The sequence below is a fragment of the Cibotium barometz genome, chromosome 15 (genome assembly GCF_041138505.1).
Source record: "Cibotium barometz isolate CiBa-2024 chromosome 15, ASM4113850v1, whole genome shotgun sequence".
Taxonomy (NCBI): Eukaryota; Viridiplantae; Streptophyta; class Polypodiopsida; order Cyatheales; family Cibotiaceae; genus Cibotium; species Cibotium barometz.
Window position 1 is genome coordinate 840,265 of NC_141060.1, and position 144,179 is coordinate 984,443.

At 43.2% G+C, this 144,179-nt stretch overlaps 2 protein-coding genes across 3 annotated transcripts; one reads left to right on the plus strand and one right to left on the minus strand.

Annotated features, from left to right (window-relative positions):
- The first annotated feature begins 13,101 nt into the window (after window positions 1-13,101).
- Window positions 13,102-92,053, plus strand: LOC147630829 (bifunctional 3-dehydroquinate dehydratase/shikimate dehydrogenase, chloroplastic-like). 2 transcript variants are annotated; one of them, XM_086809211.1, is made up of 10 exons: window positions 13,102-13,756; window positions 46,787-46,892; window positions 47,006-47,224; window positions 78,694-79,040; window positions 79,142-79,205; window positions 90,639-90,747; window positions 90,826-90,975; window positions 91,093-91,241; window positions 91,330-91,492; window positions 91,610-92,053. In XM_086809211.1, the coding sequence occupies exons 1-10, from the start codon at window positions 13,551-13,553 to the stop codon at window positions 91,651-91,653; spliced, it is 1,557 nt and encodes a 518-aa protein (XP_086665337.1). In that variant the 5' UTR covers window positions 13,102-13,550; the 3' UTR covers window positions 91,654-92,053. The 2 variants fall into 2 exon arrangements, with proteins under 2 accessions (XP_086665337.1, XP_086665338.1); XM_086809212.1 differs by having other exon boundaries at window positions 13,103-13,756; window positions 90,835-90,975.
- A 21,589-nt stretch (window positions 92,054-113,642) lies between these two features.
- Window positions 113,643-117,672, minus strand: ETG1 (E2F target protein 1 (ETG1)). The gene is made up of 14 exons (XM_086809210.1): window positions 117,426-117,672; window positions 117,192-117,260; window positions 116,757-116,801; window positions 116,555-116,662; window positions 116,308-116,445; window positions 116,006-116,059; window positions 115,744-115,848; window positions 115,482-115,655; window positions 115,185-115,397; window positions 114,879-115,090; window positions 114,638-114,773; window positions 114,336-114,560; window positions 114,179-114,246; window positions 113,643-114,069 (listed from the first exon to the last, which is right to left on the minus strand). Exons 1-14 carry the CDS (start codon window positions 117,579-117,581, stop codon window positions 113,949-113,951), a joined length of 1,824 nt encoding a protein of 607 aa, XP_086665336.1. The 5' UTR covers window positions 117,582-117,672; the 3' UTR covers window positions 113,643-113,948.
- Between the last annotated feature and the right edge of the window lie 26,507 nt (window positions 117,673-144,179).

Below are 144,179 nucleotides of genomic sequence, written 5' to 3' on the forward strand. Positions count from 1 at the left end.
GCCTTGATGGAAAGGCCACCCCCTTCTCTTCTTTACAATTCAGCCCTTCTTAATCCTAGAAAGTTTAATTAAAAGATTGATTAAACTCTTTTCATTGTTTACTCTCCTGAATTTTTAAAAATGGAATAGATTAGAGATATTAGAATTCAAATTGGATTAGTTCAAGTTATAAATTGAATGTTAAAATTGAGAAATGGTCAGCCATACAAAGAAGGTTATGGTAAAATTTTCTTAAACTTTGTGGAACTATTATCATTAGGTTATTCTAAAAGAGTAATTCCCTCCGTTTGTGTATTCTAAAAGATTTATTTTTATTTCAAAAGTGTTATTCTTATTAAAATTGAATTTATGCATAGGAAGGATGCATAAAAGATTTATTTTTATTTCAAAAGTGTTATTCTAATTAAAATTAAATTTATGCATAGGAATGATGCATAAAAGATTTATTTTTATTTCAAAAGTGTTATTCTCAATAAAATTGAATTTATACATAGGAAGATGCATAAAAGATTTATTTTTATTTCAAAAGTGTTATTCTCATTAAAATTGAATTTATGCACAGGAAGATGCATAAAGGATTTAATTTTATTTCAAAAGTGTTATTTTTCTTAAATTTGAATTATGCATAACTAGATGCGTAGAGAATCTTTATATCAAAAATTAGATTTCTCTTAAATTCTATGTTTAAATTCTATGAATAGATGTGATGAGATAAGGTGTGAATTAGATAGATGTGAATGAATGGATGGATGGATATGACGTGAATTAGATAGATGTGAATGAATGGATGGATGGGTGTGATGTGAATAGAGGTGATGAGATGAGAGGTAAATAGATATGATGTGAATTAGATAGATGGGAATGAATGGATGGATGGATGTGATGTGAATAGAAGTGATGAGAATATGAGGTGAATAGATGTGATGAGATAAGATGTGAATCAGATAGATGATGATTGGATGGATGGATGTGATGTGAATTAGATAGATGCGAATGGATGGATGGATGTGATGCGAATAGAGGTGATGAGAATGAGAGGTGAATAGATGTGATGAGATGTCATGTGAATCAGATAGATGGGAATGAATGGATAAATGGATGTGATGTAAATAGAAGTGATGAGAATAGAAGTGATGGGAATGAATGGATAAATGGATGTGATGTGAATAGAAGTGATGAGAATATGAGGTGAATAGATGTGATGAGAATATGAGGTGAATAGATGTGATGAGATAAGATGTGAATCAGATAGATGATTGGATAGATGTGATGTGAATAGAAGGGATGAGAATATGAGGTGAATAGATGTGATGAGATAAGATGTGAATCAGATAGATGATGATTGGATGGATGGATGTGATGTGAATTAGATAGATGCAAATGGATGGATGGATGTGATGTGAATAGAGGTGTTGAGATGTGATGTGAATTAGATAGATGCGAATGGATGGATGGATGTGATGTGAATAGAGGTGATGAGATGTGAGGTGAATAGGTGTGAGATGTTATGTGAATCAGATAGATGGGAAATGAATGAATAGATGGATGTGATGTGAATAGAGATGATGAAAATGTGAGGTGAATAGATGTGATGAGATAAGATGTGAATTAGATAGATGATGATTGGATGGATAGATGTGATGTGAATTAGATAGATGCGAATGGATGGATGGATGCGAATGGATGGATGGATGTGATGTTAATAGATGTGAATAGATGTAATGAGATAAGATGTGAATCAGATAGATGATGAATGAATAGATGAGATGTGTTGTCATGTGAATCAGAATGTAAATGAGTGTGGGATGTGAGTGAATGTATGTGATGATAATGAATGTGAATGTGTATGTGAGGAATGGATGTGAATGAGTATGTGAAAGAATGAATAAGGATATGTATGATGAATGATATGGGATGTGAGTGAATGTATGTGATGATAATGAATGTGAATGTGTATGTGAGGAATGGATGTGAATGAGTATGTGAAAGAATGGATAAGGATGTGTATGAGAAGAATGGATGTGAATGTGTATGTAAAGAATGGATATAGATGTGTATGTGAAAGAATGTGATGTGATGTTAAGAGATGAGATGTGACATGAATATATGTGGATGTGAAGTGATAGATATGAATGTATGGATAGATGCGAGTAGTCGTACAAATGATTAGATGGATGTGGATGAATGAGATGAGATGTGTATGAATGAGATATGATGTGGATAGAAGTGATGTGATATAATGGTGATGAGAATGAATGTGATGGATATGATGGGATGTGGATGAATGAGATGAGATGTGTATGAATGAGATATGATGTGGATAGAAGTGATGTGATATAATGGTGATGAGAATGAACGTGATGGATATGAATGAAAGTGAATGTGATGGGATGTGAATTGGGATAGATGTGAATGAATGAGATGTGAGGTTAGATGAATGAGATGTGAGGTTAGAAATCTTGCATAGCAAGGTCGGCCGAGGTCTTGACCAGCCTCGGTTCGATTAAAATGGTGAGCTTCCGGTACGCTGGATGAGGGACCAAGAGCTGACGATACCCACACGTGCGTCGTGGAAGATATTGGAACAAGGAGTAAGTTGTTTTCTGAATTCGGACATGGATCTGGTTGATTGACCTTGAACGGATGAGTCCATGGCTCTTTTATATGGATCCGTTGGTTGATCTTGCTGATCTTCAATGGAGATTTCATTTTTGATATGTGAATATATTGTCGGTTACTATGAGCTATGAAAAGGCCCCTGAGTGGTCAGGTGGTGAGCATTCTTGTTGCCAATGATGCCATAGTAGGTACACCGATGAAGGAATGATTGGAAATAAGGATTCAACCGGAGATTTTGAGGATTATGATCAATGACACAATGGTTTCATTAAAAGATTATTTTTTAAAGATAGCTGATTTTGTGAAAAAGGCAATTTCATATTAGTGGGTGTGTAAGTGGTGTGACTAGTTTTAAGTTGCATGAATATCCGGCTAGGGGACCTAGGAACTCTTTTCCCTGGTACCTGAGACAAAACCTAACCAAATTCTTAATTGGATCCTATCACTACAGTGGTTGGGCGGTTGGCTAACCCGTAGGCTGGACTGATGGATTCCTAAATTGAGACTCAATTTTGTTATGGTACGATAGATGAAGTAAATCCCGGACAAAAATTGTTCTATGGAAAAGAATCAACGACTGTGCCTCTCAATGAGGAAAAAAGCGTTGGTCTCTATGATCCAAGTACAATCTTTTCCCTAATCTGACTATGGGACTTACGGGTTCGGTCAGATTAGTTCAGTTAGTTAAGGCTTTTGACTATGTTAGAGAAAAGTTATCTTGGAGGAATCGCACGTGCTTTCTGAGCAAGGGAAGTTTTTTTCGGGTCAGTTTTGGAAGAACCGATGGATTAGTCTCTTGTCCGGATATCCGTGGGCGAGGCCCCGAGTGTGGGACCCTGGCCCGTGCAAGAAGTGCTACTTCTGCTCTGCTGCTGCTAGCAGTCCTGAATTCGTTGCGCGGTGGGGACAAGGATCTTACAAACTGGTATCAGAGCGATTTGGCTAATGAGGATCAACTGAGAAGCCAAAAATGTCAAAAATTTATGAAGAAGCAGTAAAATGTTGTAATTGTGTGATAAAATTCATACAAATTGTTATTCAGAGTGAAATTCATAAATTAGTAATTGGGTCTTCAGATAGAAATACTGCAATTGCATGGAATCCCTGACTTGCTTGAGGCTTAGACATGATGGTATTTACCTTATAATTCCAAGGATCGTGACTACCCGTATATACCGAGGGTATAACTGCAGCTCTTGCAGTAGTAAATCTAAGACTTGAAATTATAAGCATAAATACTATCCAGATGATGAATTCGAATGTGGTTGATATGATTTTTAAATTCTGGTTGAGAACTGATGAGTTGATTTAGATTCTAATTGAAAAATGATGATTCTTAAATTTTGGTTGAAATGTGATAAGCTGAGCAAAACCACAATGAGGATGAATAGGACGAGTCCCTGGTGATGATATTCATAACTGGAATGACGTTAATGACTTTAGCAAATCACTATGAGATTAGTGGATTGTGCTGACAAATTGCTGCTGTTAACACTTGACCCAGTAGATCAAGTTAAGGGATGTCAAATTAAAAATCTGTATAATTGAAAATTCCCATGGAGGACTAGTCAGATAGAAAGTTCGATCTAATGGACCATTATTGTGATAAGGATTTGAATGTTATAATCTGAGTGAATTGTTATCTAATGATGAGCTCTATATAAGGGATCTTTATCCCAGGATTCTGTTGGGTTCACCAGACTATAAGGAATCCCAGAAACAGTTGGATCTTAAGGAAAAGAGTTATCCTCTAGTTTTGCAAGATGAGGGCATCTCACGTTCTTTAAGTAGGGTAGGATGTAAGATTCCTCCCTCCAGCTTTTGAGGTGTACAGGTGCAAGAACCTCCCCTTTTGATCTTACAATTATTCCCCTCTCTGAAATAAAAGAAAGATCCAGTTTTACCTTGTTTTGATCTAGAGAGAGAAAATGTCTAGAGGGAGGTAATTCAAAATTGAGATATTTTTGAATATAAAAATCCTCCTAGTGTTTAAAATATTTTCCCTGAAACAAAAATTCAAAAAGAACTTTCCAATGAGCAATTGGAATTAATTGAAAATAGGTAAAAAAGGACCTTATCCTGAGGGTCCAGATTTTCTAAAAATTTTGGATTAAGGTTCCTATGGACCAATAAGATTAATCCAAATGTAGGGAGGAGATAAATTGAAGAATAAAAGAAAATCTCCCAAAAATGAGTAAATACTCACATAAGATGAAGAGTTGACTAAGGACAAGTTAAAAAAGAAGAGATATTTAGAGGAAATGATGCATTTTTGACACCTCAGTGTGGGAAATTCCCCTCATGAAGGAGGTGCCTATTTCACATGTGTGGATGAGTTTTAAACTCACAAATAATGAGATATTTTCATCTCTCCTCTCTCTTGTTTCAACTAGATCCAAAAAGTAAGCTAAATTGACCTAAAAATGGTCAAAAAGTAACCAAACTAATCTAGAAAATTCTAGAATCAGTTTGCTTCGTTAGAGGCTCACTTTTTCCTATAAATAGAAGCCTCCCCCTTTGTAAAAGCTTAATAGTATTTATGCACTGTTACTCTACTCCTCTCCAGAGCCAAAAACATTGAATTCACTTAATAATTCAATTATTTTTTACTAAATTCTCTCCAAGTGAAATTGGTGGCCACTCTTGCTGCTGCAAACAAAAGTAGAACCCTCAATCCCTCAAGCCAAAGGAAAGCTTACAAGCTCCATGTAAGCTTAATTCTTACTTATTGTGAATTTTAAATCTATAATTTTCTCAAATTTTATGCTTTGTAAATGTTGAATTAAAATCTGATGTTATGCCTTGATGGAAAGGCCACCCTCTTTTCTTCTTTACAATTCGGCCCTTCTTAATCCTAGAAAATTTAATTAAAAGATTGATTAAACTCTTTTCATTGTTTACTCTCCTGATTTTTTAAAAATAGAATAGATTAGAGATATTAGAATTCAAATTGGATTAGTTCAAGTTATAAATTGAATGTTAAAATTGAGAAATGGTCAGCCATACAAAGGATGTTATGGTAAAATTTTCTTAAATTTTATGGAACTAAAGTTTATCGTTAGGTTATTCTAAAAGAGTAATTCCCTCCGTTTGTGCATTCTAAAAGATTTATTTTTATTTCAAAAGTGTTATTCTCCATTAAAATTGAATTTATGCATAGGAAGGATGCATAAAAGATTTATTTTTATTTCAAAAGTGTTATTCTCATTAAAATTGAATTTATGCATAGGAAGGATGCATAAAAGATTTATTTTTATTTTAAAAGTGTTATTCTCATTAAAATTGAATTTATGCATAGGAAGATGCATAAAAGATTTATTTTTATTTCAAAAGTGTTATTCTCATTAAAATTGAATTTATGCACAGGAAGATGCATAAAGGATTTAATTTAACTTCAAAAGTGTTATTTTCCTTAAATTTGAATTATGCATAAATAGATGCATAAAGAATCTTTATATCAAAAATTAGATTTCTCTTAAATTCTATGTTTAAATTCTATGAATAGATGTGATGAGATAAGGTGTGAATTAGATAGATGTGAATGAATGGATGGATGGATATGATGTGAATTAGATAGATGTGAATGAATGGATGGATAGGTGTGATGTGAATAGAGGTGATGAGATGAGAGGTAAATAGATATGATGTGAATTAGATAGATGGGAATGAATGGATGGATGGATGTGATGTGAATAGAAGTGATGAGAATATGAGGTGAATAGATGTGATGAGATAAGATGTGAATCAGATAGATGATGATTGGATGGATGGATGTGATGTGAATTAGATAGATGCGAATGGATGGATGGATGTGATGTGAATAGAGGTGATGAGAAATAGATGTGGTGAGATGTGATGTGAATCAGATAGATGGGAATGAATGGATGGATGGATGTGATGTGAATAGAAGTGATGAGAATATAAGGTGAATAGATGTGATGAGATAAGATGTGAATCAGATAGATGATTGGATAGATGTAATGTGAATAGAAGTGATGAGAATATGAGGTGAATAGATGTGATGAGATAAATCTGATGAGATAAGATGTGAATCAGATAGATGATGATTGGATGGATGGATGTGATGTGAATTAGATAGATGCGAATGGATGGATGGATATGATGTAAATTAGATAGATGCGAATGGATGGATGGATGTGATGTGACTAGAGGTGATGAGATGTGAGGTGAATAGATGTGAGATGTTATGTGAATCAGATAGATGGGAATGAATGAATGGATGGATGTGATGTGAATAGAGATGATGAGAATGTGAGGTGAATAGATGTGATGAGATAAGATGTGAATTAGATAGATGATGATTGGATGGATAGATGTGACGTGAATTAGATAAATGCGAATGGATGGATGGATGTGATGTGAATAGAGGTGAATAGATGTGATGAGATAAGATGTGAATCAGATAGATGATGAATGAATAGATGAGATGTGATGTCATGTGAATCAGAATGTAAATGAATGATATGGGATATGAGTGAATGTATGTGATGATAATGAATGTGAATGTGTATGTGAGGAAGGATGTGAATGGGTATGTGAAAGAATGGATAAGGATATGTATGAGAAGAATGGATGTGAATGTGTATGTGAGGAATGGATGTGAATGAGTATGTGAAAGAATGGATAAGGATGTGTATGAGAAGAATGGATGTGAATGTGTATGTAAAGAATGGATATGTGAAGAATGGATATAGATGTGTATGTGAAAGAATGTGATGTGATGTAAAGAGATGAGATGTGACATGAATATATGTGGATGTGAAGTGATAGATATGAATGTATGGATAGATGCGAGTAGTCGTACATGAGAACGATTAAATGGATGTGGATGAATGAGATGAGATGTGTATGAATGAGATATGATGTGGATAGAATGTGATATAATGGTGATTGATGAGAATGAATGTGATGGATATGAATGAAAGTGAATGTGATGGATATGAATGAATGTGATGAGATGTGAATCGGGATAGATGTGATGGATATAAATGAATGTGATGTGATGGGATATGAATGAATGTGGTGGGATGTGAATGAATGTGATGGGATGTGAATCGGGATAGATATGAATGAATGAGACATGAGGTAAAATGAATGAGATGTGATGTGAGTGAATGTGATATGGTCTGAATGGATGAGATGTGATGAGATGTGGATATGGGTAGATGCGAGTGGATGAGATCTGATGAGATGTGGATATGGGTAGATGCGAGTGGATGAGATCTGATGAGATGAGTAGATGCGAGTGGATGAGATCTGATGAGGATAAATTGAGGAAAGATGTGATGAGATGAAAATGATGTGATTGGATGAGAATAGGAATACTTATGAAATGGTTGTGGAATTAATTAATGTGGTTTGATGTGGAGCAATGTGGAAAGACGAGAGTTCGTTATAGAAACTGTATTTTTGAACTGTTTTTAAATGACTATTTTATGTCAAGAATTCTGGAGAAGCATTTTGACCGTCTTGTGAATGAGGTCGTTGGAGACCTAATCTGATAAAGTTGCAACAGTAGAAGCTAACGGAGAGTCATTAGAGGACGTCTCGCGTAGCAAGGTCGAGGTCTTGACCAGCCTCGGTTCAATTAAAATGGTGAGCTTCCGGTACGGTGGATGAGGGACCAAGGAAGCGGCCTATGAGTAAAGCGCTAGGTCACTTATGAAGGATCCTAGAGGGTGCTGACCATATGGTGCTCGGGCTCTGGGTCGCCAACGATACCCACGTGCGTCGTGGAAGATATTGGAACAAGGAGTAAGAGTTGGTTTTTGTATTCGGGCATGGATCTGGTTGATTGACCTTGTTGGTCCTCAACGGATGAGTCCATAGCTCTTTTATATGGATCCGTTGGTTGTCTTGCTGATCTTCAAACGGAGATTCCATTTTTGATATGTGAATATATTGCCGGTTACTATGAGCTATGAACTATCAAAAAGGCCCCTGAGTGGTCAGGTGGTGAGCATTCTGGTTGCCAATGATGCCATAGGTACACCGATGAAGGAATGATTGAAAATAAGGATTCAACTGGAGATTTTGAGGATTATGATGAGTGACATAATGGTTTCATTAAAAGATTATTTTTTAACGATAGCTGATTCTGTGAAAAAGGCAATTTTATATTGGGTGTGTAAGTGATGTGACTAGTTTTAAGTTGCATGAATATCCGGCTAGGGGGCCTGGAAACTTTTTTCCCTAGAACCCGAGACAAAAACTAACCAAATTCTTAATTGGATCCCATCACTACAGTGGTTTGGCGGTTGGCTAACCCACAGGACTGTAGGCTGGACTGATATAGAGCTATTGTAGCTAATCCAGCCATTGCAGTAGCTTGCCTGGAGTAGCTTGGGCTCGGCGGGGGGCTGTCAACTATGGAGCCTTAGAGACTCGACCTATACAATTGCCTATACTTTATCAAGACACATGATGCCAGCCAGTCAACAGGTCAAGTGCTGGATATTGAAGGATAGGTACACATAGTCCATCTCAGTGTCGACCTGGTCTGAGAAGCCCTCCACCTCCCTAGAATAACCCTATGTGTGGCTCACCAACACCCCATGATTGACTCACGGCACTTTCAGGGGCAACACCACCAAGGATGGAGTGGAGTGGGGAAATATTACTCAGGAGGAGCTCATGATGCTAGCCAGGGCACTTTCATTTCTACTAACAACATAGTGAACTAACTGCTCTTTAGCAAGTAAGTCTCTCGACATTGGCCAGAGTCCACCAGGGACAACTGGGCCAAATATTTGCATAAAGAGCTGCATGCCCCCAAGGAAAGCTTGCAAGCTGTCACCCTCGGTCCGGTGTAATATAATAGCTTATGCTTGACCTTATGAGATGAGGAATATTCTTTATAAGGGAGTGGACTGTGTGACCATTGACTTGCTTCATAAGGTGCTCCCCCAGATGTGACAACTGGGTCAGGTGGTGGCCATACTCCTCGAAATGTCCTCCTCGTTGGGCGCTTCTTCTTGAGGGTGGGGTGCTTGTGTGGACCTCCAGGGAGGAGTTAAAAGTTTCGGCCATGGGGTGATGGATGAGGGACATAAAGGGAAAGCTCAAGAATTTTTTTTGTAAGATTTTGGGTAGGATGAAAACTAAAAGTGAGGAAATGTGAGGGGTGGGCCCATATTTATAGTTTTTAGAAGGACCCGACCATGGGCGTGGCATTTCCAAGAAATGGGCAACACTTTTGAATGGTATGGGCTACGAGGTTGGAACGGGCGTGGCTTCTTTTGGTGCGAGCATGCCCCATCTATTTGGAATAGTCGTGCCAGTTGAGGTTGAGGTTGAAAGAGGCATGGCATTTGGAGAGCTGAGGATGGAACGGCCATGGCAACACTAAAAGAGAATGGTACGGCCATGTCATTTTAAGTGGAGGTTGGGAAGGCCGTGAGGCCGTGGTAACAATGAGGTTACAATGGTACATGCATGGTAAATTTTGTACGCTCGTGGCAATGCTGAAGTTCTGAATGGTATGGCTGTAGTGGCAAAGCCAGAGGAGAATGGTACGCTCGTGGGGCAAGTTTTTTTTTAAGGCACCCTGCAAACAGGTTTTATACCCATGGGCTACTATGTAGCCAGCACCCCATTGTAGGTTTTGTACTGACTTTGTACCCAATTCGCCAAATGGAGGAGATAGTTCCAATTGGGTAATGGTGAGGGTGGTATTTCCTTGGGGATTTTAGAGGCCTGTGAGAATGGAGAGGTTAAGGGTAGCTTGGGAGTACTCCAAGGTAGCCTAATAATAATGGGTGGGGGAGTAGCCGACGTTAAGGGTATATCATTTGTATGGACCGTGGGCTATGGTTGGGGGGGCAAGGGGTCGTCGCGTGAAGCTTTTGCTTCCCTTTCTCTTGTTGAGTATGCATGGCGGAGGGTAGGGGGGGTCAGCAAAACGGTGGTGATTTTTTTGAGAGTTGGGCTGCTGTCAAGTGGTGTAGTGGAGAGGATGTGAGAGACAGTGGTGTATCTGGAGTGGGGAGAAGCCTCTTTTTAAGCGGTTTAGATCTGTGGATTGGAGGGTGGAAGGAAGGTGGTGAGTGGAGGAGTAACTTCTTGGCATAAGGGACCAGCGGCGGCGGGTATGGGTTCTTCGTCCGTCATCATGAGGACTATAACTTGGCCTGAGGTCAGCTATAGGGTAGCCATCCTTGCATCCTAGTCTATGTTACACTGGTTGTGTCCCATCCAACCTCTTCCGAGAAGAATCTCTTCACGCATGGTTCTTGCAGGCAGCACATAAAACTTCCCTTCCAAGGGATTATTTCCAATGTGGAAAAAATGTGTGATTGTGCCTAAATAGTCAACTTCTTGAGATGCCACTATTGTGACCATGGCAGGAGTCTCTTTCAATGGGGGTTGCCCGAGGGAAAGCCATGTCTCATAAGACATTAAGTTGTAATTAGTCCCTCTATCTACAAGAGCTAATTTTTGGGTGAAGCTCATCCGAGTGGTCATTACTAACCATAACGAAGCAGGTTTCACCTGCCAATCTTGTTCTTCGAGGTCTACAACTTGAGCCATGTTGACCACTATATTTTTTTGCCTAAATTTGGCATACCTCGCTTTAACCTCTTGTTGGGCTACTTGTTTTGTTTTCATGGTCGTGTTTTCTTTGTTTTTTGTCATGAATGGCCTTGAGGGTGGTTTCAGTCCAGTGGGCCATAGTAGCGTTCTAATTTGCTACCATTGAAATATCCCGCCATTTCAAGATTGTCGAGTGTCTCTATGCGCACAGCGCCTTGCAGGGTTATCTCAGTGACTAGGAAAGGTCCTACGCCTCTGAGCTTGAGTTTCTTTTTATGTGTTTTTGTGTTGAAGAGGAGGACCATGTTGCCCTTGTTCATTTACTTGTCCTTCAACTGGTCATCGAACAATTGTTTACGCCTCAATTTTTCTACAATCATGCTATATACAACTAGTGGACGTGTTTCGTTAAGCTTTTCAAGCTCGAATAGGCGACATCCTAGGAGATTCCCTGTGAGTTTTTCTTGTATAGAAATTCGTACACTTGGGACCAAGAACTCCATTGGCATAACCACTTTAGTACCATAGTTCAAACTGAAGGGTGTCGCATTGGTAGCAGCCTTGTAGCAAGTTTGATAGGCCCAAAGTGCTTTCAGCAACTTTTGTTCCCAATCGTTGCGGCGGCTGGCCTCAACAGTTTTGGTGAAAATAGCACATGAAACTTTGTTGGTGCTTTCTGGTGGCCATTAACTTGGGGGTAATATGGAAAAGATTTTATATGAGTTACAAGGAATTCTTGTAAGAGGAATTGAATTACCTCATTAATAAAGTGCATTCCATTGTCACTCACAATTTCAAGGTGGCATTCGAAGCTTGTGATTACTGACTCGTATAGGAATTTTGCAGTAGAGTGCGCATCAGCTTTATGGGTAGACCCATTTCGTGTAACAGTCCATGGCCGCGATAATATATCGGGCTTGAGTGTATCTAGTCGTCGGGACTAATGGGCCCAATGAAATCAATTCCTCACTTTTCGAATGGTTGCAAGGACACTAAGGTTCACGAGCATGTTGTCCTTAAAGCGAGGAATTGTTGCTCGTTGGCATTCATCGCACCACTTGATGTGTTATGCTATATCAGCCATTAAGGTGGGCCACCATAACCCGGCTGTGAGCACTTTGTGTGTAGTAATGTCTATCTCGAAGTGCCCCCCAGAGTGAGCCTGTTCTAAAAAGAAGACATATTCATCTTCATAGACATAGTGTCTGATAATCTTGTCTTTTCGTTGCCTGTAGAGTTGGCCTATAATGAGTTGGTAAGGGGTCACCTATTTAATGAGGTGTCATGCATAATCCTTGTTGAGTAGAAAGTGTGCTACCTCCTCACCCCATTCAAGAATTAAACATAATTAGAATAGGGCGACATCTGGTAAATCATCATCAACTCTTGCAAGTGGCTCGCCGTTGGGGATTCTTGGACATATGGTCTGCCAAGACATGCTGTGAGCCCTTCCACAATGTGATAGTGAAGTCAAACTCAAGCAGATCAGCAAACCATCTGGTGATTCTTCTTGTTGTGTACATGACTTGTTTACCAAATATAGAAGAGCTTGATGGTCTACGAAGTGTTTATGCACTGTGGAGTTTACTATGTCGTCGTATTCCGGAGTTCTTCATTTTGAGGGTATAATGATCTGCAGATTGAGATGCACTTTTTTTCTGGTGGGTTCTGTAAGGTAATGCTCGATGACTTGCGGATTCAGTGAATTTAAAAAGTTTGTTGACCATCTATTGACTGATATGAGCTTGAATTTAATAGGCAAGTATGAACGTGAATAGGCAAGTATGAATATATATGATGCAACCATGACAATGTTGGAGGTGTGCCCCGTGGGCCTATAAAAAGTAACGGGATGTGAACGTATGAATGGTTGTTGAAGAACCAAGGCGCACACGAGGAAGGATCACACCAGATACAACCACCACTCCAAACGTGCTGTGCGTGTTTTATAAAGAAATGACGCGCGTTGGAAAATGGAAAGCGGCGCAAAAGCGTACATTTTTGTGGAGCTTGGAGCTACGTCTTTGTTATTCCCATGAAATGTCGTGTCCATGTAGTTTGACCAAGCAATATGTCTGCTCAATTCTGAAGCGTCAAGCCAGCCAACCCAACGCCCCCTTTTCTTTAAAAATAAAGAAACATTTCTGCGACACACGCTGCCAGCTAGACGCCACTAGGCCATGGGTATTACGCAGTAGCCATCTGGATGATCGCAGAACTTTCTTCACAAATCACAAATATATTCAATTTTAGGTTATAATTTCGCTTCTGTGATTTTCTGCTCACACCAGCCTGTGGTGGATGCTTCGACTGTTTCTGGCCCCCCTTCCCCCTTTTCCCTTCTTTTCCATCCCACCCCATCGGAGCATTGCTTGGCCATGGTTGTCGGAGAGAATGGTTGCTACCTCTGCGCTCCCCTCGTGGCCAATAGCGTGCCCGAGATGCTGCATCAAATGCGCCTCGCCCACTCCCAAGGAGCGGACATCGTTGAGCTTCGTGTGGACCACATCACCGGCTTCAACCCTCCCACAGACCTTCCCTTGCTTCTTAACGGAAGGCCCCTGCCTGCCATCGTCACGTACAGGTATCATATATATATATGTATAAAGATAGAATGCTTATTTTTCTAGAAAAGTAATCCATGCTTGGACCATACATCATACATACACACATGTACTTGTGCATATAGGCATCTATCTTTCTCGACATTTAAGTCTAAAAGAGAGGACATCATTTTTATCATTTTTTTCCTCCACAACTAACTGCAAGAAAGAAGATATCAGCCCAACAGTGAGGGCTTGTGACTTGGGGAGGAAAAACCAAACCTTGTGACTGCAGCAGGACCCACTCAGGGAGAAAAAATGAAAAAGAGAGGAGACATGCCTTTTGTCTATTGTCTGTCACAATTTATGCTAGGCTGTGTCCCACTTGTGTTGAAGCTCTTTGTTTGTGTATCTAGATGAGAAGGGAGTTTGCTGGGGATCCGGGGGAGTGAGAGGACTGCCTTACAGGCCAGTCACTAGCTGCTTGCCCATTGATAGGCAACCTGGGTACTGAACAAGTGTGAAAAGCTACAAAACTCAGATATCGAGGCTTGATTCAATGCCTCTCTTGTTGCTTCGCACCATGTTGGCTGCTGACTTCGTATCCCTTGTTGTGCTTGCTTGATTAGAATTATATTAAGAATCTACTTAGAGTAAGTAAGCACTCTTTCCCCCTCTTTAACAGAGCTCGTGGAGGGGCACCTTGGAGACGGGTAGTTAATTGATGGCATGTGCAAGAATGAAGTTATGGAAAGGAACTAGAGGAGGGTTGAGATCGAGCAAAGGGCGAAAGCATTAGGCAGTGCACTGAGACAGCCAATAGTGTGAGCAGAATGGGCAAATGGGAAATCAGCGGGGAGGGTTATATATGAAGTGAACTGGCAGAAGGGAGTGGGATGCCTGGCACAATGCAAGCAGCAGGGGCTCATGGGGGAGGCTCATGCTGGGCAGGGCATGGAAGGTGGGAAGTAGACACATGGGAAGCAAATTAGCATCAGGGGGTTGGATGTGTTAGAAGTCATCTCCTGTCTATACATATACACCAGGGCCTCTGTTGTGGGTGTGCCTGCCCTTATTAGGTGTTTTCTCATTTTTCCCCACTCTCCGTATTTTTCCCATTTTTTTTTTGTGGCTTGGGAGGCAGCCCTGAGGGGGCAAGATGTCCTTGTCTATAGCCGACTGCAGCTGTATGCATTAGTCTATCTGCTGGTGGAGGTGGCTGATTGTGTATGACAGGTCGTGGACCTCACAGCTGCTGGCCGATAGTGCTCAGCTGGCCGACTGGTGCTCTTGCTGGTCGTGGAGTTCTACAAGTCCTGTCGGCTGCCCATGAGCAGGCCGACTGCATGCTTGGGGCCATATAAAATGGCCCCACAGCCCCTTGCCAGTGTTGTATCATTCCGGGATTCTTCTTGTGTATATAGAGCAGAGTTACACGCCTCTATCTCTCTCTCTCTCTCTCTCTCTCTCTCATGTTGTTATTTTCTGCATTGCGTTTTGCTCGTGTTCCCAGATCTGGTCATCATCTCCGTTGGGTATTCTGACATGGTATCAGAGCCTAGGCTCTAGATAGTTCTTGGGATTTGTGTGAGCAAGAGGGGGACTGTTTTGTTGCTGATTGGTGGACTGTTCGGGACTGTTTGGGAAGAGGAGAAGCAAGAGGACGGCAGGCTGATTTGCTGGACAGCCACTTGCAGGTGTTAGTTCTTCTTTGTTCCCACCCACCGACCCTTTTTCAGAGTACATCCCCGCAATGGCAGATCTGTTAGAGATGGCCGAGAGGCATGTGAAGATCCCGACACTCCCCATGCTCCCGGTGGACCGTCAATTGGACGAGAATAACTACGGCATATGGAAGGTTATGATGGAATCTGTTTTGGAGTCTTACGACCTTGCTGATTTCGTCGTTGTTGGGGTTCCACAGTCGGAAGTAGAGGAAGGGGAGTTACCGTCGATCCGAAGGGAACGGGGGCACAGGTGGCACAGATGTGGGATCGTGTCAACGCCAGGGTCCGCCCTGCAAAGTCGTTGACGATGCAGGAGCATATTAACAAGCTACAGGCTTCAGGAGGAAGTTCTTCAGGCTGGGAAGGAGATATGGTCAAAGGACATGGCCATAACGTTGCTGTCGCATTTGCCCTCTCAGTACTTAGCATTTTACTAGTCTTTGATTACCAGTGGCAGGCTGAGCACCATCACGTGGGAGGAGCTTGTGCCCATGGTCTTGGACCAGGAGGAACGATTCACGAACGCTCCTCAGGGTGGAGGTTCGGAGGCCTTAACTAGCCAACGGTCGAAAGGTCGTAACACGGGCAAAGGGAAGGCTTCATCGGAGAAGTCTTCTGAGAAGAAGCCCGTTACTGACCGCGATAAACTAAAGGCAAAGAGGACTTGTAACGATTGTGACGAGAAAGGCCACTATTGGAGGCAGTGTCCCAAGCAGAAGACCGAGAAGGGTGAAGATTCCTCAGTAGCAATCATGAAGACTCCGGCTTTTGTGCACCTGGAGGTGATGGACACCAATGTTTCATTTTCTTCAGGCAGGGAGGAGGTTGGAGGATTCTCCGCAACGGATACTCAGGAGTGGATTCTAGACAGTGGTGCTTCCAGGCACATGACTCCTCGTCGTTCAAATTTACAGGATCTCTGTAGGTATTCTGGTCACATTCTTACTGGGGATACATCCACTATCCCTGGGCAGGATGGAGATAGCTTCCGATGGCAGACGGGAAAAGCATTCCTCCCAGGTGTTGTATGTTCCGTCACTTGGTTTTCATATGTTGTCAGTGCATCAGGTTTGCAAGACTGGCGTACGGGTGGAGTTTGATGAGCATTTTGTTGCTCTCCGGGACAAAGCAATAGGCCAGGTGGTTTGGGAAGGCGGAGTGGAGAATGGAGTTTACAAGCTTTCAGCACTCTCTCTCCCAGGTTCTCAAGTTTGTGATGAGTGGCAGTCTGGTAATGGCCACTTAAGTGTGGATACATTGGAGGTGCAGGCTTTCCAGGACCAGATGGTGGATAGCTTGCCAGTTGATGGTAGCAGTTGGCAGGAACTTTCCAGTACTGATGTTGGTGTTTCTTGTGCTAGTCAGTCAGAGGAAACTGAACATGTAACTTATGCTCTGATGTCTCGTAGTATTCGGGACAAAGAAACTCTTGTAGATGAGGACGTTCTTTCCACGGGGACCTCTCAGAAAGCCAGGCAGGTGGCAGTTGATTACTTGCAGAAGAAGGTGCATACTCCAGGCTTTGTGGTTCCGGATTCAGAGGGGGTGGTGGATAGGTTTCAGAAGGCCTTGGGTGGTCTTCAGCAGGTTTCTAGGACTAGGCTTTGCACTGTAACAGGTGTTGATCCTTGTGAGCAATGTGATGCCTCTTTGACTCAGAAGCTGAATGGTTCATTGATCTGGTTGATGGACACTAGATTAGACGGGAGCTTCCTGATGAGGCAGTTGAGCTCATGGTTGCAGATGGCTCTTTGGGAGGTAGGATTGCGTATCCTGTGGTTTCTGCGGCATGCGAAGAATCATGGACTCTTTTACACAGGAGGGGGATTGATGGATGGAGTCTGATTCCACGGTTGGAGTGCCTCAGTTTGGGGAGGAGATCCGGACACGAGGAGATCTACTTCAGGCCCAGGAGCAGTTTTACGGAGCAGTAAGAGGCAGTCATCTTTTGCCTTGTCGTTGACAGAGGTAGAGTACCGGGCTGCTTGTGATGCTGCTTGTGAGGTGGTGAGGTTGCAGAGGTTGCATTGCAGGATTGGGCTTCCACTGGAGGAACCCATGGTCATCCAGAGGCACTTTGTTCGTGAACAGATCGTTGCTGATGACATCTTGCTAGAGTTCTGTTCGACGGAGGATAGTACGGTGGACCTCTTCACGAAGTCGCTATCTCAGGATTTGCTCAGGCAGCACCCCAGCTCCTTGTGGTTGGTTTCACAGCCAAGAGCTGAGAGGGGGTATTAGAAGTCATCTCGTGTCTATACATATACACTAGGGCCTCTGTTGTGGGTGTGCTCGCCCTTATTAGGTGTTTTCTCATTTTTCCCCACTCTCCGTATTTTTCCCCATATTTTTTCCATTTTTTTTGTGGCTTGGGAGGCAGCCCTGAGGTGGCAAGATGTCCTTGTTTGTAGCCGACTGCAGCTGTATGCATTAGTCTATTTGTTGGAGGTGGCCGACTGTGTATGACAGGTCGTGGACCTCACAGCTGCTGCTGGCCGACAGTGCTCAGCTGGCCGACTGGTGCTCCTGCTGGTCGTGGAGTTCTACAAGTCCTGTCGGCTGCCCATGAGCAGGCCGACTGCATGCTTGGGGCCATATAAAATGGCCCCACAGTCCCTTGCCAGTATTGTATCATTCCGGGATTCTTCTTGTGTATATAGAGTAGAGTTACACGCCTCTATCTCTCTCTCTTTCTTGTGCTGTTATTTTCTGCATTGCGTTTTGCTCTTGTGTTCCCATATCTGGTCATCATCTCTGCTGCGTATTCTGACAGGATGTGTGGCAGAATGTTAGCACAAGGAGTGGGTGGGCAATGGGCAGGGCATGGAAGAGGGAAAACAGCAAGGCAGCATGTGACACACAGTCTTTACAAAAGCTTTCTTACAATATTGAGCTTTCTTCTCTTGTTATTGGGCAGAGTGTGCTCAAGGAGTGATTGGGCTATTTCTTGAGGATCCTCTATACCTATGCTTTTGCCTATACCTATACGAGCAAGAAGCTTACCCCTAAATCCAAAACCAAAAACATCAAAGACAAGGGATTTTTTAATCAGAACTATTTGTGCCATAGAGGCTACACAAAGTACCTTAGAGAGGGCTTTCAAAAAGAAGAGAGTGAAGGCAGATTGAGGGATGTAGTCCCTGTGGATAATGGCGATACCTCGTAATCGTTCTCGGTTCGAGACTCGAATGCTGCAAACAAACGAACAAACAAACAAACAACAAGGGGGTGCAAGCCTGACTCACCTCCCAACCATGACAGCTGTGGGCAAGCCCACAATCTTGGCTGTCCCCACCGGGCCACGAGCTGAGCTAACTAGGTTGACGTACCGACCAATCTCCTCTTCGTGACGTCCCATACCGCCACGAAGCTGCTCTCGCAGCCCTCGAGATTGCTGCCGGCCTCGGCTGCATAAAGCAAGTGCACGTCTGCACTAGATCCAGGCTCCAAGACTATAGAGCTCTCACAAACTCGCAAGACTCTCAATAACTAACCTTGGCCACCCTTTTATAGGCTCTTGGCCGGTCATCGGGCATCCACACTTGGACGCCCGCCCGTCCATACTTGGGTGCCCGTCCGTTAGTATATCCCTAACTCAGCTCGTCAATCAACTTGCCTAGTTCCATGCTTCCCCAAGCCTCGAAACTAGTCTTGCGTGCGTGTAGCACACGGTAGATACACACTGTGCACATGACATACTCCCCTTCCTCTAAGAGCTCACTCCTGAGCTCACTAAAAAGCCAGGGTAATCTCTCTGAAGAGTAGTCAATGTCTCCCATGTAGCGTCCTCCTCAACAGGATCCTTCCACTTGATCTTGTATTCCGTGATAAGCGTATTACGTAATCTTCGTTCACGGAATCCAAGAATCTTTTCAGGTTCGTGCGGAACAAATGTCATGTCTTCGACATCTATGATTTCTTGAGGAGTAACTAACTGATCTGTTCCACCAAGTACTTCCTTAAGTCTACTGACATGAAATACAGGATGAACTTTCACATGAGAAGGCAAATCCAATTCATAAGCAACTGAACCAATCCGTCGTGTAACACGAAATGGTCCACAGTATCTAGGGGATAATTTCGGAGATCGACCTGTCCGTAAAGTCTTTCGGAATCTTTCGGAACTTGCAAATACACCATCATTCCTTCAGAGAACTCTCTGGGTGAACGATGTCTATTAGAATAAAACCTGTCTCGGTCTTGAGCACTTCTAATAGATTCCTTTGCAACTTGTAACATTTTCTGCATATCTTGCAAAAAATTACGTGCTGCATCATGCTGAAGTCTTGAGAATCCTACTGTACCAGGTGATCTAGGTTGAAAACCATACATAAGCATGAAAGGACTAAACCTTGAACTCGTATGCTTAGTACTGTTATATGCAAATTCTAACATAGGAAGATAATCCTCCCATGAACTCTGTCTTTTGGATACATATGCTCGAAGCATATCCTCCAAAATGTGATTCACTCTTTCAGTCTGGCCATCAGATTGAGGATGATCTCAGGAACTCAAATTCAAAGTTGTTTTCAACTTCTCAAAAACAAGTTTCCAAAAATCACTCGTAAACTTAGAGTCCCTATCACTGACTATGTCCTGCGGGGTAACCTGTACAGTCTAAACAATTGTAATAATCTTCCGGGTCGGTAAAAATCGAGCCATTTTTGTCAAGCGATCTACCACAACCCAAATAGAATCGTGGCCTTGATGTGTTCTTGGCAATCTGGTAATAAAATCCATGGAAATACTTTCCCATTTATTACCTAGGATTTGCAAAGGATGCAACAACCCAGCCTGTCTAAAGCATTTAGCTTTATTTGCCTGACAAATTTGACACTTGAGAACATAATCTTCTACATACCCTTTCATCTTTGGCCAATAAAAAGTGTGTTTTACTAATGATAACGTCCTGTGTACCCCAGGGTGTCCAGCAGAAGGGGCGTTGTGACACTCCTTAAGAATCTTGGACCTAATGTCCGGGATCTGTGGTACACAAATTTTGTCATTACGGAATAGTAAACCATTCCGAATCATCCACTGGCCTCCTGCAGCCTGAATGGTAGACTGCTCAGTCATTGAGTCTTGGTCAATCAATGAGCTCCCATCCTGGATCTTCTGCCAAAATGGACCAAAATAACTATCAGTCCTGCAAAGCCCTCTCAATGACTGAAATAAGTCAGTAGAAATCTCGGTGAACGACAAAGTATTCACCTCTCGAATTCGACTAAGCGCATCTGCAATACTAATCATGGACCCTTTCCGATAACGGATCTCAAAATCAAAATCTTGCATTAACTCTGTCCAACGAGCTTTCCTTCCTCTCAAATCATCCGCATCACACACATACTTGATTGACTGATGATCAGTCAATACCACAAACTTGGAGCCATATAAATAATGTCTCCAAACCTTGAGAGCATGAATCACAGCATAAAGCTCTTTCTCAAGGGTTGGCCAACGAGATTGAGTTTCGTCTAGCGTTTTACTTTCAAAAGCAACCGGTCTACCATCTTGAAATAGAGCAGCCCCGATAGCATAGTCACTGGCATCAGTTTCAAGAACATAAGGCCGACTAGGATCAAGTAATGCTAAGATAGGTGCTTCCTTGACTTTATCTTTCAAAAGTCTGAAGGCCATATCCAAATCGTTATTCCAAGTGATAGGCTGATTTGACTTACGTCCACGACCTTTCAATAAGTCGGTCATCGGTAGTGTGAGCTGAGAGTACTCTCGTACAGATTTCCGAAGAAAAACAACAAAACCGAGAAAAGAACGAAGTTGTTCACTGTTCGCGGTATAGGCCAGTCCAGAACCTTCTGAACTCGGTCATTAATGCTCAATCCATCTCTAGTGATCTTGTGTCTCAAGTAAATGATGTCGGTCATAAAGAACTCACATTTACTTAACTTAGCATATAGTTGATTCTGTCTTAAAATAGATAAGACAATCGTGAGGTGTCTGACATGATCCTTAAGAGTACGACTATATATCAAAATATCATCTAGGAACACCACCACAAACTTCCCCAAATGTTCACGAAAAAGATCATTCATCATTTGCTGGAAAGTGGCTGGAGCATCAGTTAACCCAAAAGGTAATACGAGAAACTCGTAATGGCCATACCTAGTCCGAAAGGCGGTTCTTTCGACATGCCTTTCATGAATATGTATCTGGTGATAGCTAGTACGTAAATCTATCTTCGTGAAATATTTCGCTCCTGCTAACCGGTCAATCAGGTCATCTGATCTAGGGAGAGGATAACGGTTCTTAATGGTCAGCTTGTTCAATCTCTTGTAATCTATACACATTCTCCAAGTATTGTCCTTCTTTCTCCTAAGCAACACAGGTGCACCTCAAGGTGATTTAATCGACGGATCTGTCCGATCCTCAAATAATCTTCAAGTTGTTTAGCCAACTCATCTTCCTCAGCTTGGCTCATTCTGTAAGGTGGAATACTGACAGGATGAGCACGTGGGATCAAGTCAATACGATGATCTACTGCCCGTTCAGGTGGTAAACCCGATGGCAGTTCCTTAGGAAATACGTCTTGAAATGAATCAAGTATCTTCTGTAATTCTTTGCTTTCAAACATACTTAATTCATTTACATCCAAAGAAGGGATGAGAAAGGAAGAAAGTGGAATCAATACACAATGGAAAGCGGTATACAAAGAAGAATCCAGTATATTTCCAAAACCAATTGTATTTACAAGAGGTCCTTGAGAGGGATGAATACAATCACCTAAAATACTATACTTGGTGTCCCTATGCTGAAAAGAAAAAATATGACTAGACCAATCTATCTGGACGTGAAGAGTCTTAAACCACTCAATCCCTAATAACAAGTCTACATTTTCCAGATGCATTACATAGCATTCCAGAGTATCTTTGTAGTACTGAATCTGGATTGGAAGCATCTCCACCTTTCGATCCCATACTTGCCTTCCCGCAGGTAAGCGTACCTCATAGGTATGATCGCTGGGTGTCGTATCAAGACTCAATTTCTGCACAAGTTTGTAGTTAACAAAGTTGTGTGAGCTGCCAGGGTCTAGAAGAATGTGAATCTTATGGCCATTCACATCTCTATAAACTTGGAGAAGATCATGCAAGCCAAATACTTTAGAATTGAACAGACAATCAGAACAAGTACTAGGGCGAGAAAGTACAGTAATTGACGTACCTGTCAAAGACAACTGGTTAGCTGCCTTTGGCTTGGGTCTTGCTTTTGTCTTGGTACCCTTTTGCTTTGGCACTCGTTACGCATGTGTTCTTTTTCTTCGCAGATAAAACAACGTCCTTCCTTCTTGAGCTTTAAAGCCCTAAGGAGTCGTTTCTTCTTCGCTGGTGTCGAATTGGAATTCTTCGAAGGTTGGTCTGAAGACTTTCTTTCTGTCGTGTTAGCCATAGGTGCGGAGAACTTTCTTTTATGCTTGTTCCCCTGCTCGGTAACGGGTTTCGACTTGGAAGAGACCATTGTATCATCATAGATACGAGCTGAATGAATGGCCTCGTCCAATGTTTTACATTTGTTATTTTTAACCTGTAATCGGTATGAGTCTGGTAAACCAGCTACGAAAAACCCCAAAAGAGTAGTGGGATCCATCTTTGTAGCTTTCATCTGCAAGTCACGAAACTTCTGGAGGTAGACCTCATAAGTGAGGTGCTGCGAGGTCCCTACACAACTGCGGATAGAAAGCTGTGGGTCTTTTCTGTATCCTGAGTTTCGTGAGTTTAGCAATCCACTTTTATGACTTCAAACTTTAAGAGATTTAGAGAGAGAGAGAGAGAGAAGCTGTACACCGTATGGGGTCCCGAATTACCCACTGAAGGGCCCTCTATTCGGTTACCGGAATAGTATTTGCTTTATTACTTTGAAGAGAATGACTTTGGACTGATGATAAGCCAAACGCAAGATCTTGGAGGACCAAGAGTCGGGCTGAATTGTACACGGGTGTAGAAGCACCAATACTGACCGATCTTGAGCCTATGCACTCTTCCCAATGGAATGAGGGAAGGTTGCAAATCTGAGGCTGAGGTATGAGCTGATTGGGACTGTTTCTAGGCTGTGAATGAATGCTGAGTTTTACCTTCACCAAAGTGGCTGAAGCAAAACGATGAGTTGTATGCGGGCTGAATGCTGTTAGATACTGAAAGCGCAAGGCTGATGATGAACAAATGCTGGCCGGCTACTGTGTATGCTGAAAACGCAAGGCTGATGGAGCTCTGTGCTGCGTTTTGCTGATGCATGGCTGAAAACTGCTAAGCGATGATGCTCTAGGGCTGAGGACTGCAACGCTTGGGCTTTGATTGCTGAATTATGATATGATGGAATGAATGGTGCAAAGCAAGCCTATTTATGCTAATCTGAGGGCTGGTCGGTTGGCACTTAATGCTGGCCGACTGTAGCATATATTGCTACACAACTTGTTTATCATGGATAATGATATATTAAATGCTGTAAAATATAAGAAAAATGCCAAAAAAATGCTAGTAAATATCCTAAAAATACTAGATGCTATTTCAAGGCTTCTGCAATGGTCTATATGCAATGGATGAATGATATGCAATATGTAGAGTGCTTTCTAATGCAAACCCTAAGGTTTCTATTGAGTCTACATGCATGAATGATACTTTCCAAGTGGGTTAAGAGACTTAACTGACTGACTGACTGACTCACTATGACTGAGGAATGACTTACGTAGCTCGTGCCTGACATGTCTTGGACTGAGGATTACAATGAGGTCACGACGTACGACAATTATCATTCTTTAGGGTACTAATATTGTACAATGTTACACTGATGATGATGACTTATCTTGTCACCATCGACTACAGTGCAGAGTGCATGTGACATTTCCTCCTGCTTAGCTTGGCGGCAGGTGCATGGCTTCCAAGTAGTCCGCCAACAACTGGGGGTACTTTTGAAAGAACTCCACGTCTAGCCAAACGACTTCGTGGGTACCTCGATCTCGGCACTTCGTATAGAACTGACGTATTCGTCGACCGGAACCATGCTTCCAACGATAAAGAAGGATCTGCTAAGGCTCAATGACTTCTGCTTCGTCTACCACGTTTGGCTGGTGTTTATCTGAAACGTCAAACACTTCTGGTCCAACACATGGGTTTAGCCAAGAAACATGGAAAACATCATGCATTGTCCAACTGTTAGGCAACTTTAACTTTATAGAGACATCACTAATCTTTCTACTATTGGAAAAGATCCAAAACTATGGAAAGAAAGCTTGGGACAATGTTTGTCCACTTGTTTCAATCTCTGTTTCATGATGTGCAGATAGACCCAATCCCCTTCCTTGAAGTGGACATCTCGTCTAGACTTATTTGGCTGTCTGCTACTATAAGCTTCCTAGGCTTTGGTCAAGCGGTCTTTAACTGACTCAATGATTTCGGAAAATGCTTCCGTCATTTTGTTAGCCTCAAGAGATGTTGACACCAATCTTGTCAAAAGAGAAGAGAAATGACGACCAAAGGCTGCTTTATACAGAGTCCGTTTGACACTGGATGAATGAGTATCGTTCAAGATGGCCTAAACCAATGGAAGATAATGTTCCCATTTGGACTGCTAGTCACGACAGTATGACTAGAGAACATCAAAGGGCAACTAGTTATAGATCTCTGTTTGGCCGTCTGTCTGTGGATGGAATGCACTCTCGACAACTGTAGCTTGGTTTCAAAGTTTTGGAATAATGCCCTCCAAAAATGCGAGGTAAACTTGGAATCTCTGTTTGAGGTAATGGTGTTGGGCAAACCACAAATGGGGTACAAATGCTTGAGAAAAAGACAGGCTAGGTCCTTAGTTGTGGTCGTATGTTTACATGAGATGAGCATGCAGAACTTACTGAAGCAATTCACAATGGTAAACACTGAGTGTTATGGGATCCAGTGGATGCTGGTAGAGGCCCTACAAAGTCCATAGAAATGTTAGGGATAGAGAAAGGTTCAAGTAACCCAACCTTCTTTGTATGTGGAACCTTAACTTTTTGACAAATCCTACAGGCTTGAACATGTGAATATACATCACGCCTCATTTTTGGCCAATAAAAGGACTGTTCTAATTTCTCGAAGGTACTGTTGATACCTTTATGTCCTCCAACTAAGGAGTGTCATGGGCATCATGGAGAAGAGCTACTCGCTTTTCCCGAATGACACAGAGGCGGTTCTTGAAGAACAACCAACCGTTCTGCACTGAATAATGGCCAGACTCAGAAGTGAGGGCCAAATTGTATTGAGTACCAAACTCACGGGAGTCGACATACTGGTCTTTCATGCTATCTAAGTCCTTTCCCGTGATTTCAAGAATGGTAGACTCTTGCACTGCGTGGATGTTGGCCTTTCGACTAAGAGTATCAACTGGGTTATGCTTACCAGGGATGTACTCCAAATTGTTGGAAGGGCTGACTCCATCTGGCTTGCCAATTACTCCACTGGGCACTTGGCATGGTTTGAAGCCACTTAAGTGCTTGGTGGTCTGTTTTGACTGAGAAAACCTGTCCATAAAGGAAAGGTTTCCAATGTTTGAGCATTGTGATCACACCCAAAAGCTCTTTGTCATAAGCCGAATAATTCTTTTCAGCAATATCCAACATTTGACTGTAGTAGGCCACGGGTCTATTGTCCTACTGGCAAACTGCACCTATGGCTACATTACTGGCATCGGTAATGACCTCAAAAGGTTCATCCCAAGATGCTAACTTCAAAATAGGCGCTTCTGAAGCAGCTTTTTGGAGTGCACGGAATGCATTAAGCGCCTTGCCTGTGACTGTGTCTTTTTGTTTACGAGTCTTCACCCCCTTAGGCAAGTCGGTGAGAGGTGTGCAAGATTGGAAAACTGGTGAACATGGGTGCCGTAGTCTTGACAAATACCTACGAAAAAATGAATCTCTTGGGCGGCTTGAGGGATGTCCCAATCCAAGATCTCTTAAACCTTTGAGAGGTCCAATCAATTATCGAATCCCATCGGAACCAATGATATAGTCTAAGTAGGAGGCTAGAGTTGTGCCTCGTTGGCTGCTCCGTACTTCACAGGAAAGCAAACTTGCAGCTCCACTTCGTAGCAAGACACGGGCTGGTTCACGTAATGCAAGAGAACACGCAGATGTTGCTTGCATGAGTACACTTTGTGATGTAGATGAGCCAGATTCATTTGAAGAGGCTCATGAAGATGAGCATTGGATGCAAGCCATGCAAAATGAGGTGGATTCTATCCATAAAAACAACACTTGGGATTTGGTAGACTTGTCTGCTGGCAAGAAGCCCATTGGCAGAAAGTGGGTTTACAAATTAAAAAGAAAGTCTGATGGTACCATTGACAAGTACAAGGCTAGGCTAGTAGCCAAAGGATACGCCCAACAAAAAGGCATTGACTATGATGAGACTTTCGCACCCACTTCTTGTATGGCCACAGTTAGATGTGTTGTTGCATTGGCTGCCCATCATGGATGGAAAGTACATCAATTGGACATAAAATCAGCTTTTCTCAATGGGGATTTGCAGGAAGAAGTGTATGTAAATCAGCCCATAGGTTTTGTGTTGCATGGTCAGTAAAACAAAGTATGCAAGCTTGGGAAAGCGCTTTATGGTCTCAAACAAGCTCCTTGAGCTTGGTATGAGAAGATCCATAATTATTTGACCACGCAAGCATTTTGCAATAGTCCAACAGAGAGCATTCTCTATGTGAAAGAGGATCATGGTACTTTGATTATGCTCATTCTTTATGTGGATGACATGTTGCTAACTGGGAATGGCATGGATAAAATTTCAGCATTCAAAGCTGAATTGCATTCGTCATTTGAGATGACAGATTTGGGATTGTTGCATTATTATTTGGGCATACAATTTGTGCAGACAGATGTTGGGATTTATGTACACCAATCGAAGTACATTCAAAAGTTGTTGCACAAATTCGGATTTCAAGATTGTAAGCCCATCTTTGCTCCGATGGAGCCAGGGCTGAAATTGAGCATGTATGATGTTGGAGAGCCTTTTGATATGAGTGTTTACAGCCAAGCAGTGGGCTGCCTCATATATTTATGCAACACACGCCTAGAGTTTTAGTTTGGGGTTTCCAAGTGTAGCAAATTTATGCACAGCCCAGGTACCAAGCATTGGCAAGTAGTGAAGCGTATATTCCACTATCTTCAAGGCTCCCTGGATCTTGTGTTGGTATATCCCGTGGCGCAGCTTGCAGTTACATGCTTACAGTGATTCAGACTGGGCTGGTGACTATGATACATGGCAATCCACCAGTAGGAATTGTTTCTTTTTGGGGCATTCATGCATATCATGGCTTAGCAAAAAGCAACCTACTGTTGCCACATCTACTTGTGAGGTTGAGTACAAGGCAGCCTTTACATCCACAGTAGATTGTGTATGGCTGAGGAGATTGATGACTGATCTTTGTGAGTGTTAGCAGACACCCACCACCATACTCATTGACAGTCAGAGTGCTATAGCCGTGGCAGGAAACCCAATGTTTCATGCACGCACTAAGCACATAGAGATTCATTATCGCTATGTTAGAGGATTCATGCAGGGAGATCACATTATCTTACTGCTCTACAGAGGACAATGTTGTAGATTTGTTCACGAAGGCGTTGTCTCGAGAGAAGTTTGAAGCTTTTCGCAAAGCTTTAGGCTTACTCTCCTACAGAGAGTGATTTGCTATGGACCTTGTATAGGTTTACATTGCCACTATAGGGGGGTTTAGCATATATGCTATGAGTAGTGCCACTTGTGAACATGGACTAACCAAGGACACTTTTCTCCCTTTGGGTTTTTTCCCCTTGGATATTAGGTGTGAAAGGACACCACACTTATTTGTATTATGATATTGTGGAGTCAACTCTCTAGATCCACTCATCTTGTATTCATGCACTTGGAGTAGCTATCACTATCTCTCTCACTCTCTTGAGAGCTTGTTGCTGTGTACATCTCTGTCTGTGTGTGTGTTCTCTGAAACCCTAATCACCCAACAATTATTGGTGCTTCTACAGCCGTGTAGTACAGTTCAACTCGACTCTTGGTCCTCCGAGATCTTGCGTATGGCTTATCGTCAGTCCAAAGTCATTCTCTTCAAAGTAATAGAGCAAATACTATTCCGGTAACGAGATAGGGGGCCCTTTAGTGGGTAATTCGGGACACCATACGGTGTACAGTCTCTCTCTCTCTCTCTCTCTCTCTCTCTCTCTCTCTCTCTCTCTCTCCTTTATATACAGGATGAGGGAGATGCCCACGGAGAGATTATCCCGCCGAGCTTTTGAGACATCCAGACAGCTGGCCGAGGCTGGACACACTGGATCTTGGTATGCACAGATACTACAGTGGTTCTCACATCATGGGATAGACATTGAGCGGTTGCCACCTTTTCAGTATGATCAGTCTGCTCCACGGGGTTACCTCTCTCTCAATGAGAGGAACAGAGTGATGAGACAGGACATATGGCAGCACTACATACAGGAGACATGGACAGCACTAGAGAGCCCTGTGCTGTATTACAGAGACCACTTTATGAGCATCTCAGGGGATGGGTTTATACATCGACCGCGGTACATGGATGTATACATGCCACACAGCTCTTGCGTTGCTATTGGACAGCTACGAGTCTCATCACATCAGCTAGAGATAGAGGCTGGGAGAGCAGCACGGGTTCCCAGAGCTGAGCGGATATGCAGATTGTGCCACGAGGAGGTGGAGACTGAGGATCACTTTGTATGTAGATGTAGAGCCCACCAGGGGGTCAGAGATAGATATGCAGGATTGTTTGAGGAGCACTCTTCACTACATCAGTTGATGGAGGCCTCGGACCAGCGGTAGCATGGCAGACTACTACTAGAGCTTCATAGTTCGAGAGAGAGACTCCTCCAGACACCCGCTCCCACTAGGGGTGGGAGTCCCAGCTCACAGATTTCTTCCAGAGAGCTATGCCAGTGCCAGCTGATGTACCACGTGGGGTGACTGCACAGAGAGCAGAGGAATTGAGAGCCAGGAGGAGACCTAGACAGACTGGACATAGAGCACCCCGACTCCGTCACCGAGAGATAGCAACTATCCGAATGAGACACCAGATGGAGACACAGGAGAGGCTAGCTCGCTTTCATTCAGACTCAAGGTACATGTTCACGCCATTCACAGCCTCAGCATCGGCGATGTATGATATCTTATATCCCTCTTATGGCATTGGATGGAGTTAGACATAGATCTGCATAGCATGCTTGTACTACCCCTTCAGCATATAGAGATGCATCTTGCCTTAGCACTCCATCCACATCCCCACCCCCCCATATATTGTTTGTATATGGGCTCCACCGATCCATGATGATTCACAGTTGTATCTAGACACATGCACACTTTTTCTTTTCTTTCTTTTCTTCCGATGACCGGAAGAACACAGTTGTATTATTTTTTGTCTCATAGGCCGACTTTGGCCTCTCGTAGACGTTAATATATCTTTCTTTCTTTCTTTCTTTCTCTCTCTCTCTCTCTAAATCTCTTAAAGTTTGAAGTCATAAGAGTGGATTGCTAAACTCAAGAAACTGAGGATACAGAAGGTTGTATGAGACCTGTGTGACAGGATCCTTAATTACGAATACTTCCGCTGCATGGTACATTGGTATCAGATTCAGCTGTCCACACACACCGCATTCTAGCGTGGGGGCATCCTTGGATGGTCAGATTGCGTTCCGGCACGACCACCGACTTCAGCATCATGTTTAAAGAGGAGAGTATATACATCAGCCAAAAGACGTTTCCCTTGAAGGAGACCTTGCTCTTCCACTTACCGCAGATACCATAGCTCTACTCAGAGCTCAGAACCAGCTTCTGATGGAGCGTTTTCAACTTTGGGAGGCAACAACAGGACAACCTCCGCCTCCAGCAATCCTCGACTACATGTCCCTCTTCTTTCAGATGGAACAACAAAGAAGAGAAGACGAGGTTCGACGGAGAGAAGAAAAAGCTGAAGCTAAAGCAAGAAAGCAATAAGAAAAAGCAGATAGACGGGACTATGAGAAAGCCCAACGCAAGATCGAAGAAGACCGGCGTCAGGCTGAACTCGCCGCTCGGGAGCACCAACGAGAGCTCGATCGAGAACGTATGTTACTCGAGCACCAAAGGGAAAAGGAGGCCATACATCTGAGGTATCAGCACCTCTCTTCAGTTTTTCTAGCCATAGGTGCCACCAGTCAGCAGCTCGCGACATCGACTATCGTCATTCAAACTCAACCAAATTTTAGTAAGTATGATGGTAAGTGTGATCATTTAGCAGTTAATCAATTCATTCATCAATTCACTGCTTATTTTTCTTTAGCTAGGATTACAAATCCTCAGGATAGAGTCCACTTAGCGGCTCCCCACCTTACAGGTGAGGCAGTCACTTGGTGGCAACATTGGTCTAGTCTTCATACAAACCAGGCCACAAGTGTCCCAGCTTTTCACTGGGATATGTTTGCCCATGACCTAAAGACCAGATTTCTCCCTCCCCAATAGATGACCAGCCTGGCAGATGAGTTCTATGGACTCAGATAGAACGGTTCACCTGTGCTTCCATTTTCCGGCAATGTTATAACTTTAGCACAACAGTTAGGGTTATCTGAGCAGGCCAAGATGGATCAATTCATTTGTGGATTAGATCATAATATCCGGCTCATAGTGCATAACTTCGAACCCAGTACCTATGACCGGGCTTTGACTCTGATTCAAAATGAAGAAATGAAGATGAACAGAGACAAGCCTAAGCAGTCGTCACACAGTCTAGTACCAAACCCAACAGCAGCAATCTGCTGTGCGTCCAGGGAAAGGTAATGCATCTTCTAAAAATGCTAAGAAGGACGACAGTAATAGCTCTAGTTCAGGGGGTAAGAAGGATAAGGAATCCAAGCCCAAGAAAACCATTGAGGAAAAGGCTAAAGAAGGCATTACTGGAGGTTATCTTCCTCAAGAGGAGCAAAGGAAATACCAGTCAAAAAACAGATGCTTTGTTTGTCATACCATCGGCCATGGTAAGAAGGATTGCCACAAATGGCAAGTGGAGCAAGCCTCCAAACTATGCATCCTATGCCATCCGTGGTATTTGATGCTAAGCAGGTGTCACGTGCATCCCGCACTTGGATGCCACGTAGACATTTCTGTACAGACTGTGCAGGACCTGGGATGGTGAACTGGTCCCATGTGAGCCCAGTCCGGGACGAGTCAGCCAGGGATCCATCTCAGTCGTCCGAGGTCAGGTGTGCATTGTCCTGCACATGAGTCCAAGGTCAGGTGTGCATTGTCCTGCACATGAAGCAGTGCCAGTCCACGCTGTGAGTCTCCCTCTGGAATGATGTCAGATGTGCTGTGTATCTGGTTTGCAACTGGATGCCAGGCCTCTGTAGGCATGTAGGTTTGCATGTAGAGATGGGGCCAGCCCATAGGGCTACCCCAGTGCAAGGATTTGCATTTTGCATTCTTAGTCTGGGCATGGGGGAGGTGTAGAACCACCCCCAAGGGGCCAGGAGGGCCCAAGATTTGCCCACCAGCCAAGGCATGGGCTGGAGGGGCTGTCGGCCAGCTGTACTACTGCTGGACAGGTAGCCGACCAGGTTTAGTACCCTACCCACCCAGTCGGCCAGGTGTAGGGAGCTGTCCCACACCTCTGCGCAGCATGCCCAGCAGCCAGGATGCTGCCCCAGAAGCATGCGCAGGCTGGACAGCAGGGTGGCATAGTATTTAACATAGTGTGAAAACACTTTAATAATAAAATTCAGTCGTGGAGCTCCCTGAAGCCAGCCGACTGGATGATATGAGAAGTATAAAAACCCAGCCCATAATTCATTGTAGTCATCTCATAATTCACCAAGTGCATCAAGCATTCAAGGGCCAGGACAGCCAAGAGTTTGCTAAAGCAAAGGGGTGAAGGACTGAAGGTCAAGGGCAGGTTTTCCAGCCAAGAAAAGGTCAAGTACTTTGTATTTGTTCTCAGATTTACATCATTCTAATAAAGCAAATACACCATCCGTGGTGGGGGCCCTACAGAGGGTAATTGGGACCCAATACTGTGTCCTCTCCATCTCCCCCTTCTCTCTCTATTTTCTGCACATCGTCTTTCAGTTTGTGCGTTAATTCCGTCGCGAAAAGAGTGCTGATTTCTGAGTTTTGAAGTACCGATCCTTCTCCGAAGCTTCCGCATATTACAGTGGTATCAGAGCTCACTTCAAGGACAAAGATTCAGCAAAGAAAACCAGAAAATTTTTTCGCTCGTGTGGTTGGTTTTTAGACGCCGGTGGACTACCCCTTTCGGAGTGACTCCTGTCCCTCGAAGGACGGTTGGTTTTTAGCCTCCGGAAGCCTCCGGAAGTCTCCCACACAGATAGTGGATGGTCAGATTGCGTTCCGGAAAGGAACTGCATTTTCCCGCTATGGCGAACTTCGGCGACGAGAGAGAACCAGAACCATGGGACCAGAGTGCACCAGGCAGCCCAGCTAGGGCACCCGGCTTGAGTGTACAAGACATGTTCCAGCAGATGATGCGAGCAATCGCAGACCAGACAACCAAGTTGGATGAGCAGAAGGCGCGGATTTTGGCTCTGGAGGAGCGTTCTCGCTCTCCAGCGTCGCGTTTTCCATCTCCTCCTCCCTCTCCTTCCGTATCCCAGATACCAGATCCTCGTTCACAGGGACCCTCTCGCAGGGTCACAGCCGCAGCCAAGCTCCTTGCTTGAGATGCAGATGCGCGCATTGGAGATTCGACAGCGCGAAGACGACGCCATGCGACGAGTGGAACACGAGCGTTACCTCAGAGCTTTGGACGCCAGATTGACACCGGCGGCGCCCTCGAATCATTTTCCCGAGAAAATGAATTTCAGTAAGTATAATGGTAAACTCGATCCCACTACTCTGTATTCATGGTTACATCAATTTGAAGCTTACTTTGCCGCAGTTAGGAAATCAGATATTGACAAAGTGATCTTAGCCAGTTAGTACTTGGAAGGTGAGGCCATTCCTTGGTGGACTCAATGGGCTCATGCCCACACCAGATCAGGTATGGCAGCTTATGGGTGGGACGAGTTCGTCCGTGACCTTAAGCAGCGGTTTTTACCGCCCCACTACCTTGAGCGACTCGAAGACGAGTTCAGGGGAGCGCGTCAGAACGCGCAACCAGTCCTTCAGTTTGCCAATAGAATTTCGACCTTGTGTCTACAATTAGGCTTATCTGATACGGACAAGAAAGGGCAGTTTTTGTATGGCCTGGACACGCACATCCAATGGGAGGTGCGTATGTTTAGACCAGCCACCTTTGAGGACGCACTCTCGCTTGCGCAGAGTGCAGAAATGAAACACAATGGTGGCAAGCCCAAGACTTCCCAGCCGGCTTCTCCCAAGGCTAACGCCTCGGGGGGCAAAAGCCAGAACCAGACGGGGTCTTCCCCAGGACAGAGCCCGGGAGCCTCTGGCTCCAAGAACTTGAACAATGCGTCTAAGCTTACTCCAGACCAAAAAGCGGAGGCAGGCAAGACAGGTGGCAAGTTGAGTGCTGAAGAGCTTTCTCAGTACAGGAAGGAGGGTAGATGTTACTTTTGTCACACAAAAGGACATACTTCTCGGGATTGTCCGAAGAAACCTCCAAAGGCCGCCGCCGCCTCCACAGCTTCCGTGGTGAGCACAGCTCCCACACAGACCCCAGCGGCTACCCCTAGTTCTTCAACCCCCGGTGCTTCAGTTGGAGCAATTATTAGCCGGGAGCTCGAAGATAAGCAGAAGGGCGCCCATGACCAGGAGTATGAGCGCAACGAATTGCTCAAGTCCTTTGGCTACATAGGTGGCCAGAGAGTCGTTGTCTTGTTTGACAGCGGCAGTACGGAGGATGTGATCACGGAAGAGGCCGCTAGGCGTGCCCGTTTGGAGCTAACTCCGGTGGACAAACAAGTTGAGGGTTTTAGCACAGGTATGACAACGAGCGTCAAGTATGAAGCTCTACGTGCTAAATTAGTGATTCAGGGCATAGAGTTTGTGCGTGACTTTATGGTTGCCCCTCTTGTAGGAGCAGACATAATTTTGGGTATCCAGTGGTTTCACAAGTTTCTTCCTGATGTCAAGTGGGACAAGCACACGTTCCAGATTGATCGGAATGTGTCAAACACCCTGGTGACCATTAAGTGTGAGCCAGGTATTCCAAACTTTCCGCTCATAAGCCACTTGCAGGCTAAGCGAGCAGTCAGGAAAGGCGCACAGTGTGCGATGATTTACATCCAGACAGCCCAGACAGTGGCCAGTGCTTCCGAGAAGTACTCGGTTCTCCATGAAAAGTTCCAAAAGATTTTTCTTGGGGACAGTCTCCCTCCCCAGCTTCCCCCGTCCAGACCGGAGGATCACAAGATTGACCTCCTCCCAGGCTCGGAACCCCCGAGCAAGTTTCCGTATCGCCTCTCTAAGGCAATGGAATCGGAGTTGGACCGCCAACTCCAAGAATTGTTGCAAGCTGGCTTCATCCGCCCCAGCGTGTCGCCATTTGCAGCACCGATCTTATTTGTCAAGAAGAAAGATGGGTCTTCTCAATTGTGTGTCGATTATCGTGCACTCAACAAGCTGACTATCAAGAGCAGATTCCTGATGCCTCGAATTGACTATATTCTCGAGAGGCTGAATGGAGCTAAGGTGTTCTCTAAATTGGATTTAAAGAGTGGGTACCACCAGGTTCGGATTGTTGAGGGGGACATCCCCAAGAAAGCTTTCCGTACAGAACGGGCCCACTATGAATTTGTGGTTATGCCATTTGGATTGACGAACGCCCCAGCTACATTTAACCGCATGATGATGCGTATTTTCCGGGAGTTGATTGGAGTGTGTGTGTTCATATTTTTGGACGACATACTCATATTTTCAGCTACAGTTGAGCAGCATGACATTGATGTGGAGAAAGTCCTTAAGTTGCTGGAAAGCAACGAGCTCTACGTCAATGAAAAGAAGTCAGAATTTTATCTGTTCCAGGTACATTACTTGGGATATATAATCAGTGCCGAAGGCATTCGACTTGATCCGGCTAAAGTGGCCGAGATTGTTAACTGGGAAGTACCTCAGACTGCTTATGACATTAGATCATTTGTGGGTATATGCCAGGCATATTCCACCCACATTGACAAGTTTTCTGATCTCTCGGCAGACCTCACCGATCTGCTAAAGGGAGTGAAAACAAGGAGGCAAAAGATTCGAATGACTCCACGAGCATTGGAGGTATTCCAGAACCTCAAGGTGGCTTTGTCAGAAGCGCCTTGTTTAGCCCTTGCCTCGTGGGACGAACCATTTCAAGTGATCACCGATGCGAGTAACATCGCAATTGGAGGTGTATTGCAACAGAATGGTCATCCAGTAGCTTACATGTCTCGTAAGTTACTGCCCGCCGAAAAGAACTACTCAGTCTATGATCGTGAACTCCTAGCAGTTATACAGGCCTTGAAACATTGGAAACATTTCCTGTATGGCCGTGACTTCGAGGTCCGCACTGACCATCAGGCATTGCGCTGGATTCAGACGATGCCAAGTGCACAGTGGAGTGATCGACAACACCGCTGGAGTCAGATATTCCAGCAGTTTGGTGGCATGATTGAGTACCTTCCAGGAAAGGCCAATCCAGTGGCCGATGCTTTGAGCAGGAAGGGACAAGTATCTGCGATTCAGACCACTAGACTTGACCTTGTTGCTACTGGACTAGAAGACATGAAGCACACGTACGCGGATTCCGAGGAATTCGGTACTCAGTGGGAACAGGCATTGGATGCCACAGGACCATGCCATTTTCTGATACGCGATGGTTGGCTTTACTACAAAGGCCGACTGTGTGTCATGAAATCATTCCGGGCAGTTCTTCTCCATGATGCCCATGACGCCATTACAGGTGGTCATAGGGGCATGAATTCGACTCTAGAGAAATTAGAACGGCAATACTATTGGCCAAAGATGAGGCGTGATGTGTTTACATATGTACAACGCTGTGACATTTGTCAAAGGTGAAAGCTCCTCGTGGAAAGAAGATAGGGTTGTTACAGCCTTTGCCAATTCCTGAGGGTCCTTTCCAAGACATTTCAATGGACTTTGTCACAAATCTGCCTCCCAGTCCGAGTAAGCGTAATACACAGTGTTTGACTATTGTTGACAGGTTTAGCAAATTTGTGATGCGTATTCCTTGCAGGGCCAATGTGACCGCCGAGGATGTTGCCCAGCTATTCATTCGGCATTGGTACCCGATTGGTGGGATTCCTAGGACCATAGTGTCAGACCGAGATGCCAAGTTTACCAGTCATTTTTGGAGGGCATTGTTTGATAATTTTGGTACTAAGTTGAATTTTTCCAGTGCATTCCACCCACAGACAGATGGCCAGACAGAGATCTACAACCAGTTGGCCTTTGATGTGCTGAAGTGCTATGTCCACGATCAGCAAGGTAAGTGGGAATCGTTTTTGCCTTTAGTTCAAGCTGTTTTGAATGACTCTTTTTCTTCAGCTGTTGGCAAGACTCCATATGAGGCAGCGTTTGGAAGGCCTTTCCAGTCCTTGTTAACCAGGACGTCGTCTTCAGTACCGGAGGCGAACAGAGTGACGGAGTCTTACCAGGAGATCCTAGAGTCCGTTAAAGACAGATTGGCTAAAGCGCAAGAGGCCTACACTCGACAGGCCAATAAAGACCGAAGGGACATGAAGTTTTCGGAAGGAGATTGGGTGTATCTTCGGATTATGAAGCAAAGATTGAAGCAGGTGGGCAAGCGATGCCCAAAGTTGTCTTTCAGGAGCTTCGGACCATTTCCCATCCGGAAAAAGATTAATGAGGTGTCTATGCAGTTAAAGCTACCTCCGAGTTGGACTATGCACGATGTATTTCATGTCAGTTGGTTAAAGCCATATGAAGGTCCACCCCCTTCAGAGGTCAAAGACGAAGCGGAACCAGACATCATTGATGAAGCAGAAGTAATGGTTCCAGAACAGATCCTTCTGCACCGTTTCAAGCATGGCTCAGGCCGAAGACTACGACAGTTCCTCACGAAGTTTCAGGACCGAGGAACTCATGAAGCGGTATGGCTCGACAAAGAATTTTTCGAAGACTATCCGGCATTATTGACGGATTATTTGGAGGCTATGTAGCTTCCGTCAAGTTAAGCAGAAGGGGATGTCACGTGCATCCCGCACTTGGATGCCACGTAGACATTTCTGTACAGAAGGTGCAGGACCTGGGATGGTGAACTGGTCCCATGTGAGCCCAGTCCGGGACGAGTCAGCCAGGGATCCATCTCAGTCGTCCGAGGTCAGGTGTGCATTGTCCTGCACATGAGTCCAAGGTCAAGTGTGCACTGTCCTGCACATGAAGCAGTGCCAGTCCGCGCTGTGAGTCTCCCTCTAGAATGATGTCAGATGTGCTGTGTATCTGGTTTGCAACTGGATGCCAGGCCTCTGTAGGCATGTAGGTTTGCATGTAGAGATGGGGCCAGCCCATAGGGCTACCCCAGTGCAAGGATTTGCATTTTGCATTCTTAGTCTGGGCATGGGGGAGGTGTAGAACCACCCCCAAGGGGCCAGGAGGGCCCAAGATTTGCCCACCAGCCAAGGCATGGGCTGGAGGGGCTGTCGGCCAGCTGTACTACTGCTGGACAGGTAGCCGACCAGGTTTAGTACCCTACCCACCCAGTCGGCCAGGTGTAGGGAGCTGTCCCACACCTCTGCGCAGCATGCCCAGCAGCCAGGATGCTGCCCCAGAAGCATGCGCAGGCTGGACAGCAGGGTGGCATAGTATTTAACATAGTGTGAAAACACTTTAATAATAAAATTCAGTCGTGGAGCTCCCTGAAGCCAGCCGACTGGATGATATGAGAAGTATAAAAACCCAGCCCATAATTCATTGTAGTCATCTCATAATTCACCAAGTGCATCAAGCATTCAAGGTCCAGGACAGCCAAGAGTTTGCTAAAGCAAAGGGGTGAAGGACTGAAGGTCAAGGGCAGGTTTTCCAGCCAATAAAAGGTCAAGTACTTTGTATTTGTTCTCAGATTTACATCATTCTAATAAAGCAAATACACCATCCGTGGTGGGGGCCCTACAGAGGGTAATTGGGATCCAATACTGTGTCCTCTCCATCTCCCCCTTCTCTCTCTATTTTCTGCACATCGTCTTTCAGTTTGTGCGTTAATTCCGTCGCGAAAAGAGTGCTGATTTCTGAGTTTTGAAGTACCGATCCTTCTCCGAAGCTTCCGCATATTACAGCAGGAGGGTGAGAGCGATGTTGCATAGAAAAGCCTTATCCGAGCTTATGGCTCTGCCAAGGGCCGATGGTTTGTAGTCGTATTTGACATGGGCAGTTTTGAGGACGCCATCTCTCCCCAGTTGGCTAACAAGATGAGCTGCATATTAGTGCCATATCATTTGGATGTGGATGGGTTCACCCCTGGTCTCTGCACCCACATATCTCAGAAGGCACAACTGTTTGCCTTGAAGTTCAAAAGGCCTCATTCCAACGAGATTTCATTGTCTCACCTCTTCTGGGTTGTGACATGATTTTAGGAATTCAGTGGTTTCGTCAATACGAGCCTATTCCCGATTGGGGGCATGACACTTTTACTATTTCTAAAGGTTTTCCTGAGCCCATCATGATTCGTGGGGATAAAAGCATTCTTGGCATCCCATTGATTTCTCATCTCTAGGCCCGAAGAGCTATCCGCAAGGGAGTGGAAGGGGCACTACTTTATGTTTGTGCTCAGACAGCCTCTACCTCATCGGTAGCAGCTATCTTATCTTCAGTCCCACAGTTAGCAGATCTCCTGTCTAGACATCATGATATTATGCTTAGGAACGACCTCCCATTAAGTCTCCCTCCATCACGTCTTGAGGACCATGATATCAATTTGGTCCCTGGATGAGAACCGCCTAGCAGGTTCCTCTATCGACCTTCCAAGACTTTAGAGGGCAACCTAGAAAGATAGTTATCTGAGCTCCTCCGAGCCGGATTCGTTCGGCCTTCTTCCTCACCGTTTGCTACACCCATCCTATTTGTCCAAAAGAAGGACAAGTTTGCACGCCTTTGTGTAGCCTATAGGGCATTGAATAAACTCACCATTAGGAATAAGTGTGCTATGCCAAGGATTGAGTACAATTTTGAGCGTTTAGACGGTGCAAAATTTTTCACTAAGATCAACCTCAAGAGTGGCTACCATTAGGTCCGCATTTTCGAGGCTGACATTCCAAAAACAGCTTTCCGGACAGAGCGTGGTCACTACGAGGTCCTAGTCATGCCTTTTGGGCTTACGAATGTACCTGCAACCTTCAATAAAAAGATATCTAAGATTTTCGCAGTCCTCATTGGTATTAAGAGACTAAGGTTAAGTAGAAGGGGAAGAGAAGGGCGTGAGTGAATGGACTTAAGGTCCACTAGCTCATCTATTTAAAGGTGAAGCTAGGAGGCATTTGGTATTGAGCAAGGCCTAGTTGTATTCATAAACAACATAATAAGCAAGATAGTTTTCTTGTATTTTGTGAGTCTCTCACCTCCACACACTTGATCTAGCATGAGCACCACGTTTTCTCAACATGGTATCTAGAGCTTTGGTTGAGTAGGTCACATTTGTGGTGTAGAATAGGTCAAAATCCTCATCTTCTCTTGTGTGGAGCTCAACCCCTTGCTAGTGGAGGACTTCTAGCCATTCGTAGAGGCCATATCTTGAGGAGATTTCAACTAGGGAGTTATGGAGGACACCCGGGCACATGCGGTCGTACAACAAATTTCCAAGTTCGTCGCTTCGTCGCCGCGGCACTCTCACCGGTTCAACCTGGCGCAGTCTTTGTTGCGCAGCAGTGGTCGTACGACAATTCATATTTCTTGATGACATACTTGTCTTCTCAGGTACTGTGAAGCAGCATGAGAAAGATGTGGAGAAAGTCTTGCAACTTTTGCGAGATAATGGGCTCTACATAAACGCCAAAAAGTCTATCTTCGACGTTAAAGAGGTTCAATATTGGGCTATATCATCGGTTCTGATGGGATTCGATAATCAATTGGACCTCTCAAAGGTTCAAGAGATATTGGATTGGGACATCCCTCAGACCGCCCAAGAGATCCGTTCTTTCGTAGGTCTTTGTCAAGCCTACAACACCCATGTTCACCAGTTTTTCAATCTTGCAGCACCTCTTACCGACTTGCTTAAGGGGGTGAAGACTCGTAAACAAAAAGTCATAGTCACAAGTAAGGCACTTGATGCATTCCATGCACTCCAAAAAGCTGCCTCAAAAGCGTTTGTTTTGAAGTTAGCATCCTGGGATGAACCTTTTGAGGTCATTACCGATGCTAGTAATGTAGCCATAGGTGCAGTTCTCTAGCAGGACAATAGACTCGTGGCCTACTACAATTGAAAGTTGGATGTTGCCGAAAAGAATTATTCGGCTTATGACAAAGAGCTTTGGGTGTGATCACAACGCTCAAACATTGGAAGCCTTTTCTTTATGGACAGGTTTTCACAGTCAAAACAGACCACCAAGCACTTAAGTGACTTCAAACCATGCCAAGTCCCTAGTGGAGTGATGGGCAAGCCAGATGGAGTTAGCTCTTCCAACAATTTGGAGTACATTCCTGGTAAGCATAACCCAGTTCAGATGCTCTTAGTCGAAAGGCCTGCATCCAGGCAGTGCCGGAGTCTACCATTCTTGAAATCACGGGGAAAGACTTAAATAGCATGAAAGACCAGTATGTCGACTCCCCTGAGTTTGGTACTCAATACAATTTGACCCTCACTTTGAGCCTGGCCATTATTCAATGTAGAACGGTTGGTTGTTCTTCAAGAACCACCGTTGTGTCATTCGGGAAAAGCGAGCAGCTCTTCTCCATGATGCCCATGACTCCTTAGTTGGAGGACATTGAGGTATCAACAGTACCCTCAAGAAATTAGAATGGTCCTTTTATTGGCAAAAAATGAGGCATAATGTATATTCACATGTTTAAGTCTGTAAGATATGTCAAAAAGTTAAAGTTCCACATACAAAGAAGACCGGGTTACGTCAACCTTCTATTCCTGACGGATATTTCACCGAGATTTCTATGGACTTTGTAGGGCCTCTAGCAGCATCCAACGGATCCCGTTACACTTAGTGTTTTACCATTGTGGATTGCTTCAATAAGTTCTGCATGCTCATCCCATGCAAGCATACGGCCACAACTAAGGATGTACCCCATCTTTTTCTCAAGCATTGGCACCCCATTTGTGGTTTGCCTAGCATCATTATCTCAGACAAAGATTCCAAGTTTACCTCGCATTTTTGGAGGACATTGGGAACCAAGCTACAGTTGTCTAGTGCATTCCATCCACAGATAGACGGCCAGACAGAAATCTATAACCAGTTGGTCTTTGATGCAGGCTTAGTTTCGTACGTTGTACGGATCAAATCGTACGTACGATTCGTTCCGTACGGTCAGGTACGATTTTGCCCTGTTTTTGCCCGTTGGAAATAGCCGTTTTTCTGCCCATTTTTTCGAACCGTTTTCTGCCCTTTTTTTTGGCTGTTTTCCTTTCAAAGTGGGCATCTCTCCTGAGTCCTTCTATAAAAGCCTCAAGGACCAAGCCTCTCCTCCATCTACTCCAAGCCTCAAGGACCAAGCCTCTACTCCAAGCCTCTCCTCCACCCTCCTCCAAGCTCCTTCCATCCCACTTGAGCCTCTACTCCAAGTTCTCTTTCTCCAAGCTCTTCCCATACTTCATCTTCTCTACGCTCTCTCCTTTACTCCACGCTTTAGCCCTTCTCTTATCCATCATGCCTCGGGAGAAGCATGAGGCTTTTGATGTGCATTGCCTCAATGTGGAGAAGGACACCAAGAAGTCCAACTCCCATCATTGGACATGCAGATATTGCGGCAAGTCATACACCAGTGGTGCAACAAGGCTTCTCCAGCACCTTTCAAAGATTGGGGGACAAGTTGCCCCATGCAAGGAGATTCCGCAAAGCATTGCCGATGACATTTCGTGGAAGATGAGCGGCGGCTCAAATTCAAGTAGAGGAGCATCATCAACACACGCACCGGCACCACCACTAGCACCACCATCGGCACATGATGAAGCGGCCACCGGCTCTTTCATTGGTGTATCCTCCACTGCCACTTCCACGGATTCACGGTCCACCTCCGCATCGGGCAAAAGGCAAAGGGTGGTGGAGCGTGAAGGGGTGCAACCCTCTCTCCACCAAGTCACGGGTAGTGTGAGAGGTTCGGTTGCATTCCTTAAGGAGCGGCAACGCCTTGCGGAGATAGAGATTGCTCGCACCATTATTGAATGCAAATTATTGAATGCAATCTTGCCTTCAATGTACTCCAAAAGGAGCAATGGAAGAAGATGGTGACGGCGATTGCGAATGTGGGCCCATGTCAGGGGTGGACGGGGGTCTCTTACACGGCTATGCGCACGAGGAAGATTGATGAAGAGAAGGAGAGAATTGATCGAGCCCTTGACCCGATTCGAGCCGCATGGACGAAGTATGGATGTTCTATTCTCACAGATGGATGGAGTGATCAAAGGAAGCGTGGCATTATCAACATCCTTGTGTCTTGCCCGCTTGGCACATACTTCTTGCGTGCGGTTGACACCGGGAGAAGGGGAAGAAAGACTACCGGGAGTTTCATCTACCGCCATATTAGGCAAGCGATCATAGAGGTAAGCATTATTTTACTTAAGTGTGGCTGATTTTGTCATTTGTGCAAAGCCCTCAACTCATATGATTTATCTACCATGTAGGTTGGGGCTCAAAACGTGGTGCAAGTCATCACCGACAATGCATCAAATTGTCGACGCATGGGCCGCTTGCTTGAGGCGGAATTCCCCACCATTGTGTGGACTCCATGTGCGAGTCATTGCATTGACTTACTCATGGAGGATGTGGCGAAGCTTTGGTGGGTGAAGAGGATTGTGCAACAAGCTACATCTATTGTCAACTTCTTCATGCTAAAGGTGAAGGTGCTTGCTATGTTTCGTGAGCATAGCAGGCTTGACTTGAAGAAGCCATCGGCCACCCGCTTTGCCTACATGTGGCTGGTTTTGGAGCGTCTGTACGATGTGAGGCCCGCCCTTCGCCAGACAGTTGTTTCCACCATGTGGAACGAATGGGATGAGCACGTCACTGAAGAGGCCAAAGCCATGCAATGCTTTTGCCTAGAGGAGAGATTTTGGACTAGAGTCCATCTAGAGCTGTCCTTGTGGAGTTGGAGGCTTGCACAGACATTACATTTGACGAGCGAGCACAAATCATGGAGATTGCACAGAAGAGATGGAGGTGGATGCACAAACCAATCCACGGGTTTGCAGCATTGGTACATCCAGCCTACAAGTCTCCAGTAGTTTGCACCGATAGGGAGCTTCGACAAGATCGGGATGCATATATACTTCGAGCTGTGCCAGTTGATGAGCACAATGCCTTTCTAGAGGAGTTGGGCTGCTATGTTGATCACAGAGGACAAACCTCCTTTTCGTCTCCCACTTGCTGGAGGAGGGAGTCACTTGTGAAGCCCCTTTTTTGGTGGGACAATTTTGGGTATGGACTAGAGCATCTCCAACCCATAGCCTTAAGGGTCCTAGCCCAGGATTGTTCTACGGGTGCATGTGAGAAGAACTGGAGTTCCTATTCTCTCATACACACGAGGATACGCAATCGACTGAGCACACGACAGTTGGAGCGGTTGGTCTACTGCCGCACTAACTTGCGCATGATGCAGGGCATTCTTAGTATGGGTAGTCCCAAGCGATAAGTCTAGACTCTAACTTGTCATGACTCATAACTTTTAAGTTTTGTGTACAGACTCTTTTGTGCCTTAATGTGTAGGTCAATGTTGACACTTTCACGTTGACGAGTGAAAACTTTGCAAGTGTCAATCAACAACCTGATGAGGAGGAGGAGGCAATCTTCATGGAGCTCTATAGTGAGCTTGTGGCAGTAGTAGATACTCGCAGCACCAGGAGTCAGCATGGACGAGACCGAGCAGTTGGAGTTCATAGGCCTCCGCCTTCGACATCGGAGGAGGGTGGCCTTCGCACATATGTGAGACGGGGATCCTCGAGCTCCAATCCCCGCCTTGATGATGATATTCCATTGCCCCCTCATGATGATACCCCACTGCCTAGAGAGCCCTTGTTTGATGATGACGGCAAACTACTTAGCGAGAATGATCCCCAGAGTGTCTCGTCCACCTTCGAAGAGTCCTCTTCAAAGAACTCTCTTGATGGACACTCTAGTAGTGATCATGCAGATGTTGGTGATGATGTAGACTTTTGATATGTTATAGCTCTCTAGGCATTGGGCATCTATCTCCTTCTAGCCCATTGATGATGTATTGTAGTATGTCGTATCATGTATGTACGCATGTTGGCGGTCGGCCATGCCATGAGTTTTTGGCCTGTACCAATTTTGTACTCTAATGGCATGATGACATTATGTTCATGGTTCTACTATTTTGTAACTTCTTGTCTACAATTTTTAAGTTTAGGAAGTTTTTGCTAACAAAACGACAGAAGCATTTTCCGAAATCATTGAGTCAGTTAAAGACTGCTTTGGCAAAGCCTAGGAAGCTTATAGCAGACAGGCAACTAAGTCTAGACGAGATGTCCACTTCAAGGAAGGGGATTGGGTCTATCTGCATATCATGATAGAGAGATTGAAACAAGTGGGCAAAGGTTGTCCCAAGCTTTCTTTTTGTAGTTTTGGACCTTTTCCAATAGTTAAAAAGATTAATGATGTCTCTATGAAGTTAAAGTTGCCTAATAGTTGGACAATGCATGATGTTTTCCATGTTTCTTGGCTAAAACTATATGTTGAACTAGAAGTGTTTGATGTTTCAGATGAAAAACAACCAGACGTGGTAGACGAAGCATAAGTCATTGAGCCTGAGCAGATCCTTCTTCGTCATTGGAAGCATGGTTCTGGTCGATGAATACGTCAGTTCTATACAAAGTTTCGAGATAGAGGTACCCATGAAGCCGTTTGGCTAGACAAGGAGTTCTTTCAAGAGTACCCCGAGTTGTTGGTGGACTACTTGGAAGCCATGAACCTGCCGCCGCCAAGCTAAGCAAGAGAGAATGTCACATGCACTCTGCACTGAAGTGGATGGTGACAAGATGGTTCATTATCATCATTGCAACATTGTACAGTATTAGTATCCTTTAGGATGATAATTGTCATACGCTGTGATCCCATTGTAATTCTCAGTCCAAGATATGTCAGGCACGAGCTACGTAGGTCATTCCTTAGTCATAGTGAGTCAGTCAGTCAGTCGAGTCTCTTAACCCACTTGGAGAGTATCATTCATGCATGTAGAGTCAATAGAAACCTTAGGGTTTGCATTAGAAAGCACTCTACATATTGCATATCATTCATCCATTGCAGAAGCCTTGAAATAGCATCTAGTATTTTTAGGATATTTATTAGCATTTATCTGGCATTTTTCTTATATTTTACAGCATTTAATATCATTATCCATGATAAACAACTGGTGTAGCAATATATGCTACAGTCGGCCAGCATTAAGTGCCAACCGACCAGCCCTCATATTAGTATAAATAGGCTTGCTTTGCACCATTCATTCCATCATATCATAATTCAGCAATCAAAGTCCAAGCGTTGCAGTCCTTAGCCCCGGAGCATCATCGCTTAGCAATTTTCAGCCATGCATCAGCAAAACGCAACATCCTTTGCAGCCGGCCAGCCTCAGAGCTCCATCAGCCTTGCTTTTTTAGCATACACAGTAGCCGGCCAGCATTTGTGCATCATCAGCCTTGTGCTTTCAGTATCTAACAGCATTCAGCCCGCATACAACTCATCGTTTTGCTTCAGCCACTTTGAAGGTAAAACTCAGTATTCATATTCATTTCAGGATTCATTCACAGCCTGGAAACAATCCCAATCAGCCCATACCTCAGTCTCAGATTTGCAGCCTTCCCTCATTCCATTGGGAAGAGTGCATAGCCTCGAGATTGGTCATTATTGGTGCTTCTACAGCCATGTACAGTTCAGCTCGACTCTTGGTCCTCCGAGATCTTGTGTTTGGCTTATCGTCAGTCGAAAGTCATTCTCATCAAAGTAATAAAGCAAATACTATTCCGGTAACGAGATAGGGGGCCCTTCAGTGGGTAATTCGGGACACCATACGGTGTACAATTTCTCTCTCTCTCTCTAAATCTCTTAAAGTTTGAAGTCATAAAAGTGGATTTCTCGTGAAACTCAAGATACAGAAGGCAGTGTGAGACTTGTGTGATAGGATCCTTAATTATGAATACTTCCGTTGCATGTTACACTTTTTTGAAAGGTAACGAGAGAAACTTGCTTACCCATCCTTATTGTGTTTGGTGTTGCAGGCCTACATGGGAAGGAGGGGAGTATGTGGGAGACGAAGCTGTTCGTCTAGATGCTCTTCGGTTAGCAATCAACCTTGGAGCTGACTTCATAGATATTGAGCTGAAGGTTTGCTATACATCATTTGATTGATTTCCATCAAGAAGTGTAGCTGGCTATATTTCTGGATAAGACCGCTATATGGGATGTTAACCCTCTTTTGACTGTCTATATATCTGTAGATTGCTTCTGAATTTTTGGCAAGCCTGCAAAGTAAGACGTCAACTGATTGCAAGGTTATAGTGTCTAATCACAACTTCGAAACAACCCCATCAGCTGAGGAGCTTGGCTCGCTGGTTGCAAAAATTCAATTCAGTGGGGCAGACGTCGTAAAATTTGTGACGACTGCCAGCAATGTTACGGATGTGGCGACTGTCTTTCAGATCCTTTCCAGATGCCAAGTAAGTCCACCGAAGGTCTTGTGTCATAGTGATCACCTTTCCTTTTTTGAAGCCAATATCTTTTCTCTCAGCTGTAGCATGTGAATGCTAGAATAATTTAGGTGTGGCCTTAATCAAGTCTGTTTCTTCTGTTACAGTCTAATCTGATCTTAGTGGCAAAATCCAAGACGTGTACAAGTGGGTTTGGACCTGGGTGTTGATCAATTATTGATCTGATGGCAGAGTGATGGCTGTGGAGGGTCTAGCACTCAGCTGGAAATAGAGCTGATCTGTTACAAATGCAGGGCTGGTAAACAGGAGGCAGTTCAAGCTAGTAGGTAGATGGGACACGCTTGGCAGAGGCACAAGCAGGATGCATGCATCATGACGACTGGCCCCTGGGGAACACTAGGGTGAGGGGTTTAGATGTACATAGCTAGTGTAGATTTGTGCCTGTGAAGGGATTTTAGAACCTGGAGGTCTTTGGTCTGTGGCAGAATCTCAGGCCAGGAGCAAGAGGGGCAGGCGTGGACAGAAATCTGGGGAAAAGTAAGGATGGACAGCAAAGGAGAAGCTAAGGTGATCAGTTTGAACATACTTTGGCCACTGCCGATGGGCAGCTCAAAACAGCCCCGGCCGATCGTCTAGGCCCGGTTAGGGGCTGTGCACATGAACAGCCCTTTAAGAGGCAATCTCCCCTCCCTGCCTTTCCTTCTTTCTGGATGTGGAGCTGCCTGACAGTCCAACCAATGACAAAGGCTGCAAAGCTTATAAAAGTGACATCAGGCACTCATTTTTGCTTTCATTCCATTGAATAGCCAAGACAAGACAACCCATTGAAACGAGGACTAGTAGGATTACAGCCATGTGTGAGACAGGCATGGCATTGCCGTGTGAGGGGACGTACATGACTATTGCCACCCCTTGGCGGTGCACCTGCCACTCGTCCTTGGACAAGGCTTCAAAATGAAAATGCTTGGTATCTATCCTGAGGCCTTGCACTTGTTTGGTGTAGCATGTCCATGTGGCATCCAAGTGCGGGATGCATGTAACATCCCTCTTGATGGGAGTTGCATCGCTTCTAGGTAGTCTGTCACCAATGCCAGTGGGTACTCTCGAAAGAACTCCTTGTCTAGCCAAACGGCTTCATGCATCCCTTGGTTATGGTGCAAGGTCCTGTTGCATGCGATGTCTGGAGCCATACATGAAGCTATGAAGGACTATCTGCTTTCGGATCGTGACTTTTGCTTCGTTGATATTTTTTGGCTTTGGCTCATTTAGAACCTTGGACTGAATTGGACCAGTTTGAGCTTCATGGAGACCTCGTTGATTTTCTTGATGATAGGGAGTGGTCCAAAATTCTTGAAAGATTTCTTTTGCTTGCCCACTTGCTTCAATCTCTGCTTCATGATTTGAAGTTAGACCCACTCACCCTCATAAATTTTCATGTCTCTTCCATCCTTGTTGACCTTTGTCAAGTGTAGGCCTCCTGTGCTTTGGCCAAGCCATCCTTGATAGCTTCTAAGACTTCTTGGTAGGACTCAGTGGCCTTGTTTGCCTCGGGAGATCATCAAGGACTGAAATGGTTGCCTAAAGGATATTCATATGGAGTCTTGCCAATAGAGGATGGAAAAGATTCATTAAGAACTGCCTGCATCAAAGGTAAATTTACTTCCCACTTATCTTGCAAATGGTGAACATAACATTTGAGCATGTTGAAGGCCAATTGATTATAGATCTCAGTTGGGCCATTTGTTTTGGAATGGAATGCATTGGAAAATTTCAACTTATTAATCAAGTAACGCATGCCAAAAATGACTTGTAAACTTGGCATCTCGATTTGATACTATGGTGTGGGGGAGTTCACAAATAGGATGCGAGCATTGGATAAACAAATGAGCAATGTCCTCTGGCAGTCCCATATGACTGACATGGATCAACATAACAAATTTACTAAATTTGTCCACGATGGTGGGATCCTCTTCCTGGTAACTAGGAGGCAAATTTGTCACAAAATCCATCGATATATCTTGAAAGGGACCATTGGGAATAGACAAGGGCTGGAAAAGTCCTCCCTTCTTTCGGTGAGACACTTCGGTCTTTTGACAAATGGGACAATGCTTTCAATTGGTCACCAAGAGGAGAAGAGCAACTTCAAGTGTTGGTGGAGAGAGAGAGAGAAAGCTCCAAGCTCCCCAAAAGAAGAGGAAAAATTAAGAGATAATAGAAATATGATTATTTAAGGTAATACTGGCATGGTATACCTCAAAGATGAGACTACAAAGAAATGAGAGTCTATTTATAGGTGCGGGAGGCCTCTAACCAAGTCCAAATGGGTTCTAGAGCTTTCCAGCTTCAATTTGACTCAATTTGGACAAGATTTGGACCAGTTTGGCTCCCTTTTTGATCTAGTTTGTTCTAGGAGAGAGGAGAGAGAAAAATATCACATTTTTTTTTGATTAAAAAACTCAAGTAATCATGAAGAAAAAATTGACTCCTTGATGTGGCATTCTCTCCTTACTGAGGTGTCAAAAATGTATCATTTCTTCTAAATATCTCATTTTTTTACTAATATCTCTTAATATACGTAAAGACATCACGTCTCATATGCCGCCAATAGAAATGCTGCTCTAGATTTTTCCAAAGTCGAATTCATCTCAATGATCATCAGTAATGGTGTCATGTGTATCATGGAGGAGTTGCGCTCGAAAAGTTTTCAATGCACAAAGGTGGTCTTTGTTAAAGAACCAACCATCCTGTATGATGAAGTGACATGGTCGCGTGGCTTCTAGTGCCTATGCCTATTGCATGCCACACTCCTCAGATTTAAAATACATGATCTTCTAGTTGGATAAGTGTGGTTTGTTTGGGTTCAGAGTCTCATGTGTATCTCCTCGTGTGTCCCATGTGTGTCTCCTCGTGTGTGTGAACCCTTGTTTGTGTATCCATATGTGTGTGTGTGAACAGCCCTTAAAAGGGTTATTGTGCTAGTAGTGTGTGAATACACTCTTTGAATACGATGTTTTTTCTGTCATATTATAGGACATGGTAAGAAGGATTGCCACAAATGGCAAGCGGCACAAGCCCAAAGCTCCTTCTGCCCACAGTTGCCACAGCCTCCCCAGCTCCTCCAGCCCCGCCTACTACCTCAAATGGAGTTCAACTTTTATCTTCCATGCTTCCTATGCCATCCGTGGCATTTGATGCTAAGCAGGAGGGTGAGAGCGATGCTGCTTAGAAGAGCCTAATCCGAGCTCATGGCTCTGCCCAGGGCCGACAGTTTGTAGTCCTTTTCGATATGGGTAGTTCTGAAGATGCCATCTCTCCCCGGTTGCCTAATAAATTGAACTGCACATTAGTCCCATATCATCTGGATGTGGACGGGTTTACACCTGGTCTTTGCACCCACATTTCCCAGAAGGCACAGCAATTTGCCTTTGAAGTTCAGAAGACCTCATTTCAACGAGATTTCATCGTCTCACCTCTGTTAGGATGTGACATGATCTTAGGAATTCAGTGGTTCCGTTAGTTTGAGCCTATTCCCGATTGGGGGCAGGACACTTTTACTATTTATAAAGGTTTTCCTGAGCCTGTCATGATTCGTGGGGATAGAAGCATTCTTGGCATCCCATTGATTTCACATCTCCAGGCTAGACGAGCTATCTGCAAGGGAGCAGAAGGAGCACTCCTTTATGTTCGTGCTCAAACAAGCCCTCCCTCATTAGTAGCATCCATTACATCTTCAGTTCCTAAGTTAGCAGACCTCCTATCCAGACACCAGGACATTATGCTTAGGGACGATCTCCCGCCCAGTCTCCCACCCTCTCGCCTTGAGGACCATCACATTGATTTGGTCCCTGGATCAGATCCTCCTAGCAGGTTTCCCTATCGTCTTTCCAAGACTTCAGAGGGCGAGTTAGAAAAACAGTTATCTGAGCTTCTCCGAGCCGGATTCATTCGGCCTTCTTCCTCCCCATTTGCTGCACCTATCCTATTTGTCCAAAAGAAGGACAAGTCTGCACGCCTTTGTGTAGACTACAGGGCATTAAACAAACTCACTATCAAGAATAAGTTTCCTATGCCCACGATAGAGTACATTTGGAGCGGTTAGACGGTGCTCAGTTTTTCACTAAGATCGACCTCAAGAGTGGTTACCATCAGGTCCGCATTTTTGAAGCTGACATTCCAAAAACGGCTTTTCGGACAGAGCGTGGTCACTATGAGTTCGTAGTCATGCCGTTTGGGCTTACAAATGCACCCGCAACGTTCAATAAGATGATGTCTAGGATTTTTGCAGTCCACATTGGGAAGTGTGTTTTCATATTCCTTGATGACATACTAGTCTTCTCAACCACTGCGGAGCAGCATGAGAAAGATGTGGAGAAAGTCTTGCAACTTTTGCGAGATAATCAGCTCTACATAAACGCCAAAAAGTCTGTCTTTGGTGTTAAGGAAGTTCAGTATTTGGGCTACATCATCGGTTCCTATGGCATTAGACTGGACCCATCAAAGGTTCAGGAGATCTTAGATTGGGATATTCCTAAGACCGCCCAAGAAATCCGTTCATTCGTAGGTCTTTGTCAGGCCTATAGTACCCATGTCCCCCATCAGTTTTCCAACCTTGCAGCACCTCTTACCGACTTGCTGAAGGGTGTGAAGACTCGCAAGCAGAAAGTCTCAATTACAGGTAAGGCACTTGATGCATTCCATGCACTCCAGAAAGCTGCCTCAAGAGCACCTGTATTAAAGTTAGCATCATGGGACGAACCTTTCGAGGTCATCATCGATGCCAGCAATGTAGCCATAGGTGCAGTCCTCCAGCAGGACAATAGACCCGTGGCATATTATAGCAGAAAGTTGGATGTCGTCGAAAAGAATTATTTGGTATATGACAAAGAGCTTTTGGGTGTGATCACAGCGCTCAAACATTGGAAGCCTTTTCTTTATGGACAGGCTTTCACAGTGAAAACAAACCACCAAGCACTTAAGTGGCTTCAGACTATGCCAAGTGCCCAGTGGAGTGATCGATAGGCCAGGTGGAGTCAAATCTTCCAACTATTCAGTACAGAACGGTTGGTTGTTCTACAAGAACCGTCTCTGTGTTACTCGGGAAAAGCGTTTTGCTCTTCTCCACGATGCCCATGACTCCTTGGTTGGAGCACATAGGGGTATCAACAGTATGCTCGAGAAATTAGAACAGTCCTTTTATTGGCCAAAGATGAGGCGTTATCTTCCATTGGTCCAAGCTATCTTGAACGACACTCATTCATCCAGTGTCGGACGGACTCCATATGAAGCAGCCTTTGGTCGCCGTTTTTCTTCTCTTTTGACGAGAATGGTGTCTCCATCTGTAGAGGCTAATAAAACCACGGAAGCATTTTCCAAGATCATTGAGTCAGTCAAGGACCGCTTGACCAAAGCAGAAGTCTTAGGGAATTTACTAGGATTTATCTGGTATTTTTTCCATATTTTATAGTATTTATTTAGCATTATTTGCATTATTTGTCATTTATAAATATAAACTTTATTAAATGACTAGCCAACTTGACCAACCTCCAGTTAAATAGGCTTGCTTAGGGCTTAGTTTCTCATTCAGTCTTCATTGTGCTAAGAGCTCTCCTCCTCAGCCCTAGGAGTATCCTTGCCTTCAGCCCTAGACTAATCTAGTCCTTGGAGCTTATGAGTTTGCTTCTCTAGCTCCTTGAGAACCTTTGCTTCAGTCAGCCCTAGGCGCCTGCATTCAGCATCACTTCAGTCCCTGATTCAGCATACAGCCCAACCTCAGATCAACGCCAAAATTCAGCAGCAGCATATTAGCGTTTCTGTCTAGCCGTACAGCAGCATATTTGCGTTTTCTGTCCAGCCGTACAGCAGCAGCCTGCGTTTTCTGTCTAGCCGTACAGCAGCAGCCTGCGTTTTCTGTCAGCATCAGCATACCTGCGTTTTGAGAACAGCAGCATCCCTGTAGGTCTACGTTTCTGTCCACAGCAGTTTCCGGCCACTAAGTACTCCATAGGCATTACCACGTCAATGCCATAAGCTAAAGGGAAGGGAGTATATCCCATCACCACCTTATACGATATTATACGATACGCCCATAGAGCTGCAGTCAGCTTATGTTCCCAATCCGTGCGACTAGCTTCTAACGTTTTAGTCAAGACGGCACATAAAATCTTGTTTGTGCTCTCTACTTGACCATTTGCTTGTGGATAATAAGATGATGACTTTCGATGGACTACAAGGAATCCATCCAGTAAGTGTTCAACTACCTCATTAATGAAATACGAACCCCGGTCACTGACTAATTCAAGCGGGCAACCAAATCTAGAAATGATCTGTTTATATAAGAATTTAGCCGTGGTTCGTGCATTAGCTCGCTTAGAGGCTCTTGCCTCTGTCCACTTTGTGAAATAATTTGTGGTCACGATTACATATCGGGCTTGCGACGGATGCACTGCTGGACTAATGGGTCCAACAAAATCAATCCCCCACTTCTTAAAGGGTTGTCTTTACAATCACAGGGGTGAGCGGCATCCTGTCTCTTTGTTGTGAATAACAAATCTTTGACTACTCTTGCATCTTTTTGCAAACTCTATGGCGTCCCTAAATAACGTTGGCCACCACAGTCCCGCTTGAAGCACTTTGCGAGCTGTAATTTCTCTAGCGAAGTGTTCTCCGGCTATTCCTGAGTGTGCTTCTTCTAGTATTGTGACAAATTCGTCTTCTCACACACATCTTCTTAGGACATCATCCTTGCCTAGCTTATATAATTCTCTAACAATCAATTGATAAGGTGCAGCCTGCTTAATAAACCGACACATTTTATCCTTATTCAATGGTCATTCTTGTGGAAAACCATGAGCTAGATAGTCAGATATTTTCTCACTTCACTCAGGTACCATGTTAAGTCTGAACAAACAAGCATCTTTCTCCATTCGAAATTCTAGACATGTGGTCGGCCAACATATGTTGTTTCCCTTTTCTTACTGTGACTGTAAAGTCGAATTCTAAGAGTAAAAGTAACCAGCGTGTGATTCTTCTCGTAGTGCAAGGTTTGTTCACCAATATAATAGGGCCTGATGGTCCACAAAGAATACAAATTTGTTGGCCAATAAGTAATGTCGGTACTTCTTTATAGCATAAACCATGGCCAACCCTTCATGCTTTGTGGTGGTGTAATTTATCTCTATATCGTCTAGTTGATTACTGGGAAAGTGCACGTGGGATATAAGATCCCAGTTGGGTGGTCTCAGAATTGGTGCATTGACCAATGCTTTCTTCAACTTATCGTATGCTTCTTGGCATTCCTCAGTCCATTCAAAGACGATGAGTAGTCTATACAATGGTCTAGCGATTTCAGCATAGAAAATGATGAAGTGATGATAATACCCAACGTGGCCCATAAACTTTTGTACATCTTTGTAATTGGTGGATGGAGGTAATTCCAAGATCAAACATGCCCTAAGATCAGAGCATGTTTGATCCATAATTGACATTTCAAAGGGTTTAAGGATATATGATATAATCGACATCACTCAAACACCTTTCTCAAGCAAGCCAAATATTCAGTCCAGCGTGAGTGTGCACCATAGTAACATGAAACGTTTCGTCCGTTTCGTCGTTTCGAAGGTTTCGTTTCGTTTTGTCTGTTTTAGATGAAACACAAAGATTTCAAAATGACACTTCTTATATACACATATCAAATTTATAACATAGCCAACAGAAAGATGAAGATGCATTTTTTGGGACTAGTGGGTATGAAATTCATGATTTTGGGAGTAGGTTTTTTGGTATTTTCAAAATTTGGGCGAGAAAAGGAGAGAAAGAGAGGAGGAAAGAAACAAGTTGGAAGGGAAGAGGGAGGTGAGAAGAAAAGGAGAGAAAGTTGGAAGACAAGAAAAGGAGAGAAAGAGGAGGAGGAAAGAGGAGGGGTGGACCGTGGAGGAGAAGAGAGAAAGAGGAAAAGGGAAGAGGAAGAGGAGGCGTGGAGGAGAAGAAGTGAAGGAGTGAAAAGGAGGAGTGGACGAGGAGAAGAGGCGGAGCAACAAGTTGTGGCCGAGAAGAAGCGTCGGATGTGTGAAGTGGCAAATGGACAGCAAACAAGGACGAAAACGACGCAAAAATCGCATTTGCCAAAAAAAAAACTTCTGTCCGTTTTTTTAAACCTCACTTTACATTGGGGCGAAACAATGTTTCGATGGGCAGGTTCCTTTTTGTTTCGAAACGTTTCGTGTTGTTTCAAGAGGGCAAAACGGGTTTTTATGTTACTATGGTGTGCACAGAGATCATCAATGAATACCTCCAGCCACTTTTGCAAGTAGTCCTTGAAGGTTGTGCACATGAATCGTCGGAAGGTTGCTGGGGCATTGGTGAGGCCAAAAGGCACAACCTTCTAACCATATGTTTTCCACATCGTGTTGAAGGTTGTTTTGTGGTGGTCTTCTGGTACTATGGACCCTCTGATTATAGCCTGAAAATCCATCTAAGAAGCTGTAAGCTTCTTCACCTGCTACCCGTTCCAACACATGTTCGGTGTAAGGCAGCGGGTAGTGGTCATGAACTATTTCGTGCACTTTCACGTCTTTAGTAGACACTTTGGATTTTCAAGTCATAGTTGCCTTGATCTGAGTCGGATAGACTCCAATTGTGCAATTAAGGTACTCCCCTAACTATAGTCTGATAGCCCTTAGTTCGTGAACTAGATCCGCAACTGGCAGTTCACGCCGTGAATAGAATAGTTAACGTCATGAAGTAGTAAATAAGGGTTCATGCCATGAAACAGGGAATGGTTCACGTTGTGAAGTGCTGAATGATTCACGCCGTGAAACTGAGAATGGTTCACGTCGTGAAACACCTCACTGCTATTTCAGGGGGTAAGATTCCTTCAGTTTCGTTGTGTCAGAGGTGTCAGGGTAAGGTATCCTATTTTTGGCAAGATAATCCCGAAATTTGCGGTGCTGATTGCGGAAGGTGGTTCACGCCGTGAGGTAGCAGAAAATGGTTCACGCCGTGAACCATTTTCTGCACTTTCACGTGTTTAGCCTCCGCATTGACAGAATGAAGTTTAGAGTGTATTTTACCTATCCAAATGTTCCAGAATGGTTGTGCTAAGGGATAGGAATGTAATGCAAGTTATAAGCACAACTATTGGCTCTTTGTTTTTGTAATTTTTGTGAATTTCTCGAAAAAACAAAAAAAACAAAGTATCACACTTGCTCACTCACGGTAGCAAGTTTTGTGATGAAAACATTAAAATTAAGAGAAAAAACCAATGTAGCTTTCCTCTAGGCTAAGCCAAGTACTCACCCACACTCCAAAACACACGATTTCTCAGAACTCTTCTCTTCCACTCAAACCTTATCTATAAATTCTTTCACAATGCACTTTCCAAATGCAAAGGCAATCACGAATCTTGCATAGTGGAAGCTGAAGCTCAAAGAGGATAGAAGAAACAGTGGTGTTTTCCCGGCAGCGGCGCCAAAAATGTTATGGGCTACTACCGCACCTCCCAAGAAGGAACTCCACACAAGCACCAATGGGAGAGGAAATAGACACAACAATCGTTGGATACTTACCAATGCTTCGAGCTCGTGTCCCTTGAGGCTCCCCAAGCTCGCTTTGGAAGCTCCACTCCTCCAAACATCACCGCCACGCTATCACCGCGAAGTCGCTCACACCACGTACGACGCAAGGCAACCGACCTCTCACTCCCTCATACAAATACATACATGAAAGAGGCACATGTACTAGAGCACACTAATATCCGGAGATCATGCCTCGAGGTATTTTTGCCTCGCCATCACCTATGTATCACATATTACACCCCCATTATGGTACTGGTTGGAGCTAGACAGATTTGCATTGCATTCTTGTATACCCTACGCATATAGGTTGCATATTGAGCCTCTAACAGTAGTGCTCCATCCATCACCTCCCCACTAGCTCAGCACCTTTATAGTTTATTTCATGTTCATTTTGTCCTTTTTTTTTTGGATATCCAGAAGACATTGACAGTTGTACATTGATTTGTCTCATAGGTCGAGTTCGGCCTCTAATAGACGTTAATACAGCTTTCTTTCTCTCTTTCTCTCTCGACAAAGTACAAGTGCTCTCATAGTACAAAGGGGGATTGTGTCTTTCCATTATGAGAAATTACCTTACATACAATAGGCTCTTATTCACACTTGGGCGCCCAAAACTTACTAAGGCCTTGGGTGGCCAATATCTCATAATGTACAACTTTTATAGTGCCTTTGCATAACACTTAATACTTATTAATGTCCTCAAATGGAGGAGCATATTTGTTCATCCAAAATGGGATCAACACTTGCCTAGGGCTATGGACAGCCCATTGACCCTATAAGAGCTCAAAACCAAGGCCGCCCATGGGAAAGGGGCTTTTCAGCCCACAACCAGCTCCAACAGGACGTCGGCCAAGATCACCAGATGTACATGCCTAATCAGCCGTACAAGCCCAATTGGCCTTACCCTATGCAATTAGGCCACGCAATCCCCATCTCAGCCTTGTGCAAGAAGCGTGTGCCCATCAGCAGCCAGAGGCAGCCTAGAGCAAGCAAAATGGTTGGCATAAACCAAGATCAAGTCAGTGCTACATGAAGCATCCTAACACATCCTTAAAGGGCAACTGGAGGCAGCCAAGTTCAGAGCAGATTTGTGCAAGGAAGAGGGTGTGCCATCCATGGCAAGTTAACACAGATCAGTCACTCCTTTGTGGGCCAGGGACAGCCCAAGTCATTCATTCACTTATGGCAATAAGAAGTAAATACACCTTCACGTTGGGGCCTTTGATAGGCTTTTTTGGGACCCAATTGTGTGTACTCTCTTTATCTCTCAAAGACTCATCAGAGTCCGGAAAGAGGTCTTCCAATGGTCGCTGGATATACGTGGAAGTCAGCTTATTGAGGAGAAACCAGAAATAATGGAGGGATTAGGGGGTCGCCTCTCAGCCTTTGACTTACATACCACCCCCCTTGCCAATGCCACCACCCAGCTCTCAGCTATCCTACATGAGTTAGCTCAAGCCACCTACCTAGGCACCACCCGTCAGCAAAACCGAGCCTCTATTGGATCCATACCTCAAAACATCTGGTATGATCAAGAGCGCAAAGCCTACACATTTCTCAGAAGCTCTAAGCATAGGTGTACCGACGGCATTCAACATGGCCTCTATTTGTTTGATTCCTTGAACCTCTACTTGTTCGATTAGTCCATTGGAAGGGTTTAGGACGTGTGGATTGACCGATTTCTGTCTTCCCAATTGCGTGTGCAGCTTCGCCAAGGCCATCATCATGGCGCGACAAGCACAATGGAGATCTAGGCGATTTACCAGATGCAAGAAGTGGAAATTCTTGGCTGAGAGGGAGGAGTTGTTATACAGGTGCTTCTTGAGTGCCAACAGCTTCGAGGCATGGCGGATGCTAGAGGAGAGGAGGCCCCCCATCCCATCACCAACCCAGTCACATGGTACAAGTATGCCCAAAGGCTCTATGATGCCCCAGATCAGCACACCTTTGATACGTCACAGGTCCCCCAGCCAGCCAGATCTTCGCTCTTCACGGTGGCCAATGTCACAAGGGCCATACATAAGCTTAAGAGTGGGATGGCCATGGACCATGAGGATCTCCATACATGCATGTGATACCCTTGCACCCTTGTTGAGCTTTTCCACACTGCCATATGTGAAGGCCTATCCCCCTCTCTTGGGCTACCAACACAATCTTTCCCATCCAAAAGCCGTGGATACCCTGGACACAAACAACTACCGTACTATCATGATAGGGCACATCCTAGCCAAGCTTTTTGGTTCAGTCCTAGAAGCAGAAATCAGCAATCATGTTCAGAGACATGGCCAACAAGCAGAGGCACAGGTGGGGTTCAAGAGGTCCTTCTCCACCTTAGATCACATCTTCACTTTGAGCGCCATTATTGAGGAAGCCAAGCATAAGGGAAGACAAGTGTTCTGTTGCTTTGCGGATTTCTGCAAAGCTTTTCATAGTGTCCCGACGGCTCGTCTTTTCAGGAGATTCTGGGAGCTTGAGATCCCAGCAGATATGATATGGGAAGTACTAACACTATATTAGTCGGTGACAGGGAGAGTAGAGGCACCCGGAGGTGTGTCAGAGGAGATCAGGAGTATTACTGGGGTGAAACAAGGATGCGCACTAGCACCCACTCTCTTTGGACTCTATGTTGATGAGATTGGGAACTTTGTTGACAGATTGGGAAGGGCTGGATCTACACTAGCTGATACACTAGTACCCATCCTCCTCTATGCGGATGACATTGTCCTAATTTCAGATTCAAAGGAGGGACTGCAGAGGCATTTGTATGCTTTGGTGGCATTTTGAGGAGTATGACCGCATGGTGAACCTGGGAAAAACCAAAGTTGTGATTTTCAACACATCTAGGGCAGCAGCAAAGAGAAAATCTAGTGGTGGAGTGGTGGAGATGGTCTCATCATGCCTATATCTGGGCTGTACTTTCTCAAGACTGATGTTCACAATAAGGCCAGAAGCATAGACACGGATGGCACGAGGGCATGTAGCTTTGGCTAGGCTTGAGAGGCAATGTTTCCAGGCCCACTTCCAAGAACCAAGCACAAAGATGTGGCTCTTTGATACTGTAAACCGGCCTCGGTCTTCGGAAGAAACCAAAGGGCGGTGCAAAAACAAACTTGCACACAAAACACTTCAACACCTTTGAGGACCAAGAAAAGGAAAACAAACAGAGGGAGCTAGAGTGCTCCTGCAAATAGTACACGGACACCGATCGGCCCCAAAACGCAGTGGCGCCCCTTGCGGTATTTCTTTAATTAATTATAAGAGCTTTGATTACAATAAGGTTGGAAACTCAACCGACACAGTGGAACTCCTGAAGCCTGCAAAGACCCTGCATCATGGCTTCATATCCACTCGGCATCCACAAACAAGTCCAGCCATTGTTCACATCAAAAGACTCTCACACATTGAGTCTGCATACATACAGAAGCTTTCTCCCATGATCAGGGCTGCCACTGTAACGGGAGGCGGGAATCGTATAAATGTGAACAAGATTCTGAGCACTTAACACTTGAGCATTACAACCACAAAGCTGAAAATGACAGTACACCACATAAAGGGGCCGATGATAGGCTGACACCCCCCCCCTTTAGGTTATATTACCAAAAGAGTCTGCAAAGTACAAGATTACAGGTGCCTGGGGATTCACCAACAGCCTGCACGTGATTCTTCCAAATACATCATGAATGAATACATTTCAAACAAGAGAATCTGTAGGTACATCCGCCCTACACACAGGTACATCCGCCCTGCACAAACCTCTTCACAGGTACATCCGCCCTGCACAAGAGTATCACAATCCTCACAGGTACTCCGCCCTGCACAAGATGTAAATGGATCTTTAGGCCCTGTTTCCACGTGAGAAACTGATCCAGAAACCTGTTTTCTCCGCGAGCAAGTGTCCCCAATGCTTGCCCTAAGCACCTGTTATACCAGGAATCCTTGAGACACATCCATGCTCACATATTCCATTGCTGTCCGGCCTGTTTTGTGCAATAACCAGTCCAAAACAGCAACTTTATATCGCGAGAAATCCACCTGTAAAGGGTCCTACAGCCCTGTGGAGGTCCCTAGAGCTGTCCTGTACTATCCAAGTTGACTTTGGACACCTGTAACCAGCCCAAAACTCGCAATAACCAGAAATTGCAGGTCTGCAATTTACCAACCAGCCCTTTAGAAGAGTGTGGGGATCGTTGTCCAAGCTTGTGTGAGTCCAGGAAGCAAGCAACCAGCCCTGTAGCAACTCCCAAAGCTCCAACCAGCTCTCCAATGTGTTGAATAATGAATAAAACAGCCCAAAAGGGCTCTTGAGGGAGGCGCCTTTTTCCAGTGCCACCTAAGGGGCCTGGTGGGTACACATACTGGCTGACATGTGTCCCCATAAGGTGTCCAGCCCATAGTGCTCCATTTGTCCTGTTTGTATAAGTTTAGGTCCAACCAAATGGGAAATGGCCATAAGCTGTCCGGACTTCATCAATTTTGGTCCAACCAAATGCGAACGCATTATAAGTTGTCCGGCCACTTATTAATGAGTGTGGACCTGCAAACCAATAAACCTTAGTAGTAAATGAAGTAAGCTGTAAATTGAGTGTGGACGCACCTACACCTGCAAAACCCATAAGCCCACAGTTTTAGGCCCAAACAGGAGTGCACACACGTGTCCACAAGGTGCCCGGGCGTCCCCAGTCCCTCGGACTTCACAAGCCAAAATAACAAGCATTGTCCAGGCAGCAAGACAATGTCACACAAAGTAAAATAAAGTTATGGCATGCATCATTTATGCATTGTGCACATGTAAACTTGGAGAACCACCTATCATCATTCTTGTACTTGAAAATATTCCGCCTGCCATCATAACACACCATGTGTGCATGGCCGGAATCCACACGGGCACCGCCCGAAAGTCCACAAATGTCCTGCCATGTCCTTGGACTCATATGCATCCACTCATATGATCCATACACATGCCCAGGTATAATACAAACATCCATCCGCATGTTTCTAGGCCTGACACGCATCCGCATGTCCCTAGAATATAGGGGTTTGTGACATCCCCCCGGCTTCTAATCAGTTGACCGCAACTGAAAAGCCTCCAGATAGGCCTTCAAAAGATTGGGTAATCCTCGAAGTAGGCCTCATCCATCCATTTCGCATCCAAAGCTGAATAATTCTTGAACTTCACAAGGTACCTACGAACGAGTTTGCCTGCCGCAAGCTTTCGTTCCTTGTGAAAAACAATCTGTTCAGGTTGAAGAATCTCTTCCAGCTCATCCACCTCGGGTGGGTCTTCCAAAACGGGTCAAACGGTGTCGGTCCCACATAAGGCCTCAATAGGCTCACATGAAAAGCATTATGCATGTTCCAATGATCTGGGAGTACAAGCCGAAATGCAACATCATTGATCTTCTCCAAGATCTGAAAAGGTCCATAGTACCTGTTGGAAAGTTTAGGGTACTTTCCCTCTTTCCCTGGCCTCTTCCGAAGGCGTGCCTTTTCAAATTTCAGCAAGACCCAATCACCTTGTTTGAATTGTACATCCCTTCTATGCTTATCAGCTGCCTTTTTATTCTTGGTTTGAGACCTCTCTATGGCTGTCGGTACCTGTGTAAATGCAGTATCCAAGTCTTTGACTACTCATCTGCTGCAAAAATCTCATCCTTTGTACGAAGGATGGGTGGTAGTACCACCTTGCCATAGATAATCTCAAAGGGCGCCTTGCCCGTAGAAGTATGTACCGCATTGTTGTAGGCAAACTCCACAAGTGGTAAATACTTCTCCCAATCCGATTTGCGGTCGGATACATAAGATTTCAGCAAGTCGAGGATGGCTGAATTTGCTATTTCACTTTGCCCATCTGTCTGTGGATGGTAAGCTGATGAGAAGTTCAGCTCTGTACCCATATTGTCAAACAATACGCGCCAAAATAAGCTTGTGGTTCTAGGATCTCTATCCCCCACAATAGATTTAGGCATGCCATGGTGTTTGAATATCTGTGCCAAAAACATCCTAGCCATATGATCTGGCTTTATTGTCTTGCGCACGGGAATGAAATGTGCCTGCTTGCTAAACCTGTCAATGATGGTCCAAATAGCATCATTTCCCTGTGGTGTCCTTGGCAAATCCGTAATGAAATCCATAGCAATGCTTTCCCATGGTTCATTTGGTATAGGCAAAGGCTGAAGCAATCCAGGTGCTTTATGTCGGTCAAACTTGACCTTTTGACATACCATACATTCACGTACATATGCTCCAATATCCTTGCGAATATCTGGCCAAAAGAAATACCTCTCCAAAGCTTGTGCTGTGGCCAAAATGCCTCTATGACCTGCATATGGAGGAGCATGGCACTCATCCATAACCTTATGGCGAAGGTTCTTTACCACACACATACGATTTTGCATCATGAGATATCCATCTCTTATGACATAAGATGGGAGATCATCATGGGACAGCAATACCCTCTTGCAAATCAGTCCATACATGTGCAAAATCCTCATCCAGATGATAAGTATTACGCATATCCGATAAGTCCTCATGGTATGCAACTGTAATAGCATGAACCTGTGGTCGTCTAGATAAGGCATCTGCCACCACATTCTTTTTCCCTGGAGTGTGTAAAATCTGAAAATGAAACATTGAGAGGAAATTTACCCATCTCATATGCTTCTCTGAGAGCTTACTTTGAGTCAAACAGTATCTCAAACTTTGATGATCAGTTTTGACCATAAAATCAGCCCCTAAAAGAATTACAGCCAAATAGTAAGGGCATGAATTACAGCCAACAACTCCTTCTCATAAACCTGTAAGTGAAGCTCTGCATGTTGCAAGCGTCTGCTCTCATAGGCAATGACATGTCCTTCTTGGTTCAAAACAGCCCCTATGCAGTCCCCACATGCATCACATTCCACCACAAAAGGTTTGTGCAAATCCGGAATAATGAGTACCAGTCCCGAGATGATTGCACTCTTCAACTTTAGGCGGCATCTGCATTCATTTGCATTCCCATGTCTTCCACATTGAGACCTATGGCGGCAGCCATCTGTACGGATATAAAGTTATCTGTGGAAGCATCATCAAAAAGAAACAAAGCGGGCTGATCCTTCAATTTGCCCCAAGCCTTGCATATGACTCTACTCTTGGGCTCATGCCCTGTATTACCCTGCACATCGGGTACAACATTCACAAGAGGCTTTTCCACATTAGGCTCAGCATTCTTAGGATTCTGTGTGCACTTAGGATATATATGATCTTTACTGCCACACTTAAAGCATTTTCCAGCCTTCCTGTACTCTTCCAATTGCTGTTTTTAGAGCCCAAAATTGTGGCGTTTACCCCCCGTCTTCTTTTCAGAGTCATCCTTTGCATCTCGGCCATCTTTGGGAGCATTCTTAGGTGGCTGTCCACCCTTTCTCTGGTCATAACCAGCCCTGAATTTGCTCTTGTTTTGACCTGCAAATGGCTTATTTGTGGGTGCTTTTATGTGCAAGTTCTCCGCAATCATGGCTGAGTGTATAAGCTCTTGTATGGTCTTATTTGGGTACACTCCCAAGCTTTGTTGAATGATGTGATGGAGCCCCGATTCAAACTTTCTCTTCTTCTCGTCCTCTCCAATATTCATGAAGGGAGTAACCTTGAGAAGGACTTTCCAAAACTTTGCTATGTATGAAGCAACGGACTCTCCGTCATCTTGGGACAGCCAATCCCACTCCTTGCGTACATCCTTTGCAAAGTTTGGTGGTAAGAATTGATCATAAAACTGAATTTTGAAAGAAGACCAAGTTGGGGCAGCACTTCCATCAAGTATTTTTGCAAGCCACCAATCACTTGCCGTATCCTTGAGATGCATTCCCACATGCCTGAGCATAGACTTTTCCGAAAAGTCTTCATTGCAAAAAGCTATCTCAAACTGTCTAATGAAAGCAAGTGCTTTGGTAGAGTCCATCCGTCCCTGAAAGTTTTCAAACTTTACATCCTTGTCACCGGACTTGAACTCTCGAGGCTTCTTCCTTCTATGTGCATCCCTATGTACATGATGATCATCATCTGCACATGATGATGATGCCGCGATGAAGATTCACGATCCCTCTTCGTTCTCTCTTGAGCCACACTCTCCAAATGAGTGGAAAGCTCAACACGAGAACGGATATGTCTTCTTGGAGCAAAGCGGGAATGAGTAGAGGATCCCTCATCCTTACTCTTCTCTTGACCTGCATCAAGCCTAGCACCAGGGACTCTTGTCCTTTCAGCATTTGGCACTTGCTGTGCTCTTCCTGCTTGTTGTGTATCATGTGCATCATCACGGGCAGCCATGAGGGGTGGCTTCTTGAAAGCCAAACTACCATCTGCTTCTGTGTATACATCACCCTTAACCATTAGGTATGCAAGTGCAAGCTCTCCGGGTTTCTCAACATCCATTTCCTTTGCAATTGCTTCAAAAGTGACTTCATGGACCGAAGCCTTTGCCTTCGCAGCCAACACCCTTTGTACATCCGGGTCATTTTTCAATGACCTAAGCTCTTCGGTTTCAGCCCTATAGCGTCGCACTTGACGCCTCAAAGATTCCAAATCAGAATGCATAGTGTCATGAGTACCTGCATCTCCATAGACATCATTGCCTGCAGCATCTCTTGCATCCCTTGTACCATGAAATTCACGGTCCTGTGTGTTCTCCACACTGTCAGAAATGTGGCTGTCCATGACACTCAAATCAGGTCACCAGTTATGATTCCAAGCCTCAAACCGTTTTCCAATGAGGGGAAAAACTGAGCTCTGATACCAATGTAATGGGAGGCGGACGCGTGTATTGGAATCGTATAAATGTGAACAAGATTCTGAGCACTTAACACTTGAGCATTACAACCACAAAGCTGAAAATGACAGTACACCACATAAAGGGGCCGATGATAGGCTGACCCCCCCCCCCCCCTTTAGGTTATATTACCAAAAGAGTCTGCAAAGTACAAGATTACAGGTGCCTGGGGATTCACCACCAGCCTGCACCTGATTCTTCCAAATACATCATGAATGAATACATTTCAAACAAGAGAATCTGTAGGTACATCCGCCCTACACACAGGTACATCCGCCCAGCACAAACCTCTTCACAGGTACATCCGCCTTGCACAAGAGTATCACAATCCTCACAGGTACTCCGCCCTGCACAAGATGTAAATGGATCTTTAGGCCCTGTTTCCACGTGAGAAACTGATCCAGAAACCTGTTTTCTCCGCGAGCAAGTGTCCCCAATGCTTGCCCTAAGCACCTGTTATACCAGGAATCCTTGAGACACATCCATGCTCACATATTCCATTGCTGTCCGGCCTGTTTTGTGCAATAACCAGTCCAAAACAGCAACTTTATATCGCGAGAAATCCACCTGTAAAGGGTCCTACAGCCCTGTGGAGGTCCCTAGAGCTGTCCTGTACTGTCCAAGTTGACTTTGGACACCTGTAACCAGCCCAAAACTCGCAATAACCAGAAATTGCAGGTCTGAAATTTACCAACCAGCCCTTTCGAAGAGTGTGGGGATCGCTGTCCAAGCTTGTGTGAGTCCGGGAAGCAAGCAACCAGCCCTGTAGCAACTCCCAAAGCTCCAACCAGCTCTCCAATGTGTTGAATAATGAATAAAACAGCCCAAAAGGGCTCTTGAGGGAGGCGCCTTTTTCCAGTGCCACCTAAGGGGCCTGGTGGGTACACATACTGGCTGACATGTGTCCCCATAAGGTGTCCAGCCCATAGTGCTCCATTTGTCCTGTTTGTATAAGTTTAGGTCCAACCAAATGGGAAATGGCCATAAGCTGTCCGGACGTCATCAATTTTGGTCCAACCAAATGCGAACGCATTATAAGTTGTCCGGGCACTTATTAATGAGTGTGGACCTGCAAACCAATAAACCTTAGTAGTAAATGAAGTAAGCTGTAAATTGAGTGTGGACGCACTTACCACCTGCAAAACCCATAAGCCCACAGTTTTAGGCCCAAACAGGAGTGCACACACGTGTCCACAAGGTGCCCGGGCGTCCCCGGTCCCTCGGACTTCACAAGCCAAAATAACAAGCATTGTCCAGGCAGCAAGACAATGTCACACAAAGTAAAATAAAGTTATGGCATGCATCATTTATGCATTGTGCACATGTAAACTTGGAGAACCACCTATCATCATTCTTGTACTTGAAAATATTCCGCCTGCCATCATAACACACCATGTGTGCATGGCCGGAATCCACACGGGCACCGCCCGAAAGTCCACAAATGTCCTGCCATGTCCTTGGACTCATATGCATCCACTCATATGATCCATACACATGCCCAGGTATAATACATACATGCATCCGCATGTTTCTAGGCCTGACACGCATCCGCATGTCCCTAGAATATAGGGGTTTGTGACAGCCACAACCATCCATAGCCTTTCACCCTGACACATCCAGTGCATCTGCATCACAACACAGACTCCCAAACTGTCTCTCAAAAAAGAACTCGCATCAGAGCACAGCATACCATATAGTCGACACACTTGTCCCAACCCTCTCTACCTTCCAAGGGTACTATCCATCTCTGTCATGGATTCCCTGTCCCCTATCCAATCAGTAGCAAGGTTGTATCAAACATGTGTCCATTCCTATACCTTTTGCTTGCATACGACCTATCTCTTGGAGAACCATAAACATGTTTTCTCGAGAAACCTACGACCTATTTCTTGTGAAACCCTTAGGCCTGTTTCCCTTTGAAACCTTTGTCCTGTTTCCATACAAAACCATTCACAGCACCATTCAACAACAGTGCCAACAACGACATACATCTAGTTACCTGTTCCCTCATGAAACATCTGGAAACATAGAGATGCCCATAACTGTAGGTCCCTCTCTTCCTTTCCAGCAAGAAGAAAACAATCTGCTGCATGAGCATGCAGCCATGCGAGCTTGCCGGAAACCCAAGCACATAGCTGAATTTGTTGCCAAACGAAAACAGCCCATAAAAAGTCCTGTAGGCACCTGTATACTCAGCCACACAGCAGCCAACCAATCCTCCAAGAGCCAAAAAGAGAGAGAGAGAGAGGAGGAGGCCTGTCTCTCTGCCCTGTAGCGCAGCACAGCAACCAATCCTTAGCATGCGTGAGGTACTCAGCTGCGCCTCTGCACTCTGTAGCACAGCCCGCCTGTAATCCCTTTCAAAAAGCAACATAAGACCAGCAGCGTAGACCCCTTCTGTAGCTGTTTTCTCCAATCAGCCAGAATCCAACGTTGCCGGAATGCAGTCCTTCCAATCAGCCACAGTAGGCCTGAAGCGCAGCCCTGAAGCACAGCCCGCCAGCCTTGTTTCTCCCAAAAAGCATGAGAGAGAAAGAGGCGTGCCCCCCCCCCCCCCCCAAAAGTAGAGTAGCCTCTATAAATTACCTAGGGGCCTCCCAAGGTTATAAAACCTTTTTAACTTTAATTCTTGGCCACCAAAGGTTATAAAACCTTTTTAAATTTTAAATCTCTGTCCCCTTCACACTTGGGATTGCCCACACATGGGTTTCCTTTTCAACTCCAAACTGATGCCATTCACATTGTCCACCATGTCCCCATGCGCACCTGCATACTGTCCTGAGAAAAACACGGGATCGTGACATACCCCCCTCTTGAAAAATAGCAAGCGTCCTCGATTGCACTCAATGGCATAGTAAGGCATCTTATGAGCAAAGACTCCCCATTTCACAAAAGCAATGGCTCTCAAGTGCATCTGGGTGATGAAACAATCATCCTGCACAATATGGCCACACCGTCACGTCAAAGTGACAAACAACTCTTGCTTGTTCGTTTAGAACCTGCAGCAAAAGTCTAAAACCAAGTGGAAACACATAACCTGTGTTAGCCAAAAACAAAACCATGCATCATTCTACATATGACACACATATTCATGACACATATATGCATTCACAAACAATATGCTCCTCAGGATGCTGTACCTACTCGAAAGTAAGTCTAAGGGCTACTTGCAAGCCTTATGCCCATGGACATCCCGCAGGACCCACAATCGATGGTACAACATTAGCATATGAAAGCACTCAATGCATCCAAACAATACATCCACTATGTACTTCCCACATATGTCTCATGGCCATCCCACAGGAGTCACACCCAGTGGTGCATCCATGCACATAATAAAATACTTGATGTATCATACCAATATACATGCATCACACGACACAATCCAGAGTATTACCCAAAGTATTCTCAATGGTACCAGGATCCAATGGCACCAAAATACAATAATACCTCAAAAAGTGTATGCATACATGCACAAATAGAGTTCGATCCATATATCCATGAAACCAAACCAACTCTAGGACTGCTCGCAAGACTTATGTCCAGAGTTATCCATAGCTATAGTTATAGTTCATGGTGCGGCCGATTGTGAACCATACCCAACTTTACGATCTCATGTGACTAGTGCACAATATCATAGGAGTCCCATAAGCAGATGTATTGTCAGCCTCTAGTACCTTCGGGTGAATACAAAGATGTCACCAAGCGACTCCTAGATTACAAGTGAGCCTGTCTGTAACAAGGGAGCAGAGGTGCTACCCCCCTCTTGAGCATCAGGCAATGCTCTAGACCCCAGCTCTGCTGAACCTGAATGAGCCATAACAAGAGTTGGCCCCAACTCAAAGGCATCAAGGTAAAGCTGCAATACCTGAGGTGAATCTGCTAAGTCACCCTCCTCCATCCACTTCGCATCCATTGGTGAACAGTTCTTGAACTTCACAGGATAGCGATGGGAAACTTTACCTTGTACCTTTCTTTCCTTGTGTGCCAGTATCCGCTCGGGAATAAGAACCTCATCAAGTTCCTCAGCTTCTATCTGAGCCTCATCTGATACATCCTCAGGCACCCAAAACCTACTTGCATTCCACCCAAGTGGTAAGGAGAAGTCCCCGATGAAGCATAGTAGATCACCACTGCTAAACATAGAAAGAAACTGTCTTCCCAACCCATGAAGCCTCCGTGAAGATACCACCGGTGACAAAGTGTCGAAAGTCATAGCCTTCAACCCATCTTTTGCACCATAACAATTTTACTGCTTCTTGTTCCTGGCTGACTACTTCTTGTCCTTGGTGTCTTTTCTCCTGAGCTTCATCCTTAGCTTTTGCTCTTCACCTCATACAGGCAAAGACACATAATCTTGCACTGCCTCTCCTGCACTTCCTTTTCACTTTCCACATGTTGAAGCTTTTGATGTGACTCTCATGAGACAACCACAAGCCCACCCCCTTGAGAAAGTTGGTTATTGTCCCAACCAGAGCAACCCCCACGGACTCGCCTACTTGAGAAAGTCGACGATGTCCCGGCAACAAAACCTTGTAAACCGACCTCGGTCTTCGGACGAAGCCAAAGAGCGGTGCAAAAACAAACTTGCACACAAAACACTTCAACACCTTTGAGGACCAAGAAAAGGAAAACAAACAGGGGGAGCTAGAGTGCTCCTGCAAACAGTACACGGGCACCGATTGGCCCCAAAACGCAGTGGCGCCCCTTGCGGTTTTTCTTTAATTGATTATAAGACCTTTGATTACAATAAGGTTGGAAACTCACCTGTCACAGTAGAACTCCTGAAGCCTGCAAAGACCTTGCATCATGGCTTCATATCCACTCGACATCCACAAACAAGTCCAGCCATTGTTCACATCAAAGGACATTGAGTCTACATATAGAAGCTTTCTCCCATGATCAGGGTTGCCACAACCATCCATTGCCTCTCACCCTATGAACAGCATCACACCCTGACACATCGAGTGCTTCTGCATCACAACACAGACTCCCAAATTGTCTCTCAAAAGAGAACTCACATCACAGCACAGCATACCATACAGTCGACACACCTGTCCCAACCCTCTCTACCTTCCAAGGGTACTATCCATCTCTTTCATGGATTTCCTGTCCCCTTTCCAATCAGTAGCAAGGTTGTACCAAACATGTCTCCATTCTTGTACCTTCTACCTGCATGTGACCTATCTTCTGGAGAACCATAAACATGTTTCCTCGAGAAACCTACGACCTGTTTCCCGTGAAACCCTTAGGCCTGTTTCCATACATAACCATTCACATCACCATTCAACAATAGTGCCAACAACGGCATACATCTAGTTACCTGTTCCCTCATGAAACATCTGGAAACATAGAGATGCCCATAACTGTAGGCCCCTCTGTTCCTTTCCAGCAGGAAGAAAACAATCTGCTCCATGAGCATGCAGCCATGCAAGCTTGCATCACTCCCATGCCAAGAAACACATCCAAGTGACCTCTACTTGCAGCCGGAAACCCAAGCACATAGCTGAATTTGCTGCCAAACAAAAACAGCCCATAAAAAGTCCTGTAGGCACCTGTATACTGAGCCACACAGCATGAGCAGCCAACCAATCCTACAAGAGCCAAAAAGAGAGAAAGAAAGAAAGATATATTAACGTCTACGAGAGGCCAAAGTCGGCCTATGAGACAAAAAATAATACAACTGTGTTCTTCCGGTCATCGGAAGAAAAGAAACAAGAGAAAAAGTGTGCATGTGTCTGGATACAACTGTGAATCATAATGGATCGGTGGAGCCCATATACAAACAATATAAGGGGGGTGGGGATGTGGATGGAGTGCTAAGGCAAGATGCATCTCTATATGCTGAAGGGGTAGTACAAGCATGCTATGCACATCTATGTCTAACTCCATCCAGTGCCATAAGAGGGATATAAGATATCATACATCGCCGATGCTGAGGCTATGAATGGCATGAACATGTACCCTGAGTCTGAATGAAAGCGAGCTAGCCTCTCCTGTGTCTCCATCTGGTGTCTCATTCGGATAGCTGCTATCTCTCGGTGAGACGGAGTCGAGGTGCTCTATGTCCAGTCTGTCTAGGTCTCCTCCTGGCTCTCAATTCCTCTGCTCTCTGTGCGGTCACCCCACGTGGTACATCGGCTGGCACTGGCATAGCTCTCTGGAAGAAATCTGTGAGCTGGGACTGTCTCCCACCCCTAGTGGGAGCGGGTGTCTGGAGGAGTCTCTCTCAAGAACTATGAAGCTCTAGTAGTAGTCTGCCAAGCTGTCGTCGCTGGTCCGAGGCCTCCATCAACTCATGTAGTGAAGAGTACTTCTCAAACAATCCTGCATATCTATCTGTGACCCCCTGGTGGGCTCTACATCTACATACAAAGTGATCCTCAGTCTCCACCTCCTCGCGGCACAATCTGCATATCCGCTCAGCTCTAGGAACTCGTGCCGCTCTCCCAGCCTCTATCTCTAGCTGATGTGATGAGACCCGTAGCTGTCCAATAGCAACGCGAGAGCTGTGTGGCATGTATATATCCATGTACCGCGGTCGATGTATAAACCCATCCCCTGAGATGCTCATAAAGTGGTCTCTGTAATATAGCATCTTCGGTGGTAGTGGGCTCGCTGGTGCTGTCCATGTCTCCTGTATGTAGTGCTGCCATATGTCCTGTCTCATCACTCTGTTGCTCTCATTGAGAGAGAGGTAACCCCGTGGAGCAGACTGATCATACTGAAAAGGTGGCAACCGCTCAATGTCTATACCATGATGTGAGAACCACTGTAGCATCTGTGCATACCAAGATCCAGTGTGTCCAGCCTCGGCCAGCTGTCTGGATGCCTCAAAAGCTCGGCGGGATAATCTCTCCATGGGCATCTCCCTCATCCTGTATATAAAGGAGATCGTCTGGAACAATGCCTCCACTACCATAGGTGGTGCAGCAAACTCAGCTCGAACAATGTCATGCGGGACGGATGGTTTGCTACGTATCATTCTCGAGAGCATCAAGATCTGTGGTCTCTCCAGCTGTACCCATGTGGAGGCTGCAAGCCTTGGTGCCCAAACCGCTGCTGCATACATCAAGGCCGGTGTCACTAATGTATCAAAGAGCCACCCCTTCGTGCGGGGTTCCTGAAAATGTGCCTGATGTCACTGACGCTCAAGGCCAGCAAGAGCTGCATACCCCCGGGTCACTCTGTCTCGGATTGCCTGAGCCATGGAGAAGCGTCCAGCTGAGCTAGTAAATGTGATGCCAAGGTAAACATAAGAGCTCACCACCTCGACCCGCCCTCCTGCTAATGTGAGAGTAGTGTGGCTCCTGACTGTGGGTGAAGTGTGGAAGATCATAACCTTGGTTTTCCCAAGGTTCACTGTGAGCCACTGCTGTGCGCAGAAGTCATCAAGAGCCGCAAGGTGTCTTTGAAGCCCAACCTGCGTGTCGGATACCAAGACGATGTCATCAGCATAAAGCATAACATGGACAGTAATACCTGATAGCTCAACCCCAGTAATCGACCACCTCATCAATATAGAGCCCAAAGAGCGTGGGGGAGAGCGGGCACCCCTGCTTCACACCAATGGTGCTAGCAACTGTGTCGGACAAGCCTCCTGGGCATCGGACTCTCCCAAAGACCTGCTCATATAGCCTGTATATGCCCCACATCATGTCTGAAGGTATGCCTAGTGTCTGTAGTCGTCGAAAGAGGCGCTCTCTGGGCACAGTATCAAATGCCTTGCGGAAATCCACAAAGCAACAATAGAGCCGTTGCCTCCGTGCCTTGGCCTGATCAATCAGGCACCTCAATGTAAAAATGTGGTCGATGGTCGAGAAGGCTCGACGGAAGCCTGCCTGGCCTGCTGCTCTCAATCCCCCAACCTCTGCATGAGTGCTCAGCTCTGCCTCCAAAACTGCCCCGTATAGTTTGGCCAATATATGGCCAATCATGATGGTCCTGTAGTTCCCGGGGTCTAGTACATCTCCCGCTTTATGGATCGGCACAATAGTGTGCATCGTCCACTCAGCCGGAAACCCCTCTGACAGAGCTCTGTTGAAGAGATGAGCAAGAAATGGTGCCAATGTATCAATAGCATAGATGAGATGCTCTCCCTGTAATCCTGTATGATCTGTCGCCCGTCCATGTTGGAGTCGGCATATGGCCCTCCTAACCATAGGTGGGGTGAAGAAGGTGGAGACTGTAGGGCATGGCTCTGTGGGCTGTGGTATAGGGGGCTGTGCAGGCACATCATAAAGTCTCTCTGCATATGTCTGCCAAGTCTGAGGATCGGCAATAGGTGTGGGAGGACGGGGCTCTCTGAGTCTCCTCCAAGCAGCAGCAGCATCTCTGATCATGAGCATGTGATATGTGTCCCAGTACTGAGCCTCCTCATAAGCACGCCGCTTACGGCGGATGAGAGTATGCATCCTCCTGCCTGCCTGCCTCCAGGTGATCTCCCCGCGAGCCCTCTGCACTCGGAGACTGCGGTAAAGGTTTCTGCACTCATCATCATACCATCGGTTCTGGGGCATGCTCCCAGATGTAGGTGGCCGTCCTGTCTATATGTGGTATGGGAAACTCCTCGCGGCTGCAGAGTGCAGTACATGTGAGAGCTGGGAGGTGAGCATGGCCATGGGTGCCGATGGATCTAAGGCAAATAGCTGATCATGAACATGATAGTCGTACACCTCGGCTAGGTCCTGAGTGAAGTGAAAAATAGTGCGTGGTGTCTGTATGATGGGTGGGTGGGTCTCCAATAAGCTCCTGAAAGCGAGGGATAGGTATGTATGATCCGCCCCAATGGGGCATGGTGGTACAGTGAAGTGAGACACCATATCTGCTGCCTCCCGAGATCCCATCACATAATCCACTGTACTACTACCGCCTCCCACTGGAAAGCAAGTCAACCCACCTGAATCTGGCCACTGAGTCATCCCATTATAAATAACGAGATGGTGTCGGGCCCCAAGCTCTAGCAAATGTTGCCCATATCCAGTGCTGTCAGCTCCTCCATCACCGGAGATCCGAGTGGTCCCTGTATCCTCTGTAGCTAGCGGCTCTAGTCTCAGGGGATCCTCAAAGTCATAGATCTCGCACTGTCTGCTCTGAGTCCGTGCATTGATGTCCCCCATCAAGAAGACTTCTCCCAGTGTCGAATAGTGTAAGATCTCCTCAGATAAGACAGAGTATGGAGACTCACTAGCCTCTCCTCCACCCGGCTCCTCGGTGGTGGCAAACCGCGACCCCTTCGGAGGAAAGTAGCAAAGGGCGATATAAATCCATCTGGTCTCCGAGAGGCGTAAGCTAATCCACATGTATCTCGCCTCCGAGTCTCGTGCTACGACTCGAACATGCTCATGTAACCCATGCCTGAAAAGCACTGCAATACCTCCTGAACCTCGGGAGGTGGCCTGTCTCATCCCCTGTCGGTGAGCTGACTCCCACTGATAACCCTCAACCCGTGGTAAGCCCCTCTCCGGGCTCTCATGTGTCTCTGTCATCAAGATGATATCCCGGCCCTCCATCACCTCCTCAAGTCTCCCTGGATGTGTCCATAGGACTCCATTACAGTTCCAGATTGCTATGTGTATCTCTTTGTCTTCATGTTGTTTCCTCCGTGTCTCATAGGCCAGATGGCGCTATTCGACCCTCTTCCCATCAATGTAGATGTGACCGTCCCTATAATGTGCCTTCTTCCCTTCTTTGCGTGCCGCCTTGATCTTCGGCATGCATAATCTTCTGTGCTCCAGTTGCATCCATGTGAGGTCATCATCGAAGTAGATGGGGTCCCCTGGCAAGCTCCTCAAGATAGCCCGTCTTCTCATAAAGCTCATCCTACTCTCCTCGTCCGGGAACTGTAGCACTAAGGCCTTGTCTTTGGTGGAGTCCTTTGGGGTTGTCCTCCATACTCTAGTGAATGGGAGCAGCTCATCCTCCTTTAGTCCTACCTTGGTACATAGGTTCCGCCGGTCAATCTTGGGCGTCGAGGTAGTGCTCTCTGGTATTCCTGTGACTCGGATGTTGAGGCGCCAGATCCGTCGCATCTTCTCTTCATCAAGAGTGGACTGCATCATGTGTACATCTTCTTGTACCTCCTTCTTGATGTTCTTCTTCATCACTTGTACATCTTCTTGCACCTCCTTTTTGATGTTCTTCTTCATCACTTCTACTCATCCTTCGCGGGCCGCCTCCATTTTCCCCTCGATTGTGTGGGTGAGGGTTTTGGTGATCTCTTCTTTGATTGCCTCTTTGTCCACCTCAAGAGTCTCTCCTTCCTCCCGTGGACGATCGCATAAGGATGCCACTTCGCCCTTCAAAAGGTTGATGTCCTCCAGCATGGCGAGCTTTTCCTTCTCCCACTCCGCTTGCATGGTAAGCTTCTCTTCCTTCCATATTTCGGCTTCGGCCTCCAGCTTCCCCATGCGCGTCAATAAGTCCTTCTTGATGGCGGTGATGGTGCTGTCCAGTGTCTTCTTCTGGTCCTTAATAAGATCCCTAAGGATATGATCAAGCTGGCTGATTTTGTCATCTACAGACCCTCCCATTGTAGAGGGAGGAAGTGTTTGAAAGGAGCAGGTAAATATGTGGGGGAGAGAGAGAGAGAAGTAGGCCTGTGTCTCTGCCCTGTAGCGCAGCAGCACACCCAATCCTTTTTCTCTCCAACAAGCATGCGTAAGGAGGTACTCAGCTGTGCCTCTGCACTCTGCAGCACCGCCCGTTGCTTTTTGGAAGGGATGACAGGCGTAAGGAGGTACTCAGCTGTGCCTCTGCACTCTGCAGCACCGCCCGCCTGTCATCCCTTCCAAAAAGCAACATAAGACCAGTAGTGCAGGCCCCTTCTGTAGCTGTTTTCTTCAATCAGCCAGAATCCAGTTCTGCCCGCCTGCAGTCCTTCCAATCAGCCACAGTAGGCCTGAAGCGCAGCCCTGAAGCACAGCCCGCCAGCGTTGTTTTCTCCCAAAAAGCATGAGAGAGAAAGAGGCGTCCCCCCCCCCCCCAAAAAAAAAAGAAAAGTAGAGTAGCCTCTTTAAATTGCCTAGGGGCCTCCCAAGGTTATAAAACCTTTTTAACTTTGATTCTTGGCCACCAAAGGTTATAAAACCTTTTTAAATTTTAAAATCTCTTTGTCCCCTTCACACTTGGGGTTGTCCACACATGGGTTTCCTTTTCAACTCCAAACTGATGCCATTCACACTGTCCACCATGTCCTCGTGCACACTTGCATACTGTCCAGAGAAAAACACATGTCGTGGACAAATACCTTGGTCACTCCCGTAGAAACTTATGGGATAGCTTTTTGGGGATTAGATTTAGGGCAAAAAGATTGGCAAAATCTAGAGGGGATACAGATTTTGATGTTGAAGAATGATCCGGAGCAAAGCATCGGTACCCCATGAGATCATCAAGGGAGAGTTTGGAGCTGGAGCTGGTCCCTTGGTAGTGGATGCCCTTTTCCAGACACTAATATACTTACACTGGGTATACGCACTAGGTAGAGATGCCTCCCCAGATTAGCCCTAGAGTCCTCGATGAGAATGGAGACACAAGCAGCAGTTTGTTCATGGTATGCTTGCGCGCCAAGAGATGGTTCGCCTCACACTCCCTAAGCATTGATGGTCTAGCACCTTTCCAGTATAGCCTTGACGCCCCCCTCTTGCCGCTCACACACTAGATCAACCACTTCATCCTTACAGACCTCACTCAATTAGACATCCATATCACATAGCTAGACCCTCAGGAGCTGCCCACCAAGTCTTGGTTCTACAGTGAGCATTTTCTCAAGCTGACACTAGACATGCCATGAGGATGGCGATTGGCCATATCCTAGTCTCATCACACTCGCTGAGAATATAGAGAGGGAGCTATGAGAGCATACAGGAGGAGCAGAGGATCTGTCACATGTGTACCATTGGGAAGGTAGAGACAGAGGAACACTCTATCTGCAGATTCTACTATGAGATTCAGGGCCGATACCATTGCCTATTCAAGGAGGTTTTTGGCCCACTCTCCAAGGTGATGGATTACGAGGATCAGCATTGCCTAGGCCTGTTTCTGTTGGAGATGCGTCGCCACAGAGATAGACTATTCAGCGCACAAAGATCAAGATGAGATATATCACAGAGAGTCCTCACACAATTTTTAGCCTAGGCAACCCGTGAGTAGGAGGAGCCCCAGCTCAGGCAGACCCACCAGCGCCTTACCCAGAGCACCGATCAGTGAGAGGTCAACATTGAGAGAGCATGCCAGATCCGACAGGCCCGGCAGCCACGCCCACCCGGGTGCAGACCCTCCACATAGCAGCTCCAGATCCAGGACATACTTGAGCGGTATCAGACCCCCCCCCCCAACCCCCGTAGTGGATGTGTCTCACCTCATAGATGTAGATGTGGATGGCATGGACACACCAGCTACATGATGTACACATGCCCCAAGGCCTAAAGCCTTGGGGCTTGAGCTAGGCAGCATTATTTTGTCTTTTTCGTTTGTTTACCAGTTTTTTTAAACACACAATCATTGTAATTCCTTTCGTCTCATAGACCTTATGGTGTTTTGAAGACGTTTGAAGCAAAAATTCCTTCAAGCTTTTCATGTAACAAATTTGCACAGCTAATAGCAAAATAACATAAAATTTGTATACCTTAATTGCACTGCAGAGAACAACTTTGTTTTCCATCCAATCATAGTGTAACTCATTCTCCATGCACTGACTCTTTCTTTGAAGCTCCTTAATTGCACTGCAGAGGACTTCTCTATTTTCCATCCATTCATAGTGTAGCCCATTCTTCATGCACGATTCTTTCTTAGAAGCCTGGATTGGAAATTTCTCAACTTGTGGCCTCTTTCACATGCTAGGCCAAACACCACCTCAATGCCTGCCATGTGGCCAACTTTGGGCCTTTCATCTTAACATGGCTTTCGTCCTCATTTTTTACTTTTCAACCCTTAAGTGACGAGAGAACGGTAATGCTCAAATTGTGAGCTGCATATTAATCTTTTCAGTTACCATTCTGGGTCTCCTCTTTTTATCATTTGCCTCTTGATAGGTGCTTCCTGCAACCATGTGTACTCTTGTATCAAGTTTATTGAAATACCCCATATTTGTTACTGAATCGCAGGTTCCGACAATTGCTTTGGTGATGGGTCAAAGCGGTCTTATAAGTCGGCTTCTAAGCCCAAAGTTTGGTGGGTTTTTGACTTTTGGTTCTCTTGCATCTGGCAAGGAATCAGCCTCTGGACAGCCGACATTATCAGATCTGAGAAACATCTATGGTATCCAACGAGTTAGTAGAGATACAAAAGTATATGGCATTATTGGCAAACCTGTGGATCACAGCAAAGGGCCAATCATACACAATGCAGCATTTCAGGAAATTGGTTATGATGGCATCTATGTTCCTTTCCTTGTGGATGACTTGAAAGAGTTTTTGAATGTCTACAATGCCTTAGATTTTGCTGGGTTCAGGTAAGTATGACTTTGTTAACAATAAATGAAAGTCCACGTGTGATTTAATAAGGTTTTAAACAAGTGCATTTGCATTGCCTTTTTATTTTGGTTTGTCTCAGTGTGACGATTCCCCACAAGGAAGCGGCCCTCGAATGTTGTGATGAAGTCGAACCACTTGCCAAGGTTGATAATTCTTATGTTTAACTTCTGATGTTTGAGGCTTTTTCTTACCTAAGCGTACTGTTGAAAAGTTAATGTATACTAAAAACAAAGCAGGAGACACTTTGAATGGAGTAATTGTTTGTAGGGTTGGATGGGCATAGATCTTGTGTACCCCTTTCCTTTTTTGAGTGGACCCTTTCCTCTTGGAGGTGACCTTTGGAGCTCAGTAGAATAAAATCAACAGAGGGATAAAGGATGATTGCATGTGGCTTCTTCAGTCCCAAATGTTGGTGTTGTGGGATTGAGAAAAAAGCGGATTGGAGTATGGACATGGGTTACACAAGTTGAAGAGTGGAGCAATCTAGAAAGAAAGATAAAAAGTTATGTGAACGTATCTATGAGACCAAATGAGTGATGATACATCCATGAAGTAACTGTGCCATGGAATAAAGATAAAACAAACTAGCTAAAAAAAGACAAAGCATCAATGACCACCAATGTTACAATGTATTTATGTAGTAGCTGAAACATGTAGTGAGAAAAGCTGCCCAGCTAAAAGGAAGAAGGACTCAGCATGTGAGGTTAAAACCCTCTATTTGGCCAATAGGGATCAATGTGTCTCCTCCCCATTTATGACCTTGTGCAAACTACTATTTACATCTATCGCTTGTGGTTCGGGCTGGGTCCAGGCCTCCCTATATATATGGTCTCTATGTCGGTACAGATCTACAGGTGGAGTCCTGCGCAATGTTGTTCTTGAACGTAATGACTTGGGATGGTGGAACCTCCCTCGTTGTGGTACAAAATGAGCATTTGAAACGGTGTTTGTGTTGACCTCTAGAGTGGAGCAGAGTCTATAGAGCCTGTCCCCCTTGCAATACCTATGCACTCCTGGTCTCCACTCTCAGATGATGGAATGAGACTCTGATGTCATGGGCATCACATCTGTGAGGGCCACATGGACATGGATCTTAGCATTAGCCGCCTCTTAGGCAAGATGAGGAGCAGAAAATGGTCAGATTTCGACAGCCCAAAAGGCTCCCAAAGGTGCCCACAAAATGGCCCAATGATCGGGACACAAGTTGGGCACAATATGAACATGCGTGTTACCCAGGGAGTGGGTCGGTGGTGTCTTCTTCAGGACATGCCAACGTCAGGCTATGTACCTCCACCACAGAGGTTGGAAACTGCATGGGAGATTATTGCTAGCATCACAACGTGGCACATCTACAATGATCTTTGACCTGTTTTGTATAGTGATCTGATGGCATGTCATTTTCAGGTCGGCCATCATCAAGATAGTACCTCTAAATCAATGTTGAATGCCTAATGCCTATGAGAGATGCCCTACAATAATCTTTAACCTCCTTTATATAGTGATCTGATGGCACGCCATTCTCAGGTCGGCCATCCATTTTCAGGTTTCCTTTCTAAGTTGACTTGTGGGCCCAATTGTGTCAACCAAACAATAGCACCAAAACAAATGTAGGCATCTCTCCTCATCCTTCCAAAAAGGTGTTCTATTGCAGTTTAGATTCCCTGTGCCTCCCTGCACTCCCATAAGCAATGGTAAATTGTCTCTGAAGCTCGTACACATCTGGGACAAGCTGGGCTAGCGCCAATGATTACCTGCTCGGGTTGGTGGCAAGTCCACCATGTAGAGAAAGCCAAATAAAAGAGGAAATCTTCGTTTCCTTGTACGAGTGCCACAACCTCTGCCAAAAAGCGCCCTGACTGTCAAGGGTGATCCCATAAGCCTCCCAATGCGGTCTAGAAGTAGGGACTCTATGGATTTGTCCTGAAACCAGGTGTTTGGTGTTCCGCACAGTGTAATTGAAGAAGGGCATGCTTTTCATGGGTTAAAAGCATCCCTCCACTCCCACTCACCGGGGTCCCAGTGCAAGTATCTGATAGGACACCCATCATATAACCAGAGGCTCCAAGAGTCCGTAATCATCCCTTGAGATGGATCAATATAAATGTGCTTTCCTACCCTACCCACTACTCTCACCGGCCGGACCACCAGACCCTCAATGATATCCTACTCAACACTTGTCTCCAAGAGCCATCTATCCTGAATGGAGTAGAAGACCAGTGCATCATCCTCACCCAAAGTGGGGAGGCACATGACCTGAATAGGTACACCTGTTCCTGAGAATATCCCAAGCCATAAATGATGAGGCCCTTCCACAAGGTTCCGTGTGATCCAATGGTTAGGTATGGCTGCATTCACCTGCATAATCCTCTGACTAATGCCTCTCAAGTGCTGGGTGTGAAGCATTCTTTCATCCTCCATGAGACTCATGAGTCTTTTCCAATCCAACACCGAGGGGAGAAGAGTCGCCCAGGCAGCCCACTGGATATGCATGGCTGCTCCAAGAGGTCTACCAAATTCATCCAAGCTCAAGTCATTCCACACAATGGGCTGCTTGTTAGCCTCCTCAATTGACCATGGAGGAATACGAACCAAGAAACTCCTCATGCAATCCCAAGCTCGCAAAAGAGATCTCACCAAGGGTGAAGAAGGAGGTCAGTGCTTTGCATCCGAGAAGATAAAACGTGGGCTGTAAATCCAATCACCTCCCCTAATCGGAATGCACCTCATAATCTGCTGCATAAGAAAGTCATTCCAAGGCTGAGTGCCTGGAAGAAATCCTTTGACTACCAACTCGCACAGTAGAGCCTTACACTGCGCATCCGGGTCAATGGTGTTCAATCTTCCCTCTTGCTTAGGCATAATAATGGTATCCTAGGCCACGCTTGCCCTGTTGTGTACAATGCCATCTAATCCTGACCAAAGGAAGTTCCGAATAAGCCGATGAAGCTGACCAATGCATCCCTTTCGAAACACCCAGCACGACATGACAAATCAAGCAATCGCCAGCAGCACTTGTTCAGCTACAAAGGCTCTGGAAGCCAAATCAAGCTTCCTACCACTCCAATGCTGAAGTATTCTTTTAATGCTCATGAGCACAGGGGCGAATTGTTGTGCAGGCGAGATGTCAATGCCAACCAAACAGCCATGATATCTGGCAGTGCATCCTCTGTCAATCCAGGTAAACCCCAATCTATCTGCAGAGAGTCACTAATCCAAAATCCTGCTGATTTGTGCCAATTAATGGAGGCGCTTGCTGCCAGACAAAACATCTCCAAAGCAGTGCGGAAAGCACAAAGGCAAACCTCCAAAGCCTCCAAAAACATAGCAGTATCATCTGCTAACTCAGAGTCGAGTAACTCCTCCTCTGTGCAAAGAGGCAGCCTGAGGCCCGAGACCCCTGGGGTAGTTCTGAGAAACGTGCTCATAGCCACCGCTACTAAAAGGTAGAGTAGCGGAGCTAAGGGGCTTCCGTGCCTCACGGAACGGGAGATTTGAAAGCGCTCACCACACCCCCTGCAGGCTAAAACTGTGTTGTGGGCCTCCCTATACATACATGTGACCTCTCTGATCCACTCCTGGGAGAAACCCATCCATGCCATCTTGCCTTCCAAGAAGTCCCAATCCACTCTGTCAGAAGCGTTTTCAAAGTCATCCCAAAATTGCAAGAAGATCAATAACAGAGATAGAGAAGAATACTGTACTATATTACTGAACTTGTTTGATTCAGCAAGGGTCTGGATTAACCACCACCTCTTTCATTTGGTGGGGGTGGCGGGTGCGGGAGACTAGTGCGGTTAACTGAGACAATGCCTAGTGGGCCTGGCGTAGTGTTGCATATCGCGCCTTATGTACACTGGTTGCACCATGCATCAAGACCTTTTGTGATCTTTGTCTCTTTCATCATCTGCTGAGTTGTGGTGTGAGCCAATGGGTGCCTGAGTTGAAAGTTGGAAGTGTATGTTTCTGGATCTGGGAGGTGCTTGTGGCTGGGTTGACTGTGTTGTGTGGTATTGCTTGTGTGTGCGGTGCTGCAAATCAGAAGACAGCAACACTCACCACACCTCCTACACCCATCACACCTTAAGACATGCTAGCGGTTGCAATTTTCCATCCGACAGTCTAACTGAACTGAGTTGTCTCATCTCTCTTGCACAAAACTTGCTGCTCTGTACGTTTTCAAGCAATTTCCATGCCTCTCTTTGACATGTTGAGTTGTGGGGTGTTCATGACCGTTTGTGGCGATCGTATGGGGGTGTGAGTTGAAAGCTAAAATATGGGTTTGTGGTGGGTGACATTCGTGGTTGGGTTGTGTGTGTTGTGCTGTGTTTCTTCTGTGAGTGGTGCCTTGAATAGGAAGAACGGGCGGAGTGATGGAGATGGCAAGAATGTTGGGTGTTGGACTCACACACTCACACTCACAAACCTGCACATTAGGGTTAGGTGCAGGGTAGAGAAGCTCACACACAGAAATGAGAGAGAGAGAGAGAGCCAAAAGTGTGGTATCCACAAAATGCAAGTCAACCCTTGCATGTGTGCCACATCCATATAATATAGAACTACAAAATATTATATGTGTCCTTTCACACTTGATGTCCAAGGGGAAAAACCACATGGGAAAAAGTGCCCTTGGTTAAGCCCTGTTCACACATAGCACTACCATAAGTGAGCATATGCCTACAAATCCCCCCTGTAGTGGAAGTGTGAACCTGTACAAGGTAGCAGATCACTCTCTGTATGAGAGTAAGCCCAAAGCTTTGCGAAAAGCTTCAAACTTTTCTGGAGGTAAAGCCTTTGTGAATAGATCTGCAACATTATCCTGTGTAGGGCAATAAGATAAACTGATCTCCCCTGCATGTAGCCTCTCTCTGACATAGTGATAATGAATCTCAATGTGCTTGGTACGTGCATGAAATACTGGATTTCGTGCCACGGCCATAGCACTCTGGCTATCAGTGAGAATGGTGGTGGGTGTCTGCTGCTGACACTCACGAAGATCAGCCAATAGTCTCCTCAACCATACACAATCTACTGTAGCTGTAAAGACTGCCCTGTACTCAGCCTCACAAGTAGATGTAGCAACAGTGGGTTGCTTTTTACTCAACCAAGATATGCATGAGCTGCCAAGAAAAAAACAATTCCCACTGGTGGATTGCCTGGTATCATAATCACCAGCCCAATCTGAATCACTGTATGCATAAAGCTGCAAGCTGCCCCCCCTGGGATAGAACAAACCAAGATCCAGGGTACCCTTAAGATAACGAAAGATGCGTTTGACTGCTTGCCAATGCTTTGTGCCTGGGCTGTGCATGAATTTGCTCAACAAAGACACCCCAAAAGATATGTCTGGCCTCGTGTTACACAAGTAAATGAGGCATCCCACTGCCTGGCTATAAAGGCCGGCCTCAAAAGGGTCTCCAATATCATGCATAGTAAGCCGTACACCTGATTCTACCGGAGTAGAAATGGGCTTACATTCATCCATGTGAAACCTTTTTAGCAAACTTTTTATGTACTTAGTTTGCTGCATAACAATGCCATCATCTGTATGCATAAACTGTATGCCGAGATAGTAGTGTAAAGGCCCCAAATCTGATATATCAAATTCAGCTTTGAAATCTGAAATTTGTGCTTTGCTTGTACCTGTAATGAGCATGTCATCTACATACAAGATGACTATGAGAATATCGGCATCGGTTTTCTTCACATACAATGTGCTTTCTGCTGGACTATTCTCATAACCTTGGCTGGTTAGATGAGCATGTATCTTATCATACCAAGCTCTTGGAGCTTGCTTTAACCCATACAATGCTTTGTGCAACCTGCATACTTTATGTTCCTCACCAGGAACTACAAAACCAATGGGCTGATTTACATATACTTCCTCCTGTAAATCCCCATTTAAGAATGCAGTTTTGATATCCAATTGATGCACTTTCCATCCTTTATGGGCAGCCAATGCAATCACAGATCTTATTGTGGTCATTCTCGAAGTAGGAGCAAAAGTCTCTTCATAATCTATTCCCTTTTTCTGGGAGTAGCCTTTAGCCACAAGTCTTGCTTTGTACCTGTCAATAGTACCATCAGACTTTCTTTTGACTTTGTACACCCACTTTGTGCCAATTACATGCTTGCCTTTAGGCAATTCCACAAGATCCCATGTATTATTCTTCATGATAGAAGAAATTTCAGCTTGCATAGCTTGCAACCAATGCTCATTCTCATGTGCTTCTTCATAAGAAGAAGGCTCTTCTGAATCAAAGAGACCACCCATTGCGAATGCAGACTCCCCACGATGTACATTCAAAGCATGGCTGGAACTAGCCCTTGTTCTACCTGTGAGTGGAGCTGCAAGTTTGCTTTCTTGCAAAGTTTTCAGCAACCATGTTGGCACTGACTTGGCTGTGTCTATGGCTGTTTGCTCTTCCTTGACAAGATCTTCCACTTCTTCCACAAAAGGGGGCTGAATGGCTGGCTGGTCCACATGTTCTACATGTGGATTTTCTTGTGTAGGGGCTGGCTGATCTGAATCCCCCGTAATTGCAATGGGTAAAAGTCCATCAAACATGTCCTGTATGCCTGTATCATTGCTTTTATATAAGCTGACCATGGGCTGTTCTGAATTTTCAGCAAATACCACATCTCTACTTACAAAAATCCTTCGTGTAGTTGGATTATAAAGACGGTATCCTTTGCTTTCATTGCTGTAGCCCACAAAAATGCATTTAATTGCTTTGTCATCAAGCTTTGTTCGGAGTTGTTCTGGCACATGTGCATATGCCAAACACCCAAATGTACGCATATAATCCACTGTTGGCTTTCGGCTAAACCAAGCCTCAAATGGTGTTATGGTTTTCAAAGCTTTTGTTGGACACCTGTTCAACACATGAGTTGCACACATTATAGCTTCCATCCAGAATTTGTGAGGCAACTTTTGTGCTTTCACCATGCATCTTGCCATCTCCATGAGAGATCTATTTTTCCTCTCAGCTACACCATTCTGCTGCGGTGTGTAAGGCACAGTACATTGGTGTTTGATGCCCTTTTGAAGCATATAATCCTTGAATGCATTTGACATGTATTCTCCACCTCTATCTGAGCAGAGTGTTTGGACTTTACATGCACACATATTTTCAGCCATTGCTACAAAGTGTCGAAAGCATGTAAACACATCTTCTTTTGCTTTCAAAGGGTAAGCCCAAGCAAACCTGGAGTAGTCATCAATGAATGTGACGAAGTAAAGATGCCCCCCTATGGATGGTGTCCGCATTGGACCACATACATCACTATGTATGAGCTGTAATTTATTTTCAGCTCTAAGAGCTCCATCTTTGGGGAATGGTTTCCGATGCATCTTTCCCAAAATACACCCCTCACATACATGACTTGGCGGAGACTCAAGAGGCGGCATATTATCAACCATATGATGCTTTTGCAAAAGCATCAAACTCTGAAAATTTACATGCCCAAAACGAGCATGCCATAGCTCTGCATCATGCATAGCAGGAGTGTGGGCAGCCACTGTATTTGCATCATAAGTGCGCTTGTCATAGCTGTCCAGCTTATACAAGCCTTTGTATCGTGTTCCAGAAGTGACTATTTCATAACCCTTTGATGGGTCTTTTACCAAACACTTCCCATCTTCAAATTCAACCTTTAAACCTTGGTCGTTTATGGCTGAGACGGAGAGCAGATTTTTCTTTATCCCTGGAACATACAATACATTTTTCATACATATATTGGCACCATTGGCTGCAATAAGTATGACATTACCAATTCCCTTTACTGGATATGTGGTATGATCTGCACATGATACAGTGCGGCCATTTGAAGCATAAACCAAGTGCTGAAATACATCTTTGCATGAAGTGATGTGGCTCGAAGCACCACTATCAAAATACCATGATGCATTCTGTCTGTCAGATGCAATGCAAGACATATCAGTGTCCGAAGCACTTGGTGTGTCACTAGTGCATGTGACCAAAAAAGTGTACTCTTCCTGGATTACATTAGCTGATTGCTTTGCTTTGTCATCCGAAGAGTCTGCTACTGCATTGCCTGCTTCTTTCTTTTTCTCTTTTGCAATCCGCTTCCTACATTCACTGATGTAGTGTCCAGGCTTATGGCAGTAGTGACATTTGCCCTTCTTTTTGGGCTTGTTTGCATCCCCTTTGTCAGACTTTTCACCAGTAGAAGAGGGCTGTCCATGACCAGCCTTGCTAGACTGTTGTCCCCCATGCTTAAAGCTCTTTGCTTTACCCTTATCCTTGGCTGTAAATGCCTTTTCTCCACCACGGTTGCTCGATATGTTTGCTCTTGTTTGCTCTTCCTGCAAGAGTAAACCCACGAGCTCTTCAAAAGTGACGGGATCACCACCTCCTCTCATTGAGAGGTTGAGAGATGTGTGAAAACCCAAGTAGGAAGGCGGTAAAGAATGAAGAGTGTTGGTGACCATCTGTCTGTCTGGGATAACCTCATCAATGTTGAGCAATTGTTCCTGCAAATCTTTCACTTTGGTGAGATGATCTGCCATAGAGTCACCCTCATCCATAGAAAGAAGATCCAATTGCCTCTTCAAGTAGGCAACTCTTGCCTCGTTGCGTACCTGATACATTGCTTCCAATGTGTCCCATGCAAGCTTCGATGTCTTGCATGAACGAATGTGCGAAATGACAGTCCTTTTCACTGAAAGGGCTATCAATGACATGGCCTGTGCATCTCTAGAGTCCCATCTCTTCTGCTCTTGTGTGGGAGCAGGATCTACATCAGGAGCTCTTTGAGCACCTCCCCTTTGAGGCGTGGCTGGCTGAATGGTATGTGGGCGTGTGTCATCACCACACACGATGCCCCAAAGCCCTTTGGCTACCAGCAAATTACGGATCATAAAACTCCAGAGGGAGTAGTTAGATCCATCCAGCGTGTCCTCCTGGGTGAGCACACCAAATACATCTGTAGCATTCTGTGCCATGTCAACAAAGTCTAACTGCAAGCAAACCAAGCACCAATGTGCACTGCCAGGCAACCAAATGTCCTGTGCAAATGTATGCCTGCAAACCAAAGCAAGTGTAAACCTGCACCAAATTGTCCAATTACACTCAATGTGTATACATACGCGACAAATCGCAGCTGTAATGCCCAATTACATGCTCCAATCAGAAAATCCCCAATTTTTATGCACTCCAATCGCTTCAATGTGCATCTAATTGGCCAATTTTCAGAAAAGCCCCAAATTTCTGCAAATGAGAGAGGTTCAATTTGCTGATTTTGACCTCAATTTCAAAAACCCCCAAATTGCAGGCAAAGCAAAATGCCCAATTTTTTTAATTTGTCCTGAAATTGAGAAATCCCCCAATTTGCCTGAATCCACCACCTGCAATCTTTCAAATTTTCCTTGCATTTTTTTTTTGTTTGCTGAAACACAGGTACCTGGGCAGCCGGGAAGACCTTGTTGAAGGTATTCGTTGCAGGTGAAGGCGTTGGAGGGAGTGTTGTTGTTGTACGTTGCAGAGGACGGATGAGAGCAAACGACCAACCAGAGGCGGGCAGGCGTGCTGGGCTTAGTCGGAATGTTGGGGTGTTAGAGCAAGCGTGCTGGTGGCGTGCAGGCTAGGCAAGCGTAGGTAGATACGGGCGCTGGGAAGGTGCCGGACGAGCTAGGCGGAGGGTGCGAACACGGCAGAAGCGGAAGCGGGCTCAGCGCTGGAGTCTGGCAGGGTGTGCCGGCTGGCTGGGACCAGCGCGGATGGCCGAAGTCGTCTGGTGCTGGTCGAGACGGAGCAGGACCGGCAAGCGAGCGAGCCGGCGGGTGGAGACGGCCTGAACGGAGAGGCGTGGACGGAAGTGGTCGGCCGGAACAGAACGGCGGGTCGAGACGACGCTGGGCGAGGCGACGGCGACGGAGGCCGAACGGGACGGGAGCCGGGGCGCGTTGGGACGGCGTGGCGGCTAGTCTGCAGGCGTCGACGGAACGGGACCAGGCGTTCGACGGAACGGGACGGAGGCGCCGGAGCAGAACTGACGTCGAGACGGACGGAGCGCTGACCGCCAAGGTGCTGGAAGCGTGTCGGCGCCAGCACTAGGACGCCGGCTGCAGAGGAAGCGCCGCCTGGGAGAATGGGCAGGGTTGGTTGGCTCCCCACTAGTGCCACCCGATACTGGTGGCTGGACGGAGGAGCGTCGATGGAACTGGCGGACGGAAATTCACAGTCGACGGAAAAACGCAGGCGACGGAATTTTGCAGCCTGTGGACGGAATTTCGTAGGAATTTCAGCAGATTCTGCACAGCCACCACTCCAAGGCCAGCTCCCAGCTCTGATACCAAATGTTGGGTGTTGGACTCACACACTCACACACACAAACCTGCACATTAGGGTTAGGTGCAGGGTAGAGAAGCTCACACACAGAAATGAGAGAGAGAGAGAGAGAGCCAAAAGTGTGGTATCCACAAAATGCAAGTCAACCCTTGCATGTGTGCCACATCCATATAATATAGAACTACAAAATATTATATGTGTCCTTTCACACTTGATGTCCAAGGGGAAAAACCACATGGGAAAAAGTGCCCTTGGTTAAGCCCTGTTCACACATAGCACTACCATAAGTGAGCATATGCCTACAAAGAAGTCCTTAAGGTAAATTACCAAGACAGCCTTCCTCTTGTGGTGCCTTGAATAGGAAGAAAGGGTGGAATGACGGAGGTGGCAAGAAGTCCGTAAGGCAAATTACCAAGACAGCCCCTACTAAAGTTCCTCTCATGATATGTTGAATTCCGGTGTCTTGGCGGTTGGTGCAATTCGCCCAATCAGCTACCGTGTGTGTGCAAAATTTTTAGTGCTAGCCTTCATCATGGCTCAAAGAAGTGTTAGAAACCCAATTCGATGGTTTATTTATGAAGATTGAACCTGAACCTACTCTTGGGCGCTGACGATGTGAGTGGGGATGTGGTAGCTTGGAGTCTATCCTGTGCATGATGGAGTTGATGATTTGAAGCTTTGTGAGTAGACTCTCATGGGTTCAAGTTCGCACTTTGGTTTTTCTTAAGTTTGTGTGTGAACTAACCTGAACCTTCCATTGGTATACGACTTTGACTATACGGTCAGATTGATGAGCTGTCTTTCTAGTTTTAACGAGGGTGACGAGCTTTACGATTATAGAGAGAGGGCCGAATGCATGGTGGGATAATGGCATGAGCTGTTCGAGAGCTAGTGGAACAAAATGTGCACAACTTCGAAAGGAACTGGGCGTGAGGAAAAACTTGCTCAAAGGTTTCTGGGCTAAAAGTTGGTGCAGGGTCTCGAAATAGCCATCCTGAGGGTTGGCCATGTGCCATATTTCATGGTCAACTGGAGGTGGGACACTTGGTGCCTCAGAGATGAGTTATGTTTAGGTGGACATTTGACCAAGCAGCTACCATCTTCCATTTTGTTTCTTTGTTTTTGTTGCACATTGGTTGGGGTTTGGCATCCTCTGGGAAAATAGTAAAGGGGAGAGAGATCATGGGAAGCACCAACTATGGACTACAAAATTATGAATCTGTTGCAATACTCATTTTTTGTCTTCCTTCTTTTGGAGTCTTGCAGGCTATAGGGGCTGTGAATACCATTGTGAGAAGGAAGAGTGATGGGAAACTAATTGGCTACAACACTGATTGTGAGGGAGCAATCTCCGCTATCGAAGATGGGCTACAGGGTATGTTTTTTGTCAAACAGTAGTGTTGTACATTATTTCTGGTTTGGTATCGGTTCCCCATGATCAGGTGGTTGCCAGGTTTGCCAGGAGGGGAGAAGAGTGGCATTGGCAAGTCACGACTTTCTGGCCGCTATTTTGTTGTAATTGGAGCTGGGGGAGCAGGCAAAGCACTTGCATACGGCGCAAAACACAGAGGCGCTAAAGTTTTCATCGCAAATAGAAATTATGGTAAAAACGCATCCCTTTTCAGTGAATGTTCAAGTTGACCAGCCTGTTTTTTACTTCAATCTTTTTCTCAGTGTTCTATCTGCTTTTGACTCTATGTTGGGCCTTTCGTATGTGAAGAGAGAGCGAAAGTGCTTGCCGATGCTGTGGGTGGTGAGGCCTTGTCATTAGAACAGCTAAATACCTTTCAGCCGGTCACGGGAATGGTTTTAGCTAATACCACTTCAGTGGGCATGCATCCCAACATTGCAGACACACCCATTTCAAAGGTCTGCAGACACGCATTTCAAAGGCAAAAGTACCATGTCCATGCTTTTTGAGGCTAATTGACTCTTGAGAGGGGTGGTGCTTTTGTAGGATGTTTTAAGGGCCTACAGCCTAGTATTTGATGCGGTGTACACACCCAGAGTCACGAGACTCCTGAAAGAAGCTGAGGAAGCTGGGGCTGCTGTTGTCAGTGGTCTTGAGATGTTCATACGGCAAGCCATCAAGCAGTTCTCACTTTTTACGGAATGCCCTGGTAAATGCTCGCATCCAGACTGTTTCTCCTTAGATGGCAGTTGTGAATAAAAATGAAAGAAATCCTATTTCATGCTTGACAAAAAGGGTAATTTATCTTTATGTATGGTATTGGCAGTTCCGAAGCAGCTGATGAGAGAGATAATGACCAACAACCTCTAAGCAGTTGGAGGTGAATGAAAATTTATCTTGCTTTATACTGGGTTTTTGTATCTGGGATGGTAGAGATTGGTAACTTCAAATAAATGATTGTATGAACTTGTTGGACAAATGTATGCATATTGTGGCTGTGAGATCCCATTTTAAAGCTCGAGCCATTATCTGCTGATCTCAAATAAAAAGGGGAAGCCCCTTTTAGCTTAGCTTCAAATTTGACAATTACTGATTTCACAGCTGAGAGAGACATGGTGTGCTTTGGTGTATGAAAGACAATTTTGAGCATGACTATTGGAGGATGCACACCTTTGAACGTCTTGTTTATCAATGGAACTGGATAAAGTTCCCTTGTCTATCATATCATAGATACCAGTCAAACATAAAAGTTCTAAGAAACTTGTACCTTTCTCTTTGTTCTCATAACTTTTTCTAGTGTTTTTCCCACTGTTGTAGGTAAGTGTGTGTGATTCTCTCAATGGGATACATTTCCAATCTTCTGCTTAAACTTTAAGAGCAATCCCACTTATCTTCGAACGGCCATCCTTCTGCACTCGTATGGAAACAGATTAGTAGGTGAAGCCCTAATCATGCCTCCGAATTGGGGAGTTCGTATTTTTGTCCAATTCTCATGAATCATGCATCAAGGATTTAAGAGCGTGGATACGCAGCTGAAATGGCTCGAGTTTTAACTCAAGGCTAACCTCAGTTTGTGAAATTTTATAAGGTTTTTAACCTTCTGCATTTCAACGTACTTGCTAAATAAGAACTCCATCCCCAATTAGCTTGATTTTTTTTTTCCGGCAACCAATTAGCTTTTTTGTCCATCCCCAATCGGTAGAAAATCAGGCTGCCTTCATTTTTCGCCCCCCCTCCCTCCCCCTCTTCTTCTCTCTCTATCATGATTGTACATCTATAGCGTGCTAGAAAGTGATTGCATAGTGAGCTGCATATGACTAGTAGTAGCTTTTCATTTCAGTTTTTCTTTCCATGACACTCAGGACGCGGACTTGTATACAGATTTGTCTCGTAGGCCAATCTGGCCTTCCGTAGACATTAATATATCTTTTCTTTCTTTTCTCTGTGTCTCTCTCTTTCTCTTTTCTGTGTCTCTCTCTTTCTCTTTTCGGCTGGCATGGCACAAGGGATAGGTAACCGCTAAGGGTGGGTGAACGCACAAGAGGGTTTTCACACCACACGTGCCCACCAACTACTACTCAAATTCACGGACATCACCAATCGACAAGTGTTCATGGATCATAGAGTAGCCCTCCAAGGTGAGAAAATTTATCTTGGTGATGACCTCACTCTCACATAGGTTGAGCACAGAAAAATAATCATGCCACAAGCGCTTGAAGCCCGAAAGGCAAGGAAGTGGGCAATTTATAGAGATGGCTAGTCATCATAGATACAGAGGGTCTATGGGACCACACATCTGAGGATAGTAGTTTGGAACGGGGCTTTGTAGTTAGACATAGGGACACTAAGGGAGACTTTCATAGGATCTTCTACGCAAAGACGCACCAGAGGCAAGAGAGGGACTACCACGTGTATTGGGATACCAGTGGGAGTCAGCTTATCGCGCGGGGGGGGGGGGGGGGGGGGGGAACCCGAACATTAGGAGGGTACTTACAACCCATGGTTAGCACAGTCAGGAGAGCTGAGGAGGCCCACTACATGTGGGTTCAATTACAAATTACAGCCTAGAGATACATCTATGTGGTGGTTTGTTGCTTCGCCCCGCGGTGTTATGGCTTGTTCACAACCTCTCGAGAATTCTACCATTCTAGCAAAAGTGGAATAAACAACAACCTACTTAGGGAACTTACCTTGCTTCCAACTTGAGATTCATAGCTTCCAAGCTCCACCAGTGGTTGCTAGCTCTAAGCTCCTGTTCTTTCCTCCTTGTCACCACCAAGAAGATACTCCACCTCCTTGTAAGGACACACCTCTCTCACTCCCACTCACAATGAGCAAAAGGCACATGTACCTAGAATCACACACTTTACACTCAATTCTCTCTCTCTCAACAAGATAAGAGTAAGTAGACATGCTAGCACAAAGGGAGATTGTGTTTTTTCATTATGAGAAATTCACTTATATATAACTGGCCTTTATTCACACTCGTGTGTCCAAACTTAACCCTAATCTACTAAGCTTTGTCGTTTGTCAGCTTTTTTCATAATATTTACAACTTTTTGAGTGCCATAACACTTCTTTGGCTACTCCCATGTGTAGTAGGGAGTGCCTTTGTTAAGCCCAAAATGGGATTAAAATCCCCCTCTACTTGATGTTTGTTTTGTCTTGGAAGCATTCAAGGCCTAAAGCCCCGTCTCCTAGCTTAAATCTGTAATGATTTCTCCTTGATTGGACCTTGTAGAGAGTTCTTCTGAAATACGACAATGATGTATAGAAAGAGGTATCAATCATGTTCTTAATAGTGATACGCATGTATCCTGGCAAACAACGGAGAGGATAATAGTAATAGAGAATGCCTTGCTCTTCAAGTTCCCAATTCATCTCAAAGCATAGTACCTCTATCAAAAAATTTTATAGCGTTACTCTTAAAGTCTCAAGTTCATTCGAAGCATAGTACCTTTTTTATCAAAATTTTATATTGCCTCCTACATTTGGTCTAACAAGACCACAATGAACTTTAAGAAACAACATGTGGCTACTATGGCCGGGTCTAGCATCCCCTTTCTTTTCATCATCAGGCTTTGGTGGTGGAGGGAGTTTAGTAGTCTTTAAAAATATATTAAGTTCTAACTGCTCCTCTTGAGAGACAACAATAGGATCTTCAATGTGTTCTAGGGAAAAGTCATATACCTCCAATATTAAAATTTATTCTAAATGTTTATAGATATTTTAATAAAGTGAATATATTCCATATGGGTGGTATAAAGCACTTTCATGAAGACGATAAGTATATGTATCGTAGGCCTCTACCCAACCTTGGGTTTGAAACCATGCAAAAGAGTTAGAAAGGGTTTCAAAGTTAGCGAGGGTGGCAGGAAGGTTAGGCGACATAAAAAGTTCTAAAAGCTCTTCCCTGTTATCCAAAATTATAGAGTTCATTAATACTCTACACCATGACCTGAAATTAAGAATGATAGGATGCATAGCATATGTATACATGGTTGTATAATCGGTAAGATATATATCATTATGGAAAATAGCGATGATTATATATTAGGATCAGCATCCTGGTCAGGGTTTTAGATCCTCACTAACGTGTGTTCCTTTTCTTCTTGTTTGGGCTCTCATGGCTGTTCTTGTATTTCTATGGGAGTTTCATGAACATATGTTGCTAGAATTGGTTCCTACATTTCACGCTCCATGAAAGTCTGATAGATGATGTTGCTCAATGAAAGAGACAAACTCTATCTCTATGCTAAACTCTGCACTAGGGAACAACATTGGAGATAAGGGCATTTCCAGTTGTTCTCCTCTCGTATCCTCTTGGCTAGACTGGGTTTGTCTTGGGCTTGGCTTCACGGGGGCTGTTTTTATCCTTGCCCCCTTCTTCTTCTCTATATCCATAACTACCAAAACTTCCTTGGTATTGGCTATGAGTAAGCCGGAATCCTCTAGATTTTCCAGGAGATCCTCTTGTGTGGTTCCGAAGGGAGTGGTGCCACTTGTAATATGGTTTAATATCTTTGTAAGGAGATAGGGATTAACCACCTTTGTTTTAATGCTCGTTTAAAAAGGTATAAAGCTCTTTGTGGCGGTAATAGGCCCAATCATCCTTCAAATTTATATGGATTTTTTGAAGCTTGTGTGGGTCAATCATATTGTACCTGTCCATTGGCTTGATTTGCATGATCATGGACATGGCTTGTCCTGTTAGCTCATCTGCTTTCTGTCGTATACTAGTGTATCCCACCCCGTTGTTAAATATGGTCTCCTTTAACATGGTATTGAAGGGCAGGTCCTTGTTTTCAACCCAATGAGTGTGGGTGGATGAGGGTAGCTACATGGCTTCTTTGATGTCGTCCTCACGGATCATCACCCTCATTGTGCTCCCATCAAGCATTGTTACGTCTCTTGTTTTCATCATAAGACATGATTAATTTAACACACAGGAAGGCATTGATCACCTTTGGGAGGTGTTCAGCATACTGATCTAGGCCAATACCTTGTACTTTCTCTCTTACCTCTAGTGTTTCCAAGAAAAGTAGTGCAACAGTGCATTTTGGAAGTGCAGACAGGGTTTGCACATATATTGTTGATACTGAGTGTATGTACATATACTCTGGTCACAGTTGGTGACACAGGTTGTGCTGAAGTACTGCTGTTGTGTAGCAGCTATAGGAGATATTGTTGTATTACAGGTTGCATATAGAAGTTGTCTATTTGAAGGTTATTTGATTGCTGCAAGAAAACATGTCTGACGAAATTAATCAGATTATTAGTGAGAAATTGGATAAGAATAACTTCCATGCCTAGAAGTTCAAAATGATCAATTTCCTAATGGGTAAAGGATTTTGGGATTATGTAGGAGACAATGATGAGGAGCCTCCAGAGTTATCTGAGGAGAATGCCACTCCTACAGATATAAAAGCATTCAAGGATTGGAATCAGGGTGCAAAAAAAGTCATGTATTGGCTTTCAATTAGTGTCACAGACACTATGATAGGACAAATACAGGATGCAAACACTCCAGTAGTTGCATGGGAGAATCTGGTTCAGATGTTCTAGACTAACACAAAGACAAGGAAGTTACACTTAAAGCAAGAGTTGCATATTGTGGAAAAGAAAAGCATGTCCATCAATGAATATGCCTTAAAGATCAAGGGTATTGTTTAATCCCTTGGGTCTATCAATGTATCAATGGTGGAGGATGATGATTTGGTGAGTGTCTTTTTGAATGGGCTTGGCAAAGAGTACAAGCCATTCAAGACCTCCATTGTAGTTAGGAAGAATATTTTCAACTTTCGAGACTTGATATATATGCTGATCATAGAAGAAAAGGCTTTAGGTGAGGATTCTTCTTCACAAAGCAAGAACACATCGAAACATGCCTTCTATCTAACTCAAGTAGAGGCAAAGGTAGAGGCCGTGGTCAAGGCCAGGGCGGTGGCTGACAAGGAAATCAGAATGTTGGACAACAACAGTCCAATGGTTCACATCAACAATCATACATAGGTGGAAGAGACCAGTCTAGAGGCAGGGGGAGTCAAAGAGGCCGAGGTGGTTGCAAAGAAATCAAAATGCAAATAGCATAGAGTGCTATTAGTGTGGCAAACCATGGCACATGACAAAAGACTACTACAAAAAGCAAAAGGCCATTAAAAGTGGGAAGTTGCAGTAAGGTAACTATGCATCATCTAGGCAAACATGGAGGTGTTGATGACAGAGTGAGCGGCTGTTTGTGATATAGCACTTGCTTAGTTCCATAACAAGGGATGTATCAGGATCTCAAGTTATATGGTATGTAGATTCTGGCGCCTCTAACCACATGACCAGTCATGCTAAGTGGTTTAGAGATATGCAAAAAATGAAAAAATCAGATTATGTAGAAACAGGTGATGATACTGCGCATCCCATTGCGCATGTTGGTAAAGTGCCATTGTCTATGCAGGATGGCAAAATGAAGTACTTGGTTGATGTACTTCATGTTTCGAATATTACAAAGAACCTGGTTTCTGTTGGTGGACAGATGGTTGAGCAGGGTCTACAAGTGAGGTTTAATCCTCAAGGATGTTTTGTGGAAGACTTCAAAAATAAGTGTCGCTTGGTTACAAAGGGTAACAGAAATGGCAAGATATTTACTTTGGATGTGAACATGCATGAGATAAAGGTAGCCATGTTTGCGCATGGAACATGTGTCATTATAGATATTGACATATGGCACAAGCGCATTGGTCATGTGAATGTACAGCGTCTGAAGTCTATGCAAGCCCAAAATATTTTTACAGATTTGCCAAAGTTTAAGGTTGATGGTATGCATAAGGTATGTGAAGCATGCCAACTTGGTAAGGAGGCCAAACATGCTTTTCCACATGAAAAGCATGTCAATGCAAGGCCATCAGATGTCATACATTCAGATGTATGGGAACTGACCAAGACTGCAACAATTGCAGGTTACAGGTACTATGTTACATTCATTGATGGCCACACTAGGAAGTGTGGGTTTATTTCATGAAGGAGAAAAGTGAGGTGTTTACTCACTTTCAGAGATTTAAAGCCTTGGTCGAAAAAGAAAAAGGCATGCAAATAAAATGCCTAAGATCAGATGGTGGGGGAGAATATTTCTCCAATAACCACCAATTTCCTGAGAAGTAGGAAATTAAGAGGCAGTTTACATGTAGGTACACTCCGCAACAGAATAGTGTTGCAGAAAGGAAAAACAGGCACATTGCAGAAGTGACACGTGTCTTGACGGCTGAAAAGAATATGCCACATTACTTTTGGGCAGAAGTAGTAGCAAATACTGTATATATTATGAACAGGACATCCATTGCAGCTGTTTATGGTATGACTTCTGAACAGAAGTTTATAGGTATAAGACCGGATGTGTCTCACTTAAAAGTGTTTGGGTGTATTCCATATGTACATGTTCTTGATGAAGTGAGAACAAAGTTGGATCCAAAGGCAGAGAAATGCATCTTCATTGGTTATGTTATGGAGTAGAAAGGTTATAGATGCTATAACCCTACCACTTGTGAGATGCAAGTAAGCAGAGATGTCTTCAATGAGATGAGTAGCTGGTATGCACTAGTAGTGAAGGCAACAGAAGATGCAGATGTAAGAAGTACTGATGTTGCACCACATGTAGAGCAGTAATCACAGGTACTGAGTGGACATGGGGAGTCCTCGAGCAGTGGATCCAATGTTAGACAGGTTGAGAAATGATGCAGGTACACGTACCACGGAAAGGGAAGGAAAATGTAGATCAACCTTTTGTGCCTGATCTGTTAGCAGGTCGCTCATATATGGATAGTGACTCTAGTGACTCTGAACAGAGCCTTGATGAGGAGCTTAGCATTCCATCTTTGGTTACTCCTGGTGTAAGGAAAACTAGAGCTATTTTGAGAACACCTGGTAGTGATCTAGGTGTACGCAAGTCTACGAGGGTTAGATACCCTGTTGATGACAGGTTGAGATATGATGGATACACAGCCCATCATTATGCTTACATGGTAAAAGCAATACAGGAGGCTGAGCCCACTTACTTTGAGCAGACAATTAGAAATAAGAAATGGAAAGATGCCATGAATGAGGAGATGGCAGCATTGGATGCAAATGCAACATGGGAGTTAGTGCCTTTGCCTAAGGAAAAGAAGGCAATTGGATGTAAGTAGGTGTATAAAGTCAAGCACAATGCCGATGGTTCAGTGAGTAGGTACAAGGCAAGATTAGTTGCCAAGGGCTATGCGCAGACTTATGGCATAGACGATGAGGAGACATTCAGCCCGGTTGCAAGAATGGCAACCGTGAGAGCTGTCATTGCTATGGCTGCAAGCGAAGGGTTGGTCTTTACATCAAATGGATGTAAAGAATGCTTTCTTGCATGGTGATTTAACAAAAGGAACTGTACATGATGCAGCCACACCAGGTTATGAGAGTGATGCACATCCAGATTTTGTGTGCAGGTTACGCAAAGCCTTGTATGGCTTGAAGCAGGCACCTAGAGCATGGTCAAACAAGATCGGGGAGTATCTTGCTACCATTGGATTTCAGATATCCAATGCAGATTTTTCACTATATGTGAAAAAGAAAGATAGAGGGATCACGCTATTAGTCATCTATGTGGATGACTTGATTATCACTGGTGATAGTGATGCAGACATACATGATGTCAGGATGCTTTTGAAGCAGAAGTTTGAGATGAAGGATTTGGGTGAGCTACGGTATTTCTTGGGCATAGAGGTGGTGAGATCACCTCATGGCATTTTGCTATTGCAGAGGCAGTATAGCTTGGACATGTCCAAGTATGGTATGACAGGCTGTAAGCCTATTTCAATGCCTTTGGAGTAGAACACAAAGCTTTCTGTAGATACAGGTCAGCTTTTGTAGGACCCCACTACATACAGGTGCATAGTGGGTAGTTTGATCTACATGACCATTTTACGAGGCCAGACTTGAGCTATGTTGTTGGACTTGTGAGTCAGTTTATGCAAGCCCCTAGGAAGCCACACTTGGATGTGGCTAGATGGATCCTCAGGTACATAAAGTCCATAGTTGATTATGGACTTTTCTCTGAGGCTAGTACAATTGCATGGATACACAGATATTGATTGGGCTGATAGTATTGCAGACAAGAGATCTACCAGTGGTTTTATGTTCTCATTTGGGAGTGCTGCTATGAGTTGGAGCAGTACAAACCAACCAATAGTTGCCTTGTTGAGTATAGAGGCAAAGTACAGGGGTGCTACTATGGCAGCGTGTGAGGTAGCTTGGTTTCAGAAGCTACTTGGTGACATGGGAGAGCCGGTGGAGATGGCAGTTGTCATATATTGTGACAACATGAGCAACATACAGTTTGCCAATAAACTAGTATATCACTTTGTGAGAGAGAAGGTTCTAGCAGGAGATGTAGATCTGGTATATGTTAGCACAGAGGATCAGGTGGCTAACATCTTCACGAAGGCATTGGGCACAGAGAAGCTCCACAAGTTTAGGAGCTTACTTGGAGTGCAGTGTGGAGTTGAGCTGGAGGGGAGAGTGTTAAGATATCGAGCTCAACTAGTGCTACGACAGACATTAATGACCCGCCTGGGTGATAGCTTCCACATCTACACCACTGGCATGGTTGGTAAGATTATGGGTGATATGCGGCCAGTGGGATGACAGGCTATGTGACAACCATTTTGGATTTCTAGAGACTAGCATAGTTATAGCGCTAGATCATTTAGTTGGGTTCACATTATGGACCGACCCTTGTATGTTGTAGTAGTTGAGTACTAACCCATATAGTGTGTACTCTTATCTTTATGTTAGGTTGGTTGAGTAGAGAAGAAGAAGATAGAAGAAAATTCAGCCATCCATCTCTCTCTTGTGTCTTGCTCTCTCTTGTGTGTGTGTGTTTGCTTGCTAGGGTTTGAAGCTCTCCCTCTCCCTCACATTCTCTTTATAGTCTAACTGTAGAATCACTGGCGAAAGATCCATCATGTCAGCTACCAAACACACCAGTGGTGTAAATGTGGAACGGTCACCCAAGTGTGTCATGAGTATTGGCTGGCGTTGAGCTTGACTGCTCAACAAGGGACTAGACTCATATTTACCAATTGAAGTGTTGTGCCCATCCATTATGGTGATAGTCTTTGTATGTGTTTATGCTCTATAAAGTTACATGAATAATGTGTTTTAGGCAAGACTCTTTGTTACACAAACTCATTTACTAGGACTAAGACAATATATACTCAAATATATACCTACCATATCAAGTTGTATCTAGTTGTAAATATACTCGTGCCACTAAAAAAGGCATCTCACTACATATAGCTTACGCTCATGTAATAATTTCTCATGAATCATCACCCAACAAGCTTTATCCCAAGTGGTGGGGAGTACCTAAACTAACAATGCATAGGTCCTAGGGTCGATTGAACCCCTGTCACATTGTTCAACTCCATAGTCTTGCAATATTATAACGAAAAATATTATCACCAATTAATGAAAGTCTCTTTTGAATTTTTCTAAGGACTAAATTGACATTTTATTTTATCACCTTTTTTTGTTTGCCTATTTACTCAAATAAGGTGATTTTACTACATATGCTTTTATGTTCTTAGTAAAGATTTTGAATAGATGATTACAAAATAGGTTTTTTTAATACAACACAATCACCATTGGTTTCAACTTTTTAAGTCTTATTTTAAGAATCAATGTGTGATTAAGTAGTGAAATTGGTAAAGATAAAGAGGTTGGTTTCGGGTTTAGTTTCACCATACATATCTCACTTTCATATTGTGTTAAATAACTCACTTAGAGTAGTGGTGGTTTTAGCATACGAAATTATCTATGCTTTTTGCATTCATATATTACATCTTACATTTCATTCTAACATTTGTGTTGGATACGTTTCTAAATTTAATGAGGAAGAATACATTATGCAATGAATCTAAACGATTCTCATTTTCTCTCAATTATAAATTTCAAAAAGATTTTTTACATTTTACCTAAATCTTTAAAACTAAATAAAGTTCTAATGGTGAAATGTCTTTTGTCATTAGTTTTTGTTGAGAAATGCAATGTGTGAGGGAGCAACATGAGTAGAGCAAGGGAAGGAGCATGCACATTAGAAAAGGATAGACTAAGGGTACTTTGGCAAAGGTTGATTTGTATGGTGATTTGTAAAAGGTGAAATCAAAGGAGCACATGGAAAGTGCAAGGAGACACATATAGTGTGAGCATTTATGGACACATGGATGGCATAAGGGTACACACATAGTGTGGATTGAAGCCCTTCCCAAGGCTCTAAATTTGGGTGCATGAAGCTTGATTAACAATGAGATTATCTTGGTTTGTGCTAAATCATTATCATTAGTGTATCCTAACCATATCTTGCTTATTATCTTAATTGCTATGCATAATCATGATTATCGATCTTTGATCCTCCATGAGCTCAATCAACCATGATTGATTTCTCAACATGGTATTAGAGCCATGCTTCCTTCACTAATTTTTTTCTTAAGCTTACACTAATCCTTAATCACCTTTCTTTAAAAACATGTATCTTTTACAAATAAGCTCCTTGAAGCTACTTGAGTGATTTTTGAGTAAATTAAACCACATAGGCACCTAGGACTACTCATCTACTCCCAAAACAAGCCTCGAAGCCTAATTTCCTTCAAGTTGATAGAATTTCTCTCTAAATCAAACACCACCTGAATCTTTTGCAACAACAAATTCGTCATAAGCACTTCGAATTGGCTCAAATCCTTTTAGGACTATCTCAATCATAGTAATGCCGTTGACTTCACCATGGCAACAGTGATTTGGCTCGAAACCTTCAATTTGGTAAATTGTCTATGCAAGAGCTACACTCACATGAAATTTGAAGGATAATGGCTTAGTCTATGAAGAGAATCAAGCTTCTCATCCATTTTTGCCAGCTTTGATTAATTGAGCAATTAAGAAAAATTAGACAAGTTTTTTTTCTAATTGAGTTCAACATCATGTTGAGAAATTACTAAACACTCACATTCCATCATTTTCCATTTACCCCTTGGTTGTGTCACTCAATTTCACCCTCCAAAAGGCCCCAATTCTCTGCATCAAAGCAATGAACTCTTCTTTGAAGTTTGGTGATTAATCTCTTCTATTAGCACTAATGTTTTTCACCCAAATCACTTGTATTGAGATTAGACACTAACCTTGAGTAGTACTCAAGGTTAAGTCCTTCAACCCTAAAAATGACTACTTCATTAGTGCTTGGGAAATCCTTCCACACATAGCAAGTTGAGGTCAAATTCATGTTAATGAAGAATGGGCTATGGGACATTGCAAATGGAAGGGAAAAATGTTCGACGGAAGAAAGGGATTAAAAAAACAAATGGTTAAGCTTGAATAAAAAAGAATTAGCTATCATTACATTAGAATTGGGAGATGGATTTTTCCATCACATTGCATCACAAGATACATCTTAGGGTGCTTGGAATGAGCTAGAGAAATTGTTTAGAGCAAAGCAAAAGAATTCAAAAATAAGCTTAAAAATATAATTTTTTAGCTTAGACATTAAGAATAGTGAATCACTTTCAACATACCTTAACAAAATGGAAAGTATAACTTAACAGTTAGCTGACATTGGAACACCAGTATAAGAAGAGGATGCCATAGCCATATTCTTAAGAAACATGGCACTTGAGGAGTATGGGTCCTTAGTGACTTGAAGAACCTTCCATATCCAACCATTGTAGGAGTGGAAGTAACACTCATAGAAGAAAAGTAGATTCAAGGGAAGACAATTCAAGCTACATCAAGTGAGGAGAAGCACTCTTCTCAAGAGGACCAAGATTGAGGATCACAAAAGAACCAAGGACAAAGATAACATATCATTGTGACAAAATTGGTCACATAGCAAAGAATTGTTGGCATAAAAAGGGAGCCAAAGAAGCCAATGCAATGCCAAAGAAGGAAGACAGTGATGAGGCCTCGTGGGATGGAGGCAATACGAATCATCTCATCTCTCCTAACTCCTAGTTGTAACCCTTCTCTCCCGATGTGTAGTGTCAAGACAAAGCCAACATTATCGCTCATAAAGCAACCTAGACGGACCACTCCAACCACGAGTATGGAGTGTAGGTTAGGTCAATACATGTTAGGTGTTAGACCCTCATCACATTGAGGGGAGGTGTTGAGAAATACAATGTGTGAAGATGCAACATGAGTAAAGCAAGGATAGGAGCACGCACATTAGAAAAGGATAAACTAAGGATACATTGGCAAAAGTTGATTTGTATGGTCATTTGTAAAAGGTAAAGTCAAAGGTCAAAAAAGTAGTACATGGAATGTACAAGGAGACACATGTAATGTGAGCATTTATGAACACATGGATGGCACAAAGATACACACATGGTGTGGATTGAAATCCTTCCCAAGACTATAAATATGCATATGAAGCTTGATCAATAAATGAGATTATCTTGGTTTGTGTTACATTATTGTATCCCAATCTTATCTTGCTCGTTATCTTAATTGCTATGCATAATCATGATTATCAATCTTTGATCCTCCATGAGCTCAACTATGATTGATTTCTCCACAATGTTAAGTCCTACGTCACATTGTTTAACACCTAACGCTAGCAATATTTGAAAAGAAGTTTTAAAAACTCATCATTAATAAATGAATGTCTCTTTTCTTGATCGCGTGTTAGTGCAATGGTTAGAATGGAATTGGAGTGTCCTCAAGTGTAGATAGCAATATTTGCAAAGAAGTTTAAAAAAACTCATCATCAATAAATGAATCTCTCTTTTCTTGATCACGTGTTAGTGCAATGGTTAGAATGGAATTGGAGTGTCCTACGTTCGATTGATCTTGTCACATTGTTTAACACCTAACGGTAGCAATATTTGAAAAGAAGCTTAAAAAAACTCGTCATTAATAAATGAATGTCTCTTTTCTTGATCGCGTGTTAGTGCAATGGTTAGAATGGAATTGGAGTGTCCTCAAGTGTAGATTCAAAGCTCCCTTGTGTGAGCGATGCCACCTCTATGTGTGGGTGATAACATGTGAACTTTTTATCTTTAAGCTAAGATCAAAGAAAAGAAAGTATCTCTTCTAAAAACTTTGAAGGACTAGATTGACATGTCATTTTCATCACTTTTTGTCTACTTGAATGAGGTGAATTTATTACATTTCATATGCTTTTTTGGTTCTCTTAGTAGCACTCTAAAAAAACAATTACAAAATAAGTCTTTTAAAACAACACAATCACCATTGATTCAACTTTTGTCTTATTTCCAAAATCAATTGGTATCAAATAGTTAATTGAACAAAGATAAGGACGTTGGTCTAGGATTGGGTTCCACCATACAACTCACATCTTTATTGTGTTACATAACTTACTTACAATAATGACACTTCATAAGCAATTAAATATGTTTTTTAATTTAGTACATTCTATATTTTCATTACAAAACACTTGTCTTCGATAAACACACTATTCAACATATCTAAAAGTTTCTCATTTTTCCTTGATTTCTCTCATTTATAAAACTTTAACAAGATATTTACATTTTCATTAACTCAAAATCTCAAAAAGCTTTTATGGTAAAACATCTTTTGTAAATACTATCATGCTCTAATATTTACCATCCTCTTTCGTTGCAACGTTTCTAAATATTTTATAAGAATGGAGAAATAATCATAAAGGTGCATACATAAAACAAATAAGTATTCGAATTCTCCAATCAAGGCTTAAGTTACATTTCCTCTCACTACACTCGTGAATTTCCGTAAGACACAAGAGCAATGGCAAGACCAATCTAGGGTGTGAGTGCTCGTTCGATTCCCACTCATGAGTTGCCATAAGACATGAGGACAAGGGCGACGTCAACTCCTATGTAGGGTGCGTATCTTTACCTAGGGTGAGGACATAACAATCTCAAAACTAGAACACTCTAGAAGATCCATTAACTAATAATTAATTAATTACCTTGGTAACAACAATATCCAACATGATAAACCGTTATATCATTAAAACAATAACTTCCAAGGATAATAAAATCACTTTATCCAAGGCTTTGTTCCAACTTCCAAGTGGACCATCCCTCCCCTCCATGCATGCGCAACACAAACATAGTTGCTTTCTTATGAGCCATTTTTAACATTTTGGTCGTAAAATATCTATACTAAAATATTCAACAACTTACTATATTTCACCAAACCCACCAATTTTGAAGAGCAAGGGTGCCCCTCAAAAATCAAGCCTTAGTCCCAAGTAGTGGGATATATCTCTCCACCTTTAATCAACGCAAAACAAAGAGCATTGTATTCAAACATTTCAACGAAAAGATTGGTCAAGGGTCCGCAAAACAAAGAGCATTGTATTCAAACATTTCAACGAAAAGATTGGTCAAGGGTCCTCAGCTCGGATCTCTCAAAGGTACCTTAGACGAGGACTCTGACATCTAAGATATATTCCACCGATATTAAACACCCTGGCATATTCCTCCTCGTCTCGGCTTTTTTTCTATGTATTATCTTAAATAAGAGTTTCACAAAGCTACCATGTGACAAGAATTTTAAGGTTCGGAAGGGAGAGGAGGAGGTTTGGGTAAAATTAGAATTTGGAGTCTCAAAAGATGTGTGAAGCAAGGGTTACCAACTAGTTAAAAGAAGACGCTGGCATAGAAGCATCTTCAAACCGACCTTTTTGAGTACATATCATAGTAAGCGACTTCTCCCTAGAGCAGTCAACCCCAACCAATTCGAGTTAGTTCAAGGTAGAAAAATCCATGAAGCCCCCAGCTTCTTTGTTTGGTAACTGAGCCCCTATTAGCAAATGTGAGGTCATGCAAATGATCATAGTAATACTAATATTCTATTCCTCACACGTTTAAAAAAAAAAGAGTTCGCAACATCTTATCAGCTCGACCAATATGATGTGCATGAGCTTAATGACTGGAAAACCCAAATATGCACCCAACATGTTTTTTTTCTCATTAATTAATTAGCTAGGTAGCGGAAAGTCTTTTTTCCCAAGCCGCATGAAGATTTAATTTTCGTATAAAGAGGAGGAAGGCGCACGCATGTTGGCCATATGGTCTGATACTGTCCCTCCATCTGGCTTTCTCCTGTATTGACAAATCATATGATGAAAGCTAAGTTTCCAGCGGCCAGAATAGGGAAGATAGCTAGTGGAAGATCCGATGGAGAGGTGCTCCCGGGTTTGAAATATCAAAGAGCTCCCCGCCCTTCTCCTTCGCATCAAAGCGTAAGACCCACAGGAAGGGCCGGCCACTCGCTTCCAGCCCATGGGCGGCGAACTCAAAAGATGTTGGCACAAGCACATAGGATGGGCACAAGGTGACTACCAGAGGTGCATAGGAGAGGCACAAGGGGCGTTGGGTTCACAATTGATGACGAGGAGAAGGTAATATTAACCTTACACAATTAATATAACTTTAATCGTGTAAAGTTATATTAATTAATGCCCGCGCATATGAGCGTTAATTAATACAACACTAATAAAAGGTTAATACAACACTAATAAAAGGTGAATAGGGTCCTACAACGAGTGGAAAAAGAAATTCCATTAATTAATTGAGCATTATTAAGATTTGTGTTAGTAAGGTGAATATACAACACTAATAAAAGGTGAATATTAATTAACCCAATTGAAGGAGCAAAACAAATAATCTACACACAAATCAACAATCGATCTCGCACGAAGCAAGCCATCGCCGCAGCCTGTGCGCAAGCTTTGAAGGGCATTTCGGATCTGCTCTCTCGCCGCATGTCACTTACAGAGCCCCCTTCTATCGATCGATGTACAGGGCTGCTAGATCTAACTCACAGGCTTAGGAAGACTGGATCGAACCCTGAGCTCAAAGGCTGGTGAATGGCCGTCAAGCAGGCTTAGGAAGACTGGATCGAACGCTGAGCTCAAAGGCTTCTCAAAGGACTGGCACGCTGTGAAGGAAGCGGTCAAGCTCATGCTGGACATTTCTCCTTTTGTACGATGTGCAGCAATCAAGACGTGTGCGGCAAAGAACGAGGTTTTTGCAAACTGCAGTTTTCCCTTTCCTTTGCTGTGTCTGCTTTTATTGCATGTTTCTTTCATTTGGGTCTAGCTCGGGCTGGAAGTGGATAAGGAGTCCCATATGTCGTTGATCAAGGATCAGACGGGGCCGAGACCCACTCTGACTCTCAGAGACATGGAAGGCTCAGTATAGCAGGGCTGGTCCAAGCCTTCTCATCTGGAGAATATTTAAGGAAACCAATAGGATCGTGGCCCCCGCTCAGCTCCAAAGATAAAGGGCCATGGACGAATGTCACTGAAATGGATCTGAGACTCCAACTAGAGGAAGCCCATCGCCAAATACACGTCCTCAACAGCCAGATAAGAGAAGCAAATGTTCACAAGGAAACTCAAATACTCCCTGAGGATATCATGGAGCAAGATACCAATCACCTCACCAACGTAGGCTCCACTAGTGTAAAAGTTGATCTCCCTCTAGATCTACTTCGGGATGTGGAAGCGGACTGCTCAGGATGATGTCTTATTGGCCTACTATTCGGCCCTAGACCTCCGGTGGACCACCTTAAAAAATGGATGGAAGATACATGGAGGCCATTGGACATAGAAATTGAAGCTGTCCAAATCCTACCTAAAGGGTACTACCTTTTCCTATTCAAAAATAGATCAATGGCTCTCAAAATTATGGGAGCAGGCCAATGGATGTACAAGAACGCACCCTTTTGCTTTTTCAGGTGGACAAAAGAGTTCTTAGCAAGTGGGCCTAAGCTCTCCACTTGCCCGGTATGGATTGAGCTCCCGGATCTGCCTTACCACATGTACCCATGGACTGACAAAATTGCAAGCTCCCTTGGAAGGGTTCTTGGTCACAAACCGAAGTCATTTATCAACCCATCCTGGCACCCTCAAGTGCTGGTTGAGATAGACCTGGACAAGCCCTTAAAGGAGTCCATCTCTATCAACTGTGGAGAATTCAGTATAGAGCAAAAAGTTCTTTATAAGCATCTCCCGAATGCATGCTTCCATTGTGGAATGAAAGGGCATGTCATCAAAGAATGTCCCTCAAAAGCTCCATCTAAGGGCAATGCTCCACAAAGAAATGTAGTTCAGAAGGAAAAACAGTCCAACCTCGGATTTGCCTTACAAAAGGACTCAGCTATGGAGGATGTGCAAGCTAACGCAACCTCTACTTCAACTGGTAACCTGTCCACCTTTGAAAACCCTTCCGGTAGCGACTCCCAGATAGGGAAGGGTAAGAACGATGGATTTATTCCACCCCCTAAACGAAAGACCTTCAAACAGAAGAAGAACAACTCATCAAATCCCAAAGCTAACTTCTATTCCCTTCTGGACAAACCTGATCTTTCAGACTCAGATGAGGAATTTATTGATTCAACTCCAGTTAATCAGCTCAATCTGGACCGTTTGGCCTCTGAGATGGCTAAACTGGAAGATACCCAAAATCAAGAAGAGGATGACTCCATGCAAGAGAAAACGAAGGAACAGCAACAAAGACAAACCTCTACCTCAGACTGCCATGGACATATCCATAGATCTCAAAAGAAACCATGTACAAATGGAGGGTTCCCCCAAAGATGCAAATAAGAATAGAAGACAGAGGAAACAAAACCAAGCCCCCCCTCCATGAAGATATTGTCTTTGAATGTCAAAGGTCTTACAGACCCTAATAAAGGGAAAAAAGTTAAGGCATGGTTGAAACAACATGGTGATGTCGATGCTGTAGTGCTGACGGAGATTAAAGTCAGTGGAGATAATCTCATCCAAAGACTGAATGCAATAGATAAAAATCTCATATGGATTTATACCGCTCACCCTCAAGGCTCTGGAGGGGTAGCTTGTGGGTTGCACCCTAGATGGGAGAATCAGATCAGGGATATCCAAGTCGACCCTCTTGACCAGTGGACGACGTTTGAACTTGAGAATTTTGTTCTGATAGGCATGTATGCAAACTGCCCGCAGACTCAAAGAGCTCGTATCTGGAATTCAATCATGCAGGAGTATGATGAACCTGTCATTCTGATAGGAGATCTGAATATGGTAGAACTAGAGGAAGATAGATTCAATAAATTGAGGAAGCTTATCTCAGGTGCGGAAAAACTTGCTTGGAGCAAATGCAAGGAACAGCTCAACCTAGTTGACATAGGACTACCAGGACAATTTACTTGGCAAAACTATGGAACAGGTGATCTTTTAAGGAAGGCTAGAATTGATAGATGCTATGTCAGTCAAGAAGTGTGCAAAATGTTTGTTACTGTGGAATGCAAAGCCATTTTTGACACTTGCCTGTCAGATCACTATCCCATTCTAGCATCTCTGGAGAAAGTTGATGAGAAAAAGTGCTGCAAGTGGTTCCATACGGACCCTTCCCTCTTTAAACTCCCCATGGTACAAGCAGAAGTGAAGAGAATATGGGATCATTTCTTTAGCTTAGGATTGACTCCCGCTAAGGCATGGTCTTTGGCAGTGAAGTCGACACAATCCTTGCTCATTTGTGCCAGGAAAGGAGTCAAAAAGATAAGAGAGAAGAAGAAAAAAGAGTCTGGAAGAGATTGAAAAACTTGAGAACAGGGTCAACCTTGGTGATGTCTCTGCTCAGACTGTCCTAAGGGACACTAGAGCCCACCTCCATAAAATAGAAGACAAAGAACTAGAGGACAGTACCTTGTTTTTCAGAGAGTGGTGGGTTGGTAAAGCTGACAGACCATCCAAAGAAATGTTTCAAATGCTAAAAGTGAAACATGCAACAGAGACCATTCCACTTTTGAAAGACAGTTCAAGCATCCAATTGCGCTCCACTGAGGAGAATAAAGCTTGGATTGCCCAACACTTCCAAAGTCTCTTTTCGGAATCTACGACAAATCAAGCGCAGCAAACTGCCTCAACTAAGCTCATAGAGCAGTGTAGAATTAAAACAGTGCCAGAACAACAAGCTCAGTGGCTTGACCAACCAATCACAAAAGAAGAGATATCCAAGACTATTGACATGCTTAAAGACAAAAAATCCCCTGGAAATGATGGTCTTCCAGCGGAATTTTTCAAAACCTTCAAAAACACTTTGATAGAGCCTCTGTCAGAAATTTGGAAAGAAGCCCTTCTCTTTGAAGCCCTCCCCCGAACCATCAATGCAGGCATCATTAAGCTGATACATTGGATTTGTAAGGAACAAAAAGGATTTATCAAGGGTAGATATATCCTAGACACTATCATTACGCTCTGGAAAGCTATGGAATTCGCTGAAGAATCAGAACAAGATTACATCTTCTTCAAAATTGACTTTGACAAAGCTTATGACAGACTGAGCTGGGGATATATAATAGATGCATTGAAACACATGGGCTGTGGCTCAAGGTTCTGCAGTATGGTAAAGACATTGCTTGGTAATGCAACTGCTCGGGTATGCGTCAATGGGAACCTCACTCAAGCTTTTCATCTGACTAGATTAATCAGACAAGGTTGTCCTTTGGCCCCCCTCCTTTATGCCATAGCTGCGGATGGACTTAATTGGCTTGTCCAAGACAGAATCAACAAAGGAGAAATGAAAGGAATTTTGCTTGGCAATAGTAAGCAGGTTTGCACTGAAATGTTTGCGGATGACACCAATGCACTTGTTGATAATGAGGAGAGCAGTATAGGGGCCTTATGGGATTGTCTGCAAACCTATTGTAAGGCCTCAGGTTCAGTTATCAACCATAACAAGACTGGTATCAGAACTAGCATACAACCCCCGTCTAACTGGCTGCTTCTAGAGGGTTGCAAGGTCATCCAAGATGGGGGAATAGTTAGGATCTTAGGTATACCCATGGGGTTCAGAGTTTCCCTTAAGAAAAAATGACAATGGATCATGCAAAAAATAGAGGTCAAGTTAAAAAAATGACAGAATAGGCAGCTTAACATGGCAGGGAGGAAGATGGTGCTGAACCATTTTATTATCCCCACAATTATCTACTTCCTGAGCTGTTGGAGACCTCCTGAAGAAGATTTTAAAAGCTTCATCTCCTGTTGCAGGAACTTTCTCTGGGGAGGAGACCCGTGGGTGAAGAAAGTGGCCAAAGTGAAATGGGAATTCTACTGCCTTCCCACTGAGCTTGGAGGACTGGGTATCTTGGACATTGAAAATATGGCTGACAGAATGGCAGCCAAATGGATTCTGAGAGGCTTAATGTCCCCGGATGAGAATTGGGCTTGGCTTCTTAATAGGAAAAACCATCTGTTTGCTCTTAAAGATCATTACAGATGGAAACAACTCCCTTTTCTAACCATTTTGGGAAGCAAGTATCAGATAACCCCTAAAGGATCAGAGCTATTGATCTCTTTATGGAGGGCTTGGTTTAAAGTAAAAGCCCAGCTGATGCCATCCCCAAACTACAAGGACACGCTGGGCATCCACCCCATCGATTCCATCTGGTGGCCTGCTCTTGACTTGCCTCAAGTTGATACTCAAGATGTGGAAGAGACATTGAAGCTTCATTTAGGTGGCATTAAGACATGGAGTAACCTTTGGGACTGGGATAAGAAAACCTGGCTATCAAGGGCTGATCTCATTGCTAAGTACAACCTTTCAGATTCTCAACTGGACATTATTGGCAAAAGGCTGATGCTATGGCATCGAGAAGACTGGTGGCTAATGACAATTGAAGACCCCCCTAAGCTGAAGGCTTTCCAGTGGATTAACCAAACAAGCATCTGGCCTATTCCTCCCAAGTGGAATGCCCCTCCAATCCATTGTATTCTAAATCAAAGATGGAATATTCTCAAAGATAGGAGCCAGTGATATTTCCTCTTCAAATCACTTTGGGGCATACATGTGGAACCTAAGAAAGCTCGTCTTGCTTGGCTTATCATGTACAGGGCCATTTGGACACAAAAAAAAGCTCCAATCTTTGGCAAGGAAAATGGATCATGTGCCAGATGCCTCAAAGAAGAAGATGATGTTCACATTTTTCTACTGTGCCCTAACATAGAACCAATGGTAAAGAAACTCAATGAGTATGTGGCCAGTTGGGGGAAAACTTGCTTGTCCTGGAAGCATCTGCTCATTGGGGAAACCATAGGCTGCTCTACTGAACTATGGACAGTATTAAGAACAGAGATCCTCTGGTTCTTCTAGATTGAAAGACTAGCGACCCTACACAACGGTGATACCCGCAATACCTGCTCCCTCAAAAGTCTCCTTATTATTGCAGGGGAGAGGTTCTACTTGGGAAAGATCACTGACATTGAGGCCAAAATTTCAAAACTGGTAGGCCCTATTGGAAGCACTCCAAAGAATGTATCAGATAAGGTCAAGATTCTTCAGCTTCAAGAGAAGAGAGAATATCTTGTAAACGTGGATCTAAGCTATGTGCTGAAGCTCCAATACCTGTAGATTTTAGGATAGAGACCCAGAGGATCATTGCTCTTTGCTGATTGCCTAGGATAGTGAGAAATCTCGGCCTGAAATTGGCTATGTGATGCCAACCTGACTTTTGTAACTTGTCTCGTTTTTCTTCAATAATAAAAATGCCTTTATTGAAAAAATAATAATAATCTACACACAATCAAGGGATGATATACACCATGAACAGTACTCTTAATGCTGGTTTAACCTATTGGGTCTCAACCAACAGCAGGTATCATGTACTGGTGGTACAAATTCTGACTGTCTGAACGGAACTCTCGCTATCTTGCCTTCACTACTTGATACTTTGCACTAGCTTACATCTAGTACTTTCTTTGTAAAATCTGAATGTAAACATGCCTTTTCCAATCATGTTGAAGCCAGCACGCACACTACGGCTCAGACGACAGCAGCGAAACTGCTGGATATGGGGCTTACACCTAATTAGAGAGAAGTCTCCTTCTCCATTTAGTGACCGAGGGAAGGAGCAAATTCCTCTTTAAGTGCCTTCAACATCCACTTATTTGAAAAAGAAAAACTCCACCCTTATCATGATGTACCAAACCAAGTAAAATCTCGATTTTACACAGCAAACAAGGTCATGGAGAGCTCATGGAAGAAAGGTCACTGTGTCGTGGAGGGCCAGCAATACTCACTTTTGGCTCGACTTCCTCGCCTACCATCCCAAGTTGACATCAAAACCTCACTGAGGACCCCAATAAAGTACAAGATATCACAAAGGGGTTCGGTTCAGCAAGTCCTGAGCCTCTCAGCCAGCCTTCTCTCCAATTCCCTCACCATCTGCCATCTCTCCAATGACAAGGTTGACTCCCCAAAGCTGACAGATAGCAGCCTAGCTAATGTAAGCCATCTGCACATAGAGATCAATATATCAAATGGGGCACAAATCTGTACATAGAGGCCCATAGATCAAACGGAGCTGTGCAACGAGACTTCTGTTAAGGGGTTTAAACCAGTACCTGTGGAATTCATCAGGGCCAAGAGACCTGTCTTCTTGTCTTGCCATAACAAGATCTTCTTCCAGTACCTGTAGTTGAAGCAGGAAAAAGGAATCAAAAGCCGTCACACCCTTAATCGACTTAACGACCATCCTCACCCTTGCCAAAGCATGCACACCTTCTGCATGGACGGGTCAATTTTATGAACAGCAGCCCTGGCTGCACCCAGATACATTCGCCATTGAGACAAAAGTTCATCTAGGAGCATCAGCGAAGAGTCCCGTGTCGGTCTCAAGGGGACTACGACATCTGCTGGAAATAATCTTGATCTTGCTGTGGAAAAGACAAGCACAGGCACATCTGTGGGCATTTCCATCTTGTAGAATTCAAAATCATACTCCACCTGTATTGCAAAGGAATACTATTAGGCCCTGAGATTGCCTGCAGACAAACCCCAGACTAGAGGCAATCGTTACCAACCTTCTGCCACTCCATCAAGTTCTTCAGGAAGTGCACATTTTGCAATCCTATTTCAGTCAACTGACCAGCTTCCAAAGACGTTTCATTCAGCATCAGATGCGTTTCATCTGCCAACTGCAGATCTCCTGTCATAAGGCTGCACATTGGAACCATGAATAGAATAAGTAATGAGCAAACTAGAGGCTTTGATTGAAAGAAGCCACCACAAAAGAAGAAAAGAATGCAATTACAATGTGCATACCAATTACTGCTGTAGTTCTTTCGGGGAGCAATCAGCTTCCTATTTAAGTATTCTAGGGACAGAGGCATTGAATGAGAGCGAGGTAGAAGTGCAGCTATCGCCTGTGATAATCTGGTAGACAGAAAGGACGAAGTCCCCTTCACTGGGCTGCCTGAGTCCGTTAAGTTGAGAGAGAGCTTGCCAACCGCCATTGGCTCCACTCGGGCATGAACCTGGCATTCAGATAGGTAAATACAAATGGGATCATATGGTGTACACCAGAAGAATCCACCAAATAGATTAAGAAAGGAGTAGCTCATGACTAACTCGAGAGAGAAGGTGGAGTAACAAGTATTCAGCAGCTAGACTGTCTCCTCCAAGAACTTCAGTGAATCTGCCTAGAAGAGATCTCCTTAACTCTGGAAAGCTTAAATTTGAAAATGCATCAGGGCTGTGGCACTCAGGTAAAAAATCCGGCATTGCCCTAAAGAGCCTGTCACTGGACAGTTTTCTTTGCAGAATGCAGTGTAGACGAGGCACCTGCCATATCCAAACAGTTACAATCTTACAAGTACACTTCAAAAGATACAAAAAACTGTATCCAGCTTGTGGATTCCCCCTTACCTTGCTTGCAGGCAAATGTGCAGCAACATTCTCTTCCAAGAAGACTGCCTGCACACCATCTGAATACGAGCCCACACGTTCATGGTGCACTGAAAGTTCCGGATCAAAGGTTAGAACTCCAACAAATTCAACAATATCATTCAGTTTCAAATCTGCATCCAGCCCATCGTAAACCTGCAAAGGCATGATAAGATCTCTGTCAAGTGCTGAGTGGTAGCAGATACAGAGATGGTTAGAGCCTAGAGCTGCACTGTGACTCAACCTTTATCAGACAAGGGACAAGATTTTTCTCTCCTAAGGGCATGTTGAGATCAAAACCGCCTTGAGATTGTGGCTGTGTCGTACTGTCATATGTAGAGCCTCGACGCTATGCCAAGCAGACAACATTGGGTCAATTTTATTATTTTTAAGCAGGCAGCCCAAGCCAATTCAAGCATAGCCATGTCTTGAGTCAAGGCTTGGACCACTACAAAGTAAAACAAGATAGCAACAAGCTCATGTCAAGAAGAGGCAGAAGCTTTTACTGGCCGCTTGTCTTCACTTGGATCCATCTCCTCGACATTATCAGTCTCCATCCGCTGCAAGCAAGGAAAGTTAAATAAAATAAAGCCAAAAGACCCAACCAACCCAAGGTAGTAAGAAGCCATTACGTGCCTAAGAGAACACTGGTATTTGCTTACTGAGGCCCTTTGCACAAAAACCTCAGATACTGGGGAGGTGCCTGTCATGAGCACTGTCCCTCTCCACCCATAAGGAAAGGCAGCAGGTGATGTGTATAGAGGTCTAATGCCGATAGATGAACCAAGGTTGTGGCTTGAAAACTCACCTCCACATCCAAAGCAGATAGGCATGCCTCACGATGCCGCTTCTGATTCATTCTCAAGCCCACTGACATGTGAGTGATCGGCGTTTGCAAGCCGCGGGTGGCAAAAACATCCTTCACCCAAGAGTTCTCTCCAGGAACCTATCATGAATATGATGTGAGAACAAACACCATAAATATGACACGTAGTTTAGAACATAGAAATGAAAATTGCAGCATTCAAACAAATGTGGTAAGTGGCATTTATTACTGGGACACAGTATAAAGGCCTCCTATCCCAAATTCGCATATTGGCTTCAACACAAGGAGGCATAACTGCCGCATCCGAGTACTTGTTGGTGTGCCATGTATCACCATCCTGAAGGGTTAAAAAAATAAAGACAGGTTAATGAATATTAACCTAAAATTCGAAATGGATTCAAGAGGAGAAAAGCACATGGAAGTAAGCCAACCTTGTAAGCCCCAATGTAGTATTCGATGTCGAACATGTCTTGGACCTGCATTCATGTGCCACAATAGAGGGCACCAAAACATACTTAAACCTTCACATCAGGGGCAGACCAGACTACCCTGGTATCAAGTACGGTAAAAGTCTTCTGCTGCAATGTGTATATGCGCAACATAGAGGTATAGGAGTCCTAATGGGCCAGGTGTAACTACAGTCACCCATAATTGCATAAATAGCACATCAGCACATAGAAAATATTGTATGATTGCACCCATGTCACATCAACACATCAAGATTGCCTATATCAGCATACATGGCACATCGAAAAACTGCCTACGACTACATGCATGGCTAATCTAACATCAAAACCCTGAAAGCCACGGTAAGTACATTGCAAGTCAACACATAGGAGGGGCCGCGAAGGGTTTAGAAAATGCACCATTCCGCGAAATCGAACAAGAGAATTGGCTGGGATGGCATCCAGAGGCACAGAATTGATCTCGGGCACCTGCTTGGAACAAATCCTAATTTAGGTTATGCTAAAAATGGAATAACATCAACAAACGTAGGACTAGGGACGATACAGAGGACAAAATGTCGTTATTTGGGCAAGAATTGAAGCAAAGAGGGGATTTTATGATTAGAAATGAAGAACACGCGCGCACAAGCAGACCTGCGGCAGAGCTTTATCGTCCAGCACGACCTTGGAGAAGAGATCACGCACGCCCCAGTCGCCGCGGCAAAGATCGGACGCGTTCCCTGCTTTGTCGAAGAGGAAGCGAACGGCGCCCAGAGGATTTGTGAAGCAATCATAGGCCGGACCAACCATAGCTGCTTACCGAGAAAGAGTAGAAACCCTCAAGCTTGAGAAACTCTAAATCTTACGAAGAAGGATGAACCAAATCCCAGTGACCTAACAGTGAATAAGTAGTACACGCTCTCCTTTCCCGCCAAATCACATTTTGGCGCGAATCTGCCCTTTTCACACTTACCCGACCGGCATGCAATGTATGTACTTTTTGTGTGTGGGTAACTGAAGCCATTTTCTTTTATAAAGTCTTCTTGATGCTACGAGTTCTTTGGAAGCAAGAAACAAACTATACGTTCTTCTTGATGTTAAATTAACGCGGCAAACTATTTTTTATGGATTAAGGGGGGAAAGATTACCTATGACCATGGTCGTGGGGAGACACACCACCACAATATGACGTAACACGTGAATCATTTTAAATTGGACACATCACCTCGGAGGGAAAGAATTCCTAAATTGTTGAGTTATCACAATAGTATAGAAATTCCTTTTTGACTTGATTTAATTGTTGGATTTACATTCTGGTGATCCAAGATAGTGATGGATTAAGAGAAACTTTGGTCCAGAAAAGAAGGCAAGAGTTAGTCAATAAGATTTCAATAAGGTAAGAGTTAGTCAATAAGGTTTCAATGTGAGCCAATAGAAAGTTTTAACACATATCAGTACACTCTCTATATTGGGAGCGTGAGCAAATGCTTCTTGGAAATTGCCCTTTTACTAGCACATCTACCCTAATGGGTGGTAGAGATCTTTATTTTTTCTCGTTCCCTGCAACAATTGTGTTTCCTTGGATTTTGTTATGCATAAAGGTGGGTGACTTTTATCGGTCATGTCTAGGACCTAGTGTTGTCCACTCAATTTTGAGATTTTGGATTAAGTCATATATATATTTGAAGTCCTTGCACACAAATTTGTAGTTATTAAGTGTTTACCTGACAACTAGTAGTTTAAGGCCCTTCACACCACTTGGAAGGTGAATTCACATCGAATGTCTATCAAGTGGTGGAGGTATTAGATGGATAGAATTGTTAATATAAACATCCCTTTGTCAAAAGATTGAACATGGACCCTCAAGCATGCATGGCTATAGTGTGCTTATAACCCTCATTACTATGATTAAAGAACACTAATCTTATGGTGAGTGTAACCTAATTAACAACATAATGATGATCCTAATGACTTAATCAAGCTTGACTCAAGCACAATTAGGTTACAAGATGGAAACTTGCACTCATAGAGAGGCTTGAGAACTGCTTATCTTCATTACTTGAAAATGATCTTTTTCATATGAGGAGGTTGCACCTCTTATAAATGTGCTCATATGGGATAATGTCCAAGTGTGATGTGGCTACATGCTCCTCATCATGGGCCTCTACTCATACCTTGCCCTCAATGACACCACGGATCTCAACACGCCCCCCCTTGGTGCCATGATGTATATAGGCTACTGTAAGGTGGTTACAAAATACCCATCACTCCCCCTTAGTGTAACATGCTACTTAAGGTGGTCAAGTCTGGTATTATAATATGTCATCACCCCCCTCGCTGCATAAGTTGCTACCCTCACATGTCAGTTGTGATAAAAACAAAAACTAGGTCTACTCATTTGGTGACCTTTTACAATCATGGGCTAAGGTAGTGAGGCTTGTTGATGTAGCTTTGGTTTTAGAAGAGATGCTCGTCGGAGGTCTTCTCTTTGCTTGATGAAGACTCCACGTAGTTGGCTTCTTGGTTCTTTAGTCTACATTCTTCTTCTTTATGCCTGAGTTTGTTGCAGTGTCCACATTTGGGCTTGTATTTGAGTCTGCATTTTCTTTTGAAGTGTTTTTTCCTTCCGCAGTGGTAGCATTCTTTTGTGCCTGTGTTGGTGTAGAATGCTTGTTCCCTTGTTATACTTTGTGTTTCATTCTTTACCCACTTCTCTTTTTCAAGTAGTTATGAAATACAACCCTCAAATATTGGTTTAGGTAAATTCTTTAGAGTGGTCACTAGTGCACCATATTCCTTTGGCATGCTTTTTATAAGTATGGCAAGTGCATCCTTTTCACCTATCTTTGCATCAATAACATCCAACTGGGTCATGATACTTTTAATTTTTCTTATGAATTGTGCTAGTGACTTATGAGATTCCATCTTTAAGCCATAAATTTCTATTTTCAAATGGATTTCTTGATTTTTGGCCTTGGAACCAAATATTAAATTTAACTCATCCTATGCTTATTTTGCCATGATTTTGGAGTCAATGTGATGAATGATATTGGTGCCCAAGTGCAATTCAATTAATGACAGTGCCTATTCATCTTTTTTAATCCAATCCTCAGTTGGAGTAGCGAGTGCATTCTCCTTAATTAATTTCCATAGTTTTTTTGTGCATGAGAAGATACTTCCTTTGTGTGGCCCAAATATGAAATCCTTCTCTAGAGAACTTTTCAACATTTGTGATAGTGCTTGATGCCATTGCAAAGGTCTTACCGAAGTTTAGCTCTCGGTAGTGTCTAATTCCTTACAAGAGTGGCAATTTGAATGTTATTGCAAGTAGATATGTAATCATGTGAAATTTGCTCTGAAGACTTTCCAAAACCCAACCAAATGCCAAATGATGAATGTTGATGCTTGTACAAAGCTAATATACCCCAAGGATTTTAATCTTACCCTTAATTAAACCTAATTTTGACTCATGATCATTTAATGATTGTGTTTAGTGAGTAAACAACATAATTAGCATGACTAGAATTTGGAGGGCTTCATTGAGCTCATGGTGGAAAGAAATCTTAATGGGGGTTTTTGCATAGATCTTTTAGCCTTCATGATATGTAAACGTGAGAGTAGAAGGAAGTAGCTCAAAAAACCCTAAAAGGTGTGCATCTATCAGAAAATCAACGACTGTGTTTTGCCTTCTAGCGTTTGTGACCCGTGGATGAAATAGGGTGAGACTTGTGCTAAAGATAACTCATACCATTGCTTAAGGCACCCCTAAGAGGGATCAGCCCAATTCGACGCACACAGGGCAAATGGTGAAAAAGACCAGTCAACAACACAATGTATTTTTCGGGTAGCTAGCGGCAAAATTGATTAATTCCCTTGGTGAAGTTCAATGCCTTGATGTGATGAGGATGCCCCTTGAATGGCTTGAGTAATGGCTGTAAGAATAAGGAGAGGTGTGTGGATAAGCTTGGGGCTAGTTAGCTTAGTGAGCTTGATTAACACTAAGAAACAAAAATATGAATAGAGAGGACTAAAGCTAAGCTAATGGAGAAGCTCATGAGGAGAGGAGTGGCTCTAATACCGTATAAGAAGATTGAACATGGACCCTCAAGCATGCATGACTATGGTTTGTTTAACCCTAATTACTTAATCCTATGGGTGTGGTGGGTGGACCCTAATTAACAACATAATGATGATCCTAATGACTTAATAGCACAATTAGGTTATAAGATGGAAACTTGTACATATAGAGAGCCTTGAGAGCTCCTTGTCTTCATTGCTCGAAAATGACCCTTTTTATATGAGGAGGGTACACCTCTTAGAAATGTGCTTATGTGGAATAATGTCCAAGTGTGATGTGGTTACATGTTCCTGATCATGGTCCTCTACTACCTTGCCCTCAATGACACCACAAATCTCAACACCCTTAGAAATGTGCTTATGTGGAATAATGTCCAAGTGTGATGTGGTTACATGTTCCTGATCATGGTCCTCTACTACCTTGCCCTCAATGACACCACAAATCTCAACACCCTTCCCTACTTTGCAAATCAACACCCCCCCTCATTAGCATAGTTCTCTTTCTATTTTTAACCTATTGTTTGAGGGATTATGGATTGAGATCATTTGCTATTGTGATCTTAGTCATTTACTAGCATGATCTCTCACATTTCTTAGTGTTCTTTGGCTTTGCCAATGGCAGCTACAAAATATACTATGCTTATTTTCTCTCTTAATATATAGATTTTGCAACTTACGTATCAGTTCATGATGCTACATAAACAACAAGGGAAACGTGTTGTAAAGACTCTGTAAACAATGCCATTAAAGTTGCAAACATTGTTTGCAAAATCATATTAGGGCCACATCACTTCTCCACTTTGTTATAGATTTAAAAATTGCATTGAGGTGGAATATAGATTCATTTTTTAAATGAAAAAAGTGGGAGACACATATAGAGGTGAAAAGCAACATATACTCATAACAATTATTTTAACTAAGTAAATCCCCCCATCTTGTTACTGCATATATAAGTACACATTGGAAAAGCATGGGGGATAGTTTGGCAAAGCATCGGACATGTTGGTAGTGCATGGGACCCAAAGGTAGAACATGTGATTGCATACGACTACACACACAACTTATGAGATTAAGTAGGAAAAGGTAATGTGCATGGGTGACAATTGTTTAGCGATATGTACCATGGGGTAAACTAGCGAGGACAACAAGGACATAGAGGGCATATGAGTATGATGTGTGACTAGTAAGGTTCACATTGGAACGCCTAGGGTTAGTGGTATATATAATGATTGGGTGGCTAAACAAAGTATAACATGCTAGGGTTCTTGCTTCTATCTTGGAAATCTTCATCTTCATCTTCTTTATCATGTTTTTGCATGCATATTGATTCCTAGAGTTAGGGTTTTGTATATAAGGGATCTTAGGTTCGTTAATGACACTAGCCAATTTTCTTTCTTTCAAAGGGGGGAGAGCTTTTCTTATGCTTTCTTTAGTGCTCTTGGGGGGAAAAATAATAATCTATATCATAGGAAAACATGAGAAAACAAGCAAGAAAGCATGTTTTCTTTATTGAGGGGAAAAGCCATCTCTATGAATTATGTGTTTTGGATCCACGGATGCTTTTCACTAGGGTATTTAGAGCAAGGGATCTCGTTTTTGTTAACCACTTTTGGTTAACATGGTTCTTCACATATAACATCTATAAATGAGTGCCTAGCGGATGTTATATGTGACGAAACCAGGTTGGAAAGGCCAAACACTTATAAAGCTCTATATTTGGTCATGGGCACCTCGAGTCATTTCCTCCCAAGCGACCTAGTATTTGTAATCATTATCCCCATTCATGTAATAGAGTTTAGTATTCTCTTTACTCTCTCTTATAACTCTAATCTAGCAAGTGTTTATGATTAGAATTTAGGACACGCTTCATGTTAATCGGCTCATCTTCATCTTCTTCTCTTGTTTTCCCTCTTTCTTGAGTGATTAGTGTTAACCAATTTCATCTTACCTACATGTAATGGAAGCCCATTCCTTGTAAGATGACATTGGAATCTATGAAATGGCCTTACCCTAAGCTTAATACCAAAAATAGAAAAGTCACATACTTTGTGTACATACTTGCTTAAGACTAGAACTAGTGGCCATGGACCTTTTCTAAGTTTTTTCTGGCCTAGTGTGAAACCCAAACATTTGTAGATAAGTCATTTTTTATATTAAGCAATACACATTCCCTTGCAATGTGAGCTCTAACTCTATATTATAGAAGATACAATGTAAGTCATTTTTAACATTAAGCAATACACATTCATTCCCTTGCAATGTGAGCTCTAACTCTATATTGTAGAAGATACAATTAAACGTTCTTTAATAAAAAGTACTAATAAGATGCTAATCAAGGCTGCATACAAGCTTAATGTCCAAACATGAGAGATATTAATCAAGATTAAGAAATTCTTAACAAGATGCTAATGCTAAACTCACACACAAGAGAAATAATGAACAAAGAAGCAAATGAGCCAAAACCGTATGTGTTGTTCTTCCATTTGTAAGGGGGTATTTATACAAAAAAGGTAGGGATAGGGTTTTCCCACTCAACCCTAACCTACCCACATTTGTGTGCCCAAATGGTACTAAAAGAGACCTAAACACTGCCTAGGTAAGACCCATTTAAGCCATCTACTATAGGTATTTTGTGGCTTGAACGTTTCACCATCCTTGATGAAAGCAAAAAAAGACAATAGGTTAAACAAGCCTCAACCATGGCAAACTTATATCTACAATGTATGCCAAGTGTCCCACATGCAACCACCATGCTAATCCATAAACTCCATTGTATAATAGTTGCTTACATCAAAACCATATCCTCCAAGCCATAGAAAAGATGCTAAGACTCTCCAAGGGCAAGTCTAACCCTCAAGCCCTCTTGGATAACTCCAACCATAACCTACAAGCCATAGAAATGCTGTTAAGACTCTCCAAGGGCGAATCTAACTCTTAAGCCCTTTTGGGTAACTCAGGCCCTCATCTCTACATGATGTTGATGCTCACCAAAGGTGGGTCTAAACCTCAAGCCCCTTGGATACTCAAACCCTCTTGATTCTAACTCAACAAGAAACAAGAGAAAATGTGACACCATCATAAAATCCAATCAGCCATATGCAATCTTCAAGTGCAGAAGGCCTAGCACATAGATAAGTGTAAGCGCTACCACAAATGAAGGCACACTCACCCGTAAGAGAAAGGGGAAGAGGCTTTTAAGAGGATATGGAATTCTAAGTAAGGGTGGATGGGGGTATGGGATTCTGTGTTAGTGGGAAGGTGGATTATCCATCGGCTCACAACACACACCCCCGTCGCGTAGCTTGATGGCATGGGATGGGATTCTAAGGGAGATGGGGCGGAGAGAAGAGGGAGGAAGGGTAGGGTAAACCTTTCAAAAAAGGATAGAAGGGTATTGATTTTTGACTTTTCAAAAAGGGCTTGGGGGCTTAATGATTTTTTCCACCAAAAGGGGGGAAATTAAAAGTTTTGAATTTGGAAAATGGAAAGGGGGGGGATGAGGTGATAAGGCTTAGGTTTAGATAGATAGATACTAGTGGGAGGCCCGCGCTGCTACTATCGCACAAACTCCCCACCCTTGTACATTACTACCACGTGGTTAGAGGAGGAATAGACTACCCACCCTTGTACATTACTACCACGTGGTTGAGAGGAGGAATAGACTACCCACCCTTGTAAACTGCTGCCACGTGGCTAAAGGGGGGAGAGGAGATGCTATAGAGAGAGTGACATGTGCCTCCAAGCATAGTCCCTTACCCAACAAGAGAGAGTTGGAGCTGGAAAGTGAGCTGAAGCTCTAGCTTTTGGAGAAGGAAATGGAAGGAAATATGGGAGATTGAAATACCTACTAAATCTCAAGTTTTTCTGTGGAGAGTATGCATGGGAGCTCTGCCTATTGGCTCTAAATTGGTACATAGGAATTTTACCAATAGATGTTGCCCTAGATGTAAGAGTGCTTTCGAAGATGGGAAACATGCATTTTTGGACTGCCTTGCCATTAAGGGTGCCTAGTCCAAGATTGGGAAATGGACCCATAGTAACTTAGGGGTACAAGGACAATGGGGGACTAGTTAATTGGGAGATGGGCAACAAATGGTGGACACGTTGATTTGATTTTTAATATTATTAGATTCTGTTGTTTGTGGGAGATCAGGAATTTCAGAAACTATATTATTTTTCAGAAAGCTTGTGACAAGGAATTGATGTGAGTGGGTTGATGCATAAGTGTATATGTATGTGCTGGTCTATATGCTTGGTTAACAAGTTGACTGGGGTAGAGCTGGTTCAGTTGATTCAGGCTCTGTAGTCAGCTCTATCACTTGATCCTTGTCCTTTGGGTGTGACCTGCAGACATATTAGGGTTTGCCTAACGGTGTGGTGTTTCTATTTTTAGGGTCTTGCAAAGTTGAAGTTGGAAGCCAAACGAGTCAGATATGGACCTAAAACTAAGAGATGGTACAAGAAGGTAAAAAAAGCAAGCTACACTTTTGTTGCCTTTATTGAGAACCCAATAGTCAAAATCTGGTTCAAGAAGGGGGATATGAAGGGTGATGAGTTGGAGAAACAAACTCCTAGGGTTTGCACCACTAAAGCTATGGTGGAAGCTTACATTTTGCTTGGTTATAAGATTTCTTGGGAAGAATCATCCTTTGTATTTGAGGATGATAGATGGGAGCTGATTTGTAACTTGATTAATAGAGGATGATAAATTAGCTGTTGTTGGTTGGGGGCTGAAAGGATGTAATACTTTTTTAGTTATATATATATTGGTCCCAAAAAAAAGAAAGAGAGAGTGACATGTGGCAGGGAAAAAAACTTATGCTTAATAGATAGAATATATATATATTGCCCACCCTTGTACACTGCTGCCATGTGGCTAGAGGAGGAACAGATTGCCCACCCTTGCACACTGCTGCCACGTGGCTAGAGAAGTAGAGGATATGGTTTTAGAGGAGATGCTCTAGAGAGAGTGACATAGAGAGTGACATGTGGTTGGGAGAAAAACCTCTACTTAATATATATATATATATGTATGTATGTATGTATATATTTCTTTATTTATTTTTAAAATTATTTTCTCTTCTACGCTTCTTTGCTCAAGGCTAGTGTGGCCGTGGCTACTGCTTGCTCTGTGCATCTGCTACACTCGAGTTCGCTAGTAGCTCTTGCTACACTTCGCGATGGCCACCGAGCTCGGCTCTGCTGCACTAGATGGCCACACCCATGTATTGCGCCTACTGACGAGACGACCACCAACTTTGCCTGCTCGCAGTAATTGTTTCTTCTCTCCTAGTCACTCCACTACTCTCTACTGCACTTGACAATCTCCACTAGTTTCACGCCCACACCAGATGCATCTGTGCTTCTGCACCATCATTTCTCTCTTGCTCTTCTACGCTCCTGCTATTGTAACGGCCCACACTCTTCTTTTGTGCATTGCTATTGCTCTCCTCTTCTCTCGATGATGGCCACACACTTGGTAGAACTTCTTAACCTACATGGCCAGTTGAGGTTCATAGGCACGCCCACTTTATACTTTGCCTTCTTGAAGGACTTGGCGATGGATTGTTGGCTTGATCCCCTCCTCTTTAAAAGCGGTGATCGCCTCTATAACCATCTCTAGGTATGTAGGGTGAGTAGAAGGCTTGGAGGATTTGTGGGATTTCAATTTCTTTTCTTTGGAAGCCTTCAAGGCATCAACTTTAGCCTTTGCTATACAACTTTGGGAGAAGAAGAAGCTTTTGGATTTGGCTCTAAAAGTGGAGTTTGTGGAGGGGAGATTTGAAAAACACAAGTGGAAAGCATAGTGGTGGAAAGTTTGTGTTGAAAAACACAGAGGAGAGAATAAGAAGGAAGAAAGGGGAAGATGTGGGATTTGGGAGGACTCCCTAGCCTCCGTGATGGCCAAATTCTCTACATAGTTGTAGATGAACTAATTGAACCTTCTTTAATCCACATAAAAACTACTAATAAGTTGATAATCAATGCTACTACTCATGTCAAGAATCTTCTTGCTCTCTAGCAATGAACCATAGTGCTGATGCGGTTAGACCACTTATCTTGGATCATGCACTACAATAGAATGAGGGTTTAGCAGTGAAAATAGCAACGCTTTTATAACTAGAAGGGTACAGAGATGTCGGGCCTATGTCGCTGTTAAACACGTTGCTATTTTCATTGTGCAATGGGTTTACTGCTCAGTAGTGAAACTAGCAGCGCTATTTCGCTACTAAGTAGCGAAATATCGCTACTAGTTTCGTTTTGCTGAGGAGTGAAAGTACATAGCATAATAAAAAAAAGCTGGGGTAGATTGGGGAGTTTACACACGACTCCCCAGTCTGTCCAGCTCTTTTTTTTCTAATGTAGACACAGTAAAACTAACATAACTGCACATCATCATAGACAAGTGTAATATAAAACTTGACAAATACAAAAAAAAAAAGACAATTGCAATTCATGGTTTTAGGAATGTCAAAATTCAATACAATATTTAACGGAATTACATAAGTGTATGATTCCAAAAAACTCATATACAAGATAAAGCGTAATGAAAATCTATGGAGCTAGGGACTATCTACATCTCATGCTGTGCGATTATTATTGTTCCTACAGCTCCACCCCCTTCGCTTCTCACATTTCCATTGCTACCAGCATGGACATTTGCACCACCGTTTCTAGTTACATGATCCTAAAACACAATAAAACTTACACAAGTGAAAATCAGTTTTGCAAAAACAAATAGATTAGGATTTAGGAATGTACTTACTTGCCATGCTTGCCAAGTATCTCCTCCAGTAATAACAATATATCCTTCATCTTGCACCTTATCAAATAGAGCTTGCAAACCCCTTTGTAATGCAAAATCATATTTGCTTCAAGCTATAAACATACAAACAAATGAACATTTTAGAAAGTTGTTATATTTAAGATAACCTTCTTTTATTAAAAGATAAGATACAATTTTAGGCTAATATATACTTACAAATATTGTTGGGATATCGACTCCTCCTTCACGTGCAACATCGTGTCTCAAGTTATTTGCTATCTATCCAAGAAAAAACATAAATACTTAAAACTCTTATGCATATGGCTAATGTATAAGACTAATGCATATGGCATAATGCATAAAGCTACTGGCATGTGTAGGAAGCTACTGGCATACCTTGGTTGGTACCGGCATGCGTAGGTTAGTACCGGCATGCGTAGGAAGCTATCGGCATGTGTTGGAAGTTACCGACATGCGTAGGAAGCTACCAGCATGCACAGGTAGCTACCGGCATAATGCATAAAGCTACCGGCATGCGTAGGTACCTACCGGCATGCGTTGGAAGCTACCGACATGCGTTAGTTGCTACCAGCATGTATTGGAAGCTATCGACATGCATAGGAAGCTATCAGCATGCATAGGAAGCTACCGACATGCATAGGTTGCCACCGGCATGCGTAGGAGGGTACTGGCATGTGTAGGAAGGTACTGGCATACGTTGGTAGCTACTGGCATGCGTTGAAAGCTACCGGCATGCGTTAAAAGCTACCAACATAATGCACAGGAAGCTACTGGCATGCGCAGGAAGTTACTGGCATGTGTTGGTTGCTACCGGCATGCATAAGAAGCTACCAGCATGCCTAGAAAGGTACCGGCATGCATGGAGCATGGAGCATGGGAAAATAAACAAACCCTAATCTTAAAACCCTAAACTTACAAACCCTATAACATGTAAAAGCATAAGAGAAGAAACATACAAGAAAGATATCTCTTACCTTGTGAGGCTTGTATGTGTTGAAAACCTACAAAATCAAACCAAAATAAGAAAAAATGTATTAATAACAAACCCTAATCTTAAAAGCCCCAAAACTTACAAACCCTATAAATATGTAAAAGCTGAAAGAAGAAACATACAAGAAAGAGATCCCCTCTGAGGCTTGTATATGTGTTGAAAACCTATAAAATTAAAGCAAGTCAAGAAAAAAAAGTATTAAGAAAAATCAAGATCTCTTACCATATGAAGCTTTAATGGAGAGATCTTAATTAGGAAAAAAGAAGAAGGGAAAAAGGAGAAAAGAAAAACTTAAAAGAGAGGAAAGAGAAAAGAAATACTCAAAAGATAGCTTTCATAGAAAGCTTGTTTGCATAAGAGATAAATGAAAACAGTAGATATACCACCTTGCTTGAGCTTGAGAAGGATAGAGTAGGAGAGGTAGAAGTGATAGATGTTATGGCTCACCCTAACCCTCATTAAAATACATCCAATAAGAGATTACCTGGTGAATTGCAACTATTGTGAGGGTCTTTCCAATGGCTGAGCTCGTAACCCTTGAGGTCTCCAAATTCTACAACTCCTTGAGAAGCAATTCCACCGCGCCTCCCATGAGCGGTCACACCGCCACGTTGCACTACGGGTACTCGTTCCTCCTCTCACCTCACTTCACTCACACACACTCACTAGCATGCATTAGGGAGAGAGATTAGCAAGAGTAAGACTCAATTGCACAATGGGAGAGCATGTTGTATTATGAGATATATTCACTTATATACATGGCCATAAGTGTTCACACTCACTTAAACTGTGGCCGGTTGGACACTTTAGGCTCATAAAAGGCTAATGCTATTACAATGACTACTCTCATAATATATCCATGAAGTAAATCACTTAGGACTTCATCCAGCTTGCTACCACACGCTCTTGAAGCGGGAATCGCCATAAATACTGCGTCACACTATTATGGACGCCCGTCCAAGTTGTAGCTTTCTTCATATCTTGAATGTATGACCCTTTGGTGACTCCTTGATGTAAGATAATGGTGGTAGATTTTGTTAACCCTAGAATTGGGTTAACATCCCCTCCTTCCTGATGGCGATCACGTCCTCTCGTGATCGCGTTGAAGACCTTTGTGTGAGGAGAATGAACAAGCGTTGTCGATGGCTTTCATGTTGATTGACGCTCAATGGTCTTTGTCCCTCTGAAAGGATTAAGAAAAGCTAGCTAGTGAATGAAAGGTTAATGGTTTATTGGGAATTCCTAATGGGGTGGGGTTTTTTTACGAATGATTGCATTTTTTAAAACTAATGTGAGGTTTTTTTTGTCACTTTGTTTTTGGCAATCATAAGTAAGGTTACATGTAATTTGTGTTAGTGGGGATACTAAGAGATGCTAATAATGGGAGGGAAGAGAAGGAAGGATCCGGAGAAACGTAGACATAATCATCAGAAAGAGATGGTGATTCTCAGTTCCTCATTTGATTTATTGAAGCGACATTCATCAATTGAAGAAATTGGCCTTTGATGATGTCCCTTTGTGTAGTAGGATTCATGTCAAATTTTGTTTAGTAGGACCTAGTTCTGCATGCTTCTTCTGCCCATGTGCTTTTTATGTTTTTATGTATATTTAAGTGCTCTTATGAAGCAGATATACATGAAGTATAAGAATTGAGTCATATAGACTCCTATTGAACTGCTCTGTGTTGTTGAAGTAGCCACTTGATGGTGAGGATTGAAAGAATTACATCAACTTGCGAGGCTAATATAGATATCTTCACTAAGGATTGAAGATCATTGATTTGTGAAGATGGCAGCGTCGTTTGGAGAGGTTTGTAATTAAAAGGAAAATTCCAGGAGGCGATGGGTTGTACCATTGACCAGGCTTTCACCCACCATGGCCCCCCCATCCAAAGATGTACCTAGAAGTTGTCGATGGTGAGGCTTTGGTGCAAATGTTCTCCTACGCATGAGTATGGATATGTACTCATTTAGCCAAAAGAATAATAAGCAATAATTTTAACAAAGATATAATGGCTATTGAAGATCGTTGGAAAAGTGTTAATGCGTGAGATGGCTTAATCCATGATGTGGCTTAAATCATGAAAGTGCAGGTTCTTAAGCCGTGACTGTGAACTCGTGCGAGACCTGAACTTGTAAGATTGCAAGTTTTTTTGCCATGAAGGGATATTCCGTGAGATAGAATTCCGTGAAGGGTAGAAGTTCGGAGATGGAATTCCGTAAAGGGTAATTCCATGAGATGGAATTTCGTGAAATGTAATTTCATGAAATTGCAGGTTTTGACCCCATGAAGTTATAGGTTTTGACCTCAATGGTTTTTTATTTTAATTGATTTTATGGGTGAGCTAGGGCATGACTTGCGAGCAAAAGGTTCTTGTGCATTTTTCACATCTAGAGGGGTGACAAGAGCATTGTTATTTTTTCCTTGATGCGCACATAAGTCTCCATTGTTGGCAGACGTGGGTATTGATTCTAAAACTTGTTGCTCAAATATTGTCGAGGCAGTAGGTAAGACTATTGGTTGTTTGCTTGAACACACAAGCTCTTGTGTATGTGCTGAATACGCGAGAGTGGTTGAGTGAATTACTTGTTGTTGCTTGGGCCCCCATTCTTGTCGAACTTTAGGTGAAGTTGTTGGGGTTGAAGTCGCTGGTGATGGCGAGGCTTTCTTCACATTGTTTGATTTTGGCAAGATGGGATTACCATCATAGTATCCTTGTTGTTGAAGCACATGCATCGGCACCCATATTTGATGAACATTATAAACAGGTGGTGCTTGGTGCTAAGGCTTCCTTCTTTGTGCAAGCTTAGGGGACTGTGATGCGCTTGGAAATCCAAGCTTCATTAGTACTTTGGTAGTACCCTTGTGCTTGCAGTAATTTTTTTGGTACCCACACTTGTTGACTTGGTGTTGTTCTTTGAGGAACTCACATTAGTGTTAAAACCCTAAGATCTCTCCAGATAATTGTTATGCATAAACATACATAAATCAGGCATAAACTCATCCACCTGACCACCCCCGAGTCCAAGGGATGCACACATGAATTATAATGAAGTACATCATATCTTTACCTTGATGTCCCATACCGTCAAAAGAGGTATAACTCCAATCCAGCAGTATGTAGCTATAGTGTGAAATGGTAGGTGAGTGTTAAAACCCTAAGATCTCTCTAGATAATTGTTATGCATAAACATGCATAAATCAGGCATTAACTCAACCACCCAACCATCCCCGAGCCCAAGGGATGCACACATGAATAATAATGAAATACATCATACCTCCACCTTGATGTCCCATACCATCAAGAGGTATAACTCCAATCCAATAGCATGTAGCTATAGTGTGAAATGGTAGATGAGTAGATATGGATCTCTACACAAGAGACCATAGCATAAGCCTCAAGCTTCCTAGCCTCCAAGCCCCCTTGAGTGTGCCCCATGCCCCTATTATATAGGAGGGCCCTCAAGTGACTCTTGACTTTCCATTCCTCATGTGTGACTTTCCATTCCTCATGTGTGACCCTTGGATGCCTGACCCTAACCTTAAACCTTAAGGTTAGTCCTAACCCATGCTCCACTAGAGCTTGTTCCCATGCTCCCATGCTCACAAGCCTAATGTGGGTTAGCCTCCTAGTATATGCACACATAATGTGTATATAACATAGCACACATAATGTACATATAACATACTTCCCCTCTCTCAAAACATTGCACTCTTGCAATGAAAAGAAGGAGAACTGCGTTGAACAATCTCAACCGACTCCCAAGTCGAATTCTCAATTTCCCTATCTTTCCACCTAATTTTAACCTCAGGGATTAGTCAACTACAAAGTTTCCTTTCCCTGAATTCAAGTACCTTATCAGGTTCATGTGGAACATAGGATAATTCATCGACTTCAACGAGTTCTTGAGGAGTGACTGTGTCATCCTCACCTCCCAGTTTTCCTTTCAATCTATCGATATGAAAGACTGGATGAACTCTAACAATTGGAGATAGTTTTAGTTCATACGCAACCGTGCCAATCCGATATATAATTCGAAATGGACCACAATATCTAGGAGATAAATTCAAGCATTTTTCCATTGACAATGTCTGAAAATCTTTAGGAACATTAAAATAAACCAACGCTCCTGGTTCAAAAGACCGAGATGAGCGTCCCCTATCAGCATAAAACCGTGCCCTATCATGAGCACTCCTGATAGAATCCCGAGCTTTGGTCAGAATTTCCTGCATATCTCGCAAGAAATCCCTCGATGCATCAAGCTCGATGTCCTTAAGAGACTGACATCAATAGGTGTCCTGGGTTAATACCCATACATAAGTATGCACGGACTAAAATAATAGCCGTAAATTTAAAACTATTATGGTAAATTCCATCATTGGAAGATATTTTTCCCAATATGATGATTTTCTAGAGACATATACATGAAGCATATACTCTACAATCTGATTCATACACTCTGTTTGCCCATCAGAGTGCGGATGATCAGAGCAATTCACATTCAAAGTAACTTCCTTGTTGTAAACCATTCGGAATAAAGTAGGAAAACATGGCATTATAACAGCAAAAACCAGGGAGTCATCGACGCCCCGACATACCCACATCTGCATATGGAATAATCAACGTCTCGAGTTACCCATATCAACATAGAGTCATCAACGTCTCGATGAGTCACATATGTCCATCCGTAAACCTATCAGGTTGATTGTGTAAATCACCTAAAGTACGGAACTAGAGAAAGAAATGCCAACAAAGGAAGAATCCAAATTTCCTTATCCGAACATAACAAGATAAACTTGTTTGAACTCTAAAGAAAGAGATTTCAACAAGTGAAAATGCCGTTGAGATTACCCTCATAAAAAAATGCAGGCTATAGATAAAAGAAATTTATCTAGAGAATGCCCACAATATAACTTCTAGTGAATTTAGAAAATAAGATTGTCTATGAATGTTGAGGTCAACATGCTAAGTGATGTAAGCAAAGCAACAATCTTGAGCCCAAATTATCCCATAAGATAATATATGTGAGGGATCACTAGCGTCCCATACCACCATGATACCACCCATACATACCTTAACAATTTGAAACTCCCTAGGAAAATATGAATAAAATCCTGTAAAAATGGAATAAAATGGCCTTATCCAGACTTTCACATACTAATCCTGTCTCTTGAGACTACATCAAGGAATAAATCCTTCTGAGTATATCATTTAGAAAAGAAATTGAATTATTGGCGCCTTTCTAATGATAACTATCCAAAACACAATAAAGTTAGGATAGAAAAATAACTCACCTAGATATACAAGCAACTAGGTATCCGAGTTGGAATATGTACAAAAGTACAAAAAATATACTCCAAAATTACGTGCAAAAAACGAAGGCAAATGCTACCTTCAAAGCACATGTAATTTTCAAAAGATCAAAAGATCCTTATAAAACCATGGATAAAAGCATAGAAGCTCCTCCAATCTATAAAAACCATAGTTGATCATAAAAATCAATGCATACCATTTAATGGACATAAATCATGCCAAAAGAAGCATTAAAATTGGTGGTGGCCAACTCATCAATCCGGAGTATATGAACATTGCGTTGTTCAAATAAAACTCCAAAGTAAGAAAGTGAAACACATGTGTGTAGCACTCAATAAAAAAAACCCTAGACACAAGTGATCTAGGCAGAACTTGATGAGTCCATATAAAACTTGGAAAACATCCAATAGAAATCCACCAAAATAAACCGATCAACTAATCCATGATAGAGTTTGTCTTAGGCTTAAGAAATTAAGCACAATCCACACTTTAATAAGTGCCAAAATAAATTATCATGAAAAAATATCAAAGGTGAAACACACTTTGAATGAAAATTATAGCCATCAAAAGAAATTAAGGAACATGTCCCAAAAAGAATGGCTAAACAATGGTAAAAAATCATGAATATATCGTTTAGAATTAATCCAAACATAAATATCTATTAATACGAGATATAATCATATTATAATAAAATATACAAATAACCCGCATCTATCTAATGTCAGCACGAGAAAACGTACTTCAACATTAAATAACCCTCGAAAATATTAAATTCTCGAGAAAAAAAATTATCATGATTTTTTTCTAATTTTTTCTAATTTATAGGACCTCAAAATATAATAATTTTGAATTCCACCAAACCTATCTTATGGCATTCCAAACCTATATTTTTTCAGAAAATTTTTAGTAATTTAATTTGCCAAAATACCATTGATATTTTAAAAATACCAATTTTTAGGATTTCTAAAAATAATTTCAGAATATTCTTAATTTTTTTCTAATTTTCTAGGGTCTCAAAATATGATATTTTAAAGGAATTTGAATGGTCACGGGCGCCCGAATGGACACACCACATGCCAAACACCAACCCCACATTTTTTCAAAATTTAAAATAACCTTTGTCTAATTTTTCACTAATTTTCAGGAATTTTTTAATATTTTTAAATTACCCCGAATGCATTTAGAATACGAACGGTCAAAAAATTTCGGAATTCCAACGGTTTTCCCGGAATACGGAAAGCCAAAAGTTTTGGAAAAATGAAAAGACAAAAAAAATCGGAATGTGAAAGGTCAAAAGTTTTTTCAGAATTCGGAAAGCCAAAAGGTTTCGGAAAAATGGAAAGCCAAAGGTTTTCCGGAAGATGAAAAGCCAAAAATTTTCAAGAAAGAATTTTCAAGAATTTTTCAGAGATTTGTTTCCTCAAATCCCATATTTTTCAGTATTTTCCAGGCTTTTTTCCCAAGCTTTTTTCTTGAAAAATATCAAAAAGCTCTTTTTTTAAAAATAAAAAACTTATTTTTAAAAAATAAAAATAATTAAATAAATAAGCTTTTATTAGCTTATTTAGTGATTTTGATTTTTTAGGGGGGGCGTTTTTTTCCGCCGGCTGCTGTGCGCAGCCCCCTCCTCCCGTCGCCTGCGCATGGAGAATGAGAGAGAGAGAGGACTCTCTCTTCTCCCCTCTCTCCTCCCTTTCCTCTCCATTTCCATCTCTCCTCCAATCTCTTCTCTCTCTCTCTCTCTCTCTCTCTCTCTCTCTCTCTCTCTCTCTCTCTTAATCAGAGAGAGATTAGCTTAATCTTTAATTAAGCTTTTTAATTAACATATCTTAATCATAATTAATTATGATTAATGTTAAAAAAACATTTTAAAGAGATTTTCTCACGAAAAAAAGAAGAAAAAATCAGATTTGAGAGGCGGAGAGAGTCCCACGCACACGAGAGAGCATCTCATGCATCAACACGCTGTCCCCTACTGAATTTCAGTAGAAATTGACAGAAATTTGATCGCATTTTCGCGAAAAAACTCGCAAAAATGTATAAAAATACATTTTTAATCATAAAAATGCTCAAAAAACTTCTTTAAAAAATAAGAAAAATTTCTAAAAAATCTAAAAATTCAGGGAATCCATCCTACAAAAATATCCACCATAAACGTTATGGTACTTTTGTAAAAAATTCCATTAATGCTCGATTTTAACCATAAAAAATAGAGAAAAATTGCATTAACTCACGGTATTCCCCCGCAACGTCGATTCGTCCATTGAATTGTAGTTACACACGTTCCAATCACCATATCGATGATCCACGTGCAATTCATCAACACAAATCAACAAAAAATAACATTTTATTAGTAAATATTAAAATTTACTAAAAAAATCAACAACAATTAAATAGAGATTGCTCCGATACCACTGTTAGAATCCTAAGATCTCTCTAGATAATTGTTATGCATAAACATGCATAAATCAGGCATTAACTCAACCACCCAACCACCCCCGAGCCCAAGGGATGCACACATGAATAATAATGAAATACATCATACCTCCACCTTGATGTCCCATACCATCGAGAGGTATAACTCCAATCCAATAGCATGTAGCTATAGTGTGAAATGGTAGATGAGTAGATATGGATCTCTACACAAGAGACCATAGCATAAGCCTCAAGCTTCCTAGCCTCCAAGCCCCCTTGAGTGTGCTCCATGCCCCTATTATATAGGAGGGCCCTTAAGTAACTCTTGACTTTCCATTCCTTATGTGTGACCCTTGGATGCAAGCCTAATGTGGGTTAGCCTCCTAGTATATGCACACATAATGTGTATATAACATAGCACACATAATGTACATATAACAGTGAGTAGTTATGATCCTCTACACAAGAGAACATAACATAACCTAGTCTCAAGATAACATCGAGAGACCCTAGTCTAAGCTTGTCCTTGAGTGTGCCCCATGCCCCTATTATATAGGAAGGCCCTCAAGTGACTCTTGACTCTCCATTTCCCATGTGTGACCCTTGGATGCCTAACTCTAACCTTAACCCTTAAGGTTAGTCCTGACCCATGCTCCACTAGAGCTTGTTCCCATGCTCCCATGCTCACAAGCCTAATGTGGGTTAGCCTCCTAGTATATGAACACATAATGTGCATATAACATACTTCCCCTCTCTCAAAACATTGCACTCTTGCAATGAAAAGAGGGAGAACTACACTGAACAATCTCAACCGGCTCCTAAGTCGAATCCTCTATTTTTCTATCTTTTCACCTAATTTTAACCTCAGTGATTAGTCAGTTATGAAGTTTCCTTTCTCTAAATTCAAGTACCTTATCAGGTTCATGTGGAACATAGGATAATTCTTGGACTTCAACGAGTTCTTGAGGAGTAATTATGTTATCCTCACCTCCCAGTTTCCCTTTCAATCTATTGATATGAAAGACTAGATGAACTCTAACATGTGGAGGTAGTTTAAGTTCATACGCAACCGTACCAATCCGATATATAAATCGAAATGGACCACAATATCTAGGAGATAAATTCGAGTATTTTCCTTTTGACAAAGTTTGAAAATCTTTAGAAAATTTTCAAATAAACCAACGCTCCTGGTTCAAAAGACCAAGTTGAGCGTCCTCTATTAGCATAGAACCGTGTCTTTTCCTTGAGCAATCCTGATAGATCCCGAGCTTCCATCAGTATTTCTTGCATATCACATAAGAAATCCCTCGATGCATCAAGCTCGATGTCCTTAAGACTGACATCAATAGGTGCCCTGGGTTGATACCCATACATAAGCATGAACGGACTAAAACCAATAACCGTATATTTAAAATTGTTATAGGCAAATTCCATCATTGGAATATATTTTTCTCAATTTGATGCTTTTCCAGAGGTATATGCACGAAGCATATCCTCTACAATCTGATTCATACGCTTTGTTTGCCCATCAGACTACGGATGATCAGAGAAATTGATACCCAAAGTAGTTTCCTCGTTGTAAACCATTCGAAATAAAGTAGGAAAACATGGCATTATAACAGTAGGAACCAGGTATCCATCGGCGGCCCAATGTACCCCACATCTGCTCATGGAATTATCGGCGTCCCAAGTTACCCATATCAATATAGAGAGTCATCAACGTCTCGGTGAGTCACATATGTCCATCCATAAACCATCAGGTTGATTGTATAAATCACCTAAAGTACGAAAGTAGAGAAAGAAATGCTAACAAAGAAAAAATCTAAATTTTCTTAATCCGAACACAACAAGATAAACTCGTTGAACTCTAAAGAAAGAGATTTCAACAAGTGAAAATATCGACGAGATTACACTCATCAATACATGCAGGCTATAGATAAAAGAAGTTTATCTAGAGAATGCCCACACAACAACTTTAAATGAATTCAGAAAATGAGATTGTCTTTGAATGTTGAGGTCAACATGCTAAGTGATGTAAGTAAAGCAACAATCTTGAGCCCAAATTATCCCATAAGATAATATACGTGAAGGATCGCTAGCGTCCCATATCACCATGATACCACCCATACATACCTTACCAATTTGAAACTCCCTAGTATGCCATCTAAGAAATATGAATAAAATCATGTATAAAAGAAATAAAATGGCCTTATCCCAAACTTTCATATACTAAAATCTGTCTCTATATTCCTGAGACCACATCAAGGAATCTCTTTCCGAGTACATCATTAGAAAAGAAATTGAATTATTGGTGCCTTTCTAATGATAACTACCTAATAAACTCAATAAATTTAGGATAAAAAAATAACAATTCACCTAGATATATAAGCAACTAGGTATCCAAGTTGGAATATGTACAAGTACAAGGAATATAGTATGTACAAAAGTACAAGGAACATAGTCCAAAATTACGTGCCAAAAAACGAAGGCAAATGCTACCTTTAAAGCACATGATATTATCTAAAAGATCCTTATAAAACCATGGATAAAAGCATAGAAGCCTCTCGCATCCATGAAAACCATAGTTGACCATAAAAATCAATGTATGCCATCTAATGGTCATTAATCATGCCAAAAGAAACATTAAAATTGGTAGCCAACTCATCAATCCGGAGTATATGAACATGGTGTTGTTCAAGAAAAACTCCAAAGTAAGCAAGTGAAACACATGTGTGTAACACTCATGAAAAAACCCCTAGATATAAGTGGTTCAAACAGAACCTGATGAGTCCATATAAAACTTGAAAAACGTCCAATAAAATCCACCAAAACAAACCGATCAATTAACCCATGATAGAATTTGTCTTAGGCTTAGGAAATTAAGCATAGACCACATTTAAACAAGTGCAAAATAAATTATCATGAAAAAGTGTCAAAGGTGAAACACACTTTGAATGTAAATTCTAGCCACCATTGAAGAAATTAAAGAACATGTCCAAAAAGAATGACTAAACAATGGTAAAAAATCATGCAAATATCGTTTAGAATTAATTCAAACAGAAATAATTATTAATACAAAGTATAATCGTATTAATAATATGCAAATAACCCGCATCTATCTAATATCAGCAACGAGAAAACGTACTTTAATATTAAATAACCCTCGAAAATATTAAATTCTCGAGAAAAAAAATTATCATGATTTTTTTCTAATTTTATAAGACCTCAAAATACGATAATTTTGAATTCCACCAAACTTATCTTATGGCATTCTAAACCTATATTTTTCTAGAAAATTTTTAGCAAATAGATTTGCTAAAATACCATTGATATTTTAAAAATATCAATTTTTAGGTTTTCTAAAAATAATTTCTAAAAAATTCATAATTTTTCTTGAGAATCCCATCGTTCACGAAATTTCCAATTCCACCCGACAATTCTCAAATCCAATAAAAATTTATAATTTTAATAGATTTTTTAAATTTCTGGGTCAAAAATATATTTTTAAAGGAATTTGAATGGTCACGTGCGCCCAAATGAACACACCACATGCAAAACACCAATCCCACATTTTCTAGAAATTTAAAATAACCTTTGTTTAATTTTTCATTAATTTTCAGGAATTTAACATCAAGAGACCATAGCCTAAGCCTGCCCTGTGCCCCATGCCCCTATTATATATGAGGGCCCTCAAGTGACTCTTGACTCTCTATTTCCCATGTGTGACCCTTGGATGCATGACCCTAATCTTAACCCTTAAGGTTAGTCCTAACCTATGCTCCACTAGAGCTTGTTCCCATGCTCCCATGCTCCACTAGAGCTCCACTAGAGCTTGTTCCCATGCTCCCATGCTCACAAGCCTAATGTGGGTTAGCCTCCTAGTATATGCACACATAATGTACATATAACACAGGCTTTTGTGGACGGTGTTGTGTGGTTGTACTTTTGTTTTTCTTTGGCCTCTAAGTACTGCGTTGAGAGGAAGAGGCTTTAACTGTCGACGCGCCCAAATTTGATTGGCACCTTCATAGTAGCCTTGGGCTATAGTAGTTGCTTTTCCACCCACATTTTGATACCATTAAGGTACCTTGATCTTGGCTATCTTGGTGGAGTTTTCTTTTGGATTGATGTGGAAGGTTTGGGGCCCTCCTCCTTGACGTTGGTTGGTGCAGAGGCTACAGGTTTGAGACTCATGGGCATTGTTGATGATAATGAGGCTACAGTCTCTTGTGGAGTGGATGTCGATGATGAGGCTTTCGAGCATGTGGTTGTCTCCTTTGATGAGGTTTATCGATAAAGAGGCATAGGCTCTAGGGCTTTTCCTTTGAGTTCCTTGTTAGAGATAGATGGTTGAGCTGTGGAAACTTCATAAGGAATAGTTGTTGATTGCGAGGTATTAGCATCTAACTTCACTGGTGAAGATGGGGTTGAAGGAGTAGATGCTTTATCGAAGTTGGTTGTTGGTTAACACAGATGGTAGGTCATTGTGTAGAGGGACTTCTGTGGAAGAGGCTTGTAACTTTTTATGTTCAGCATCATAGAAATCCATTAAAGTTGGATCCTCTTCCTTGTAGTATGGTATTGTCAACTTTTTGTTGTTGACCATCATGATGACTCCATCGCTAGAAAAGCACAGTGGTGCTTGGACACAGCAATAGTCCATTTATGCCCCAAGATCAAATATGCTTCTAACACATACTCAACCACAAAAAACTTGCAAGTAAAGAGATTAGTTTCAATATACATTGTATGTTCAAAGTACCCCAAACATGGCATGTTCAAGTCTTGTGTAAAGAAAATTCTTTCAGGATGTGTCGTGAGTGTTGGTTGACCTAACAAATCCCATAACTCGAGGATCATGAGATTGTGTTCTCTTGTTGGATAAAACTGTGCTTGAGCTATGGTGATTTTATTTGAAATTTCCAATCCAACTAGAATCCTAGGGATCTTTTTAGTAAGATATATTGAAAGTTCCAGCTCCTCTATTGTCTCGTTCTCCCATAAAAGCAATTGTACAATGTTTACAGGAGTGTTCAAGGTGATTGTTTGCATGGATTCATCTATTGAATATACAACCATTCACCTACCCAAGTTCCACCAAAGGACGATATCATACTCAAGGGAATCTATGGTAACATGGAATGTAAATTCCATATCTTCATCGATTGTTTGAGTAGTGTAGCTAAAGTAACATGGAACTTCAAGGTTTTGTCCATTGGCTCCTCTTGCAAGACTATTGTTTGTAGGGATGAGTTTAGGTTGTCCGAATGACACCCAAGCGTCTATTATCATGATGTTATAACTAGCTCGAGGGGGGCTAATCAATGCGCATTTGTGCTTAACATCATTACCTATAGAGAAATCCAACCATACCATGATAGAATCTTCCAAAGGAAACATGGATGTTTTAAGTTTTGTTTCAGCTTTAGATCCCGTTTCTGTTTCATATTCCCATTCACTTTCATCCTCATTTTGGCTCTCAGCTTTTTCAAGAGTACCGAATGTGTAGTGCACTGAGTGAAGATTCAGAACTTGTTTCATCCTCACTTAGTGACTTACTAGAACTTGTTTCATTTTCTGACTTTCTTTGGATTGTCAGTTTTTCATTATGTTTACTCATGCGACGAGATCGAATTTTCTTTTGGGTTTTTGTACCTTGTGTCGCACATATGAGTTTGGTAGTTTGTGTGGTGGCTTTTGAGGTGGATGCTTTTGCATCATGTGCAGCTTTTGGCTCTTTTGGATTTATGTCCCCTTTTGGTTTTATGTCCTCCATAGGCTCCTTTTCCCTGTCCCTTAATTCAACCTTGGTTTCGATAGTTTGTTGTCCCTTGTTTTTCTTGGGTTTAGAAGGTTTTGTTTTCTCTTTTGGGTTATGCTCTAAAGCATGTTCTTCTACCTATGTTGAGGTATTTTCTTTTGCGTTCTTTTTTACTGTACACTTAAGATGTTAAGAGTTGTATTTGTGAGACAAGTTTCATTGAGGCAACTCGTCTTGGGCAATCTTGGAGCATGTGATCAATGTCACATCGTTCACACATGGGTCGCAAATTGTCAGTGACTATGGGCATGGAAGTATTCCAAATTGTGCAGTCTGCCACTTTGTGAGGTCCACAACAATAGAAACACTGAAGTGTTCGATTAACCACTTCTTGAGTAGTTTCTACCCTTTGGATTATTTGTGTTTGGTGCACGGGAGATGGAGGTTTTGAGTCAATTGTTGATGAATTGGGACACTTTTTAGTATCATGATCATCAAAGGATTTACAATATATGTAGTATAGAAATACAGGTGCCTTGTATGCACAATGGGGATTGGGATGGTCGTAGTGATTGCACTTAACAAGGCATTTTGCTCCTCACTTGTAGAGGCATTAAGGATGGTTGGTTTTGAAGGAGCTCATCTTCTCTTAGAGATGTCGATTGTAAGTAAGGCTGCATAGAATTCGGGGAATGGCGATTCCGAGATCGATCTTTCTTTTGCTATTGCTTCACTTGGTTTAGATGATGAACAACTCGTAGCATGCTCATCTTCTAGCATGTCATCTAAATGAATTGCTTCATTACAACATTGATCAAATATTTTCGAATTAGATACAACAATGATCAAGTTGTGTAAGCTGTTATTCTTTAAGCCCATCATGAAACATCTCTTCAATTGAAAATTGTTTAATTTTTCCCATGATTCGCATCATGAGTCCACAAGTTTTATCTGTAGGATAAAGTCTCTAATGGATTTATTTGGTTTACGCTCAATTGAACAGAGTTCTTTTGCTGCACTCCACCGATCACCTTGTCTAGAAAAGCTATGTATAAAGGCTGATTTCAAGGTTCTGAAGTTGGTCTTGATCACCGACATCAATGTGATGAACCATCGACTAGCTTTTTCCTCTAAGCATAGATTTAACACATGTACCTTGGTGGGACAGTTTGGATTAGGCTTCAAATCTCTGTTCAAACATTTGAATGAATTGAACAAGGTCTATTGTTCCATCATATTTGCCCATAATTTTGGAAATTTGTATGGCCATATTTTTGTATGAGTCACTGAGGTCATATGTGAGTGCTCTTGTTGGAAGAGATTCACTGAGTCCTTGGGCTATCCCCCTTCCTAGACTAGTCAGTGCATTTCAGGTGTGGGCATCCAGGGGTTGAAAAGGGTTGGTACCTATAAGATTGGTGGGAATGTGTAATGATGGGAAAAAGAAAGAGAGAAGATTGCATCCATAATGGAGTACCACATGCACTCATGATGGAGTACCACATGCACTCAAGATGGAGTACCACATAGCCATAGAAGCATGAAGCTCCAAGAAGTAAGATTTCATTCATAAGAGTATATTATGACCATGATATTGACTTATATACTAGCCCACCATTTCACACTCATTAACATTGGGCCTCATACTTGACCGGCCATAGCCTCTCTTTATGTATAAACTCAAGCCCCTTTCATTACAAACCATCCCCACCCAAAGGTTTCATCCTTGAAACCATGTATGGAGTAGTGTATGGGCTGTATGAAACCTTCTTGATTCCCTGCATGAATGTGTAAGTACATTTGTTGCAATTCCAAAAATGCCTTTCACAAGAAACTCCACATAGAGATGTCCACTTATTTGATGTACATATGGACTACTCTCTTTGGTATCCATAAGGCCACGGAGTCTTGTTGAACTTGAATGATGAGTAGGGACGTATACCAAGGACCATGGCTGTCCATAGACTAAATTTGAAGCAATGGCATCCTTCATATCATCATCCAAATCCATGCAAATTGCTGTCCAAAAACACCAACAACTGTACACTTTATCCACTTTGATT

Bases quoted from the DNA above. Each gene is read 5' to 3' on its own strand.
- LOC147630829 (XM_086809211.1), top strand. From the start codon at position 13,551: ATGGTTGTCGGAGAGAATGGTTGCTACCTCTGCGCTCCCCTCGTGGCC. The intron at 91,242-91,329 runs GTCTGCAGACAC...GTGCTTTTGTAG, and splicing joins CAGACACACCCATTTCAAAG to GATGTTTTAAGGGCCTACAG. The intron at 91,493-91,609 runs GTAAATGCTCGC...TGGTATTGGCAG, and splicing joins ACTTTTTACGGAATGCCCTG to TTCCGAAGCAGCTGATGAGA.
- ETG1 (XM_086809210.1), bottom strand. From the start codon at position 117,581: ATGGTTGGTCCGGCCTATGATTGCTTCACAAATCCTCTGGGCGCCGTT. The intron at 116,060-116,307 runs GTGAGTTTTCAA...CCTTGCTTGCAG, and splicing joins TATCTGCTTTGGATGTGGAG to CGGATGGAGACTGATAATGT. The intron at 115,398-115,481 runs GTAAGGGGGAAT...TGGATATGGCAG, and splicing joins CACATTTGCCTGCAAGCAAG to GTGCCTCGTCTACACTGCAT.